Source organism: Sabethes cyaneus, chromosome 3 (assembly GCF_943734655.1).
Source record: "Sabethes cyaneus chromosome 3, idSabCyanKW18_F2, whole genome shotgun sequence".
In the NCBI taxonomy this organism is placed as follows: Eukaryota; Metazoa; Arthropoda; class Insecta; order Diptera; family Culicidae; genus Sabethes; species Sabethes cyaneus.
In genome coordinates, this window is record NC_071355.1 from 19,028,160 (window position 1) to 19,172,338 (window position 144,179).

Below are 144,179 nucleotides of genomic sequence, written 5' to 3' on the forward strand. Positions count from 1 at the left end.
TGCATACATCAAAACTGGGCACTCTTCTCCTGTACGGCAGTGTTGCTCTTTCTTTCGTTTACGCAAAAGAAGGAAGGCAATAGTTTTGTTTACATTTCGCACAGTTTTGCTTTCCTTCTTTGACGTAAACGAAAGAAAGAGCACGGTAGTGTTGCAAGAGAAGAGTGCCAGATTTGATGTATGCAGAGTTGTCAAAAAGATTGTTCGCATATTACGAACACAATTTATAGCGGCCACCATTATAGCGCGTAAAAAGCTGGATATATAGTAACTATACCGTGATGCAGACGTTCTTTATGTTAACTGGCAGCTCTGATAGACGGATTGGCAAACAGATATTTTTATGTTGGTACCGCTGAGGCGGCGTGTTTCTGCAATGCCGCCGAAGCGGCTAAAGCCGGTAGACATACACTCGAAAAAATCGGAATGCAGAATCAATCTTTTATGATTTTTTAATTCAAAGTATATATTGTCCGTTTCTTTGGTAACACAACGCACTGCTCACTTTTTTGATAGCTTGAAATCGTCGCAGAAAGAATCTGCTTGGCTGTATGTAAGTTATAAGTATATATTATGCTTGTTTAGCACGTAAGCTATTGATTTACTTGACAAAATTCGCGACTACGAAGTTGCTGATATTTGTTTGGTTTTTCTGTGAGAAAAAAGAAGAGGGAAGTATTTTTGAAGTTGAATCAATATACCGTGGACCCCCGTTCGTTTGACCGTTTTTAATCTGAACACTTTTTAATTTGAACCTCGTTGGTTTGCACGACGTGCAAATTAAAAATGGTTCAAACGTCATACTCAATATGACATCATTTGCTTATGCAGACAATGCTCATAAACACGATTTGTTTGTGCTGAACTAGCGTGTTATATCTGTTTCACATTGCGTTTTCCCAATGATTATGGTAGAAATCCGATCGAAGAATGAATATTCGCTGCTTGCAACTGCCTACTGTATCAAACCACCAAAACAATAACAACGAGCAGGGCAGCCAGTTCACACAAGTACCAGCATATTGAGGGTTACCAGTTGTTCAAATTAAAAGCTAACCCCGTTAGTTTGCATGAGGAATCGTTCAAACGAACGGGGGTCCACTGTATATAGAATGCCAGTGTCGCTGCAGTGCTCGTGGTAAACATCACACATTTGAAAATTACGTATTTACACTGTATGCGCATATGTATGAGTGATCGATTCGAAACGGGAATCTGATTGTCAAACTAAAAAGGCAACCCAATAAAAAATCCTTCTGCTTTTTCGTAAATCACGTAGGATAAATCACCCGATTTGGTCGTTTTGGGGTATTTCGTCGGCGAGAAAATTTTCTATTGGGCAATTTGACAATGTAGTTCCCGTATCCAAGACACGAACCAGTAACATGTTTGCCACCAAAATATCCATGAAACACCAGCGACACTGGCATTCTATATATATTGATTATACTATTTTTGATTTTGTCATTATTCATACAATGACAGTTCGGCAAATGATTACAAAAGTAATCTCTGATTACTACGCACTTATACGCCTTACTGGAAATCCCTTGATCCAGAACTTCACTGCACTGCTCGTACAGAGCTTTCCAGTAATGTGTGTATTGGTGCTTGAAAATGAGGCAAACAACAACAGTAAACAAAAGAGATGCATTCCTTTGTCATCAAGGTACAGAATGAATTTCGTCTTCCGCTGGCTTAAATATCAGAAAATTTTCTAAATATGTGCTTGAATTTGGAACAAGATGGAAAATTTAACTGAAATATGTGCTCTGCAGTGTGGCAAACGGAGAAACACAACTAATAATCGCTATTTTTCGGTTTGTTCCTCCAGCATCAGCTGTTCCCCAAAATGAGGTAAACATCATGTATATACACGCGTATTTCGTGTTTGCTAGTGTGGGTGCTTGAGCTGTCAGAAAACTCTACAGGTATATAGGGGATGCCAGATATACAGACAAATCTGTATTATACAGACTTTTCATTTTCTGATACAGACATATTGTTCACTACAGATTTTTTACAGACATGCTATAAAAATTTCGCAAAATTAGCTTTACCACAGAGAACAGACTACCAGGTAATTGACAAAAAGTGTGTAAAAGGTTTTTATGTAATCTACGAGTAATCCTTCAATAGAGCACCCCTCGAGCAATAAGTGGTAAACTAAATCTTGATGTCGCTGCCATCGCTGCTATGCAACTCCAGCACAAAGAAATATTGATAAAGGTACATGGATATTTTTTGATGCGTTTGGCAAACTATTTCTGGAGTGGAGGGCGCTACCGACAGATTTTGCACACAAAAAATCGATTACTTCCTTCGAGCCTGTTAATTTGTTCTCTGTGGTTTTACTTTTGTGAAGGTAAAAGTAGACTTCGATTTTAACTCGCACTCGCACAACCGTGTCACCACGTGGGTTTTTGTCTAACAACTTGACTCCCGAGCCTAGGAACTGCTACCTGGTGGAACTGTCCAAGAGTAACAGACCAGCCTCAAGAATGCCCTCATTACGACCAGGGATGAAACCCGCACAAAGTGCGCAGCGGGCGGAGAGAGTGGATTTCGGATGAAACTGGGAGAAAGATCGATGAGTAGAGAAAGGCAAAAGCTGGCATTAGGCGAGGGTGAACCAAAGCGGCTAAGCCGGCTGTCCGTCAACGATATGCTAAACTGGAGAGGGCTGTTAAACGAGTTATGTGGGGCAAGAGAGCCTGGACTGACTCCCTAGTCGACGAAAGAGTCCGTCAACTCTTTCGCATCAACTCGGAGACGCCATCACTGGATGAAATTGAAGCAGCCATCAACAGCATGTGCAACGCCCATGCCCCTGCGACACGCCATATTCCACCTATTATTCTATCAATAGGATATTGTTGAAGAAACAAATCTAAGTAGCAGTCGATTTTATATTCATTTGTTCTTAAGGTCTGTTACCTAGATATTTTTCCTTAGTTACTAATAAACCACTGTTCAAGAAACATCATTTTCGTTATTCGTCCATAGGTTATGGGCTCAGTTCGACAGAAATTTGAAAATTCTTGAAGCAGTTTTTTTCGGAATTGTTCCAAACTTGGAAGACTCTAGAAGCAGCAAGTTTTAAGAACTGAAGATTCCGGCAGCAGCGAGCAGAATGACCACAAGCGCGAAAAAGGCTGGGGTAGTTCAGTTTGCTGGAGAAGGTTTCGATACGTGGAAATTTCGAGTCGAAACGCAATTAGCAGCTCGCGGAGTTTTGGAGGCAGTGAAACAGGATCCGCCGGCTGAAGACGCAACTGAAGCAATGAAAGCGGCGTTCAAGGACAAAAACGATAAGGCAAAAACTCTTTTGGTGGCCTTTATTGCAGATAGTCATTTGGAGTATGTTCGGGACAAGGAAACGGCAAAGGAAATGTGGGAATCTTTGGCCAATACGTTTGCAAAGAAAGGATTTGCTGCACAAACGTACATTCGTAAGTCTCTTTCGCTACTGAAAATGGAGGAAGGAACACCGTTAAAAGACCATTTCCGGAAATTTGATGAGCTGACAAGGCAGTAACAAGACAAGTAATGCATGGATGTTTCGTTTGTGGACGATTACACTCATTTTGCTGTCGTGTACCTTATGAAGTCGAAAGATCAAGTGTTTGATTACTTCAAGGTATATGAGGCAATGGCGACGGCGAAGTTTGGAGTAAAGATTGCTAATCTTCGTTGCGACTTGGGACGAGAGTATTTCAGTAAGCAACAATTGACGTTTTACAAGCAGCAAGGAATACAGGTGGAATCAAGGGGTCGGTCACTCGGCACAGCCGTTTTTATGTTAGGCGACTTGAAACGAACCGAACTGTGCCGATGCTGTACCGAAAGTGCCGAACTGCAAGATTTGTTAAATTCGTTAAAATCTGATAGATCTGGCAACCGTGCGAGATGATTTTGACAACTGGCAGTGCTCCCATTTCATATTAAAATTGTACCGGAGGTGTGTAAAGCCCTATAAATGTTATTTTTATAAGGCTTTAGAGGTGTGCCGTTTGATATCTCTGCAGTGCCGGGGCACTATGTGCTGAGTGTCCGACCCCTTGGGTGGAATCCACAGTTGGTTACACTCCTCAACACAACGGAGTAGCTGAACGATTCAACCGGACAATTTCGGAAAAGATGCGAACTATGCTGATCGAATCGGGTGCGCCAAAATATTTATGGGGTCTATGTAACAAACCGAAGTCCGACGGAGGCTCTTTCAAACAAAACTCCAGCAGAAATGTGGCATGGTGAAAAACCTGTGGTAGACAAGCTACGTGTGTTTGGTTGCGTAGCTTATTCCTGGATTCTGCTGTTGAATTTTCTCAGGTACCAAACAATTACGATGATATCAGCAAACATCCAGATCGTGCGCAGTGGCTACAGGCAGTCGAAGAAGAACTATTGGCGTTGAATAAAAATCACACGTGGGTGCTGGTGAAGAAGCCTGCGTCTGTTGTTCCAGTCCCTAGTAAATGGGTTTTCACGTTGAAGGCAGATGCTGATGGTAATCCTGTGCGTTTTAAAGCTCGTTTGGTAGCCAAGGGCTTTATGCAGAGGAAACACGTTGATTATGAAGAGACATTCGCGCCGGTTGCAAGATTGAACACAATTCGAACTGTATTGGCTATAGCAAATAATCGCTGTTACGAAATACATCAAATGGACGTTCGCACGGCGTTTCTGAACGGTGTGCTGGAAGAGCAAGTATACATGACGGTACCGGATGGTGTAAAGGCTGAAGAAAATGAGGTTTGCTTGTTGAAACGTTCTCTGTATGGTTTAAAACAGTCCCCACGTTGCTGGAACAGTCGTTTTAATGAAGTCTTGGAGATCCATGGTTTTACTCGTTCACGATACGATTATTGTTTATACACCAGACAGCAAGATGGTGATGCTGCATATATTGTTGTATATGTAGACGATCTCTTGAGTGCCGCCAAGAGTGTCAGGAATATTGCGGATATTAAAAGCATATTTACAAAGAGTTTCGATATGGCTGATATGGGCGAACTTCATCATTTTCTCGGTATTAAGGTAGAGCGCGACCGAGCGAATGGTGTTATGAAGCTTTCTCAGTTGGGACTTATTGAAAAGATTCTAAAGAGGTTCGGCATGAGTGACTGTAAGTCGTGCAATACACCCGCTGAAGTGAGGTTGCAGTTACAACGATACGAAGGACAATGTGAGCAACCATACCGTGAACTCATAGGAAGCCTGATGTATCTTATGCTCGGAACAAGGCCGGATTTATGTTATATTGTTGGCTATTTATCGAGATTCCAGGATGCAGCAGGACCGGAGCACTGGAAGCACGCAAAACGAGTGTTACGATACCTTCAAGGTACTAAACGTTTTAAACTAGTATACAAAAGCAATGCCCATTCACCACCTGTAGTTGGTTTCGTCGATGCGGATTTTGCTAGTGATGAAAATGATCGAAAATGTGTCTCAGGATATCTACTGAAGGTTTTCAACTCTACCGTAGCTTGGTCTTCAAAGAAGCAAAACGCTGTAGCAATGTCGTCAACTGAAGCAGAATATATTGCTATGAGCAGCTGTGTAAGCGAAACATTATGGCTGTGTGGACTAATGACCGATGCAATGGAAGCTGAAAATATATATCCCGTACCGGTTTTCGAGGACAACCAAGGTGCAATAGCAATGGCGCAGAAGGAAGAAACAAAAAGGGCTAAACACATAGATGTTAAATATCATTTTGTACGAGAGGCTGTCGCTAAAAAGCAGATTCAACTGGTATACATAACAACACAACAACAAGAGGCGGATCTCTTAACGAAGGCTTTAGCATCACCTCAATTCCTGCACTTGCGGGATAAAATAGGATTAACTGAAATCAACTGAGAGGGGGTGTTGAAGAAACAAATCTAAGTAGCAGTCGATTTTATATTCATTTGTTCTTAAGGTCTGTTACCTAGATATTTTTCCTTAGTTACTAATAAACCACTGTTCAAGAAACATCATTTTCGTTATTCGTCCATAGATATAATAGGATACATTTCGTCGTCCTATGCATTTCTTTCTGCACGATGACCCAGATTCGGCTAAGTACCGTAACGTACCAGCGCGAGGCGCTTTAATTGTCAGCACATTTTTTTTGTGTTTCGTAACCACGGAAGGCAACGACGACCGCGAGGTGCGTTGGTTTCCGTGTGGCCGTGTAGAATTGGATACCCGAGCGGCTCCCGCGCTGCTCCGTACAAATTCTTAAGTCTCTGTAAATATGCGCAAGGGCGAGAGAGATTTCGCCCGCGCCAGAATTAAGTGAATTGAGTCACCCAAAGTGAACGTAGGGGAAGGGGAAAAAGAGAATCGTATAGAATTAAGCTTGGCACTCAGCGTGCAATAGAGTAGGACGGATAGAGTTAGGGTTAACCCTCTCTGTCCCATGGTAGCACAGGTGCTCCCTGACTTCCGATACTAAAATTGGCCGATAAAATTTTTGAGGCATTCAAATATGGATATTTTGATTTCGTAACGTAGTAAAAACATTGTTTTACAAGCTATATAATTGCGTTTGACGAATTGCTAATTAATAGCTTTTTTACATGATCAAAAACTGTAAACCACCGAAACACCCCTGGGACAGAGAGGGTTAAGACAAAACTCAGCGGCTGAGACAAAACTTAGCTGCTGAGAAGCACTCAGCGCAGAGAGCAACCACTCGAACCTGAGGGCCCGTGAGCTGGCCAACGTCCTAGTACGGGCATGTGATACCACTATGCCCAGGACGGGGCAGCCAACGAACGGTCGTAGCTCAGTATACTGGTGGAGTGATACCATTGCCCAGCTCCGCTCCAGCAGCTCCAGGTGCCACAGAGTGAGAAGGCTAGCACAGAGGGCCCGGACCGATGCAGATGCTGAAGCTCGGGAGGTCGAACTTAGAGCAGCCAGGTTGGCGCTCAACAAGGAGGTTAGGCGTAGCAAGAAATTCTGTTTTCAGGATCTATGCCGCGACGCGGATTCGAACCCCTGGGGCGGTGCATACCAGGTGCTGAGTCATCGTGGAAGGGCTCTTTCCGCAACAGGATCCAGTTTGGTGGCCTCCGACCCCGTACGGTCAATCGAATGATGTCCCCATTCCGGTCGCGAATGAGGAACTCATCGTAATTGCCAGGGGTTTAAAAACAAAGAAAGCAAGCGCCCGGCCCTGACGGGATTCCGAATGAGGCACTCAAAGCGGTGATCCAAGCATATCCCGATATTTAGAAAGACGCTTCAGAACTGCCCAGAAGCATGCGAATTTCCAGACAAATGGAAAGTCCAAAGATTGGTACCGCTACCGAAGCCGGGGAAACCACCTGGTGATCCCTCGTCGTACAGGCCAATTTGCCTATTGGACACGTTAGGTAAATTACTAAAGCGGGTAATCTTAAACAGGCTGACGCCTGTGGTGGAGAGTAATGTCGGACTGGTAAGCATGCAGTTTGGTTTCCGTAAGGGGAAGCCCACTGTAGACGCCATCAAGTCCGTCATAGAGAACGGCCCTCTCTAGCCTATGAGACAGAAAAGACGAAGCGACAGGTATTGTGCCATAGTCACAATCGACGTCAAAACGCGTTTAACAGTTAGCTGGGGTGCAACCGCGCTAGCGCGGCATAGGATGAGGATACCGGATTATCTATGCAGGTTGCTTAAAAGTTACTTCGAGAACCTGACGCTAGTGTACGACACGGCTGATGAAGCGAAAATGTCCAAAGTGACGATTGGACAGCGTAGAAGAGGCAGACCCATAGGCTCATGGCGACGCATCATAGCCAACGACATCCGGGGATGACATTGCGATTCTCGTTTCTAGTGATTTTGGTTCGTTTCGCCCATTCGTTTAACGTGGTCGAAACGAACAAAAATCACTCGAAACGAGAATCGCAATGTGACCCCAGGCTGTAGACGAGAATCTGTCCTGGCGACAGGTTAAACCCATGGCTGGTAATCGTCTTTCAACTTTGCCATAGTAAAAAAACCAACTGAAACTGTTCTCTGGTAACACGTTCTCATTTGCTGGTTCTGTAGTGGGCGAGGGAATGCCCTCCTAAAGCATTTATATATACATTTGTTAAATGAAGTTAAGTTTAAGTCCAGCAGGATTTCTTTCGTTCGATCTCGCACCAATCAACACTTCTGCTTCAATTAATTTATGATTATTATTGTTGTTATCATTATCGTTACGCTTATCGTATTCAATGTTGTTCTCAATACACGCCGCTCTATCTCTCTCTCTCTTTTGCCACACAATCACTGTCAAAACGCATCACGCACAGAGCAGACCAGGTGGCCAATCACACGCAATTTCAGTTTGAAACTATAAGATTTGATGTGCTTCGTATCTCCTAAACTCAATCAATCAATCAATCAATCGGCCAGCGTTTCGGTGTTGTTGTTGTTGTTGTTTGTATGGGATATTGAAAACGCTGCAATCACATTCACTCTCCGCCGTTAGGGTTTTGCAACCGCTCATTTGCCTACCAACCTCTGCCAACTCTCTTCGGGCATTCTGTTCTGTTACAATTAATGCTTGCTAACTGCTTGATTTTGTATATTATTTACGGTACATTTTATAAGATACATGTTTTTAGATTTCAGTTTGCCAATATTTTACTATATTTTCTGTTGGTATTGATTTGTGGTTTTTCCAGAAAAAATAAAACAAGATATAATACACACTTTTTTAATGCTCGAAACATCGCCTGACCTTTCTTTCGCGATTGTTTATTGATATTTGCTTTGAATCATATTCCACGTCCATTTATTACCTTAGTTCGGATGACCATCTATCCATGTACGTTGCGATTAATAAGGGTAGAGTTAAAGGAAAGCTAAACGTATAGAGATAAAACTGCTATGGCTTTGTGACATAGGCAATTCTCGTTCTCTGGCTTTACCAGCATAAATTGTTTGACAGCTTCAGCCACTGAAGGGGGAGAAGAAAGTGAAAGGGATCTTCAGAGCCGTATGATAGCTTCTTTTTTATTTATTAGTTTTTTTTACATTGCACTGTGGCATTTCTATGCTCCTATCGCACGCTATCTGTGCCACACTCCCTCAACAAAAATAGAACTAGAACTAAAAAGAAAATCAATTTCCATTTGTAATAGGTAAAAACAAACAAAATATAAACAGCCTGATGATCGCGTAAAAGAAAAAAAAAACAATCTAAGAAAATTATGAATTTCTGCTCTACCGGTGGGACATCGCATTGTTTTCTTATCCTTCTCGTTACAATCATTACCCGTCTGAGTCAAACAGTCGCCATAGTTAAGATTGAAGACTAAATCGAAAACAATCGGAAGGAATCGGTGTCCTTCTCTTCCAAAATCAATATTATCAGGCTTTTGTAACATAACGTCTCTCTTCTCTGCTCTATTTACACATTCGCGTTCAAATATTGGATTCACTTCACTAGTTTTATTTGGTTAAAACAAACGGTATTGCGCATTTCAGTTAGTGCAGGTGTGTTCTCTATAATACACGAGGACCCCAACGAATAGCATTTCACGAAACATCGAATCATCATCCAATTCGGTATAAATTATGATAAACAAAACGAAAAAATACGCACTGCGACTAGCATTAAACCCACTCTCCCCAGTACCGGCACCGGTTCTTCTTCGATTGTCCAACTTAGGATAGATGGAAACTCATGCTGCCTTCGCTGGCCGCCAGCTTCAGCTTCTGGCGCATCGTTTCCCGGCTCGAGTACTCCGGCAGTTTGAGATAGTTGACGCAGGTCATCACCGAAGGCAGATACTCGTCCGGATCCTGGTTGCCGTCCATCTTCTTGCGTACGATCGTAAGCGGCGGGGTCAGCGCCTTGAACCCGCCGGTCGGCAAACGCGGACTGCCGGTGACGAACTGCAGAAACAGGCGCTGCTCCTCCCGGTTGTAAGCGCTCAGAATGTCGTAGAAGAACTGAATGGCCTGGGAGTCCTGCGTGAAACCGTGATCCGTTCGGCAGCACTCGGCCAACATGCGCATGTCCCAGCGGGTATGCGACAAGCTGCCCAGCCCGGAACCGCAGAACACGTTCTCCATCTCTTCCGGGTAGAACATACGCAGCCGGTTCACCGGGAACACCGAGTCGAATCCTGCAAAACGAAGCGGAGAATAAATTAACGGTTAGTACACATATTTTCTATCATTTCCTGTTCAAGCATTCGCCTCGATTCTTCATTCCGATCAGAAACGTCTCGATCGACGTGTGTTACAGCATCATACGCTGTATTCTTTGATCCGTATCCGTTGAACTCTGTTGCTAAGCAGTTTATAAACCGTAGTGGTCCCAAATTGCTCCCTCGTGGCACACCAGAGATATCGTAAAATAGAGTAGGTGTCCTAGCTCATACCTCATACTTTGATTGCGCTTCATTTAACTAACAATTTTTAAGTAAGTTTTAAGGATTACGCAGTTTTTTTACCGCAAATGTTGAGAATTTAACTGTTTTTTTATGCGAATGTCGGAATTTACAGGTTTTTCAGGTTCGCTATTATTCAACTGGTTGAGATCGTATCTCAAAATAGAACTCAATTTGTAAAACTTCATGGCAACAAATCTTGTCCATTCACCGTACACTCAGGAGTACCGCAAGGTGGCCACTTGGGACCTTTACTGTTTGCGATTCTAATGAACAAATTACCTGAAGCTAAAATTGGACGAAATTTCAATGATTCGCATTGCCTCAAATGCTTGTATTATGCTCTGGTTCGGCCACTGCTTGAAACCTGTAGTATTGTATGGTGTCCTCAGCAGTTCATGGAACCTGCGCATCGAACGAGTACAAAGGAAATTCATTCGGCTTGCCCTGCGACATCTACCATGGCGTCATCCCGAGATAATCGCTAGATTATCGACGAAAAACGCACCAGGCAGTATTCGTGGCCAAAGTCATCAACGGTGAAATCGATTCCCCCAGTCTGTTATCTCTATTGGATTTTCGTGCTTCGCAACGGACTCTACGTTCCACCGGCTTACTGCAAACTCCATTCCGCCGTACCGTCTTTGGATGTAATGAACCCGTTTTTTTTTCCATGTGTGGACTCATTACTGCGACCAGTATAGTTGATCTATTGTAATATCGCCCGGGTGTTTGCTGTATGACCTGCACTGCATTTCTTTTTGCTATAATCGCTATTGAGTGAGCGATATGCTTATTAAATTTTATGCGTGCTTGCGTGTATTGGGGTTTACCCTTCCTTCAAAGCTTAATCTACTTTACCCACTTATTCCTCGCTGCCAGCACTATCCCATATTATAGCCGTCCCTGGCGAGGACTCATTCGTACCTCTGACCAGTACACTTAACTATAGGAGGGACATTTGCACTGTTAAGAGGCTTCAGAAGGTAAATATAGAATTCAGCACGAAGGAAGGGTAAATAGAGGGGCCTGAGAATAAACCCATGCTAAAGTCACTTGACATCGAGAATGGCTTGATTCTACTAAGATTCGAACCCACGACCACTCGCTTGTCAAAGCAGACTCGGTAACCTTGAATGAACCCGTTACTGCATGTGTTAGAGCATTTTCTAAAGTGGAAGAATTGTTTAAATCGTATAAGTTTGTACAAAGGTTAAGAAGCACCAATGTTTTACAGAAACCATTCATGTAGACTCTAGTCAGATGAAGTAATAAATAATAAATAAATAAATAAATGTTACCCGCGTGTGAAGCTAGGGCGTAAATTGAAGGAAAGAACAAGTAAAGCAAAATCGCCAGCTGTATATCCTACTCAGGCTTGTGAGTTGTTGACAGTGCTCGCGCTTCATGAGTGGGCTGCACAGAACGACGCTACGAGGATGTGTGCTCGCGTGTGTGTCGGCGTTGCACCCAACAACAGCGGTTGTTTGTATCATATCTACCGAATTTCGCTAGATTTACGTTAACATTTTTTTAGGCGGTGCCTGTGCTCGTAATTTCCATTTGCACTCCGCTAAAAATCGTCCGCAGCACACCCAACAGCGAACAGCGTCACAACTCTTCAGGTCCATAAAAACCACCGATCCAATTAGGGTTTTCTACATAAGGTGGCAGCAAATTCACCTAAACCGTAGCATTTTGCGAAGGGCGTAGTCGGTTTGTTTTCCTGCTTGAGTGCACTGCTCGAACTCGTACATTGTTATACCTGGAGACCCAAGCAACAAGTAAGCACCTTGATGGTAAATTCCGCTTTGGAAACTTGACCTTCTATTTTTTATTCGTTTACCCGCTAGCTGTTAAAATACAGCACAATGGCGGGGTTAGTGCTACGCTCCTATTGATTCTAACAGCCTCTCTCAATCGAAATTCGAACATGCGACGACTGGCTTGATAGACCATCATTGTCGTATCTGGAGACCAATTGGGAGGTGTTGCTTCGAGATCGTTTACTACTTTTTGACCATCCCCGTTAACGATTACCGTCTGTGCGAGACGCACGTTTTTTTCCTCTTAGTCTCTGCTTACCAGGCAGATATTTTAACTTCGACGTGTTTACTTTTAGGCAAATCCGCTTTCGTTTTCAGTCCATCGTAGATTGCCTCCGCCACCACCACCATGGAGATTGCTGTGGCAATAGTATCGAGGTCAGCTGTGATCCCAAAGAGCCCCAGCTGGTATCGATCGACTGTATCGTATGTTGCCTTAAAGGCGATAAGTGAGTGATATAGGTGAATGTTTGTATTCCCAACGTTCTTTTTTTGCAAGATATCCGATGGCGGAGATTTGGTCTGCAGTGGCGCGGGCTTCCATGAAGCTTGTTTGATAATTCGCTACGAAACCTCGGGCAATTCGTAACAGTTGGCATAAAAAAATCTGGTAACACTTTGCAGTCAGCCTTTACCAGAGTTTTACCACGATAATTTCACCTGTTAAGGGGACCTCCATTTTGTAGATGATCCAAACAATTTCTTCCTTCCATTTCTTTTCCTCCTCCTAAATATTAAAAACTATTCAGGTAAGTTAGTATGTAGTATTTTTCTGCTGTGTCTTATCCAGTAACTCTATTGCTCTTTAGAAGTCCTATCCATCAACTGATTCAACTTGTCAACCACCTCCTGTTCAGTTATCATCCTCGTCTGTGCAGACTTTGGTAAATTTTGGTGCATATCCCGCATGAAATTGATTCACTCTTTCATAAAATTTGCGCTGTGGTCGTTTTTCCCTTGAGTTTCGTGCTCCTCGGTATTCGACCAAGTTCTCCCTTATGAAAATGCGTTCTCCTCTTCATTACTCGATCGTCAAACCAGTCATTTTCTGTATTGGTGGACTTTTGGCCTGTTGCTGCCCAGCGTGTTCTACACCATCCGTCTTTGAGGCGCCTAACTCATTTGGAAGTCAGATTACGGAACGCTGCCTGATGTTCAGTCGAGTCGAGATGTATAGTAGCTATGCACACACTAACACTATTCGTAATTTTGAATAACCTAAAACAGCTACTTAAAGGATAACAGTCTCGTCAACGGCTCTCACAGCGACATTTGAGCGGCACTCTTCAATGGTGCCGGTGATTCCGGGTTGCACCGAGAATGGTACGAGGTCCCAGTTGTGCGTGTGGGTGTAAAATCCACATAGTTGTCGATACCATGGACGGCCCTGACCTCCCCGTGCCCTCGAGGCATTCCAGTAAGCGATCAGCAGTTGTTCTAGTTCGGCATGCGAGGTCAGTGTGCGGGGTTTCCAAAATTCTTTGTCAAACAAACAGCTAAACCTTCCAAAATTCTATCAAATCCACAATTACTACCATAATGGCGGTGGCCAATATTGCGGAAGCATGAAATAGGGAAGACATGAAATAGACAACTAAGATCATCAGTATCCTGGTATCCTCAAGCCGTTACTTCCTTAAAAATATTCTACCAAAATGTTCGTGGATTAAGAACCAGATCCAGAAGAATCGCCGGTTGGTACCTTAAGGCTCCCATCAGAGGCGAGTATTTATGCGATAATTCTGTTCTTACTGCCCTAAGTGATTCCGTATTGCAGTGTGACGTTGATAATGCGCATGACATCACTCTCTATGTACGCTCTATGTCTAATGTACGCGGAATGAGGACAAAAATTGACGAATTTTTCTTGACGACTCATGAGTGTGATCTTGACGTAATATTTTTAACGGAGACTGGACCAGACGACCGCATCGACTCGTCACAATTATTCGGCACGTCTTATAATGTTTTCCGCTGCGACCGTAATCCACGCAACAGAGACAAATCCAGCTTCGGAGGTGTACTTATTGCCATGGCACAATGCTACTCTAGTTCGATTGCCGAATCTACTCACAGCGCCCACTTAGAACAAGTTTGCGTTAATGCTACTGTCCGTGGCAAACAGCTGTTGCTTTGCTGCCTGTACATTCCGCCGGATAAAAGTTCCAGCATCGACATTGTCGATAGCCACGTTTCGTCTTTTTGTGAGCTGTGGGACAAATGTACTGATCGGGGCTCGCTTCTGGTGTGCGGCGATTTTAGTCAGCCTCGCATTGAATGGGGATCGGATGGAAGTCAAAATGTATCCACAGCGCATCTGCCCTGTGCCAGAGCCGCTTTGATCGATGGTATGAATTTACTGAACCTTACACAAGCGAACACAGAGCGAAATCATCTCGGACGCATATTAGACCTGGTATTTTGCACTTCTGGATGCTTATTGTCAATCGATCGTTGTGTTACCCCGCTGCTGCCTGTCGACCCTCACCACCCACCGCTTGTGATGTCGTTGCCTATCTGTGATAATAGGACCGCTCCGGCTCTGTTTGATTAAACCGGCTTCACCTGCGTGGGGCACTCCGTATCTTAGGCAGTTGAAGAGGGAACGCAACCGAGCACAGCGTGCACATCGTAAACGTAAAACAACGCTGATACAGCGCAACTTTAAACGTTCCAGTGCTGAATATCGTTGTTTGAATGCGGTTCTTTATAAATCCTATGTACTGCGTGTGCAAACCGATCTCCGCAAACAACCGAATTTTTTTGGAATTTCGTTAATTCGAAAAGGAAATGCTCCTCCATTCCTTCTCACGTGTGCCTTGACGGAATTGATGCTACATCCGTTCCTGAATCTTGTGAGCTGTTCGCAAACTTTTTCTCATCTGTGTTCGCCAATGAAACAGCGTTTAATCAAGATGCACAAACCGCTGCTTCATACGTTCCAGCTGATTTGGTCAACTTGAATGTGTTTTGAGATTACTGCTGACATGATAACCGCTGCAAAAAAATGAAGCGTTCCTTCTCTGCGGGACCTGATGGCATCCCAGCTGTAGTTTTGAATCGCTGTATTGTGCCGTTGGTCGTTCCTTTACGCATTATTTTTAACAAATCTTTCTAACAAGCTAAATTCCCGAATATTTGGAAGGAGTCGTTTATGTTTCCAGTGTATAAAGCAGGCGACCGCCGGAACGTTAGAAACTATCGCGGAATTACTTATTTGTCTGCCGCGTCAAAATTGTTCGAAATAATTGTTAGCAGTATGATGTTGTCTCGTACAAACAAACTACATATCTTCAGCTCAGCATGGCTTCATGCCTGGTCGTTCCGTTTGTACGAATTTAATGGAGTTTACCTCTACCTGTATCTCGCAAATAGAGAATATGAAGCAAGTGGACGCAATCTACACGGACTTGAAGGCAGTCCTTGTATTGTGCTCTGGTTCGGCCACTGCTTGAAACCTGTAGTATTGTATGGTGTCCTCAGCAGTTAACATGGAACCTGCGCATCGAACGAGTACAAAGGAAATTCATTCGGCTTGCCCTGCGACATCTACCATGGCGTCATCCCGAGATAATCGCTAGATTATCGACGAAAAACGCACCAGGCAGTATTCGTGGCCAAAGTCATCAACGGTGAAATCGATTCCCCCAGTCTGTTATCTCTATTGGATTTTCGTGCTTCGCAACGGACTCTACGTTCCACCGGCTTACTGCAAACTCCATTCCACCGTACCGTCTTTGGATGTAATGAACCCGTTACTGCATGTGTTAGAGCATTTTCTAAAGTGGAAGAATTGTTTAAATCGTATAAGTTTGTACAAAGGTTAAGAAGCACCAATGTTTTACAGAAACCATTCATGTAGACTCTAGTCAGATGAAGTAATAAATAATAAATAAATAAATAAATGTTACCCGCGTGTGAAGCTAGGGCGTAAATTGAAGGAAAGAACAAGTAAAGCAAAATCGCCAGCTGTATATCCTACTCAGGCTTGTGAGTTGTTGACAGTGCTCGCGCTTCATGAGTGGGCTGCGCAGAACGACGCTACGAGGATGTGTGCTCGCGTGTGTGTCGGCGTTGCACCCAGCAACAGCGGTTGTTTGTATCATATCTACCGAATTTCGCTAGATTTACGTTAACATTTTTTAGGCGGTGCCTGTGCTCGTAATTTCCATTTGCACTCCGCTAAAAATCGTCCGCAGCACACCCAACAGCGAACAGCGTCACAACTCTTCAGGTCCATAAAAAACCACCGATCCAATAAGGGTTTTCTACATAAGGTGGCAGCAAATTCACCTTAACCGTAGCGTTTTGTGAAGGGCGTAGTCGGCCCGTTTGTTTTCCTACTTGAATGCATTGCTCAAACTCGTACATTGTTATACCCGGAGACCCAAGCAAAAAGTAAGCACCTTGGTGGTAAATTCCGCTTTGGGAACTTGACCTTCTATTTTTTATTCGTTTCCCCGCTAGCTGTTAAAATACAGCACAATGGCGGGGTTAGTGCTACGCTCCTATTGATTCTAACAGCCTCTCTCAATCGAAATTCGAACATGCGACGCTTGATAGACCATCATTGTCGTATCTGGAGACCAACTGGGAGGTGTTGCTTCGAGTTCGTTTATACTAGTTTTTGATCATCCCCGTTAACGATTACCGTCTGCGCGAGGCGCATGTTTTTTCCTCTTCTTCTTCAGCAGTATAGAGCCGGGGTGGCTCGTGCTGTTTCAAGCACTCGTCTCCATTCAACTCGGTCTTGGGCCACTCGTCGCCAATTTCCTAGTCGTCTCAGAAGTCGCAAATCGCTTTCGACCTGGTCGAGCCATCGTGCACGTTGGGCCCCCCCTGTTCCTGGTGCCGGTGGGGTTGTTGAAGAGGACTATTTTCGTCGCACTGTCGTCCGGCATCCTTACGACGTGTCCGGCCCACCGTAGCCTGCTAACTTTCGCTAGATGTACGATGGGAGTCTCCCCAAGCAGTGCCTGTAGCTCGTGATTCATACGCCTCCGCCACTCTTCGCTTTCAGTTTGTACTCCGCCAAATATCGTCCGCAGCACTTTCTGCTCAAACACGGCAAGGGCGCGTATGTCCTCCGTAAGCAGCGTCACGGCTTCAAGTCCATAAAGAACTACCGGTCTAATAATGGTTTTGTACATTGTTAGCTTCGTGCGGCGGCGTATGCTTCCTGATCGTAGCGTTTTACGAAGGGCAAAGTAGGCCCGATTTCCCGCTTGGATGCGCCGCTGAATCTCCTTACTAGTGTTGTCCGCGGTCACCAGCGATCCCAAATACACGAACTCTTCTACCACTTCTAGTTCGTCGCCGTCAACGGTTACCGTCCGTGGGAGGCGCACATTTGTTTCCTTTGAGTCTCTTCCTTTCATGTATTTGGTCTTCGACGCATTTATTTTTAGCCCAATTCTCCTAGACTCCGCTTTCAGTCTGGCGTAGATTGCCTCCGCCGTCGCAAAGTTCCTGGCAATGATATCGAAGTCATCTGCAAGGCCTAGAAGTTGGCTACTCTTGGTAAAAATCGTGCCTCTCGTTTCGATGCCCGCTCGTCGGATCACCCCCTCAAGAGCGATGTTGAACAGCATGCAGGATAGACCGTCACCTTGTCTCAACCCTCGTCGCGTCTCGAAGGGACTCGAGTGTCCCAGAGATGCGTACGAAACACATCACTCGATCCAATGTAGCTCTGATCAGTCGCGTCAGTTTGTCTGAAAAACCGTATTCGGTTTACCGTAAACCGTAAACCGTTTTTTTCCTCTTAGTCTCTGCTTACCAGGCAGATATTTTAGCTTCGACGTGTTTACTTTTAGACAAATCAGCTTTTGTTTTCAGTCTATCGTAGATTGTCTTCACTACAACCACGGAGATTGCTGTGGCAATAGTATCGAGGTCAGCTCTGATCCCAAAGAGCTCCAACTGGTATCGATCGATTGTATCGTATGTTGCCTTAAAGGCGATGAGTGTGTGATGTGGATGTATGTTATATTCCTAACAGTTTCGTAACAGTTGGCATGAAAAAATCTGGTAATACTATGCAGTCAGCCTTTACCAGAGTTTTACCACGGTAATTTCACCTGTTAAAGGGACCTCCAGTTTGTAGATGATCCAAACAATTTCTTTCTTCCATTTCTCCTCTCCCAGATATTAAAAACTATTCAGGTAGGTTGGTAAGTAATATTTTTCTGCTGTGTCTTATCCAGTGACTATTAATCTTTAGAAGTCCTATCCATCAAATTGATTCAACTTGTCAACCACCTCCTGCTCAGTTATCATCCTCGTTTGTGCAGACTTTGGTAAAATTTGCTGCATATCCCGCATGAAATTGTTTCATTCTTCCATAAAATTTGCGCTGTTCTCGTTTTTCCCTTGAGTTTCGTGCTCCTCGGTATTCGACCAAGTTCTCCCTTATGAAAATGCGTTCTCCTCTTCATTACTCGATCGTCAAACCAGTCATTTTCTGTACTGGTAGACTTTTGGCCTGTTGCTGCCCAGCGTGTTCTACACCATCCGTCTTTAAGGCACCTAACTCATTTTGAAGTCAGATTGCGGAACGTGCTATAGCTGTCTGATGTTCAGTCGAGTCGAGATGTATAGTAGCTATGCACACACTAACCCTATTCGTAATTTTGAATAACCTAAAACAGCTACTTAAAGGATAACAGTCTCGTCAACGGCTCTCACAGCGACATTTGAGCGGCACTCTTCAATGGTGCCGGTGATTCCGGGTTGCACCGAGAATGGTACGAGGTCCCAGTAGTGCGTGTGGGTGTAAAATCCACATAGTTGTCGATACCATGGACGGCCCTGACCTCCCCGTACCCTTGAGGCATTCCAATAAGCGATCAGCAGTTGTTCTAGTTCGGCATGCGGGTCAGTGGGCGGGGTTTCCAAAATTCTTTGTCAAGCAAACAGCTAAACCTTCCAAAATTTTATCAAATCCACAATTACTACCAGAATGGCGGTGGCCAATATTGCGGAAGCATGAAATGGGTAAGACAACTAAGATCATCAGTATCCTCGTATGCTCAAGCCGATACTTCCTTAAAAATATTCTACCAAAATGTTCGTGGATTAAGAACCAGAAGAATCGCCGGTTAGTACCATTGTCTGGTGATTATGGCGTCATTTGGTAAATAGAAACCTAGTTTAGCAGGGACGTGGCTAACTTCGAGCTAGTAATTCCTCACGGTAGTAAGAATAGCTCCGTTAAAAACATTAAATGTTACACATCCACCATCCATGATTTCAAAGCAGACTGAATTATAAATAAGTCCTATACAAAACGTAGTCACTTTTCGTTACATATTCATTTCTCGTACTTCTAAAGTGCACCCCAATATAGGAAAACAAAATATCGATCCAACTTACCTTCTCTCAGTGCTTCGAACTGCCGCGAGACGCCCTCCTGCAGGAACCAGTGGGTCACCAGCGCAATGTACTGATGCAGATTGTGAATGGTGACGGGCATGTCGCGACCACCGCGCCGCAGTTCGATGTTCGGATGACCGGGCAGGACAAAGTCCAGCCCGAGGTCCGCAATCGGACATCCATCCAGGTCGAGTGATTCAATCTGAAAAGACGTTTCGTTGATTCATTTTAGGACTTCAGAAGGCAACATTCACAGTTTAACTTTACCTTTTCAGTCTTTTCCATTGCATCGAGGCTGAGATCGAGTTGCACCTGGTCGCGTTGTTTGACGATTTCGTTCAACCGCAGCAGGGTTCCCTGCACCTCCGGTGCAACCGTGCCCAGATCGGGCAGACCGAGCGAGTTCTCTTCGGCCAGTAACCACCGATAGAACGGTATCGAGTAGGGTAAATCGAGCTGCAAAACGAAACAATCGTTAAAAAGCAATCATTAAATCAACGCGAGGATTATTATAATTACCATTCTACTATCCATCACAGCTTTAGCCATAAATTTGCCTAAGAATTTGAACTTGTACTTTAAGCGTGAGATCTGCGAAGTTTTCGCCGTTTTACTAAGTGGAATCGGAAACAGCCCGTGCGGCGCGTTGACGTACGAAACGCTGGAGCTGCTTCCGGCGGACGTCGGCGATATCAGCGAGTGCTGCTGCTGATTGTTGGCCGGCGGAGGCGTATGGTTGTTCTCCATCTCCGCCTGTTGCGGATTGTTGATCAGCAGATTGTCCGACTGTTCGATCAGCATGTTCAGCGAATTGTCGTTACTGATCACGAAGCTACCGTCGCTGACGTTATGGTCACTGTCCTGCTGGTGCGTAACCGTCGGCGAAAGCGACGACCGATTCGTGCCCATTGTCGAACTGCTATTGTACGTGGCAGTCGTCGTGTTCGTGGTGGTTGTTGTGTCGTCGTCGATCTGATTCAACGACGACTTGACAATGTTGTCCGCGATCGAACTCGACTGCTGGTTGTTGTTTTTGTAACTGTCGCTATCGTTCCATAATCCTAGATCACAGCGTTGTAGTTCCGTCGAAACCAGTGCGTAGAATTCGAGCGTCGGCCCGAGACCGGTGCCGACTTCGTTTTCGTACTGAATCTCCAACAGGGCCTTCGAGTGACCAAAGTCCTGTAAAGGGAACAGTTTAATTAATTTAATTCATAATTCATTGATTATTATTGATGCGCACCTGGAAGATTGATTCCGCCTGCTTGAGAATGTCCTCACGTGATATGGCACGTTTGCGCCGGTCCAAACGAGGCGTAACGCGCTCGCTGGTGTCTGCGGAGTTTAGATCCGGCGTCGTATCGAGCAGACGTTGCAACGCCCGGTCACGGTCGAAGGAAACGGCGTAAAACAGAAGGTGGCGTGTTTCGAAGGGAAACAGGAATGGACAGGCGGCTGCAATCTGCTGCAACCACTGGGGCAGATTGCCGGTCATGATGACCAGCGGGTCCTGTAGCTGGCGACTAGCCTTGGCAGCAATCTGTTTGAAATAGAAGAACAAAAAAAAACGCTCAATTTCCTGGAGTTTGATCCTTGGAAAAAAAAAAACAAACCTTGGAGTGTATGAACTCTGCTTGTGGAACGATGTGCGTTTGAGGCACGGAAAAGTACAGCGTCGCCCAGTGCCGGTTGAGTGCGTTTATGATGCGCAGCATGCACAGAGCGTCCAGGGAGGCGTCCTGCACCGTAACAACGTCCGGCAGTTTCGACGTCAAAAATGGTACCAACGATGAAACAACCGACGGAGCGACTCCATCGATCCAGAATTCCGGCTTCCGTCGCATTATCTTTGATTGCGAATTTTTACTGTTTTTCCTTGACGAACTGGAGGCACCACTCTTGGACGTTCCGCTAGGGTCCTCCTCTACCGGACGGTAGTAGATTGTGTGCTGCTGGACCCAAATGCTAGCGCTTCCTGTGAATTGGCAAAAAAATGGAAATTAATAAGCGACCTTCACGATAGTTTCCGACTTGACAACTAACCAATTGGCGTTTCGGTGTCCGTATCCGTTTCCGACTGATCATTTACCAACGGAGAGTATTGCCGGATGGCTTGATAGACCGTCATATTGTACGGCAGAACATGCTCGCCGATGAGAAACTGCAGCTTATGCTTCAGACCGCCCATCGAAATCATTGCAGCAGCATCGATGTTATCGATATCCTCTTCGGAATCTTCTTCGCTATCGACCCGAATGCCACCGTAGCCGCGAACCACCAGATAGCGTTCGATGGCCTGCACCAGCGCAAGCGGATCGATTTTAACGGTGCCACCCTTCCACTGGCGAAGGTTCGTACACTCCGGGTGACGTTGCAGGTTGCACTGCGTAAGAAATAAGCGCGTTATTAATCAAATCTATTATAGATATAAAATTAATTTCTGTCTGTCTGTCTGTGTGTTCGTTATAGACTCGGAAACTACTGAACCGATCGGCGTGAAAATTAATATGCAGGGGTTTTTGGGGCCGAGAAAGTTTCTTATGATGGTTAGACACCCCTCACCTCCCATACAAATTAAATAGAAATTTCTGCATAACTCGAGAACTAATCAACCAAATGGAACCAAATTTGGCATCCGAGTGTTTTTGGAGGCAGGAATGTTTTCTATGGTGTATTGAGACCCCTCCCCTCTAAGAAGCGGGGGCTCCCATACCAAATATACGCAAATTTCCTCACAATTTGAGAACTTATCAAGCAAATGGAACCAAATTGGGCATGTGGGTAATGTGTGTTGACTTTAACCAACCCCGCATCAGATGGGTTCACGATCGATTATCGCACTCCAATTCGTCTCAATTGCCCGTTGCGAGTGCTGCGCTACTTGACGGCATGGATTTTTTGAATATGCGTCAAGCAAATTTTTATTTCAACCATCTCGACCGTGTGCTCGATTTGATGTTTTGTTCGTCTGAGCAAAAGTGCGTCGTTGACACTTGCGACACTCGTTTTGTTCCTGTCGATCCGCATCCTTCCCCGCTCGTGAATTCTATGTTAGTTGAAAGCAGTAGTAACGCAGCACACGTTTTGCCCGACAAATAGCACGCGCTTTGAATTACCGTAAAATTGATTTTGTAGCATTAATCGATTTCTTACGAAACATCGATTGGAATTCGTTAACGATACGTTATAATACCGTTATAATACCAGTGGCTAAGATCTAGTTTGCCGCTTGTGAAGAAGCCCGCTTCCCCTCCGTGAAATACTCCTCGCCAGCATACTTTGAAGCAAGTGCGCAACGCTTGGCAGCGAAAATATCAAAAATTTCGTACTGATGAGGCCAGATGTAACTTTAAACGAACAAGTGCTGACTATCGACGGCTGAATGCTAGCTTATACAAGAGCTATGTAATACATAGAATAGCATAGTATAGTTTGACCGTCCGTGAGTTGCCTGCGATTGATCCAGATCAGTTGAGATTGCACAAAGAACCATCAGAATGTACAAGAGCTGTTACGTGGGTGCAAACTGACCTTTGCAGGAACCCAAAGCAATTTTGGAATTTCGTGAATTCGAAGCGAAAAAATTCTTATATTTCCTCGAATGTAAGCCTCGATAGTACTGAAGCAACGTCGACATTGGATTCATGCGAATTGTTTGCAAAATTTTTCACTTCAGTTTTTGCCGACAGTACTACTTCTTATTTAGATGCGGAGATAACTTCCGAGTTTGTACCGTTCGACTTAGTTGATTTAGACACCTTTGAAATCACCACTCGCCGCAAAGAAAAAACTAAAGGCTTCGTTTTCCGCCGGCCCCGGACGGGATTCCAGCAATTGTTTTTTCCCGCTGTGCATCTATAGTGGCAGAACCGCTATGTCGAATATTTAACAGGACATTTGGGCAAAGAGCTATATTTCCTTCGATCAGCACGGATTTATTTATTTGTTTGTACGAATCTTCTGGATTTCACATCGACTTGCATCTCGCATCTACAGCAGAAGGCTCAAGTTGATGTAATTTACACAGATTTGAAGGCCGCATTTGATCGAATAGATCATCGAATACTTTTACGTAAACTTCCAGACTTGGCGCATCGCAACACTTTGTTGAGTGGTTATATTCTTATTCAAGTGATCGAACGCTACGCGTGCAGCTCAATTCATCTTTCTCCTCCCCATTTACAAATAGATCGGGATCGGGGGTACCACAAGGCAGCAATATGGACCCATTGCTTTTCTCGTTATATTTTAATGACGTTGCTTTACTTTTGGGCGATGGATGTAAGTTGATATACGCGAACGATTTGAAACTATATCTCTCTGTTCGATCCATTGAAGATTGCCGAAATTTGCAAAAGTTGCTTGACACTTTCGTCAATTGGTGTTGCAAGAACTCGCTCATCGTCAGCACGGCTAAATGCCAGATTATGACCTTCCATCGAACTGTCAGCCCTATAACGTACCGCACAGACTCACAAATTGATGCTAATGATGACATCGGATCTTGTCACTTTAATGACCGATCACTATCGAGCGGTTATAAATTATAAAATCAGCTTGACTCTACCAGCAGCAGCAACAAAACAACAGCATCAGCAGGCTAGTCGAACGGACGGGTCGCAGAGCAGAGGTGAATAAATATTGTCATCCTCAACCTATCCTGTGTGTGTGCAAGGGACGCGTAGGAGCAGAAAAGGATGATCTATCTTGCTTTGACAGATAGGGTTTGATTATCGCATGGCAGGCTATGTATGAACGAGCTACACAGTCGTTTTTATGGTCGTCGTCGTCGTCGTGCTCTGCTCTGGTTGAAATGTGACAAACATTTCCCTTCGAAGCACCTGTTTCAGACGGGAGGTTACAAATTTCCATTTTTAACTTTTAACAGCGATCGGTTTGATTGATTAGTTTTCATTATATTATGGATTAGACTTTTATTGCGACATTTGCCTCTATTTAGACTATCCCGATTTACACGATTATCACAGTCGAATCTCGCACACGATTTCGCTCAAGGAAAATGATTTTTCACAAGGGCAAGAAGGAAAAAGAAGTCAAACTCATAAGTAAGTTGATGAAAGTAAAAGCCACAATGCAAAATGCGGTTTGTTTCATTAAATGATTACCACAGTAGTCTAAATAGTCATAAAAGGGACAATACTCAGCGAAATAATTTATTTGCTGGTTTCAACGCTATGTTATGCTGTGCCAGATTTGTTATCTCTGGCGCTGCACTATGGGCCAGAAATTAAAATTTCGGGACACGTATATTTGCAGTTAAACGGCATATCTCAGCTCAATGTGGTCTTCGAAAACTTTTTGTATGAAAAAATGATGCTTCTTTTGAAGGGGTCGTTCAATATTTAAGCGTTACTTAAACAACAATTTAGGTAATAACTTTTTGAGTAAACTTTTTTTCATCTTTTTGGTTTCAAAATATTAAAGATGAACTAATTTCAAGTAATTTTTCTGAAGATATGAAACTTCTACCTTTTACCCATATTCAGCAATAGACCATTGTTTATAAACGATCCCTCAAATCACATTTCTTCTTGTAACATGTTTATTTCTCGGGTAAATTTTCAAATAGACCTAAGTGACAATGAGAGATTCTCTTCGCGTCTCCTCTCTTCCGTCTTTAATGGCTACATAAATGCATAGAAAAGGAAATTTCCAAAACATTTAGCTAACTAGTGACTCCGGCAACCGTTTTATGCAAAGGTGATGTGTTAAAATTCTTTAGGATCGCCGTAAAAAGCGGAAGAGAGGAGACGCGAAGAGAATCTCTCATTGTCACTTAGGTCTATTTGAAAAATTACCCGAGATTTCAACATACAGCTCAATGTGATGTTCTAGAAAATATTTTGCACATAAAAATGGAATATTTTTGCTGAAGACTGTTTTGCTTTATATGCATTAATTAATAAGATGTAAGTGATTTTAGGTTAAAAACCGTCTGATGAAAAATCCGAATATCTTAGCCATCTGCAAGTATCTGCAATTAGTTTGCATACCAATTTGTAGGGACTTATTAATGCTATCTGCCCAAATGTGTATTTCTGAGAATACCTGGGAATACCATGGCTGGGAATACCTGGCAATAGTGCGGATTTTTTTCATACATTTTATAACTTAATAAATATGCGTCCTAGCGTCAAACGGTCTTCACAGAAAATATGTATTTTAACATACTGAATAACTTTTTAGAACATTTGAAAGCAATAAATTGGTCGTGTGCAAAGTTATTGAGCATAATTGATTTTTCAGTATTCTTTTTTAACACATCTTTATATTTCGCAACCGGTAAGAGATAGATAGTTACTTTATTCAGCAAAGTTGCTTATTTTAGTATGTTCTGCAGCTTTTGGAGAAAAAAACTTTTTTTAAAGAAAACAAAAGTTTGTATCACCCTACTAAGTGAATTCATGGTCACTAATAGTGCAGTAAGATGCGCTATATTTTATTATTTTACTTCTCCGAAGACACCACCCTTGAAAATATACACATTTTTCATCAGACGGTTTTTAACCTAAAAACACTTATATCTTATTAATGTATGCAGAAAAAGCAAAACAGTCTTCAGTAAAAATATTCCTCTTTTATGTGCAAAATGTTGTCTAGAACATCACATTTAGCTGTCTATTGAAATAAACATGTAACAAGAAGAAATGTGATTTGAGGGCTTGTTTATAAACAAAGGTCTATTGCTGAAAATGGGTAAAAGGTAAAAGTTTGATATCTTTAGGAAAAATACTTGAAATTGGTTTATTTTTAATATTTCGAAACCAAAAAAGCGGAAAAAAATTTACTCAAAAAGTTATTACTTAAATTGTTGTTAAAGTAACACCTAAATATTGGACGACCCCTTCAAAAGATGCATCATTTTTTCATATAAACAGTTTTCGAAGACCACATTGAGCTGAGATATGCCGTTCAACTGCAAATATACGTGTCCCGAAATTTTAGTTTCTGGCCCATGGTGCGCTGTAATAATACAGTAGGCAATTTGGCAGCAAATGCGTTTTTTTCGAATTTGGCAGCAAATGCGTTTTGCCTTCTTTCTTCTTCTTCACCAGCAGAGCCGAGGTGGCTCGTGCTGTTTCAAGTCCTCGTCTCCATTCAACTCGGTTTGGACCATGATGGGAGTCTCCCCAAGCAGTGCCTGTAGCTCGTGATTCATACGCCTCCGCCACTCTCCGCTTTCAGTTTGTACTCCGCCAAATATCGTCCGCAGCACTTTCCTCTCGAACACGGCAAGGGTGCGTATGTCCTCCGTGAGCAGCGTCACGGCTTCAAGTCCATAAAGAACTACCGGTCTAATAAGAGTTTTGTACATTGTTAGCTTCGAGCGGCGGCGTACGCTTCCTGATCGTAGCGTTTTACGAAGGGCAAAGTATACCCGATTTCCCGCTTGGATGCGCCGCTGGATCTGCTTACTAGTGGTGTTGTCCGCGTCACCAGCGATCCCAAATACACGAACTCCTCTACCACTTCTAGTTCGTCGCCGTCAACGGTTACCGTCCGTGGGAGACGCGCGTTTGTTTCCTTTGAGCCTCTTCCTTTCATGTATTAGGTCTTCGATGCATTTATTTTTAGCCCAATTCTCCCAGACTCCGTTTCAGTCTAGCGTAGATTGCCTCCGCCGTTGCAAAGTTCCTGGCAATGATATCGAAGTCATCTGCAAAACCTAGAAGTTGGCTACCCTTGGTAAAAGTCGTGCCTCTCGTTTCGATACCCGCTCGTCGTATAACCCCCTCAAGAGCGATATTGAACAGCATGCAGAATAAACCGTCACCTTGTCTAGACCCTCGCCGCGTCTCGAAGGGGCTCGAGAGTGTCCCAGAGATGCGTACGAAACACATCGCTCGATCCAATGTAGCTCTGATCAGTCGCGTCCGTTTGTCCGGAAAACCGTATTCGTGCATTATCTGCCATAGCTTGTCTCGATCGACTGTATCGTATGCTGCTTTGAAATCAATAAAGATGTGATGCGTGGGCACGTTGTACTCCCGACATTTCTGCAAGATCTGTCGGATAGTAAAAATTTGGTCCGTAGTAGCGCGAGCCCTCATGAAACCCGCCTGATAATTCCCTACGAAACCTTGTGTTATCGATGACAACCGGCGTAACAGGATCTGGGAGAGTACCTTGAAGGCGGCGTTTACCAGCGTAATGCCACGATAGTCTAGATAGCAGCAGTCGCCCTTTTTTATATGGGACAAACCGTTCCTTCCATCCATTCCTCCGGTAGCTTTTCCTCCTACCAAATCCTCGAAATAACCTAGTGTAGAGCTTTTGCTAGCGTTTCTCCGCCATGTTTATATAAAGCTTTGCCGGTAGGCGGTCCTTCCCAGCGGGTTTATTGGTCTTCAGCAGCCCGATTTCTCGTTTGACTTCTTGGAGATCAGGTGCTAGGCCATTACTATCTTCCATGGGCGCTCCTAGGTTAATTTCCGTTCCGCCTCCTTCTGCGACTTCGCCATTGCGCTTCGTCATTGCGTGTCATTAGCTCTTCTTCTTTAATCTGGTCGAAGCAGACATCTGTCAGCTTCTGTGGTTGGCCCAGTAACTTTGACAATATGGCCAGAATCGTTGCTCCCAACGGTTAGTGTGTGACGACTAGTCGTTCAATCTTCCTGATCCAGATTTTGTTCGTTGTGTGGTCCTGTGATCTATAGTTCAAACAACGTAGCTGGCAACAGAATTGCCAGGTAGTTGAACTATCTTTCTGCTCTGCATTTTTATCGTACTTGATTATGCAATTACATTGCGTTTATTTCTCCTTCAACAACTGAATTCGCTAAGTCAAAATATTTTTTTGTGCACTGTTTAAATTTATTTTTGGTTTCCTCGTCGTTCCCCAGTTGACTGATAAAATCAGTATAGTAGGACATTATTGTCGTTCTGATGGTTTGGCGAGCAGTCCATTCTGCTTTCATTCGAGCTTCACTCATTAGATTTTCCCATTTATCCTTTTCAAATTTATTGTTTTGACTATTTAAAGCGACGCCATCCTTAGCACGATAGTTATTGCTACTAAGGATTCTGTCCCGTTCACTTGTAGTCTGTATTGCATTTGTTGGTTCCATGGGGTGGCCTTCATCTTTACGCAGTCTCTTAGTTCCTTGCTTTTTTGATTGGTCCGGATACGTTTTCACTGCTGGACTGATTTTCTCTCGCTCCTGGTTTGTTCGTCGCCATTGTTCACGTAGAGATTCACCATGCTGTGTAGATGCGTACGTTTCACCTAACACTGGGAATTCGTTGAGGTCCTCCAAGGGTGCATATGCGTTTTTCGTTTGAAGAGAGAAACATTCTCTTGCTTCGGCAAACGTGATTGCTGACTTAGACATCAACATTTTAATGTTTTTTTGTCTGATCCTTTCCGGGTATTTTTCATCTAGCATCGAATGATCTTCCGATTTGCAATGAGCACATTTCGGTTTGTTTGTGCATAAATTGAATTCTTCTGCTGTTTCGTGTTGTCCGGCACATATCTTGCATCTACGGTGTCCTTTACAACGTTCTTCACTGTGATTGAACCTGAGACATTTGCCACAAGCAACCAACTTTTGCGCAAATGGCCTTACTCTCGTACTACAACAAAATAGACGAACTCGATTCGGTAGCGTTTTCGCTCTAAACCTTACACTTATACGATTCGCTGGAACTTTAACATTATTCACATAACGGCTTAACCGTTTCACGCTGATGATTGGAACGTCGGTGAGAATTTCAGCCATAATTTCTTCCTCTGTTATATCCGCTGGGATTCCGTCAACTATACCCGTCACTGTGACGAGGTGTAGAGGCACATATGCCTTGTAGCTGCTCGTGTTACTTTTGTTTATTTCGTCGACTAGCATGTTAGCTTTTACGTAATTACTGACAAAAATAAGTATTCTATTTCGTCCAACTTGCTTCATATCCGATAGGTGTGCTTGAACTGCTCCATTTTCCTTAATGTGGATCCAACCGAGAATTTATTGATTCTTTGCTCTCCTTCATCCCGCTGCTCGATGTATATTCTGTATGGTCCAGTGTCGACGTCCGTATATAAAACATTGGAAAATTCCTTCGTCCGCTGATGACGTGCTTCCAAACGATGTGCTCCTGCTCCGTTATTGTTCGGTTCCATGTCGTGGTCCAATTGTTCTGCTCTGTTCAGCCTGTCAGGTGGTTTTTTCACTTCCTCCATTTTGAGGTTAGGTTAGAACGAAATGGCGACACGTGGATTGATCTTCACACCGTAACGTTTCTTTTTTTGAGCTACACTATTAAGGTGTAGAAATATTAAAAGATCAAACGATAATGTTCTGTTCTGTTAAAAGAATAACTGAAAATTCTCCCGAATAAGCACACTTCACGAAGAGCTGTAAAAACACGTCCGATCAAAAATGTGGAACGCTTCACGATTTTGCGTGTCATCCTTGCGCAGGGGCCATGCTAATCTTCTCTGTATCGTTCCAATTTTAGTATATGTCCAGCCGAAGCTAGGACTGTCATTAGCTCGGAATAGCTGTTCTAATTCTTCACGATCTCTGTCCTCCTTTTGGCGCTTTTTCCTCCTCAGGATCGTGGTCAATTGGTTCCCAACTCGGCGGTAATTGGCCAGGTTCTCTCTAGTGGCAATACTTAGATGATTTTCCAAGTTTTTTCCCCTCCACCGCTTGTTGGCATTCTCCATCAAACCAATCATTTTGTGTACTCCGTGGCTCAATATTTTGTGCCGCGGTAGCGGCCCTCATAACTCGAGAAATGATCAAGCAAAGGGGACCAAATCTGGCATGTGGGGGTTCTTAGAGGCAGGAATTTTTTCTGTGGTTTATTAAGACCCCTCCCCTCTCTAAGAGAGGGAACTCCCATACAAATGAAATACAAATTTCCTCATAACTCAAGAACTAATCAAGCAAATGGAACCAAATTTTTCATGTGAGGATTTTTGGAGCCACGATTTTTTTCTATAGTGTATTGAGACACCTTCCCCTTCTGAAAAAAGGGTGAAGGGGGAGGTGTAGTTTGCCGGGTCAGCTAGTCAGGGTTAAAATTTACTAATTAGGAGAAAACCTACCTTCAGCTGATGCGTGTTGAAAAATTTAAGAGCACTTGTGTTCGAACGGCCACCGACGCCGGCCGGAAAGTCGTGCACTTTTACCGGAAACTGCTCCAGCTGGGTGACGCATCCGTTCAGCTTGGCTACGAACGCGCTAAACGGTGCGCTATTGATCGACGGGCCAACGCTGCTGTAGTGCCCCGCGTCCAGCGGCAAGCTGGCAAACACGTGCAGAAACATGCGCAGCCGATCCGAACGTTCGACCAGCTGCTGGCTCCCCTCGTCAGCCATATAGTTCAGCATCGCACGGATCAGCCCCGAATGGTTCACCTCGAACGGTGATATGTCGCTCTGCATCAGAATGTCACGAAGCTCCTTGAGAGCACCGAGGCAATCGTTGTGATTGCCGTCCAGTTTCTGAATAGCACCTAGAAAAAAAACCCAAAACATTTCAATTTTACTTTGAAATAGTGACCAAATTTGGAGGAACAAACCTGTCAAACGTGCTAGAATCGAACAGGCCGGATGCTGCAGTCCGCCCGCCACGCCCGCGACGCTATCGGACGAGTACCGGCTGACGAAGCTGATCGATTGCTCGCGGATCCATTGGCGAGCCTTCTCGCGGTTGCCGGCAGCGATCAGGTTGGAGTTCGATTGGCTTTTGGCTAGCGCGTTGGAGCCATCTTTCGCGAACGTTCCGGTGCCGGAATGGTGCGATGACGAGGATGACGACTGGCGGCCCCAGCGGGCCGGATTCAGCGAAGCCAGGAAAGAGGTGGTCTTCGAAGAAGCTCCGGAAAAGCGCGAGCGGGAACTGGACGACGGGGTGTTTCGACCGGACGAGGATCCCAGCGTGGTCGCCTTGTTGATCAGTTCCTGCATCACCGACGAGGTGGTGGAGGAGGATGTGGATGTTCCGGCCACGGCAGATCCGCTGGGCAGTGCAGCGTGAGCTGCGCCTGCGGCGGATTGAGAGTTTCCAGCCTCATCGTGGCGTGATTTTGATTTGGAACTGCTTTGCGATTTCCGCTTCGGCGGAACCTTGCGCTTCAGAATGTCGGACACCTTGAGCTGGCCTGGACTGTGAGATCGAGTGTCGTGATGGGAAGCGGCAACGGTGGTGGCCGCGACCAGAGTGGTTCCCGTACCGGATGCTACCGAAAGTGGAGACGTCAGGATGCCCTGCTCGGCGTTGTACGCAAACGTATCGGGGAAATGGTGCGTTTGATACATGTGGGTTTGCTGCTTGCTGGAACCGGCTTCCGGTTGCTGGTGGTGGTGGTGCGACGACGCCTGTTGATTGATTGGGATAGCCGAACTGTAGATGGCGTTTAGCAGAATGTTTCCGTTGTTGGGGGCTGCGATTGCACCGGGGATGTTGGGCTGCATGTTCGTGGCCAGCGATTCCAAGTGCAGGGTGCTGGTAGCCAGCTGCGGTGGCTGTTGCTGCTGCTGCTGTTGCTGATGGTGGTGGTGGTGGTGATTGTGGTGCATCGCTTTGTTAGAGGCATTTAAATTGATTGCAGTGAAACTGCCCGATGTACCGGGCAGGTTGGCATTGGTTGGTGAGTGCAGCAGCGTAGAACTGGTCGACGGCATGGACATGCTAATCTTACTGGCCATCATCATAGCGGAGTTTAGGTTCTTGACATGGGAACCAGATCCACCGACGATTGCGATCGCCTGGGAGCTGGTCTTTGAACTTGAGGCAATGGCACTGTCAAAATCGAACGAATTATGTGGATGAATTGTGGCCGAAGAGGGTGCACTCTGGGTGCCGGACTTCGGCGACGGAGCAGCACAAATCGGAATCGAAGGATCGGTCAGCTGATTGATCTGATGCATTACTCCCTCCCGGCGGAAGTGCATCCCGAATACTTCGGGAAGCTTTTGCATAAGAATTTCCGCCATCTGAAGTGCTCCGACCACAATTCTGAGATCGTTAGAAGCCATCATTCCGGCAATGTGCGAAGAAACTAGCTGATTTTTCAGTACATCGCGCAGCAGATCACCGTTGGCAAAGTAGACCATCCGCAGCAGGGCACGTAGGCATTTGTACCGCACGGAAGGACCGGCCGAAGAGCTGTACACTTCGTACAGAACGGAGAAAAGGTTTTTAATAAATTCGGCTGCTAAACCACGTTCTTCCTTCAAGCAGGCTATCCGTGCGTCACGAGTAGCGTTCGGAGGACGCGCCGCTAGGTTCACGCAACCAGTACCGCCCGGACTTGTTCCGGCACCCATCGAAGACCCTCCTGGCTCACCTGTTTCGCCGGAGGCGACATTCGAGAGGGTCATCGGACCAGCCGTAATAATCATTGTGCCTTGCTGTTGAGCTAACAGCGTGTGATTGATCTTCCGTTGGACAGCCCTGGTCGTCCCGGTATCCTCGTTGATTTGCTGCATCGAGTGAAAGTCGATGGTATAGGTGCGCCCGAGTGTGCTCAGACTGATTTCGTCATCCGAATTTAAATGCGCAGCTTCGATCATCCTCGAATCGATCGACGAATACGGACGCCACACCCCGCGGTCATCCTTCCACTGCCACTGAACGGCGTCCTGTACGTTAGCCTGCGTACGTTCCAGTAGCGAATCGACAGCGAAGATCCCATCCGTCGGTAGACGCGGCATCAGTTCGCCTATCAAGCATGTTATTTCCAACAGCTCGGATGGACTTCGCGGAACCAACTCAACGTCGGTCGATACCGGATCAGCCGACCCGGTCAACAGGTAGAGCAGCGTCGAAGCGATATCGTTTTTCAGCAAAGTAATGGCCAAATCCGGACAGTTGGCACACATAACACTGAGCATCCGGACGACGTTGGTAAAGGTTCCCGAATTCAACACGGACGGCGTAACCACCAGCAACTGTTGGCAGTTTTTAAGCAGCTCCATGCTGGCGATTTCCTGCAGAATGGTTGGATCGTGCTGGAAACTGTCCACCAGACGGTAGAATGCCGTGCATATACTTTCCACACTCTTTTTGTCGTGTTGAGCCAACAACCTAGCCAGCAAGGGAAGTGATTCCTTCACAAAGTGGAACTCCTCCGTGTGCAGATTTAGACAGCAGTTAGCCGTGATGGCCAACGCTGCGCGTTGAGCATTTATCGAGAAGAAATCCAGATAGGTCAGACAAGCGGATACCCCATTTGCTTGCAGAATACTTTTGTTGTGACGTCGCGAAAGGATTTCCAAAGCCGTGAGGCTCTGCTCGGCCACATCCATACACTGAATGACCTGCAGTTTCTCCAGAAAAGCCGGAATAGCATCGACCACCGTTCCGGACGATCGGGGCAGTGCCTCCAGCATGTAAGCCAGTGCACGGCAAGCATTGTTCATTATGTCGAAGTTGTGTTCCATGCGTAGAAGCGTAATCAAAGCAGGTACGACCTGTTTGATCGGAAAACCGGCCAATGTATCCTCGTTGCCCATAACCAACATTTGGCACATTTCGATTGCGGCCTGCAACTGCTGGCTCTCGTCCTGGCACTGCAGCCCTTGGAGCAGCTGCTGCGCTTTGGAACTGCTGTTGGCCCCCATCGTACGATGCAACAGATGGTGCATCCGCGGACCCAGCGCTCCGAACAAATGCGGTGGAAGACCACGTGCCTCCAGTAGCGCCTGCAGCCGACCGACCTCGCTGTCATCACTTTCGGAATCCGGATGCGGAACAACGGTGGTGGCCGCCAAGTTAGCGGAGTTCGAGGCAGTACCCGCTGCTGCGGAAGCACCGGCATTGGCGACGTTGATCATGTTAACATCGATCGGTGCTGTCGACGAGCTGCTGGCCGCCGCCGATCCCAAACTGGTTGCCTTGTGCAGTTTTATGAACGGATGGGACGAACCGGGTCCACCCTGGTGCTGGTGGTGGTGCTGCTGCTGTTGCTGCGACTGATGGTCGCCGTTGTTATTGCTGCTACTGCCGCGGGTGCCATCATTGGCCATTGCTGTGTTCGATGGACCTGCGAGCGTGAAATTGAAGTTGGAAATCAGTTTATCCCGTTGAAAAAAATAATAAAAAGTAGAAGAACTTACCGGGAACTGCAGTACTGGGATCGTAACCACTAGCACTGGCCACCGAACCGAACAGGTTCGAATTGTTATTGTTAACCACTACCAGCGACGACGAGCCGCCCTTGTAGGACGAACCCTTGGCAGTAGTACCGGAAGTTCCAGCCGCGGCGTGATTGTTGGCCGAAGTGCTACCGGAACTACCACCACGATGGCTGCCCGATCGCGACGAGTGGGACGATTGTGGATGCTGCTGCTGCTGCTGTAGGTGGTTTTGGCTGGGATTGGCGGTATTCGAGCTGACACAAGAACCCGTTGTTGCGGATTGATGGGAACCTTTTCCACGAGAACTACGTCTAAGCAGGCCGCTAGGTAGGTGCCCCTGGGTGCTATTGCTGTGACCACTACCACTACCACTACTACCACTACTGGCACTACCGAGATGACTACCGGAATGATGCTGCTGCTGCTGCTGCTGATGATGATGATGGGGCTCCCTACCTCCGCTGCTACGGGCTAGACGTGCCCCCAGGTTCGGGGCTTTATGGCTGCTGCCCGTACTGTCCGGATGTTGGTCCCCCACTTTCTGTCGCTTTTTCGGTACTGTTGCCGAAGATACTACTACTACGTGTGCTGGTCCTACTTCCGTCTGGTGGTGATGATGAGAGCGCAGATTACGTCCCTCTTCCACCGTACTACCTGGCTGGGCGCTTTTCTTGAAGCTGCTTCTAACAGTGGGTTTGTACTCTTCGAACGCGGGCTCTTGTTTGAACAGACGTTCTGCTACTTTCTTCGAAAGTTTCGACTCACTGCTGTTCTTCTTACGTTTGGACTTTCCAATCGAGTGCGAAGAAGAAGCGATAGAACTAATACTACCTCCACGACTGCTGCTACTGGCGCTGCTGTGTCCGAAATCTAAATGATCCTGCTGTTGTTGTTGTTGCTGCCTGCCGACGTGCTTCGATGGAGTCGAACAGGATGCGATTGCCCCCGTAAATGAGGATAAGGATGAACTGACAGAAATTGTCGATAGCAGAGACGATGCACAGGAAAGGGTCGATGCACTAGGTGAAGCAATCAAAGTCGATCTGGTAGAGCTTTTTGTGCTCTCATTAACGGCTACCTTCGAAAGTTTACTGCGGATGTCTGCTGCTGCTGCTGCTGCTGTCGAAGGGTTTGAAGCTTTGCTGCATCCGGCGGCACTGCCAAAAAGCTGAATTTCTTTGGAAACTGTACGCGAACGGGTACGAAAAGCTATCGGAGACGGTGTCGAACTATGCTGATCTCTTACGGTCACGCGACTACTACTACTACCACCGCACCCGAACTTACTCTCTTCTTCGTGCTTTCGTTTCCGGCTACCGCTGGTTTGTCGGGAATCCGTAGCCGTGGCTTGATTGTTACAGATTGTCCGCGACTTTTGCTGCTGTTTGTTCTGCTTGATTGTTTGCTTTTGTGAAAATCTAGCTCTAGATCTTCCGCTACCGCTGCTACTGACGCTGCTTACCCCTGCTGCTGAATGCGGTTGAAAACTGCGATGATTTTGGTTATGGTGGTGGTGTTGGTGGTTATGCTGCTGCTGCTGTTGTTGTTGTTGCTGCTGTTGGTGATGATGATGCCCCTCCGTCACTGCAGAGAGCACTTGCTTACCAACGGATTCGGCCATAGACGACACTTTGGCGTCCCCTTGTGTCCATTCAATTGCATACCCGTCGGATTTTGGCGTTTCGCTTGCGCGGGCGGCTGCTGGCCAAACTATATAATACACAACAGATGAGACGTTTTTATAATATGTGTCAGTTTAGATGGGTGAGTGGTGTGTGACTATCAAATGGGGGGTTTTGCACACGCTGCAGTTTTATTTACACTGAGATGTCTAGCTCTACACACCTTACACACGGGGATCTATCTCACTCGAGAGGAATGATGCGCCGATGATACTGCTCTTTCAATGGGAACTGCGGGGCTCAACGACGATGATTTCCTTCGCTTACTATAATTAGAACTGGTTTTTTCTCTCTCTCACTGCTTTACCTCAAAGTCAAACGATTATCTGAAAGCAAAAAGTAAAAAAGAACCGAAATCAATAAGAATGATTCGAATGTTGCCGAACAATATGATTCTGCAGGAAGGATAAAAATCGTTTTAATTGCAGGTAAACAATCAAACGTCAAGCTGTTTGATTGGTCGCCCCCCCATAGCAACCACACCACGGCAAGGCCTACTTGATCGCATTAAGAAAACCACACGGCGATTGCTTGCGCCGGATTAGATTGACCCAATTTGTGGCACTGACTGTACTGTTCTCAAAGCCTGGCGCTGCCGCTGGCCGACTTTACGACGAAGAACTACGTACGAAGAAACAGCACAACCGGCGGCGGCCTGCATTTGCGCGTTCACAAGGAAAACTCCACCACAACGAAATCGCCTAATATATATATGCATATGTACCTACGTACCGACTGAAACATACTTGATTTTCCCATAATTCGATTTTCCCACACCGACCGACCGTGCGGTGTGCGGTGCACACATTTCAAGGGTTTCTTTTATTTAGCGGCCCCCAGCCCAGCAGGAAGCATTAATGCTGATTCGCGTGTATATATATCGAATCGACGACTAACGTGACGGCTGCTCTAACTGTGAAGAATTATACACGACCGACGACGATGAATGATGACGGCGAACGGATCGTGCTGCGCTGCGGACGCGGAGGAAGGGTGAGCTGAGAACACACGCACACACATGTAAGCTCACCGCCCGCAAAATACTGCTGACGAACGAACGGGGCGAGGAAACAGCTGATCGCCAAGATTCAATTTCAAGTCGTCATTTTTTGCCTATGTATCAGGCTGCTGTAACACACACACACACCTAAACTGTGAAAAACAGCTCAGCATCAACACAGCCACACACAAACACAAGGCTTGCTTAGTTCGAAATCAATGATACTGACTGGCTGGCTGGTGTTGTTATTGTTATGTTTTTCAATGTAAATAAAGTAAGTGATTAGAGCCGACCAGCAGGCATCACAGCATAATAAAGGCGAAGGAAGTGCAAGCAAGAAAGAACGGCACCGCCGCAGCAGCAAAGGGGGCCAAAGCAGATGTTACGACGGTAAACCTTTTGAGTAGGCACGTCTTCAGGGTCGTTCGTTGATGGTGCTTGCTGTAGGTAGATGGATGGAGGTGATACCTGTGTGCTGTTTGATTTCGGTTTGCCATGCAGAAAAGTCGACCTCAACTGAAACCGGACCATGGGTATACAAACGAAAAAAAAAATTAAGGTGTATATCCGTATGTGATGCACGAGAAGTTGACGTAGGACTATTATTATTTTATCGATTCAACAGAATTCATAGTTCTTCGATTACTATTTTATCATTATCGGGTTGGGTTTCGGTGTAATATTTCTTCTAGCAATTTTCCATCCAGGAGCTAAATCAGCGATTGTTAACAATTCCCCGAGTCCCATTTCCCCGAATGTATCAATTCATAGAAAAATAATTCTCCGAAAAATATTTCTACGGAATGTATCAGGTTTCAGGGAAGCAGTACATTCGAGGAAATAGTTTTCGGGGAAGCAGTACATGCGGGGTAATAGGTTTCGGGAAAGTGGTATCATTCGATGAAATAGGTTTCGGGAAAATATCCTTCGAGGAACTGGGTTTGGGGAAATGGTTCTTGGGAAAATGCTGTATTTATTTGTCATAGGATTATAATGTATTGACAGAAAACTCAAAATTTTTAAAGAATATTTTCAAGTTTGAAATAATACATCAAACTATGTAGGGTACGCGAGGGTATTTTCAGCCTACTATCTTTTTCTGTCGCTAAATATATCCTTTTTTTATTTTTGCGGGTTATTCAGCTGGTCGCCTAATAGCGTTTAAAAAACCACTATGCCGGGCCCTTTTTGTGTTATCATCATCACAGTATCAGGGAGACCTCAAACGCTAATTCTACCTAACGAGACGGGCAATGTGGCCCACTAAAACACAGGTAGAGCCCCAAGCACAGGCGACACGCCAGGAAGTCATATTTTAAATATGATGATGAATATGATCGAAAAATAGGTCAAATTTGTAAATGTGTTTTGCCCTGGACATTTTGTACTACTAGAATTGTAAAATATAGTCAAGAAGTGTAGTTCTCGTCAGTCCCACTTAACACTGGTTCTTCTGAACCGCGCACCCGTTATCAATTTTTCAACACCAACCACAAATGAACTAATTAGGAAGACAAATCTCGCATGGTTATCAACTTATCAGGGCTCGACCTGTAGAACAAAGTTCATCTTCTATTCCCTTGGCATTTATGCACTGTTCCAAGATCGGTCTAAAAAGTAAATTGATGGTAGCAAGACGCGGGGGTTCGCGGTAGTCGACAGAAGCTTTAAATCATAGAGTCGCACCCGCGCAATATTTATAACGGGAATCTGTCGCCTAAATTCCCAAAGGCCGACCGCTACCAAGCGCTCCGCTGTTTTTCGAAGTCTGCCTACAGGTACATTTGCAACTGTGAATACGATCGAATGACCAATCAGTCAACGATCAGATGTTGAAACGTGTTTCTCTCTCTTCTTAAATTGAAACATAAACTATTTCTTTTTTAAATATTTTGCTCCTACCTTTCTTCAGTGGTTCACTTCATCTCTTCCCACCCTCTCCCTGAGTAGCTTTACCTGAATTTCCTTGCTACTTCTAGAACACGTCGATCAACGTTAGCAGAAATCTTACTTGGAGCAACATTAGAACAAATTATGCAAAATCTATACCTATAAAAATGAATTTCTATCTGCCTGTATGACTCTTCTAGACTCGGAAACTACCCAGGTAACCAATAAGCATTAGTATAAGCAGTAAATCAATCGTTTATTAGCATCCCTGGCGTTTTATACTGCAGGTTGCTGTTTATCAACCTTTTGACTGCATAACTGTTGTAAATCGACATCCACAATTCTATTGAAAATCTTCTTGTCGGTAACTAGCTGCAAATAAGCATTGTCAGCACTATAAGAGGGCTAGCAGTAAAGTAGCCGCATATTTTTCCAAAAAAGCATTTAAGTAGCATTTAAGGCAACTTAAATGCTTATTAGCACGCATTTAAATTGCATTGGAAATGCTTATTGGTTACCTGGGTACTGAACCGATCGGTATGAAAATTTGTATGCAGGGGTTTTTGGGACCGGGGAAAGTTCTCATGATGGTTCGCGACACCTCCCCACTCTAGGAGGGGAGACTGCCATACAAATGGAGCACAAATTTCTGCATAACTTGAGAAATAACCGAGCAAATGAACAGAATTCTGCATGTGAAAGTTTTACAAGGCATTATATAGGCAAGAATATTTTATGGTGGATAAAGATCCCTCCCTTCTCTGATAGGGGAGGCTCCCATAGTTACAAATGAAACAAATATCTTTGCATAACTCGAAAACTAATCAAACAAATAGAACCAAATTTCGCAAGCAGAGGTTTTTGAAGACAAGAAATGTTTGTATGGTGGTTCGCGACCCTTCGCGAAAGGGTCTGAAAGAGGGAGCTCTTATAGAAATGAAAAATAAATTTCAACCAAACATGAGAATTATCCAGGTAAGTACCACACCACTGCAGCCAAAAAATTGAAAACAAAGCATTGTGCTGTAATTGATGGAATCCCAGCCGTTATTGTTTACCGCTACCGCTAGCTTCAAATTTCTTGAAATACTGATTTAAAAGCTGCCTTCGATCGCATCAATCATTGCATATTGCTTGATAAAATTGGCTATTCAGTAAAGCTTGATGTAAAACCGAAAGTTCCTAAGCAATACAGGGTATATAGGGTATTGTAGTGGTAATAGTATTAATATATCTGCATCAAGTTAACCGTAATAGCATATAAAATCGCTTTTTACGCGGTTTGTTTTTCACGCGAATTTCGGAATTAATTCGTTTTTTTTACGCGAAAATATTTTAAAAATTTGCCGATTACCACCAGTTATTATACAATTTTACAACTTGATTAATTAACTATCATACTACTACAGCTACATTATCAGAATTATTCCTTCGAATTCACAATAAAATTAGTCTACTCGGTTCCAAAAGTCGATGCAGCCTCTCTTGAAATTTGCTTCCGACGATGAACGCTTAACAGCGGGCGGTAATGAATTCCAATTTATCACGCCTCGAACGAACAATGAATTTGCGTAGATTGTCGTGTTATTGACTGGAACTACCAAACTCTGCAAACGGCGTCGGGTTTGGAAAAGCCTCCGATGAAGAGTACTAGGAGACTGTGTTTTTAACAGATTCCTCAGGAAAACGCATGACCGATAAGCATAAAAGCATTGTAAAGGGCACCCAATGAGGTTCTGCTGAAGGTGACGCACATGGTCATAGCGACTTAATCCGGACACAAATCTCACGCAACAGTTTAATGCGACACGCAGATGATTTAAGGAGCTTGCGCTGGGACGAATGTGCAGAACATCACTAAACAGGAAATGAGGCAGGATCAGGGATTTGAACAGATTCAGTTTGGTGGCAGTCGGTGCAGAGGGTGTGCAGCAATACAACGTTCGTAGACTAGCATAAATCTTTCCGCATTGCTGCGCTATCAGGCCATCCCACTGCAAATCATTTTGGAAGATAAAACCTAGGTTGCTGGCACTCTCTGACCATTCGATGTTTTGACCATCCATTACAAGTCCAGGTGCTGACAAATCGGTACCTCCAGCTCTACGACGTCGACTTGCGATGAACGGAGCTTTACTCTTGGCTGGATTCACAAGAAGTTCATTTCGTCGTGACCAATCCGCAACTCGTTCCAGATCAGCATTCACCATTCTTACTAATTCGCGCGAACAAGGCCCAAGCTTACCGACATAGAGCTGCACATCGTCGGCATACATTTGAATAGAACAGTACTTTATCACTGTTGGCAGATCATTTATATGGCAGCAAATAAGTAGAGGGCCAAGCACTGAGCCTTGAGGAACGCCGGACGGTACTGCTATGATACGTGAGCAGCGGTCTCCACAGAAAACTGTCTGTTATCTTCCAAGCAGGTACGATCTCATCAGACTCACGGCAATTTACGCGATTTGTTTACGCGATCTTGATTAACGCGGAACGTATGCTTCGCGTAAAAATCGACTTGAGTGTACAAGTGACTGAGTGACAAAAGGGCCCCGAGTGAGATCGGGCAATCAGCTAGTTTCACACAAAAGAAATGTGATTGGTGACCGGTAAGTTAATTCGGTGCGAATTGACGCGTAGAAACTGTTGATTTCTTTGAGGTCGAAAAGGACAGTGGGCAGCCGTCTTGACAATGATATCGTTTTGTCGCTGCGTAAGAGGTGCAATTCCAACTAGCAGACAAAGTTCCACATAAGACGAAAGAGTATTAGGGTTTCTCCAGGGTAGCATAGCGCAGATCGTACGCATGAAGTATTTTTGTATTCGTTCTACGCGGAGTATGATACTCCGAGTATCCAATAAGCATAATGAGGATCCCAAACAGCACAGCTAGTCCCAAGTGCGGAACGGACTAAGGAGCAGTAGAGAGTACTTAGTGTACCTGGATAAAAGAAATCTCTACCGATTCGGAATATAGTAACAAGCAGACGATACGCTTTATTAATAATAACGGTATAGTGTTGTCTGAACATTTGGCTATTCAGTACAGCTCCTAGATCCGTTACGTTGTTAGTCCGTTGTAGTGACGTTCTGTTGATACAGTAATCGAACAACAGCGGAGGCTGTTTTTTACGGATGAAGCTTAAAGCGGTACATTTCGGAATGCTGATAAGCATACGATTAGAGTTACACCATTCCACAAACAAATTGATCAATGCTGGTCGTAAAATGCTACCTTGTGGAACTCCAGAACCTTGTGCTACCTTGTGGAACTGTAGAACTACCTCGATTGACTGGGACCCAATTTTAACGGCTATTTTACGATTACTTTTTGAGTTATGAAAGCAAGTTAGTTAATACTTCCAATTGGTCGAATTTAGCAAGCAAAAATATGATCGACTCGGTCGAATATTGCTTTCAGATCAGTGAAATAGTGTCGAATTGCCCTGTTCTATAGTACGCAGACAAAGTGAAGTAAACACCAGCAAGATGGTTGAAACTGATCGACCAGGAAAAATTTCGTGTTGTGAAGTAATCTCGTCTAGGCGGTTCTGCTAGATAGAGTGAGTAGGATTATTGCACTAGCCCCGTAACTGTCCTGTACGCTAATAGCCGGCTGTAAAGTCTGTCGATAAAGAAGGGCCAAGTCTTAGAAAGGACGTTTAAGCCCAAGGCGCGGATGAACCCGACGGATATGTTGCAACATTAACTTTTGAAACCAGCAACTAGTAAAACCAGCAACTGCATCACCGACATAAGAGCACAGTCAGTCAAAAAGGACCAATCGGTATTACAAAGTGCCGCTTCAAATGCATCAAAATAGCCTCGCCGAAAATCAAGTACATTCGGACGAAGACCCCATAACAAGAAGACTGGCAGCTCTGCCAATACTAGGAAGACATTGACGGCACTCGCTCTGCCGGTCAATGTGGTCCCGCGTATATTCCAAACCGGGTAAATTCCAAAATTCGCGTAAAAAACAACCAAAAATTCACGTAAAAAAATGTGGATTACAACACTTCGTGAAAAAATACTCTAATTGAAAACATCCGCGTTAATTCCGAAAATCGCGTAAAAATTCGTCTAAAAAGCGACTTCAGTGAATTCCGTTAATTACGTTTTCACACAAGACATCAGTTTCAATTAGATTCTGATAGAATAAAACATGTGCACATTTTACGTCCTGGACATCAAATTCGTTTAGGTAGACAAAATAGAATATAGTTCATAACGTGCTGGGACGGGAAAACTTGGTCACTCTTTTCAGTAATGGACACCAATGAAATTGCAGGTACATTTATGGTTGTCGTCTCTGGTTTGGAAAGCAAAAATATGCTGGTACGTGGTTGGTTGATTTATCAGTTATGACAATGCTTGTCGTTTATGCATTTATCATTAGTAAAACTTCATTTTCATTCGTCGAAAAAATTCTGATCGAATGATTAAAACACCTTTCGAATTGGTTAAGAAATGAGAAATTTTTCGTGACGCTCGCAATTGTAGATTTTGTTTTGGAATGACACCCTACCTTCACTACCTGCCTGTAAGACGGAGTCCTACGCCAAAAAAGCAAAGCAAAAAAGCGTACAGCCCGAGAGCCCGAGACTGATGGAGAAATACCCGAAATAGATACATAAGCGAGACAGACGTGGTAGCAACAAATTACGCCGGGAGGAAAACAGGTTTAACATGATCACACGTTCGATCCCTACTGGCCTGGCTGCGCCATGGCACGACGGACTTTGAAAAGTGATATCCTCACGTATGTATGTATACACGGATTTGTGACGAAAACGTTAGCCTTATGTGCCTAACACAACAATCAAGATTTGGTTTACCAAGTCAAAGTTTGGTGCCAAACTTTGAGAGCTAACAAAATTGAAGGAAGAAAAAATGCTCTGCTAATAAATTAATTTGTGCGGCTTGTACATAGCAGTCTCATCTGAATGAAGCTTCGAGCAGTCGTCGGAAAGCGCACACGACCTGCAGGTCATTGTGTTACTGCCGTTTTTGTCCAGACGATTGAATTAAGACGTAATATCGCGCCGCTGCTGTTTGGCTCCATCATTGAAGTTCAATATTGTGTTTCCGCATCATCGTCAGTCAAGGTCGATAGCACCGTTGTTTTTTCTCCGCTAGTGCAATCCTTAATCGGGTACTAGTGAAGCGAGAAATCTCGGCTGGATCTCGCAGGCAACCGTTTTGTTCCGTGAGGAACCAAACCAGTCATCACTCTTATATACCCAACCAACCAACCAACCAACAGGTTTTGATTCTTTCTTTCTGCGCCGTAAAATTGATGTGGCAAGCAAATAAATCGGGAAAACATGCTGAAAAACATAGACCGAACATCGACGTAAAAAAGAAAACCTTGCAGGTCATACACTCCTCGAGCATTCGCTAAACCCTCGCTCTCGTACGTAAGCCTTCTCGATCGCAACCCCTTAGCGCTTGCTGCTGCTGCTGCTGTCTGTGCCACACCTCCAGTCCGGCGGTCACGGTTTCCGATCTGCTCAGGATGTTTATTTCGGCTTCTGTTACCCGTTTCATAATTAACAACACACATATGGACACACACACGCACACACGCACGTACACACGCATATCTTTTCACATTGATCCAGCAGCAGCAGCACAGAGAGCAGGTTCCGATAGGCTTTGCGCTTCATTCAGTTTTTTTTGCTTATCCTTTGCCACTCTTGCCTGCCTTAGCCTGTGTGCCTGCTTCAGCCTGCTATAGCGCAGCCACCTTCCTGTTTCGTCCGGATTTCTGTACGCTCGATCCCCGAGACTCGAGTCGAGACAGGAATAAAATGTACACAAATGTAAATAAAGGTTATTGTCCAGTTCAATAACACGAACAAACACAGCCACGCAGAGTGTGGTGTTGAGGCACCAAACCAGCCAGCAGCGGGGGTTGGCTGAAAAGAACGGTTCAATTCATGAAGCTCTCCACTCCACCACCATCATCGGGGGCAGCAGCAGCAGCAGCAGCATAAAAATAAGCCTAATTAAATTTTATATAATTCCTATGTTTAGTTCCGGTTTTTTAGTTTAAAAAATGCGCCTTAAATAGGCTTCATTTTTCCAAGTATCACAATACTTAACACTATTAGTAAACAGTCTGTGACTCTTTTCCATTGTTAGATCCAGAAAACTTTTGAAATTTCAATTTTGGCTTAAATTTCCGTCCCTTATTTATTGTCAAGAAACGATACTTTCACTAGTATTGCCTGAATTAGTTATCAAACTTTGAAAGTGGTTAAGTTTGTAAGCAAATTTTAGTATTATTCTAGAAGTTCATTGAGATATATTTAGACTTCAAATTTTTATCTACATATCTGGTTACAACTCCGGAACGAATTTCGAATAATCTGATAGGTGTTAATTGTTCACTCTGGCGTAGACTTTTCAATTGAATTATTTGTGTACAGCAGATCACAATTAGATGAGTGAGAAATCAATTTACAATTCTAATTTTAGATCAAGCTCAATCTACTGCAGAGTTGGAGCACATCTTAGAATGGTTCGTTCTAATGTCGATAATCTCACGTGAGAACACAATTTGCAATTTTGAAGTCACCGAGGTGACTAGGGTTAAATTTCCGGGGTCCAATTTGTATAATAATTCGAATAATAATCGAATAATTTTTGACATGCTTTACACCCGCCTCCCAGATGCCACCGAGATGTGGGCTGCGTGAGAAAATGTTTGTTTGTGCAGCAACCAAAAAGCGAAGCCTTGGGTTTGAACATCTTCAAAAACTTGGTTTACAGCCGGCTGTTTGAGTACAGCACAGTTACGGGGTTAGTGCTACGATCCTACATGACTCCAGTAGTAGTAGCACCACCCAGCCGAGATTCAAACAAACATGGTTAAGCCAGCATCGTACCTCGAATTTAAGCAAGAAATTAGCAATTCGTTAGCATTTCACACCTGCTTAGTTCGGATACTAACTCTAAATGTATTCCCCTGTTTGAGTATCTTCACCAACAATGCACATCCCTGAACATCATAAAGCTTCTTTAATAGTGTTTTGTCATAAGTTTAAGTAAAATTTTGCCATGAAAGTCAAAAAGTCGACTGCGTCGCAAGTAACGTCTCATTGTACGCTCAAGCCTTGAATGATTTGGATCTGATCTCCACCACCACTAATCAACTAATTAAAGTCCTGCTTTAATCCCAGTCCGGATAGAATTCGCCTTCGCTCTCCTGGAGAAGCGTACTTTTTGTTTGCACATAACACTACAGCTCGTGTTCCAGAAGTCCGACGTATCTTGTGCACAAAAGAAGAAACAAGCGAGATGTGGACAATTACCGAGGAATTCATCGTTCATTGCCGTCACGACACTGTTTGAGTTAGCTGTCTTGGAGCCTCTTTTTTCACATTGCAAGCAATATTTTAGCGTGGATCAGTATGGATCCTTTCCTGGTCGATCCACTACCACGAATTGGCCGCGTTTTATCGCAATCGTCAAACTTGAAACACTTGAGATAATCGCAACTCTTCTGCGTTGGTGCCGTTCTTAGCTAGCTGCTTATCAGCAGATGGTTGCTATCGGCGATTACAGATCCAGTAAATTCCAGTGCAACCTTAGGTATTCCGCAAGGCAGTCATTTCGGACCGCTTATATTCCTGCTCTATGGCCCCGTATATCCTTGCGTATCCGCTCAACTGAAGACTGGCTCGCACTTCATTAACACCTTGTTGCTTGTTATCCTCGCCAATTGATGTACTTTAAATAGAATGGTTGTCAAACCTTAAAAGAACTCTGTGATATCCTTCTCAAGAAAAGAAAAAGATGGTAATTTCCAACCACACGCACTTATCGACCACCCCGTGAAAAAGCCGACCTTCTCGGTTGTTAGGTGCTTTCTCTGTGGAGTTAGGTGTTTCGACCATCGAGGACGGATGGAATAGGATACGCTCGGCCGTCAATGAGGCCGCAACCGCGGTACCAGGTGAGTTAACTTCGAGCGCACGAAATGATTGGTTTGACGGGGAATGCCAACAAGCGATGGAGAGAAATAAAAAAAAACGGGAAAAAACTAAGATTTGACCAAGTATTGACGAGCGTAGAATGAGTTGATCACGATCTTGAGGAAAAAGCACTCGAAGGAGGACAGACGCTCGTGGAGAGCTAGAACAACTATTCCGGGCCAATGAGAAGTATCAGTTCTATGAGAAGGTAAAGACCAACTCCCGGCAGAACTTTGCAAAAATGACCAAAAATTCCAGATTTTGTTATGTCGTCTATCCTCAATAACAAGGTAATTTGTAGAACAGTACCAAGCGGCTTCATGTTACCACGGATCAAATTCTCTCCGACAAATCCTTCAAAAATGTCGGGAGTACAACCTGTCCACGCATCACATTTTCGTGGATTTCAGGGCAGCATATGATACAGTCGTGCACGAACAGCTATGACGGATAATGCGCGAAAGCAGCAGGCCTAGAGGCCCAATGTGCCAGATGGCTCAACCAGGTTGAATCCGACTTGCGTGTGTCGAGGCGCTTAATGAATTGGCTATGTGTATCCCAAAACCGAGTACAATGGACAGGTTTGCTCGATGCGGCAAGAGCCAAACTTGCTCTCTGTTAGTAGAAGCGCTTATCGACTGCTGGTAAAAGCACTTATCGTAGCACGAGCAGCACGTTCCTTACATAATGTGGAAGATGTGTAGTATCAAATTATATCAAAGACCTAGTTGCAATCCTCGATACGGAGTTAACAGCATATCTCGAACATCGCCGACAAAGGATTGCTAAAACATTCGTGGAGGTCTACTGCGTAAAAGCAGCACACTGCTCACTGGTCCGTTCGTCTCTGGAGTACTGTTTTGCGGTCTGGAATCAGAACTTCCACAACAGCACTGAACGAATCGAATTCGTCAAATGTTCTGACCCTGGCGAAATCTTCACCGATGTCAGCTGATCCACCTGAATACTCTCTCCCCACGGAGAGATACATCTTGAGCGAATCGTATTTCACGTACAGCCTGGTTTCTTCCGAAATACTACTAAGCTGAGGATATCACACCACCGTACGAACCACAGCGAATACGGAGTCCTTAGCGGTCACCAGAGGACGTTCGACAATGTAACATCTATTTTTAGTTCACCGTATTATACTTCGTTTTAGCAGTTCATGATAGTCTCTATCCTCACAGCTTTCTCCTCAGGATCAACTCCATCTATATCGCTCGTGAATACAATAATGCATGTTAGATTTCACCTTACTTTAAACCAACTAATGTCATAAGAGAAACCGATATCTCAGCTGGTATTCTAAAGCCTGTTTTTGGACCATCAAGGGCGACACGTATTAGATCTGGTGGTAACCACTTTCAAGCATAACTTGCCACAACTCTGACAATACGTATTTCCCACCAATTGGATGCCTTCCGTTAAGTTTCCAGTATTCACGAAGTTCTTTTAACAAAACTCATGAAAACTACGAATCTCGTCTACTCTCGTCTAATGGTTCCGATCTTACCGCACTCTTTCTGCGAAAATCGGATAACTGTCAGTACAGTTTACGAATAGCTCAGGACTACCGCAAGGTAGTAACTTAGGACCTGGTGAGCTTCAGCAGGTCGCAGACGTTTTTCATAATTGGTGTCCGCAAAATTTTCTGACCGTCAGTATCCAAAAGTGTTGCGCTATCCCCTTTCATCGGATAAAAGGCCTCTTTATGTTCAGTTACACCATGTCCAGTCAGCCACATTCGTTCGTTTTGCTCTGAGATTTCGATCTTGGCATGATCCCTTGCAGCTACCGATTTACACTGACCACTGTCAATTTCTGGGTAAACAAACACTGGAACAAAGAAGATTCGTTGCCTAAGCTGCGTTCATTGGAATAGTATTAATTAGCAAAACCGACTCTCCGGAAATGCATCAGTGTTTGAATATATACGCTCCTGGCCACGACTTTTCCTGCACATACCACAACGCAATGCCACCTTTGGATAACACGACCCGATTTGCTTCATTTCATTCAGTTTCAACTCTGTTGCGAATCTATTCCATTTTAATTTGACTGGTATTGCTTTTTAAGAGTGACTTCGGCGTAGATAGTTTAGTTTTCTTCAAGTGTTAGTACTATTTTTTATCCATTAAGACCATACTATAGGTTAGATGGAATTTTTGAAATAATAAGCATTTCGCTTTAACTGAATCGTACGCTGCCTTGAAATATATCATATGTATAAACAAATGATGCGTCTGTAAGTTAAATTTTCGAAATTTATTGAAGATCTGATTAGCCAACAATGGTTCCCCTACATAGGCGTCAATCTGTAAAACAGGATGTGGTAGAGAATTTTGTAGACAAAGTTGAGGATAGTTATGACCCGATAATTGCTGCATTCGGGTCGATGCCCAATTTTTTGGTCCACAACACTTGATGGATTCCACAAAACAGCCTTTCATTTCCGATTTTTCAACTTCAGCTCTCCAAAACCCAGAGCTGGGTCATCATTCTTAAGAATGAACTTGATTCTGACGACGAATCCAAACAACTACCGACCAAGTTTCCGTCTGTGTCATTAGACATAACGAAAGTGGCACCAGTGCTGGCGTTTCTGTCATGTGTCGTGTTGTCTGCTTTGCTTATCGGCTTTCTGATAGTACGTCGCGACAGCCGGGCGTGATTCTTGCTTGCCAAGAGATAGTGGTCCGAGTCCGACGTTTGATACCAGAGAATAGACGTCTGCGCAATCCGAAAAACGCCGATCATCAACCAGAACTTGGTCTCGTTCTGAGAAAGCTGATCTCTAGAGTCCGCTAGTGAAGTTGATTGCAGACTTTCTGTGTGTGAATGTGAGGAACTTAGCTGCCCATGTTGACGCCAAAGCTTTGTCTATAACATCTTCCTCTGAACGCGAAATAATGCGTTAGCGTTATTGTGTGATGCTCGGCTACCTTCCATATGGTTTCCAAAGGATTCACAGGAACTTTGGTAAGGGTACGCCTGGGACTATACATAACCCAAAAGTCAACCGTCAAAGTATTTCTCCTACTAGCCACTCTAACGTTTCCAGGATTGAAACTAAACTGGTCTAACAAACCAATCGTCGTATGCTCGAATCTCGGCTGGGCGGTACTGCTATAGTGTCAGTAGGATCGGAGGCGGACTCTAAAAATCCATTTTTTTTTCTTTATATCTCCTTTCTGGTTTATTTCTCACAAATCATGCCTTCAGAGCACTTCGAAATCCACGCAAAACGCACATTTTCTTTGAAGGAATTAAGTGGCTAGCTCCTTCGGTTCCAAAATTACAGGCATTTTTTTTCAAAGCATTGAAAAGTACTTTTGTTATATCATGGTGCATAAATTGTCTTAAAACTGGACAACCTTATTAACGTTTTTCAGGATGTCAAGGGGAACCAGCGAAATGCGTGCCAAAATGTTGTTATATTCTCGCAGCATTCGTGTTTTGGCGTTCATTATCATTTTGCTATTTATATTGATTATCAAAAGCACAAAGCAGCTGGTTCTTTCCAAACAAATAAATTCAGAAAACTACCATTTAGCATGTCGTTGAGTCACCAAAAGCAAGCGACAGAGTTTGTGCTGCGTGCTTTCTAGTTTTTTTGATAAATTAATACATTTCGTTAGGATCTTCTGGTCAAAAATACGAACAGTTTATGTAAAGTTTCATCTAAATGCGACAAAGAGGATTATGCATCGGATTTCGCACAACCTTTCGACGGGAATGGCACGTGTGCTCTTTCGCTTCGAGAATGAGTGACTCAGAAAGGGTCACTAACCCATAAACTGGTGAGCTTCCGGTACGGCATATGACACACAACAGGAATCGACCGACCATATGTCGCGGTCGGGGCTACGCTGTCGAAATTGCGAAGCTGTAAATCAACACAAATAGTAATTCAGTTAACTGTTATGAAATGTGACTTGAATTAACTTCTTTTTGCTACTATCGATTATATAAAAGGTTTAGTGACGTAAACGAAGCCTGTGTCAAGGTATTCTTGTATTTTTGTGTGAGCATGCTACAGTATTCATTCAGTGCTAGAAAACTCTTCAGTCGAGTAAAATGACTAGATTTATGATCGATAATCGAACAAAAATTTCCTAATAAAAGGAATAATTTAGGTTTGTGAATAGAAAAAAAAGCTGTTCTGCTTTCAGAGAATAAAGAGAAAACTAAGGTTAAAGTTTTTACCATCTAAAACTAAACTTCAAGCGCATACGTTGTGAAATTTATATGTTAATTATGCTCCCCACAGCCACAAAGCGAGGCCATCGCGAAAGCCACAGAGCATATCGGAAGTATGTAAGCCAGACAATAGCGAGAATTTGACCTCGCACGCAGTTTCAATCCAATACAGTATACCACTTCCACCACCTATAACAACAACGACGACGACGATGACGACGGCAATAGAATATGATCGTTCCTCCAGCGAGGTGGTATACTTGCCGTTCGTATTGGTAGGTAGTCGTCTATATGCTGGTGTTGTTCATACCATACTCGCTCAAATACTGAATGTGTGAAAAAAAGGGGGAATAGAAGTAGAACGGACCACCATAAAGTGCGGTACCTTACCGAGCAGCACCAGCGATGGTGCTGCCCGTTATGGTTCATACCTAACGATTTCAGTCTCTCAATGGTTGGATAAAAATCAAGCATTGAGAAGAAGATTAGGAACTAGCTGTGTATCATCTTTCAGCATGTGGAGAGTTCAAAAACGAAAACCAATGAGTAATCCATTTTCCTTGTAACAACGCACCGTACCTCATCAGTCCCCCATGCGGAGAATTCTCACATGCAACATGGACCGTGTGTGTAGACCGTGCTCTAATCGATTGTAGCCGTTACTTATGTTAATGAGATTGCTGCCTTTGCCTTTAACACAAATGGGATTGGAATATGATGAACAACAAACAAGGCACGTCGTGCCAAGGAACAAAACATTAAAATTTTGGGAAGAACAACAAACAACACAACAGATAAGATCGAACAGAAAAGAAACGCGATAAGAATTAAGGAGAACATCGGCTATCAGTATAATCCCAACTACGAGGGCAAGGTCAACGAGATAAACGAAACGTAGCAATTGAATATCTTTGTACCTAGCTAAAAATTATGTCAGCTCTTACACAAACTTATTTATATTCGTCAATGTTTTCGTGAAATTGAGGTTCCTCCTTTTCACTAGGCTTTGAGTTACGATTTTGCCTAGTCTCCCCAATTTTTATATACATTATACATATAACTCTAGAAAAATGCTTTGCTTAGCAGTGGTTAATATACATTTTCTTAAGCTTTTAGCGATCATTGGATTTTTGAGAATTGCGAAACAGAGTTAACATTCGCATGACGAACCGAAAGTATCATCGCTTGACCTTAGCTTTTGGTTTCTATTAGGATCCAACATCCAAATGCATTTCAAGCATATCAATTATGTAAAATTCATAAAAAAAAACATTCAACAAAAAACAATTCAAAAAAAAAAAAGAAAATTATCCAATTGTCCATATAATAGCCCCTTTGCAACATGCCACTGTTTGGCATGTTGTGCCGTCTTTGTGAAACATGGTGTCGTCAGTATTGATTTTACTAATTTTATTGAAAATAATTTAATTTTGTGAAAAAGGAACGCACTTCCGTATCATGATAGTGAATTGTTTGTTCTTAGGCTTAGGTTATAAAAAGAACTAGATATGCTTGTCTTCAGTTTCCCCATTTATGAGTAAAAAATATGCCATCAGTTCTGTCTGCTGTCTGTACTCTGTCTACAGAAGCTACTTTGCTGACAGAGTGACGTATGATCTATGTTCTTTAGTAATCGAAGTTTCAGTTGATTCATGAACGACTTCATAGTGAAAAAAACCGCTACTCCATGTCCATTGTCGAGATGGACGGTCCATTTTCACGCAGAATAAATTAACGTTTGAGAAGAAACAGGCCAAGAGTGGCATGCTCACAGCGGTTACACGTCAGAACAGAGAAACGCATAGGAAACTGCGGAAACAAGAACCCACAGCCTAATGAACGTGAGTACGAGAACACGCAGGAAGAATGTTGTTGAATGGACAAGATAAATACGTAGAATAGCAGGAGCAGGATAAAAATCATAGGCAATGGCAAAACTGTGGAAAAATGGCAAGGTTGTTAGGAAGGACGGTATCCCAGCATAACTTATTGGAGATCGAGCGTATGTATGAAGTAATCCATAGGGTCTCATTAGCCCTATTTCCAAAAAAAAAGCTTCGACTCGAATGATAAAACTCTCGAGTTGATCAATTCTGCCTGCCTGTACTTTTCCGTATCCTGATCTGTAGACTGAGACCATTGGAGAAGTGCTTCGTCGGCTAGTGCCAGGCTGGTTATCGTGAGTGTCGTTCCAAAGCCGATCAAATATTGATCTGACAGCCCTGCGTCAGTTACTGCCAAATTCCGGAAGCACCACTTGCAGACTCATCATCTATGTGTTGAGTTCAACGCGATGTACGATTCAGTCAAGCAACGTGAGCTGTGTCAGACAATGTGCTAGACATTGGTTTTCCGAAGCAATAAGTTAAGCTGATCGTTGACGCTGGATGGGACAAAAACATGCGTCAGAATAGCTAGTGAAACATGAGTCGCTTTCGTGACGTTGGATGAATTGAAACAAGAGGATACAACCTTTAACCTGCTATTCAACACTGCATTGGAAAGCGCAATGCGAAGAGCGAACGTGGAAAGGAACGGGACTGCCAACAAAAGATCTGATGATCGATAGAACATCGGAGTCAACCGTAGAACACTGGAAGAGGCCTTAGACCTGTTATATTGGAAATCAATTCCTGGTTTCTCAAGCCTTGCCAGGAGGATACTGTGATCAACCCGATCAAACACAGTTTTTAGGTTTGTCAAGCGTATCAATTGGCACTTCTGTATTCATGCTACGCAAACAAAACGAACAAAACAACGAAATTCGTCAGAACGGAACGTTTCCGGTAAAATCAGTGCTGGTCTCGGATTTTTTCGAGCACTTTAGAACAGGAATCCATAACATAACGCTCGACAAACTTCTTGTGTACAGAAAACAACATAACTAATTCTTTCCAGGGTAGAATAGGAAACCGACATTGCTGGATAAATAACAGCACAGTAAAACCGTCTTTTCACGACACAAAAAGATAATACCCTGAGGTCCAGCAACGAACGAATATTTTAGTTTTTCGATAGCAACTTCGACAACCTCGTCCGTTCATGGCCACGAAGCAAAGCAATCCCATTGGCAAGCCACAATCGGCAATTAAAGCATTTATAGTGCCAATAAATTGCTGAACTGTGGTGTATCTTTCTATATCATGAGAAAATGATTGCAATAAGATTGCCAATCGACCTGAGTAATTACATCAGTTAATTATTTGCTGGATATTTTCACTATCCAATGACACATTGACGATTGAATTTCAGGCAGTAGTTGCAAAATTGTTTGCGTTTTAAATCTTTCATTCGAAGGTTGCCGCTTAAGTTTCAATTTTCACAAAGTGTAATAGTAAACAAAGACACTTATCCGTGTAAAAACTTGATCTAAATACTAACGTCAGTCTTGTAAGATTCTCACCAATTTTAGAAGTTTTCTACTTGAAAAAAAGAATGACCGGTTCAAAAATTCCATTTCTCTCTTAAGTAATGTCTCAGCACTTCAGGATTCAGTATGTTACTCTTTCTGTTCTTCGATGAATCGTTGAGAACTCCCTAGGACCTTACACCTTGTTCTTTCCAAACAGAAAACGAATTCAGCATCTTCTCTCTTTCACTCAATATTATCGTCCTCCGAGAGAACCCTACCTTATCAGATAATCTACGGTTGCATTCTAGATACGACCGGATTGCTGATAAGTTGCGAACTTGATGTGATAGAATCAACTTTGTAGCTTGTATGGACATCATCCCAGTTACAAGTTACAACAGGTCCTATTATGTAAGTCACTTTGCTCAACTGGTCCACCATTGGTATTATATAAGTCACACACGACACGATTTTCTTGAGTAACTCGGCTGAGTCGACCGTTAAAAAGCTAGAGACTGACGTGTCAGTAAATGACACCTGAGCTTACTTTGATCGTGCATTGACATGTGGTGACACGAAAAAATGAAAGATTTTAAACAGTAATAACTCAGTCAATTCTAAACTGATTTTGCAAGTTTGATACCAATCGATTCATAATAGATGTGTCTTTTGATTATTATTATTAATGTGCTCGATGTGTTCCTAATGATTGTCAGGTTAACATAAAAATAGTCAACTCGAATTAAGTGAGTAAAATTTTATCAAACGTATACAAACAGATCTTAAAATAACTGTATCTTCTTCGAGGTTTTCCTCTCCCGAAAAAAGCGAGTGAATCTGCCCTGTAGTATCCGTCGTGGCAGATGAAAGTCGAATAACGACGATACTTGATTAAAGGCCCGCTGCAGACCGCCGATAGCGCCGTTTATACTGTAGTTAGTGCGACGAGGTGGCAATCTCAACGTTGTATTGTTCCGCAAAGCTCGTGGTTGAACATTTATGTTAATCTATCCCAGCAGCGCGGGGCAGTCAACTCTCCCTTGTAAGCTATCCGCGATAAACAGTGCTCTGGAGCTAACCTGACGAACACGTAGAGGGACAGCGGCTTTCATAGCTGGGAAGACGGAACGGATTTCCCCATGGCAGTTTTCGCAAAGCGAATCTAAGAAATCGACGCTGAACGGACTCGATTCTATCAGCGCTGTTGCTGTAGTTAGGATTCCAAACAGACGAACAGTATTCCAGAACTTACCGCACCAACGAACAGTATAGCGATTTGAAGCAGTATATGTCAGAAAAGTTTTTCGCGATCCTTAAGATAAAGCTTAAGGACCTTTAGGCTTTAGCGACACCGACAACATACGAGATATGATGCTTGTACGTTAACTGCGAATCTAAGTTAACGCCCAAGTCTTTAATATGCGAGACACGTTCAATTACTGTGCCCTCGAGCGTATAACGAAACAGGATCGGATCTTTCTTACGGGAAAATGTGACTGCTGAGCACTTCTCCGGGTTCACTATCATACAGTTCACGTCGCACCAAGTGGCAAAGGCCTCGAGTTGATTTTGAAGCGGATCCGGATGTACATTTTAAGACCATCTGCATACGAGTTGTGGGCCCTTAATGACCAAACTAACGTCGTTGAAATAAAGCAGAAAAATCAGAGAACCTAGATGGCTTCCTTGAGGTATACCTGATGAGGCTGGATAGCTATCGGATCGACAATCTCCAACGGCAACCACCAGCTGTCGATCGATGAGATACGAGCGAAACCATTGCAAAAGGTTACCGCTAACACCCAGTCTATGTAGTTTTGCAATTGTGATGGCGTGGTTTATCTTGTCAATGGCTGCCGACAGGTCGATGTACAAAACATTTGTCTGAGCTCGTTGTGCCATACCCTTTGTTATGTATGATGTAACATGTAAGACACAGCAGATTAGTGGTAGAACGCTGGAACGTAAAGCCAAGTTGGTCAGCACTTAGATATTGCTTACAGTGGGAAAGAGGTTCCATGACCACCAGCTCGTATAGTTTCGAGACTGCGCTCAACGATGTGATGCCTCGATAGTTGTCTACATTTCATTTATTTCCTTTTTTGTGTACAGCGAGCATATGTGCAAATTTCCAACACGACGGGAAAATCCTACTGGAAATGGATATTTGAAATAAACGAAGCAACGGTGTCAGCAAGCAGTCTATGTGTCTCTTCAGGAATACGGAAGGTACTCCATCGGGTCCAGGATTGAAGGACAACTTGAGCATGGTCGCAGCCTTCGAAACCAGCTCGACTTTGATGTTGATGGCACCCAGCGTTTGACCATATAGTGGAACGTTGTTGGCTGCTAGGGCAACACGGTCCGCGCTCAATAGCTCATTGGTGAAAATACTTGCAAACTTCTTGGAAAAGAAACGGCATGTATCCTGAGTGGCAGCAACTTCCCCGTTGTATTCCATTAATGATGGGAGCCCGGACTCTGCGTTGCTCGTTTACGTAACTCCAGAAAGACTTCGGGTGATGCTTCAATCTTCGTTGCATACTGCGTTGATACCGCGAAAATTCGTGAATCGTCTTTATGCTGCTCTTTTGTATGACTTCAGCCTGCGTAGCTCATTCGTGTGCCAAGAGGGATGAGGTGTACTGCGGAGACTACTTTTCGGTACATGTCGATCGTCGTCGGGATCTAGTGTGTTTGCCCAGTCAATACTAGACAACAAATCATTGATGCTTTGTTGGTCAGCTTTACGGAAAGTATGAGATAGCAGCTTGACATTCATCGAAGTCCTGAAGGAGTTTATCTTCTATGCAGACGATCAGAGGGGATGGCGTGGAACTCTCTTGATTGACAGACATGGAGCCTTGTCCTGTGAGCTCACGAAGTAGAGGTCTAACGAACGGTTGTTCTCGTTGACATGATTAACTTGATGAAGCATTGCAGCACTATATAGTTGTCAAGAAGATTAATTGCACCGGCATGGATCGTAGTTTTCAGAATCAGGGTAGAGGAATGTATGTTTTATCATAACAAGCATTGGTAAGTGTTGCGAAGCCCACATTCCAGTGGTCTAATAATCTCACACACGCATTCTCGTTCTAACGAACACACTTGTCGCTTCATCAAAGAAGTATTTCATACGCTTATTTAAGAAATGCGCTGGTTATTGAAATTGATCTTGGATGAATATAATTATTTATTTCGTATATGCATGCATGGCCCTTTTAGAAGCTTCCAAGTAATGGTTGAAGATACACCATAATAGATCAAAGAATTGGTCGCAGTGGTCCAAGGTCCCCAACAATGAAAAAAAAATGAAGATGCATTGGAGTTTTCTTTGTACTACAAATAGCTTATCAATTTCCAAACCGACGCTGTATTCCGATCTCATTTTTGGAAGTAAATTTTCAGTTTCGAATTTAATTTAATTTATTTCACCATCTTCGACTACGTCCTACAGATTGTTTACTTAATAACTAATTTAAGCCTCGGATTCTATTACTAAACACATTTCTAGACAGAGTAAAATCGAACACATTACAAACGTCGTTGAAGGAACGCAAGCAGACATTAAAACAATTATTCCTACCATATGTTCTGTGGAATTGGATGACCAATAACGGTGGATTCCGAAGCCGACGAGGAGGCACATTCCACGGTATCTCGTACAGGAGTTCCGGGCAATCCACATTAGCTATTATAAAGTCGAATATAAATAGACGCTGCTGTTGGACGCGCCGGACTGCGAGTGTATCCAGGCTAATCAGTTGACAACGGTCTATGTAACTGGGAAGATTGACTCAATCGCAAGGATCTGTGTTACGTGTGCATACTCCAAAATGCTGCGTACGATATAGCAATATAGCATCTTGAGGCAATAAACGTCAGTGAATCCAGACGCATGGCGTCGCATAAAACCAAGCACGGTGTATGCTTTAGCAGTGGCTCTACTTATATGCTCGTCGAGTCTCAATTTAGAGTCGATAGGAACGCCTAGGTCGAGAATAGAGTTAACACGTTCCAGACAATGCAGTCCCATGCTGTATTGATGAAGAAAAACGGTGTTACGGCAACGTATGATATTACTTTACACTTATTGCTGTTGTCACTGCACCAGACTAGCAAACGATTAATATCCTCCTGTAATGCGACACAATCGGCAGAGGCAGCAATCACCCGAAAAAAATTTAGATCGTCGGCAAACGATAGTTTCGATTATGACAGCAGCTCGACCAGGTCATTAATATAAATTGTAAAGATGAGCGGGCCAAGCACACTGCCTTGAGGGACACCAGACGATATGTCAAATGTTCTGGAGCGCACGGAATTTACTGTAACGAATGCTTTGCGATCAGATAGGTATGAGTAAAGCCATTCGGTAAACCATCAGGGAAATCCGATGCAGGTAGTTCAGTTTTTCAATGAGATTGTGTGGTACAGTATCAGAAAAATCAAAATACATCGTATCCACTTGCCGCTTAGCTTCTAGTTCACGTGATATCGCTGTGACGTAGCACATAAGGTTTAAAGGTTTCGAACGATGCTTCATAAATTCATGCTGGCTGTTAGAGATGATCGGTGCAACTGACCTGTAATAGAGTGGTACGGAGTAGCTTTTCGAATACCTTGCTGAGGCTGCAAAATATGGATATGCCACGGTAATTGGTGACCGATTTGTAACTCCCGGACTTATGGATCGGCACGATGGACGCCATTTTCCATGCAATTGGGAACGATCCACTACTGATTGAGCGGTTAAAAAAACGGCGATGCAAGCAAAACGGCGCAGTTTTTTTTAAAATACTGGCAGTAGACTGTCTGTTCCGGGTCCTTTCGTTGAATCGAGATCTTCCAGAGCTTTCCGAACCGTCGTTTATAGAAAACTGCACTAGTGATCGATTAATAACACGGAACGGTATATGCTCGAAGCAGTTGTGTTGTGACGTACCGAACGGATTAGCTGATTCTGAGCTCGAGTGAGAAGTTGTTCCTACGAAGTTGACCGACGGAAGAATATTCTTGCCAGTTTTACGTTTTTTAAAGAAACAGGAGGGGTCCTGTTTAACGGCAGACTGAATCCTTTGCAAATAGTTGTCATGCGATGCGGTAAGGACAGCTTTGTACTCATCCTCACACTCCCGAAGTTGGGCTCTATCAGATTCGCTTTTAGTAAAGAAATATTGGTTGCGCATTTTACGGAGGTTGTTACGAAGGTTTCGAAGCTGAGGGGTCCACCACGGTTGCTTGGAGTTGGAGACCAACACTTGTCTTTTTTTGGGCACATGTCTAGTGATAACAGCTAAAAGTGAATCATAGACAGCAAGTAGCATCTGGTCAACTGAGTCAGTGTTAGAAAATCGATTGTCTCACTCCATGTCCGCAAGAATAGAGTTTAACATATCATAGTCACATGCAGAGTAGTCAAATCTAAGCTGATCAACTTGGTCGTCAGGTATTGACACGTCCATCTCGTCAAGTAATAAAATGAATGGTTCGTGATGATAGTAGACAGGCAACAGTGGAGAGGGCGGTGCTACTATATCAAGATATTCTGGGGTATTGGTAGATACCAGGTCCAAGAGCCTACCATTCGTGTTGACAATATGATTAATTTGTCTCAAGCCATTGGAGAACATTACGTCTGTAAAGTGTAACTCAATTTCAACTGAGGCACTCAAAGGAATATACCCATTAATATCATCGTCGACCTTCCACCTCGTCAGGTAAATTGAAATCGCCTATCGCCTATTGACGAGATTATGTCCGACTCTGAAAGACAATCCAAAACACACTGTGTTGCTTTTACCTGAGCTGAGTATAGCTACTATAGGTACTCGAATTGAGCGAAAGATATACATATGGTTTTACAGTTTTTAAAGTTCCTTCAAGCTGACTCGAAAAATTTGCTATTTTCTGTATTCAAAATTCTTCAAATTCTGAAGAATCGCAAAGATTTTAATTGTGTTGTGTTGTTAAATCGCAAAGATTCTAATTGTATTGTGTAAGTGTACAAAGCGTAAACATCTTTCGTTATGTAGGTAGAGTACAGGAGGGTATTTTCAGCAGGTTTCTAAATTCAGCCTATTTGCCTTTCCTTTCGCCAATAAAAATACTTTGCCGACATACAATTTTAATATATTTTAACTATTTTCTCTGTAAGTAATCTACTATCTTTTATTCAAAGAACGTCAAAACCACCTGTTTTTCCACTAGAACTAAGCCATAGGCCGAAAAAATAGATACCTTCGCTTAATGGGCTGAAAATACCCTTCCGTGCCCTACCTGTTTATTTTTTGTATCAATAAAGTACGCCCAAAAAAGTATCTTTATAAATAAAAGCTCTGCATAGTCCTACGTTAATACGACCGTAGTATCTCCGGTGCAACTTTTTAATTTTTCATGTCAACGTTTGCTGCGATCATGATTGAGGGTGATTAGAAGTTGGGAAATCAAGAGGAATTTCTTTCTTCTCATCAAAATATGCAATCCTTTTTCATGCAATTTCAACTGTTCGATTAATGCAAAATCAATCTATTAGGTAAATTGATTGCAATATAAAATCTTTTCGATCAATTTTCCTCTTCTCAACTGCAAAACAAGCAACTTTTCACTCCAGTTTTTGATTACCTTCAATGCCAATCTTTATAAGCACATTCATATTCCCACCTTCGCAAAACAAAGCGAAATATTGGTGCCACATTCCGTTTTCGGAACTTGACCTGTTCAACAGACCTGCCGTAAATGACAGTCTACTGGAGGAACTAGTGCTACGATCCTGTTGACTCTAACAACAGTTTTCCCCCAGACCTGTGACGACTGCTTTGTTAGACCGGGTGTCGTACCTCGGGGCCAACTGGGTGACTACCTCCCTGCATCTTAAGAGCATTACTGATCAACATACAATACTAACAAAAAAAAGGCCTCCCAGTAATTTCACAGTTTTTAACAGGATTAATTTTTAAAAGGTAACATTTGAAAAGCTGTTTGTTCCAAACAATATCCGAGTTATTAGTTACACCTTTTTTCAACTTACACTCGTTAAGGTTTAGTTTAGTTTGATTGTAAAAGATAAATGTTATTTATAAATTTTTAAATACTGTAACAATCAATGAAGAAAACGGTAATTATAATATCAAGAACAGTTTAAACTTGTACGGAAGCCTAAAAAACATTAATTTAATGAAGATTAAAAGCATATCAAAATTTATCTAAGTAGGCAGTGATTTTAAGTAGTAAAGTAAAATCAATAACTTTGTATAACAGTAACACAACACAAAGCATACTTTGTGCAGATTTAGCACATTTTTTATAATATGTAAAAACCTTCTGCACCATTTAATCAATAATGAAAATATTCGAAGTGTAACACCTAGTGAGTAATCAATCTTGTTTTACATTTCGTAATCATGCACAATCTCGCTGCTCCGGGCGCTGTCCTTAGGAAGGAACTCTCGGGAATCGAGTCCACGACCACGAGAATCGAACTTTTTTCGTCGAAAAGTATTCCCAACAACAGCAAGAAACAACTTGACTTGGGCCAAAGGAGAGTAGGAAAAAAAACGTATATACGTAGCACTAGCGCTCCCCCATCGTTCGCTGCCGTGCGATGACGATAGTCGCAGCTCAGAGCAGCACAAAATGGCCATACTTTTCCGAGCCCAGGCAATTTTTTCACTGCTCGTTTCTTCCGTGTTTACACGAAACTCTACCCGTCATTCGACCATTTTCGATCGATTTAAACCATCTAGTATCATTTTCTTATTTTAAACAGTCAAATAAGTGCTAAAATTAATAACTTCGTCGTATTTTTCTGCTGCGTTGGAAGGTAATTTTTCCTCTACGCAGCGACTTCGGCCATTATTGTGGCAGCAGACCTGACTTTTCGGTTGTCGGAAATTATATAATTAACACTTTTCTCCGGCCAAACTGGCCCCCGGTAGCCGAGCTGTACTTACAGTTCCATTTCCGGCCTAAAATCGGCACCGCAAACGCACAAAAATCTGGGTAATTTTATCGATTTCAATTCACCACTTATCTCTCACTTGCGGAACAAAGAATAAAAAATGTCGCAACACACAGAGCGCTGCCTGTGACTGACGGATAACGACGACGGGGAAGAAAGACCTGTTCGTTTTGGCTCCTGCCTGTGCGCTCGTGCTCTGTGTCTGCTAGACTGGCGTTTGTGCCCGAGCTTTGCTGCTGCAAGGCGAGCCGAAGCTTGCGTTCGCTCGGGCATCGGGATTCGATCGGGCTGCTTTTTGCTTGACGTTTTCAAGTCTCGCACTCGCTGCCAGTGTTGCAGATTGCAGTGCTGTTCATTCAAGTTTTTTCTAATGGTCATTCATCATTTACTTTTCATTGAAATAATTTAGAATCATTGCGGGATCAATATTCATCACAATTCATCACACCACAGACTAATTTGCGATTCACTGTACATACTTGGATAATTTTACACCGAAAAACAGCTCAGCCAGACTACCTTAATATTTTAACATTTTCGTATCTTCCATCAAGCCTTAACAACCTGAAAATATTGTTGCTGTCAACATTTTTTTATTTGAATAAAAAGACATCAGTTTTGACTTAAACATACAAGTAACAAAATGCTGAGTGATGTAATAAAGTTGATTAATTAATTCACTATTGACTTAATATTAGGCCATTACAAATATTTTTTAAAGTTTTTATCCTTTCGATGTTGGACAACTGAAAGGGAGAGGGGAGCGAAAAAAAAACAAAGGTTTTTCTAATCACACAAAAATTGGGATTTTTAAGAATTTTTACTTGAAGTTTAATCGTGAAACCCGAATCTATTCTTGTTTTTCATGTATACGTTATTATTTTCAATGCAAAATTCTTCCAAAATAGAGTCAAAATCGAATGAATTTTTTTTCGTCGATTTTTGGAAATTTACATTATTTGTACTCTTGTTTTGTGATAGAAGCGATAACACTCCCTACATTCTTTTTTCGAACTCTGTAGGCTATAAAAACCCACAGATAATTGATTTTATACGAAAAGAATTTTACTCAAGTTTACCAAATTTTTTTTGCACCCGATTTTTAAACTAAGTTTTGGAGCACAGAGAAGTGCTGAAGGGCTGGGAGACAAAAAATTTAAAAATAATTCGCAATGGCCTTAAGAGTACTTACTAAAACAGATATTACATTAATTTGTGTAACTAATTGTAAGTTTCTCCTACCATCGTAACATTTCAAGTCGAGCTTGAGTTTCCGATGGGAAAAACTGGCAACTGCGCGTGGTTCGTGGCAATCGCATCAGTTCGCAGTCCGAAAAGTTGGAAAACTCATACAATGAAACGCGTCACGAACTGCCACGATGTGTGTGTGTGTGTTTGTGAGTGCTGTCATCATGTTGCCCAATCGAAGATGCTGAAGTTGTACGAGTGTAAACTTTGTTTTCAGAAATGTTTCACCCAGTGTCCGCTTATGAAACGGCGATGGTGGCGTAGCAGTCGTTCGAAAGTGTAAAAAGGTATAGAGACAAGAAAGTCGAGAAAAGCGAAATTAGGGTATCCAATTGTGGAACAGAATAAGCTACACTGGAAGTGTTTCAATAAGCAAGCGAAAACTTTCAATGTCGACCAGAGCCCGCAGTAGCTTTTGCTCGTTTATTACGAAACTATGCTTAGAAATGGTTTACGTTGTGGTTAAAATTTATCCAGAAACTATCCCAATTTGATGAAATATAGTACTGCATGTAATTTTTTTATTTTTAGGCCACTCCGTATTTAAAAAATCGATAGGTTTTGAAACAGGCATTGAGAACATTTTTTTTAGTAGAAATGTAAGCAAATTTCCGCAGCAATCGACTAAAAACTGTTAAATGGAAAAAGTTTTTCACTGTGGAAAAAACTTAACTGTGACCTAGTGAAAATTTCGACTTTTTTGATTGATCAAAATTTCACCATCCGGTTTAGTTTTTTCGTTACTGATTAATGACCGAAAAACTAACAATTTCGTTTATTTCGCCGGCGTTATTTACATATTAATTTCGCGGAAAACTTTCCTGATAATATTTTTCCTGGATCGGTGAAAAATTTACTTGTATTTCCTTAAAAAAAAGTTTGTTTCACAATGCTTGGTTCATGAGATATGGATCTTTGAACCAAGTAATTTCCATTTTCCTCGCATAGGAATACGAGAGACTGCAAGGACAATTAATGGGCATCCACAAATGTTTCTTTAGTGAGGATCGTTTGTAGTTTGCATTTAACAGTTTAGTAGGCAGAGATAATTTTATATCCGTATATAACATATCTATTTAAATAGATTAGATAGGTGCGAACTTCTTCTTATCTTACAAAAACCATTTTGCAAATCAAAAACCTTTAGTCAGATCCTGTTTGTACTAATCATCAATATCACCGATAATCTTGGACTAGTTAGACACTTTCAGAACAGTCTAGTCCCAGAGCATCAGAATATTTTTTTAAATTAAATTTGAGCGTCTTTGTAGGATTCCCGAATTAACGAGGAAGTGAGGAAAATGTTTTATTCAATTCTTGACTTGTATGTAGACTGCAGAGTGTAAACTGTAGACTGCAAAGCAGCGTATAGTTCACTTAACCGAAACTGATACGGATTATGCTTAAACAGTATCCATCAAACTCCATCAAAGGGACTGATGCAATTATACTGTTTGTTTTAACGCAATATATGGTGGCTGATTGCTCAACGATCCTACAACGATCCATCTAGCAGCACCATAGATTCGAACATATGATTACAGGTTTGTTAGACCAACATCGTATCTAAAAGTTAACTGGGCTGTCTAAAATCAGACGTAATACTTGGATCAAATTCTTAAATAAAACATCGTTTAAACAAATAGGCCGATTGCGATGCTTTCCTGTATGTGAAAATTAATGGCAAAATTATTCTCCTTCGCTTAGATAAATGGTTCGAAGAGAATGGCTTACTCTTAGACACCCAATTTGGCTTAAGCAGGGGAAAAGGAACGAACGATTGCTTAGCGTTGCTGATTACAGACATTCAACTTGCCTACGTTCAGAAGGAGGAAAAAAGCCTTGAGCTTAAACGAGACTTGATCCTTCTTTATCGACAGACTTCACAGCCGGCTTTTAGAGCACATGACAGGGGGCTAGTGCAACAATCCTGCTGACTCTATTTAACAGCACCGCCTAGCCGAGATTCGAATATATGACAACTGGCTTGTTAGACCAGTATCCTACCTCGAAGGTAACTGGGAGAAGGAAATGGCAACCGTATTTTTGGACAATAAAAGGGAATCAAAAGATTCGGTTTCCGTAGAAATTTTGACCGAGAAACTTCACTTGCACGGACGGACTTTGGAAAAACGCATGATTTTGACATATGTGAATTAGACTACTTCTCGAATTAGCTACATGGATCTTTCCAGGGCTCATGTTTTAGTCCTTTTTTTGTATAAAAAAGACTAATAACAACAAAACAACTCTTTTGTATAATTTTTATGATAGCGACATTGACGGTTGCCTCGAAGAGTCAAGAGCGTTGGCAAATATCATGGAATAGAGATGCGTTGGGACGATTGGTACATTCCATCATTCCTAATGTATCGACAAAAGCATAGTTGAAGGGATTGAATGTGAGTAAAGATATCATTAACGTGAAGTCTAAACTCATGTTTAATCACTACACGTTACTCACGCATATCTTTCATATGGGGTTTGCAGAGAAAAAGCACTGTTTTTGGGGTGATTACTGCCACGGCATTGAGCATGTTGTTTGGGCCGAGTGCTGTGATGCTAGGTCTAAGGTAACTGTTTCCCTTCGGGCCCGAGAAAGACAACCTAACGTCCCTGTGCGTTAGTACAGTACCCTCATATACAACTTTCCGAAAAATGTCAACGTCCCGCATTGGTGATGTGCGCTGACGATATAGTCCGTAAGCATGGAGTACAAGAACGGCTATTCAGCAATGATACCTCCTGCTACCACAAGACCGTCGAAAAAAAAAAGTTAAACGAAAAATTGTGTGAGAACCTCAAGCACTTGTGGTTTTCTGATCTGCCTTTATTTTATCGATAAAAAAGTAGCATAAGCAACAGAAAAATTATCTCCGTTAACATGTTCACTTTTTTGCTGTGATGTCTTGTCTTTTTTAAATTTTTTGTAATTTGTCTGTTTTTTTGTCACGCAAACCTTTAAGTTTACAACTTTTTATCAGGTCAACGTCAAGGAAAACACAGTGAAGGAAATAGATACAAATGATTAAATTAACGTACAAATTAATAATTGATAGTAGGGGAGAGACGTCTACAGTGAGACACTTTTTATCCAAAAATTTTAAATTTTTTTTGATGATAGCTACCAATGCGCTCTTCAATCTATTTGAAAGGTATATCCTTCTGGTTACCTGAAAAAAAGTTTCAGCCGTTGTGGTTATAAGCTAAATTAGTTACAACGACAAACGTGGAGGTGTATTTTTGTCTGACTGTTAACCAATAGGTGGGAAGAGTGAGACAACGAGTATTGCATACTGAGACACCAATTTGAAATCGATTTAAACCATATTTTTGGGTAAGAAAGAACATGTTTATTGTGTCGTGTTGTTTATTGTGTCGTGTTGTTTATTGTGTCTATAAAGCATACATAATTATGGGTATGATTGAAAATTCCGATTATTTTCACACATACATTTATGCTCATATAGAGGACAAATCCTGGACATCTGACTTTTTACTTACACTTCAGAATTCATGTACAGTCAATTCCTATGGATTGATTTGCAATTGAACACAAAAAAAAATTTTTCAAAGAAATTTGCATGGCAAAAGCTATATCTCAGTGTTACCCACGACTCTGTGGCCCCGTACAGAGTAAACGCGACAGTGACACGACACGACTTCGCTCTCATGTTGCTAAATGCACAGTCCTGCTTCGGGCGAAAAAGGGCTGCGCGTATAACTACAGCAAGAAATGTCGCGTCGCGTCGCATGTCGCTCGCACTCTGGCGGTACCCTGTGTCTCACCGTTGCCAATAAGAATGTTTTATGAAAAATAGTAAACTAGCGGAGTTAGCAAACAATTCGATTGTCATATTTTTTCAAATATTTACTCTTATTAGTATGTGATGCCATGCAGTAATTTTAATTTTAATTTAATATGCATTTTGTTGTTGAAAACTACTTGAAAATGATTGCAACAAAATTTACTTTGACCCCCCCCCCCCCCCAAAACTAGCATTTGTTGAAAAATATGTTAAAAAATCAACATATTTTTCTCAAACTACATTATGCAATATAGATCCACAAACATGACTTTGCATGAAAATATCATGGATCTTGAATGTTTTATGACGTAGCTATTCCCGTTGACTCACTGTTCCTGTTGTCTCACTGTTGACTACTCTACCCTAAGTAAAAACAAAAAAAAACAATTAAGCTACTCGTCGTTTTGTAGTTTTTAAAGGCCGATATAGTTCGCTTCAATTTAGCGTCTATTGGGAGACAGTTTCAGTATGTGGCTTCATATATGAGCACGCTTTTTCCACTGCTAGTTGTATGTCCAGGAATGATGAGACATCGCGTTCGTTGTTGTTGTCCATGTTGCAGGTACTGTTGGACATTCACGCGTGTGTGCTCTTCGCAACAAAGGACCGTTGCGGCTAAGGGTACCGCCAGAGTGCAAGCGACATGCGACTCGACGCGACATTTCTTGCTGTAGTTATACGCGCAGCCCCTTTTCGCCCGAAGCAGGAATGTGCATTTAGTAACAAAACCCCAACTTACGAGTATGAATGTTCTAGCTAACCTGGTGCCAAATTGTCATTTTATCCATTAGCGGGCAGGCTAGAACAGTGGGTTTTCACATGTGTTACCTTGGACTTGGATTGAATTTTCCCTAATAATGCCCAACGTGCACCGTTACCATGTACATACCCAATGTGGTTTAAAAAGGTGTGGAAGAAGAAGACATTTGATGGTATTAGTAGCGAAAAATCAGGAAGCGACGTCAAACTACAAAAACAAACCGCGCCGAACAATGGGATTTGTTTTTGGAGTTTTACGTCACGCTTGATCGTGATTGGTCGATTTCCGATTTCACCCACACCATGATGAAATTTCTTCATGACACTAATAGTGATGTCCGTTAATCGTTCAATTAATTCAACTAATCGAATAACTATAAAAATATTCGAATAATTTTTAATCGAATACTGCCAGCACGAGTAGTTGAATTAATCGAATAGTTCAAAGGAAATAATATGAATGCGAATAATCCCCGAATAATGCTCGCTAATCGTTCATAATCGTTCGATTAATCGAATAAATGGAAAAAATATTCGAATATTTCTAATCGAATACCACTAGCACGAATAGTTGAATTAATCGATTAGTGCAGACAACGCTCGCCGATTAATCGGTAATCGAATAATTGAAAATTTCGGACATCACTAGACACTAACACCAATTTACCAACATCCACACCTGTATATACCACATTGGTACATACCATCGTATGATGGTACGTATAGATAGTAAGTATTCAGGGGGGTAGTGTCAAGCGAAAATTTCGTATACCTAGCATCGAAATCATCATCCCCATAAAAAATTCCTCCTATTTAGTATTTGCAGTAGTATTTCAAAAACAACAATCCCAGTTCTTCCAATGTTCGTTCTTCATAAAAACACAAATACTCAATAGTAAAAAGCATTCAGTCTATTCGTAATAAGCTAACCAAACTTGTTTTGTTTGAAGGTCATTGATAATTGTCGTAATGAATTTTTATTGTAATTAATTAAAACGAGCTTAAAGTTTCACAAGCGATTTAGTTTTATATGTAAGTCAAATTTTTTCTTCGCTGTTATTTCAATTTCTAACCAATTAAAAAACACCTTAATTGAAAGTAAAAAATTTATAAAAATATTGCAAAAATTTCTTGGTCACTCTAATTTGGAAAAAATGGTAACCCTAAGAGCCAAATTTTTGGTGCATGTTAGTAACGCATCGAATATATGGAGTTTGACAAGCACACCATAGCCCTGTAAGTATTGAACACTTGTCGCACAAGTGCGTAAGCTGTAGGATGTAATATTGTATGATTTACCTTTAGGCCCCGTACAGAGTAAACGCGACACGATTTCGTTCTCATGTTGCTAAATGCACAGTCCTGCATCGGGCGAGAAAGGACTGCGCGTATAACTACAGCAAGAAATGTCGCGTCGTGTCGCATGTTGCTTGCACTCTGGCGGTACCCTTATGTGTAGTATCTTCTATATATCTATACCTATAAAAATGAATTTGTGTCTGTCTGTCCGTATGTTCCTTATAGACTCGGAAACTACTGAACCGATCGGCGTGATTTGCAGCATGCAGGGGTTTTTGGGCCCTGGGAAGGTTCTTATGATAGTTAGAGTACCCTTCCCCTAAGAGGGGGGTGGGCTCCTTTACAAATGAAACACAAATTACTGCATAACTTGAGAGCTAATCAAGCAAATGGAACCAAATTTGGCATGTGAAGGTTTTTGGAAGCAAGAAGTTTTTCTATGATGAATTAGGACCCCTTCCCACTTTAGGAGGGGGGCTCCTATACAAATGAAATACAAATTTTCCCATAACTCGAGAACTAATTAAGCAAATGGAACCAACTTTGGCCTGTGGGGCCATTTTCTGATTAATTAGGACCCCTGCCTTCTTTAAGAAGGGGGGGAACCCATACAAATTTCCTCATAACTCGACAACTAATCAAGCAAATGGAACCTAATTTGGCATTTGGAGACATGCAATTATTTTATGATGGTTTGAAACCAGATACCAGACCCCGGCATCGTCGAAACATATAAATGAAACTGACTTTCTCTTACCTCCGCTTCATACATGAAGTGACTTGCTTCACTTTTTCAACAGAACGTTTCAAGCAAACTTCAGTTGAAGTTGGTGGCTGTTTCAATTGACGACGCAGAAAGTCAGGCACGATTTGTCGACATTGACAAGGTTAATTCTAATATGCGTTTCCTTGTAGGAAATGTTACTCAAAATTTGAAACTGAGGCGGGTGCTGCTTCTGTTGAAACCGAAGCTTCACTACTTCATTGTTGAGTGACGCTGTGCAATTGAAGCTGACGTTGTCGGGCCCTGCCCATCACCCCTATGGTAGGGGAAAAGGACTCTCATACAAATAAAACAGAAATTGCGTAACTCAAAAACTAATTGAACTCGAGGAATATTAGACTCTTCCATAAAACTACAACAAGACTACTAAAAACTATCTATAACACTACACTGAGAAATTTTTTCGTATAGTTTCTATGTGTCCCACACATAGATTTTTGCAATGTGCCCAGTAAATGCAATTTATGTACCAAACAGTTATCATTTATGTGCTTTTAACAATTATCATTAAAATTTACACATACTATTCATATGCCTATAATTTTTATGTGTACTTCTGGACGGATTGTGTTTATATGTAGCACATGATAATCATATGAATTTTCATATAGAAATTTACCATTAATTATGTGCAGATTATTTTAAGTGTAGATGATTCAGGGCGAGACGGCCGCAGGCCGCGAGTGTTGTCGACGACCTGCTGTCAGAAGCTCCAGCTACTGCAGAAATCATTTCTGCCTTGGTTTATTTGTTTACATTGGTCTACTGACTTCTATTAACTTTCTTCAGTTGAGTACGAACGAGCGATAGCGAGTAAGGAGAGGATCGCTCATGCGAAATGGTACTTTCCACGAAAAGATTTTCCGTGGAATGGTACATTTCGCATAACGCTTTTCGCGAAATGGTATTCGGCGAAATGTTATACAATCACGGCGAATATTTAAATGATATCCGCTTTATTTTATCTAGCTATGCAATAGGGGAGTTGTTTTCTACTTCACTGTGAGGAAAAATTGCAAATTTGTATATTAAACTACCCGTAGTTTCATAGTTACGTAATTGCTAAAATGAATCATCTAAGGTTGAACTCCTCAGAAACTCGCAAAACTCAAGATTGAAGACAAAGGTCATCCGAGATTCACGATTTATAACACAGTATAATTTGTGGCAATACGAATTTGGTCGGGTCAGCTAGTGTATTATAAAAAGCGGAATTGAGCGCACCTGATTTTAAAATCAGATATGGTCCATACGAAGCAACTGAGTCCTAGTAAGTTTTCTGGTGGAGTGCTGGTTACTCTTGAGTGTCTCACAAGCATGCTCAGTGGTTTTACTAGAAATGGAAATCAAATCCTACCCGCCTTTTACCTTTTATGGCAATTCATGAGTTTCATTGTTTCACTCATGAAAAGATGCAGTTATTCGGCACACTGACTCAGGCCTGCTAGTATATCTGATCTGAAATAAAAATCTTTGAGAGCTGTGAGTTCGACTCTCACCTTCGCTAAGTCTATAATTTTGGCCTAATATCAAGAACATTTCAGTTTGCCTGAATCCGCATTAAGCATTTATTCTTCTCCAATTGGAATAAAAAGTTATTAAAGAAATTAATAAGATAGGGCTCTCACAATAGACTTGGAAACCTGCGGAGCATAAGGGTCAATTACTGCATAACTTAGAATTCGATCCACTGTATGGCCCGAAATTAATGAACAGGAATCGCATCGAGCAAACTATGGATACCAAATACTTGATTTCATTTCATTGAAATCAGGGGGAAGGTAGAAAGCGTGGACCTTCCGTACCAAACGCTTCCCTTGAAGATATTGATTAATTTACAGATTACATTATGCAGTATCCAGTCGTTGGGAGTATCTTTGCTAATAAAAGTTAAGGGGACATAAACGACCAAAAATTTTAAAAAAATCAATATTTTTTATTTCGGATTTTGATTTTGCAGTCTTTTCCGCTTATTTTGATACTAAATTTGTAATGATCCGACCGCGGGAAATGGCCGAAAAACGATCATACACGTAAGCATTCCAGTGCTGCGTGGAACAACTTCGGCGGAATAAAACGCCGCTCTTGGAAAACCACGATTTTCAAACTTTATGTACCTTTTTCTCAGAAACTACACAACGTATTGGAACAATTTTTTTTTGTTTTGTTGGTAGGAGCTTGGCAAAGACTTTTATAACTTTTGAGTTTCGTAAAGAAAACACAGCTTGAGAAAAACTAAAAAGAAGAAAAATTGATGCCTGAAAAAATAACATTTTGTCTTCTTTTTTCTCTGGCTGTGTTGCGTTTACAAACTTCAAAAGTTATAAAAGTCTTTGCCAAGCTACTACCAACAAAACAAAAAAAGTTTGTTCCAATACGTTGTGTAGTTTCTGAGAAAAAGGTACATGAAGTTTGAAAATCGTGGTTTTCCAGGAGCGGCGTTTTATTCCGCCGAAGTTGTTCCACACCGTACTCGAATGCTTATGTGTATGATCGTTTTTCGGCCACTTTCCGTGATCGGATCATTACAAAGTCCCCTTACGTGATACTCCGGACCATCGGGATGAACTTATGGCATTAACCAAAGTCAGACTACAATAGGCCAAGGTTATAGCGCCTCATTTCGCTCTCTGAAAATAGATAAAACACACCAGCTACCCACAAATAGATCGTTTTAAGCTTAGCTATCAAAGATATATAAAAATTATTCTGCAATAATTATGTGTGGCACTTAAGTTAGTGGGGAAAATCCGCTCGCGTTCTTACGTAAAAATCGTCGTGTAATACTTGTGTAAGGAGCTTCGAATTCAGAAAAACGAAAACTTCTTACTGTCTTCTGGGAAACAAGAGACTCCAAACTTGTCAAACATTGCCCTCGTGCCCAAGTTCACCAACCCAAAACCCAAAACTTGCACGACAATTTTACATAATCTCCCGAACAGTAAGTTGGATTTCCGAAAATGAAATCAAATTTTGTACTTATCTGTAATTTTAGTCGGACTCGGTGATCGTGAGAAATTTCTCAAAGAACTTGCTTGATTAACGTTATATTCCTATTGCTTCGAGAAAGGGTAGAACCTATATTCTCGGGTACTTTTTCATTTAGACGTATCTGCAAATGAGAGATTCTCTTCGTGTCTCCTCTCTTCCGCTTTTTACGGCGATACTAAAGGTACCATTACACTGTTTGTTGAAGCTGCAAATATTTGCATGAGAAAAATTTGGCCGAATAAGTGAGTTTGTCAAACCTATTTGTAGCACCCATTACACTGTGCGCTATGTTTGTCAAGGGTGTTTGGCAAATGTTTGCATCGAAGCGTCACTTAAGCGTTACGAAGCAAATATAGGCCAAATAGAATCAAACTTATTTTTTTGGGTCATTACACTGTTTGTCGGACAATGTCAAAGGAAGGAAAACTGCAAATATGATGCCATGTATCCTTTATTTGGCTAGATTTGCAGATGCTTGATTTTGAGCACTGCAAAGAAACACAAACAAACGTAGCTTTGGCGTGACATTTCATTTCTTTTTTTTGACGTAGGACTACGTCTTTGTGGAAAGTAGCTGCTTTAGAGGGTAATTTCACAAAATCAAAAATATGCGTGCGACATGAAAAAATAATAGGATTTAGGTAATAAATAGGTAACTCCATGTCCATGTCCTTGGGTACGAAAGTAACCCCGTTAACTTCGTACCACTCCAGGACATCTTTTGAATAGTGGCACGAAGATAATCCGGCCAGAAGATCGAAGGACCCTCGAGTTGCTTTAACAGAGGAAGCAGACGCTTCTGTAGACACTCCTTGAAGTACATCTGCCCGTTTACAGTCCCGGTAGTCACAAACGGCGCATTCTGTTTGCCACATGAGCAGATCGCTTGCCGAATCATATATTTCTTGGCAAACTTTAAAAGTTTTTGCATCCTTCGGAACATAAAGCTTGTGCTAAGCGGTGTACAGTAGCCCAGGAAGCTGCCGGAAATCCGCCTTGACGTTAGTCCCATCATCCATGATGAGAGAGTTGAGAATTTTCCAGGTGCTTGCGCAAAATAAATCCGCGGCGTTTTTCGGGTGACGCTATTTTTCCAGTTTGCTAAAAACTGACCGCGATAAAAATATAGTGTAAACAATACGAGCGCGAGGTGGTAGACAGGCGGAACCAGTTTTTCAATGAACTCCTCAATGGCAAAGGTGCAGAAGGAGGCTGAATGGAAGTTAACCTGGGAGTGCCAATAGAAGATAGTATTGCCCCAGCACCTGATCTTCAAGAAGTCAAACGAGAAATCGGGTTGCTGTAGACCAAGAAAGCCGCTGGTAAAGATCGTCTACCGGAAGAGCTTCATAAATATGGCCGAGAAACGCTGGCAGCGACTCTACCCTGGGTTATTTCCAAGATTTGGGAGGATGAGAATCTACCGCGCGTCTCTACGGCGAACCCAGTATTCAGAAAGTGGTTAAAGCTAAAGCTGATACGTTGGGTAGGACATGTTGCTAGAATGCCGGACAAGTATCCTGCAAAAATGGTCTTAGCATCGAATGCGGTAGGAACAAGACGAAGAGGGGCATCGCGAGCAAGGTGGCAAGGTCAGGTGGAGCGCGATCTAGCGAGCACTGGGTGGCCGCGGAACTGAAGAGCAGCTGCCATGGACCGAAATAGATGGAGAAATTATACTGCGCAGGCCTTGTCAGGTTGGTAAATGGTTGGATAACGCGTAAAACAGACCCCATTGTGGTCCCTACTGTTTTACCTGACTCACTGCGAATATGCGTGTTATTGAAATAAAACGTCATCATGTGTTTTATTCGTTTATAACGCATATGCAGCTAATATCGATAACAACCGATTTTTTATAAGTTGTGCTTTTGTTATTGCATTTAACTTGCAAAAAGTTGCATAAATAACAATTCAGTTTCACAATACAATTATTGCGTACTACTAGCACTTGCAATATAACGTTTAAGTACGTTATTTTTAGTGATCAAAATCAACGATATTTTCGATACAAGGGCGATATTTTTCGAAACCTTTCGAACCAACACGATACCGCGAATACAACGCTATGCGCAGTGAGTCAGGTAACACAGTAGTACGGCTACCTATCTAAACCAAAAAAAACTTACAAGAGTCAAGAAATATTTTCTCGGAATATTCGGCATGGGCCAAGGCGACGAAAAAAGGACATGGAATGGAGACTTGGTACATGGAACTGCAGATCGCTAAATTTCGTTGGTGGCGACAGGATGCTGCTCGATCAGCTGGAACCCCGAAAGTTTGGCATCGTGGCACTGCAGGTGATCTGTCGCAAAGACGAGAAGGTGTGGAGGATCCGTGGCGGCAGAGCCCGATTTTTCCAGAGTGGTGGAGCGACCAACGAGCTGGGAACGGGTTTCGTAGTGTTGGGCAAAATGCAGGATCGCGTAATGGACTGGAAAGCGATCAATGAGAGGATGTGCGTGTTGAGGATAAAAGGCCGTTTCTTCAACTACACCATCATGCACGCGCATTGCCCACACGAAGGTAGACCCGACGACGAGAAGGAAGGGTTCTATGCGCAGCTGGAGGCAACGTACGACAGCTTTAACGAGACAAGTTTAACGAGAAAGTGAACCAAACTCGTAAGGCCCACACACCAAATCCTGACATGTGTAGGGACGAGGGAGGGGATTTAATCACAAACGAGCGCGAGGTGGTCGACAGGTGGAAGCAGTTCTTGGATGAACACCTCAATGGCAGTATAGTAGCAGGAGACGCAATGGAAGCTAACCTCGGAGTACCTACAAACGACAACAGTGTACTGGCTCCCGATCTCGAAGAGATCCGACGAGACATCGGTCTGCTGAAGAATAATAGAGCCGCCGGAAAGGACCGACTCCCGGCAGAACTCTTCAAAAATGACCAAGAACCGCTAGTAACGGCACTTCACTGGCTGATTTCAAGAATTTGGGAAGAAGAGAAACTACCGGAGGAGTGGATGGAAGGCGTAGTCTGTCCCATCTACAAAAAGGGCGACCGGCTAGACTGCTATAACTACCGCGGCATTACGCTGGTCAACGCCGCCTACAAGGTGCTCTCAAGAGAATTCGTAGGGCAGTATCAGGCAGGCTTTATGGGGGCCCGTGCTACTACAGATCAATTTTTTTCTCTCCGACAAATCCTTCAGAAATGTCGAGAGTACAACGTTTTCGTAGATTTCAGAGCAGCATACGATACCATTGAACGCGGACAGCTATGGCAGATAATACACGAATACGGGTTTCCGGACAAACTGACGCGGCTGATCAAAGCTTCTCTGGAACGATGTGATGTGCTACGTGCGCGTTTCGGGGACACTCTCAAGCCCGTTCGAATCGCGCAGAGGGTTACGGCAAGAGGATGGACTATCCTGTATGTTATTCAATATCGCTATTGAAGGTGTGATCCGGCGAGCGGGCATCGAAACGAGGGGAACGATCTTCAGTAAGAGTAGCCAACTCCTAGCCTTTGCAGACGACCTTGACAGCATTACTAGAAACCGTGGGACGGCGGAGATAACCTACGCCAGACTAAAAACGGAGGCTAGGAGGATGGGGTTACAAATTAATGCGTTGAAAAGCAAATATATGGTAGGAAGAGGCTCCCGAGAAAATAACGTTTGCCTCCCACGGACAGTGACTATTGACGAGTAAGGAGATCCAACGACACATTCAAGCTGGAAATCGAGGCTACTTTTCCCTTCGCAAGACGTTTCGATCAAGGAGCATACGCCGCCGCACAAAGCTGACGATGTACAAAACGCTAATCAGACCGGTAGTCCTCTACGGACTTGAGACAGTAACTTTATTTACGGAAGACATACGTGCACTTGCCGTTTTTGAACGAAAGGTGTTGCGGACTATTTTTGGCGGAGTGATGGTAGTGAGCGGACAGGACACTACTTGGCATAACTTAGCTCGGACGTCTAGAGAGCGGTCAATGCGGCTGCTGTCCAGATTGTACTTGAGCTACAAAACCGCTGGAGAGCCGATCAACGGCGAATAAACAACCTAATTACCATGGTCCAGTAATTATCTAAGAGAATACGTTAAGTACAATAGCCCCTCCTTAAAGTGATACTGATAAGGTGGTGCCAGGGAGGATTGACACTGGAGACTCGAGTAGGGTTTTAGTGGGTCGGGATCCTCACGCCCCATTTGGGGGGTCGGGATACCTAACCCCACACCCTGAGTCTTCTCAGGTATCTGATACTGCCGTATCTTCTCAGGTGCTCAGCAGATTTCTCTACTCGTAAAAAAGACGCTAGTGTTTTACCTAACTCACTGCGAATATGCGTATTATTGAAATAAAACGTAACCATGCGCTTTATTCGTTTATAACGCATATGCAGTTAATATCGATAACATCGATTTTTTGTAAGTTGTGCTTTTGTTGCATTTCCGGTCCTCAGACAATAGGTCGTATGAATAAAACAGTTTGCTTTGCTTTTCCCGTTTAAATCGTATGGGAGCATTTGCTCTAACTCTTTTATTCATACGGCCTAATATCTTCATTCAGAAATCCATAGTATAAAAGCAATTCGTTAGGGCACTCGTGATTATTCCACACAGTCCCGAAATATCAATAAAAATAATTTGATTTGATTACCTGTGCCACCTGCCGAGAAAATTCTTAACTTTTGTCTATTACCAAAAGCATCTTATCCAGTTCAACAACTATGTCGAAAACAGCAACTCAATATTTTATCATACTCCAGAGATATCGCAGAATTAATTTGATTTGACCGTCTGCGCCATCTAGCGAGAAAATTCCGGGCTGTTTTATTCATTACCAGCAAGTCTTGTCCAGCTGAACAATTCAATCGAAAACAACAAGCTTCTATCTTATCACTCTCGTGAGATATTACCGAAATAATTTAATTTGACCGCCTGTGCCATCTAGCAACACAATTCCAATTTTTTTTATTTATTACTAAACGCGTCTTTTGTAGCCGAACAACTATGTCGTAAACAGCCAACCTTTTATCTTGCTGCATTTCCAAATTATTCTCAAATAAACTTAATTGCGATATAACTCGAAAATTATCTGGGTACACTGATCAACTCTCGCTAAATCCCTTGTCAAATTTGGTAGCAAATCTACTGTCAAATTAAGTGGCAAAGTGAAGCGTCACGAGTACAAACATGGTTTGATGATGTTGGTCACAGGCTGTGACTCACAGCCCATCACACTGTGTGGCAAACAATATAAAATTTACTTCGGCAAACTTAAGGCAAACTGTGTTTGATCAAAAATTTGCTGAGCCATTACACTGACATCAAATAAATTTGGTCAATTTTATCAAATGTTTGGTTCTTATGCAAACAGTGTAATGGTACCTTAATGCATTGAAAACAAAATTTTCAAAACATTTGGCTAGCTAGTGACTCCGGCAACCGATTCATGCAAAGCTGATGTGTCCAAATGCATTAGTATCGCCGTAAACGGCGGAAGAGAGGAGACACGAAGAGAGTCTCTCATTTGCAGATACGTCGAAATGAAAAAGTACCCGATTCTTGCTTCTGAACAGATTCGAAGCTGATGCAGCTATGCTTCTGAACAGATTCGAAGCTGATGCAGCTAAACAGATTAAATTACTGTCCCCAGATAAGTCCATGTATCTTCAGCTGTCATAAAAATGTACGTCCTTTCACCAAATCAATTCCTACCAACGGAATGTTCTTATGTCCGATTTCCAATTGCAGGAAATTTACGTGCTTCCCGTGTTCCTAGTTCGAAACTCAGCCACTTTAAAGGCGTTGATTTCCCTAATCAATCTTCCAATGATCTCATTTTGAAACAAAATTCCGTTTAGATTTGCACTTTAGACAAAAAACTGTTCAAAAACTTTTTCACGTCTGCTTCTGTTCGCTGTTTGCTACGGTTGAATTTTAAATTCAATTACTCCCGAAAGTCCGGTGTTTTTAACCTAATCGGCCGATATTTTTGGGATAAGTAGGTAATAATAGATTCGCCATCCTACGATTACTTGATGTTCAAGGCTAAGACAATCTTCAGGAAGGTCAAATGCCTCTCCTTTGTTTATGTCTGGACACTTTAATGCCACCAATTAGCGGATGTTCTTCGCATCTTGCAAATTTTCTCGACTCTGTGCACAGAGCTAGACGTGATATGAATGAAAATATTTTAACATTTAACTGGTGCGATGCAGTGAAGTGGCCAAAGGAACGCCCATAACCTATTCTGGAATAAAATTATCACTAGCTTTCAGGTGTGGTCGCTCGTTTGCGATCCTCGCTGTAAAAAATTACTGCGTTAAAATCACAAAACGTTGCATTCTGTTACCTTTTGAACAAAGTTTTAGATTCGATTAAACACTACCTAATACCAGATCAACACAATCGATCGATGGTTGAAATTGTTAAGTTTTAAAATATTGTTTTCTTTCAGGACACTAACTTGGTTTAGGCTTAAATATTTTTAGCTAAAATAATTGGTTGGGCTTACCTAAATCTTCCTAAGGTGTGGAAAACCAAATTTTGAGTAAAAAATGGGTCCTATTTAGGCTGCTTGCAATCAACAATTGAATTATTCCGGGTGTCAAATAACTTAGTTTCAAATTTCTTATAATAGCTCTTGGGTTCAAGGAGATTCTTAGTAGTTTCAACAATTTTTAGGTGAAAACATTTAAGAGTGTAATTCTTCAAATGAATTAATAGAAAATGAGCAGTCATTCACTTTTTGTCGGAAAGCCCAGTTTTGGAAGCAATTCTTGGGCTCTACTTTTAGGAATGTATTCCCTGCATTCTTGCCAATCTGAACACAGATAGCTAGATAAACGACAAAAGTTATTGGAGTTTTAAAGTTTTCATTCTCTTGTTACAGTTCTGTTTTTTGTTTTCAAAAAATGTTACCTACTTTAGTAGCATGTTCAAAAACATAAACAGTACAAAGTCTGCCTGCTACCACCATGCTATAAAAATCATAAAAATGCTAAAATTCATGGCGAGACTAGAACGATTAGTATAATCATCACAAAGGTATGAATACCGTAAGGCGGCAGCCAACTTTGTTAATTATACTGCGTTTGCAGGTACTAAAATCAAACAAGACTAATTAAATCCGAGGATGACGTTCTTCCCAGTAAATAGCTTACCTAATGTATGAACTTATTGTTTTTGTTATCATCATCACTGTGCACACACACACTTTGTACAAACGGCACCGTTTAACTGATGGGTAGCAATGTTTATTCTATCCATACACAGCTGTTTTTGATTCATCATCACCATCATGTTCTTCGTTTGTTCCGAGTCCCGAACTGCGAGCCTGCGATGCGACACCAACACACGCGAACCTCAAACTTAATGTTTATCTCTGCTTTTTCTCGAATGCAGAGCAACAGAGCGTTTTATGATAGAAAGGAATAAACGAAAATTTAAACCTTTTGGAAAGCTCAGCTCATTTACGATGTATGCACGACGACCACATAGTAACAAGAACGAGCCTCGGTTCGGGTCGAGTCGAGATAATGAGAAATAATGTCACTTTTCTTATCAACAGCGTTTTTACACTCGTTTACTTTAAAATTTGTTCCAGTATTGCGTTGTATTTGTAAATTTTCCACTGCCGATAATGCGAAAACGTTTAAAACGACGTATTTTAGCATTCGTTTAATATCCCATTACCATATGCGATTTCTCTTCCACAGATTTCCAATTACCATCAGGAGAAAATGGAAAATCAATACTGAACTTGGTTGCAGCCTAGCCCAAAGTTTTATCACCGATAGAGTCTTAACACATCTTTTCCATTCCTTCAGTACTTTTCATTTAACAGTTTTTCACTAACTAGCAAACGTTTTACACTTACAAAATACAGTTTTAATCGAATTTTACTTCAATTTCAGTCCACAGCGAAAGATTTTTCTACGCATGAAGCTTTTCAAAATGTCTGTTCACCACACACCGGAGAGAGAGAATAAAGTATAAAGTAGGGTTTTTCCTCACGGTGGAACCACTCGCAGAAACGCGCCGTCGATCAGGGTACGCCTGTCGTCGCCGAAGTCTATTCGCCGTGTGACGGTCCGGTGGCACAGTGCAACTTTTCACCGAACCGAACCGAACGAACCCGCACACTATCGAGTTTTAAAGGCAGGCAGGCAGCAGGGACGCTGTTGCACCTTCCACTGCCACCCCCAGCTGAGCTTTTCTGCGATGATGGTTGGCAAGCGGAAGAGCGTCGAAGTATTACGTGATAAAATGTTGAATTTAGGTGTTTGACGATGAAAAGTACTAACGATAGTCTATTTTTAGTATCGAAATCACTTTTAAATAGCGCTAAAACTTCCAACATGATGACGATAGTTATGGATGACCCCAAGAAGTTTTCTCACGATTGCGATCAGCTGTGCGATATGGGGTGCGTTCACGGAGCATTATAATAGGGTTGAACAGTACAATTTGATTTTTCGATTCGCTGTTTATTATTTTGATTTTTTAAATCTGGAACCCATTTATCCGACTGTTATCAACCATCTGCTATCAAATCAGATGTTCAGCATGCTCTGCTCGTTAGTTTTCTGCAAGGACTTAAGGAACATAAAGTATCATCACCGATCACCGACACTTATTTAATTAAATCACCATTAAAAATTAGCAAAAGAAGAAATTAAATTTTTTCCATGATTTAGAACACAGGTTTTTTGAAGATTTGCCTTGGTAAGCAAACTGGTATTTAGATATAATGGTATTCATTTGTGTAGTTTAGATATAATGGTATGTGTGCGTATATGGAATGGTTAGACTGGAGGGACAAAATTAGATATGAGACCACGTATGAGACTATCTAATAAAAGGGTGCGGCGAAAGTTTGACTGCCAAAACACTTTGGTACCAACCGATAATGTGTGGGTTGGAGTCCCACTTGCCATTGAACGACCCAATATAGTTTTAGCATCATATCGAAATTTCCCACTTTCATCCAGTCTTTACCATTCTTCTCACCAAACGCTCCTTCATTTTACAAAAAATATCAATATTGCTTGATGAGAGAAATTCTGAGACACTCACCTCGATCATTGATGTCGGTTGTTTACTCCATATTCCATGCAGGGCCGGCGCTTCCCTTAAGCAAAACAAGCAACTGCTTGGAGCGCCACTACGAGGGGGCGCCATTTCGCTTACATTAAAAATTTCTTCCTTCTCCTTTATCAGCACACAACCGGGATGGCAAGTGGTGTATCTAGATTTACTCTCCGCTGTATTGGGTCCTGGGCTATTTACCGTCAATTCGTTGACGTTGACCTGGTCGAGCCATCTAGTAAGTCGGGTCTTTCTATTCCTAAAGGCCCTCATACAAGTACGAACATGTTAGCCGAAAATGTTCATTGACTTTACGTCGGAGAGCCCAATTTCGGAAGCAGTTTTTGGGCCCTAAAGCGGGGCTCTGTTTATAGAAATGTATACACTGCATTTTTCTTGCCAATCTGAACACAGCGATTATATTTTCATGAACATAATTTTTGCTTCAAACAAAAAAAAACTGCTTTTGAAATTTGCAGAATCGATGACGACTAGTTTTTACCTTAAGGCCGATGAAGGTCTAGGAAAGAACAGATTCACTGCACGGTCATCCGGTATTCTTGTGACGTGACCGACCCATCGTACTCTCCCTACTTTCGACGAGTGTACCTTGAGAATCATTCCAGGTAGTGCCTGCAGTGCATGATTCATACGCCTACGCCATTCTTCGCTTTCCGTTTGCGCTCCACCTGATGAAAATCTATTCGCAACAAAACACAACAATCAAAACACTCAGAAAAAAGGTGGTGGGAAAGTGGAATTAATGATATTAAATTATTTAGGACTTTTTCGGCTGAGATTTTTGAATCTCTTCAGAATCGGCAATCAGCAGATTCATCTTCGATGAAGTAGCAAGGTATGAGGACGAAGTTTCTGAAGTATATGAAAATATGAACCGAACTTTTTCGTTTTTGAAGGTTTATCATTCTAATAATGGGTTTCAAAAAACCGACAATTATTCAAAAGAAATGGCGGTTGACAAGCGACAAGCGTTGCGAAGCCTACACTTGTGTGGGCTAATTTTCTCACACACGCGTACTCATTCTAATGAATAGGCCGACATAAGCATTCCTTGCGGACACCCGCTCTTGTTTATTCATGCACTGCAGCGAGTTTTGCGAGTGTGTATTTAGCTAACAGCCACGGTCGTCGCTGTCGCACGTCATTACAGCCTGAGCAACTGATACCGATCACTCGCGAGGACTCGCACTCCCGCCTGCGTGTAAAGCCGAGGGCGTAAGATGAAGAAGAAAACAAATAGTAATGCAACATCTGAATCCCAGCGTGCCGCTAGCTCTCACGGGCAGCTGGCTGCTCACGACTTGTTTGCCTCGTGAGTGGTTATGCAGAAAGACGCTACGAGACTGTGCGTTTGCGAGTGCGTAGGTAGTAAAATGTCTGCACACAACAACGCCGGCTGTTTTTCGTGTGTTCTGGGGACGCCATTTTGAGAATTTGCGTGGAGCGACAAATTGGCTAGCGCCAGCCCTGATTCCATGGTCCAGATATTATCAGCGTTGATATCGTACCCGATGATAGAGTCCTTGTTGACTCCTCTGCAATATTTGACGAACGCCGCAACCTCTTGAGCCTTAGGAACGTCGCCAGGAATGTAGGCCGATGCTACGATGATATAGGATTTACTCCTGGCGGTTGGTACCTCAACACTGACCGCGACGATGGCGATGTCTCATTTGATGAACTCTGTATTGGAAAAGCAATGAATAGCGTAAACTGAAATTGAATACCTTGTATTCTCCATTTGTAGATCCAGAACTCTGAATCAAGGCCAGGCCCACAGCGTCTTTGATAAACCTCCTAGAGAGTACACCCGATGTTGCTTTCGCATCCTACCGGTTTATCTGCTGTACCCTAGTGTTCTGCATTTTTGTGAATTTCCCGCATACTTCAGGCTTTTGGGAAAGACAGAAACCTCGATCGCAGGATTAGGCCACATTAGAGCTGCTGGATATTCGTTACGATTCTCTTATTACCAGTTCCCGAATTCGCTTTGGATTCGGGGAGAGCTGTCTTCACGCTGACTCGCCACGGATCTCACTGGAGTTTTCTGGGTCGCCTTTTGGGTGGAAACCACTATTTTGGTATGGTTTGGCTCTGGCACTTTCCCCAGATACTGGTTTTACAAGTTTTAGCCTCCTTGTACCGGCTTGTGATGTGGCGTTGCTTCGGATTTACATTTTCCTCAGCTGTGTTTTGTCGAAACAATTGGATTGGATTGGATCGCGCTGTAGAATTCGTCATTTGTCCGGAACGAGATTCTCATTTTGACTTTCTATGGGTCTTTTGAGTCCCTGGATAACGAATTACGCGGTTTGTGTGAAGGAAATATAAAGGAACAAAAGGTTTAAAAAATAAACATTTGAATTAGTTTTTCTTCGATTCAACTAAAATGCTTACCTGGAAGGATACAATATGATTGTTTGTTAACGTTTAGATTTGTATTGTTTTTTTAAGGATGTTCTTCTCCTGCACTCAGTGAACTTATTTTACTTTTTTAACTGTAGCACCTTAGAGAAGCAAAATTCGAAAATATCATATATGGGGCATTTATAGAGGAAATTATTATCCATAAGATTGCTAAACTAAGTATATTGCTCTATCTTTAGTATTTACGGCACACTCCCAGTTCACACTGGCATTGCACATTGGACAAGCCTGGATGTAATGTAGTTTGTTATATTCGGCATAAATCGAACAACCTGGAGTTGATTGCGGATTCCAGTGACTGAACGCTATCACCGCAAGTATCTGGTTTGCTTACCTGTCAAAAACACGATTTTTTCGAAATTAGACGGGCATGAAATAAAACAATTAGACAGAAAAAGTTCGTGGTTTCATTAAATAAACTATGGGTTACACGTATCTTTCCTTTTAATATACCTTCTTTACTTTGTAGGGCTTTAGGCGATTCAACCAGCATGGCTTGCTATGATAATACATTGAGGTAATCTTCCTTTCCTTAAAAAACACGTGTTTCCAATCAATTAAATGTCCATTTGCCATCAAGGCGAATGCCAACAGGAAGTGTTTTGAGTGAGAAAGATTAGGGAACGGTTGAAGTCTATAAGAAGCAGGTTGTATCAATTCGAAGGACACAGACTCAGTAGATTGGATAAAGTGGTAAGAAACTATTTAAAGGATCCAGAACAGAACACTATGCTACAATCAAATAAAAACAAAAAAAGTACTTCTTTACCGTTTGGGCGATTGTTCCGATCTCTTGGGCCAAGGCGCGGATTGATGAAGCCACATTGCTCTCAATCTTCCTTTACAGATTCTGCTGCACTTTACGGACACGCACAGCACCGTCGGGCGGCCTAGGCCAGGCTCCGTTAGACGCTCTTGCCTTTGGAGCACTATAACTTCTTTCCCTTAAGAGATAGAAGTTTTCTTTCTTCGACAAAAACTCTTTAAATAACATTTTGTACAACTTTTTCTTGAACTATGTTTATTTTGGGCCTTAAATAAAAAAAGTTGAATTGATTATTTATTGACGCACCCTCATGCAGAAAACTTAGTAGCACACACTAACAGACGTACAACTGGGGTCTCATCCCATGGCCAATAAAAACGATCATTTCAAATTTTCATTTAAGCCAAGACTCAAACAACAGTCGCAGCGAGAGAATGCCGCTCGCCTGCGTTGGCGCTGTTTAACGTTTGTTAGTCGTTTTTCGCTTATTTTACCTTCTGGCTTTGTGGCACTTTTTCAAGGTCTTATCATTTTTGATCGTCTTTTGTGGTGTTTTAAGTTTGATGCCGACGTCATTTGTAGTCTTTTTTGGTATATCTTGCCAATATTTTGCTGTATTTTGCTTGCCTTTTCTGTATCTATTTAGAGTATTTTCGTCATTTTGTATTTTTTGTTGGTCTATTTGCTGTCTTTCAGTCTATTATCGTTGCTTTTTCGCCATCTTTTTGTCATTCATTTGGAGGCTTTTCTTCGTATTCGTATTTTTGTCGTTTTTAAACGTCTGTTTTTGGCAATATTTGTCGCTTATTTTCCACGGCTTCTTGCAGATTTTATTTGCTGTTATGAAGTCTTTTCGTCGTGGTAATTTGGCGCTGTTTCTTCGATTTTTTATTTGGAGTTATCTTTGATTTGCTGTTTTGGAGTTTTTTCTTTGTTCTTTCCTTGTCTTTCTGATGAATATTCGCCATCTTTGGTATTTTCGCCTTTTTTTCATGGTATTTTCGCCATATTTTTATCAATGTTCTGTCATTTTTTCATCACACTGTCGTCGCCTTTCCGGTGTGCTGTCGCCGTATCTTGTTGTTATTTTCTACCTGTTTTAATCATCTTTTAATCGCTTTCTGAAGGCTGAAATGTTCAACAGTTTTTAATTCTTTTTAAAAAGAGCATACAGAACATTACTTCATATAAAGCAAGGCCTCAGCTGGTTGGTTATAAAGAACAACCTTATTCGCTTGATTTTGAAGTTCTATTGTATTACAGAAACATATTATAGAACTATAGGGAGAAATAGAAGCGAGAATATTTTGTCTTTTTACCGTACTCCAGGAAAATATCAGTATTGCTATAAATGTGAATAAATTAGGACCAGAAAGCAAAAGCCAGAAAGTTCGTATAGTAGCAGTACTCGTATGGAGCGTAGTCGTGATTTTTGTAATTAAATGAAACTTTCACTCTTTTCAGTAAAGTTTATGAAAACTCGTATATACGAACACTTGATCCGTAAAAATTCCTAAGTCCGTAGAACTACGGATAAATCCGTATTACTGATCCTAATCCCGTGGAAAATATCTGGAAAATTACTGTGCTACAGATCTATGTGAGCAATAAAACAGCATTGTTGAGCCTGCAGCGCCAATTTTGGAAACATGGCAGAATTTGCAAATGCAAATTTTGAAGCACTTGATTAGAAGTATTTTTCAGCTTATCGAGCATGCTGAAGGACCAACTGATGATATTGAAATAATGAAAATATTCATCAAGCATCAATGAATTTTACACTTAGCTGCGGTTATATCAAATAGTCTCTGAATTTAATGAATAAGCGCAAATAAGTATTTTAGTCTGTCATATTGCGGAATATTTAATGATTTTCTACCTTCAAATACAGCTGAAATAAATTGTGCGACAACTATTTCTATAAACATTACAGCTTATATCTAAAAAAGAAGTTGATTGTAGTGAAAGAGCTGATGTTTTTCAAAAATTGTTGAAATGCCAAGCTGAGTGTATTCATGTTTACCTAGAAAGGAACTAAAAAGCAACAATTGGATTTAAAAATCGGTATATTTCTGCCAATCAAGAGACTACATCCTCCAGTAGTTCCATGCTTTTAACTTATGATCTAAATATTTAGATAATATGGTCAACACCATGATCAAATGTAACCTAAACTGTCAATTCGTTCGTTCAATAGCTATCGAATGCTGCGGCCGTTTCAAAATGCTTCTCAAAATCATAGCGAACGAGCTGTAGACATTTCGGTTTTCAATGATTCTTTAGACTACTCCACCAACATTAGAACTAGAACTCTTTCAGTTATACAACAGATCTAGCTTGATCGAATCAATGACCCCCATGGTTTCCCCGTCGAACGTAATAACATCCTGGGGATTGGGAGAAAGTAAGCAAAGGTTTTCGATTCGGGGAACGATGCCATTTTCACCGGTGCTGCTGCTGCTGCCGGTTGCCGAGTGGTGGTCCTGATTGTCCGGTTGACTCGATGGCTCGAATAGCATGTTACGAGGTTGATTTTGACCGATTTCGTAGCTGCCACTGTGGTGTCCGATGCCCATCTTGTCGTACGATTCGTTGAACAGTTCGTCCAGAGTACGATTGATGTAGTCTTCAGGCTTTATCTCCTGCGGTTCGGATTGGTCGGTGGTACTCTCGATGGAGGCCGGTGGATCCGAATCGGTCATCGGGGAGGATACGTCCTGCAGGGTCGGTAGAATGGCGGACGATTGAAGCAGCTTTTGCAGTAAATCGCCGGTTTGGCGCACCACGGTGCCCGGCGGTTGGGCCGGACATTTGTGTGTCCGCTGGGATACCTTGTAACGAAAGCTTTTATCACATGCAGTGCACTTGTATGGTTGTGTGTTGGTGTGGATTCGTCTGTGAACTAGATAGGATACCCGCTGTCGAAAGCACTTGCCTATGGTAGAGCGGTATAGTTTAAAGCGTGATAAGGGATATTTTATGTCTCGGGAGTTACCGCAAGTTTCGCAAGAGAAGGGTTTCTCGCCGCTGTGAATCCGTTCGTGGTTGTGAAGCGTCGAAAGTTCTTTGAACGCTCGACCGCACACCGTACAGATGTGCGGTTTTTCGTCACTGTGATACAGCAGATGCTTGTGATAGGACTGCTGGAAGGTGAACGATTTTCCGCAGATTTGGCACGAATAAGGCATTTCACCTGGAATGAAAAAAGAAAAATTAATCGCCAAACCAAGACTGGCATCGATCGAACGTACCTGTATGAAGCCGTTTATGCTTTTTGAGAAAGTATTTAGTAGTGAAACTTTTCAAACAAACGTCACATTCCCATTGTTTGTTCGTTTCCGGAATAGTTCCCATCGATTGCGGAGAGGGCAGTGATGGCGAAGGGACGTCAGAAAAGTGACCAACCGGAGAGGCAGCACTGGGTGGGCTGCCATTCGGTGTGGCATGTTCGACTATTTGGTGCTGCTGCTGGTTGGCTACGTAGATGAATTCAGCCAACTGCCTAGGGTCTAGAATTTTAATTATCTGAGGTTGACCCATTGGAGCAGATAATGAAACCGTTGGGGTAAGCGGTGGAGGTTGGGATTGATTTTGTGCTGACATCAGTTGTCTATTACTTTGCACATCGAACTGCATTACGTCTTGATATTGGTAAACGGATGTTGTGGTGGTACTAGTAGTGACTGGCAATTGAGAGGTAGCACAATCGGTACTACTTTGCGAGTATTTTTTCTGGCATCCTAAATGCACCACCCGCATATGAATCTTCAATGATCCTTTCATCCTAAAAGCTTTTGGACACATGCTACACTGGAAGAGATCCTTCGGTTCGTCTATTTTCGTCACCGTTTCCTGCTTAGCAGCTGGACTTCCGCTTGGTGTTGCTGGAAACTCATGAAAAACTGATTTATGCATTTTGAGAAAATTGTGATCACTAAATTCGTCTGCGCAAATGTCGCACTTAACTTTGTTGACAGTTTGCTTCTCCCGATGGTTTCCATTATTCGTGCCACCTGCACTAGTTGTCGCTTCTTTCTTGGGTTTTCTAACATTTTTCAGCGAAGCTGTAATTGTAGGCTTCTTTTTTTCCTCTACCACTTCGGGAATGCGCTCTTCTTCTTGCCCCAGGATCGAATGTCCGAAAAGATGAATCGTCAATTTATCTAACCCGAGCAATTGCTCAGCACAGATCGGACATTTTAATGGCCGCGATGTAACCTTTAGCAAGCTAATACGTAAGGCATCGATGTTGGGAAAGTTCGACTGACAGCAAAGCGGACACGATAGACTTTTGGTGCACATGATGATAAATTAACTTTCCTCCACGGAACGACACTCACGAACCCTGAACGGTGCGCAATTTGCAACTTCCCAAATAGGGCAATTTCACAACTCAATCGTCCTCCACATTTTAATCAATTTGAAAATTTTCACATCTTCTTCGCTCCACCAGCAGATTACGATTGACGAATTTTCATCTCTCTTCTAGATGTTTTCCTCTCCGACGAGAATGCCAAATGCGCCAAAAGTAGCGCAATTCGGACGTCCACGTGAACCGTTGGCGCATGTCTCTCGCAGTTCGGGCATGAAAACATGGAGGACGCGTTTTCTTAAAATAAAACCGCTCCGATGACGCAGCAACAGATCGGAACGCAGAATCTGCGTGCGATTCGCATCAGGATCAGATGCTGACGGTGTGCATTTTCCACCCTCCACCAGCACGCAACACGTGGTCGGACAATCGCATGCGCATGGTCACTCACTGACGTTTGAAATTCTCCGAAGAGACTTCACTCATCGATCGCATAGCAACCGCGTTGCTGTGCTTGTTGTTTACAAGGTAAAGAAGGCGAAAAATTTGTTTATCCGGAAAACTCAACCGTGGTTCAGAACGTCGTTTTATAATTCTGTGCAAAGTTTTGTCGGTCAAAGTAAAATGGCTCAACCGTACGTGATCCGGGTTATGGAGGAAATGGGCTGGGGTTCCGGCGATCGCAGTTTCATACCGATTGCCAACGATGAGAACAAACGGCTGCTGGAATTGGTGAACCGTCTGGCGGACAGCAAAACGGTTTGCACCGAGCGAATCCAGGATAGCGGTAGACGTTTGGCCAATCTGCAGCTGCACTGGAAGAGTGCCCAGGTTGAGTTCGATCAGAATCAGAAACTGCTGACGGCGGACAAAAGTCAAATCGATGCCGAGCATGGCATGCTTAAACTGTCGGAAAACGAAAGCGGTCGGCTGCGGAAGATGGCACGGGAGGCACAGTACGGCCGGCAGGAGCTGGAACAGCACGATCAGCGGTCTCAGAGTGAGTAATGCCTTTTTTTTCGTGGCTTATAATTGATGTTCGTGGACTGAGCCTTATCTTCAAGTTCAAATTCAATTTTAGTTTCAAGTCCAATATAAAACCAATTCATTTTTATTTTGATGCAATTTTCAATTCAGTTATGATGGAAAACTATCAAGAAAAGTCGGAAAATTATGCCTTTTCACATGGCATTTTTTTCCTTGTTAGACAATTTTTAATTTTTTGATGGCCAAATTTTGCTGATAACATTTTTTGTTTGTTCCTGAAGCTGAAAAATTTGGGTTTCCTGAATAATTACAAAATTACCTAGTTCAAAGATCTTAAGAAAATGAAAATTGGTATGAAAAAGAGAAAAAAAAGTGACAGAATGGCAGGGAAAACGGAACATAAAAAAAGAAAAAACGTGGAAAGGAAAAAACGGATGTGAAATTTGGCCCGTTTTTTACTTCCGTTTTCTTCTTTCCTACTCCACAAGAAGACTGAACATAAAAAGATTAGGAATGGAAGAGAAAAGTAGAAAAATAAGAGGAAAATAAAAACAGAACGTGACCGCAGAACGTGAAAAGCAGACGAACGACGAACGAATAAAAAACGGAATAGAAAATTAGAAAGCGAAAAAAGGCAAAAACCGGAGCCGAATCACAGAAAAAAAAGAAAATTTCAAAGAACGAGACGAGAAAAGAGGAGAAACGGTCCTGAAAACGGGGAAATACGTACGATAAACAAAAAACGAAACGGCGGAAATTTATGACACAGGAAAAGGTCGAAAAGCTGGGAAGGAAAATAAGAAAAAAGAAACAAAGCAGGAACAGCAGGCAAGAAAAAGGAAAAAACGAGAAAGAGAAAGATGGAAAACGACATAAAAATAGGGGATACGGAAGGGAAGCCAAAATGGAAATGAAGAATAAGGTGAAGAGGCCAAACGGAATATAAAAAGAGACACACGAGGAAATTGGACAGAAATATAGAAAAGAAAAACAAGTAAAACTCAGAAATCAATGATTCGTACTTGAATCTTCAAAGTTCACAGTATATGAATGGTTTTTGCAAATCTGCGCTTGTAATACGATGGACGGTGGTAGCGTTTTCTGGAGCTAGAAATGAAAACTTGTCAACTTGTCAATCAACTTGTCAGTCCGTTGTCGGGGAAGAGGAAAAAACAATCGTCACCAGAATCCAAGCTGCTCAAAAAGCGCGAAGGTGTCCAGAGTAATAGCGAGAACGAGGGCACTGTTTCGAGCCAGGTTCTCGCACAAAGAGAAAGAAAAAGGTAAACTCAATTCTTGGCGGATACGAAGCAAAAGGTAAAACATCATATGTGGTAAAATTCGGATGCACCCAGAATGACAGATTGCTAAAAACTCCTCAGTTAAAAGCAACTTAGTGTTTAAAGAACTCGATTCTTAACCGATATAGAGAACAGGTTGTTGCACTTAAAGAAAATAGACGTTTGCTGGGCAATGGAACTTCAAAACCGCTTCCCGCATCCCTACTCAACTGGAGAGATGACAAATGCATAGACTTCGGTCACCATGAAAGAACTGCTTAGGTCCAGGCAAAAAATTTGCAGGAATGCTAATGATACATTCCACGCACTTGTACATAATCAACATACAGAACGATTAATAATTAGCACATTGAAGTGTACACATATTACAATATGGTGGAAAAAGCGGTATTTCTGCGATGGTGTCCCGTTACAAAATGTAACTTATTATACGGTATAACTTATACCTACCTAACGGGTGGCAACTAAAATTTTGGAATTTTTTCGCGGCCCTTATGCTTAACAACAAACGAGCTCAGAGAGAAATGCGAGTATTTATGTGTTAGCTCTCTCTCTCCTCTTTTTGCTAATATTTTTTGTTTTGTTTATGCTTGCCCAGTTTAGCTAAAAATGGCGTCGAAACAAGAAACGGTCTAAAATTTTCACGTCCGATTTTTTATAGTTTATTTTTCGGGAGAAGTAGTATTCACCTTCAATAGAAAAGTTTCCGCGTTCGAAAACTGTATTGTATAAATAGTGTAAATGTAAATTGTGAAAGTTGTTGCTAACGGGGAAAGCAATTCAATGTTTGTCACTGCTGAAGACCCCAGAAGAATCGGCTATTTTGCTGGCAAACAAACGAACAGCGCGGCGCGGTCTCCAGGAAAAATTTTGTTTTTGTGAAAGGTTTTCAGTTAAAAATGCGCTCTAGCAGCAACTAGTGGTGCTGGACGGGATGTTAAACCATCCGGATTGGACTGGAACCAGATGAGAAATGTGAATGGACGCTTATTCATGGATTTACATTGAAGGCCCTTGCTTAGGCAGCAACTCCGGTCCCCATTACCCCTGTTACCCATTAAGAGATGCCGGATGGATCAACAAGGACACAATACAATTCAGTGTGTCACAACATTGAATATCTTTGGACGAAATAGCCGCTCGGCAAGTTAATGAAACAGAATCGCTTTTTAATCAGAGCTTAGAAATGAAAAAAATTGGGTCAGAAAGTTCCATTTGCATATATATATAATTTCAAGTTCAATACACAATTTTGTAGGATTGTTGTTCATATATATTTTCGAAAGCTTATAATTATCTATGTTTGGGTAGCTGTTGTGTTATCTCTTTTCAGAGAGCGAACTAAGGCGCTATAACATTGGCCAATAGCAGCCGGGCGTTTGGTATAAATGCCATAAGTTCATCACGGAGGGTCCGGATTATCACTTAACCTTTATTAGCAAAGATACTCCCAACGAAACAAATTTACAGTTAATCAGAAACGGTTGGTACGAGACGTCCCCGTTTCTTCTTCCCCTGTTGATTTTGAAATGCATCTATGTTTGAATAACTTATTCACACAAGATTTATTTCTTATAATCGTCTTTGCGGCAATACTCCACAGTTGGTCTGGCCGATTAAACATTTGCAAATATCTCTGATATTTTGCAAATGTCAATACAGACAAGAAAATAATTTGAAATATTTCTATGATTAGAAATAATTAAAATTATTTCCAGGAATCCTTTATTGTGGCTGTGTTGGTATTAATAAGAATAAGAATAAATGGCGTCGAAACAAGAAACATTTCGGGAGTGCGTTGTTCACTTTTTTCGAATTGCAGCAGAAATCTCGGCAAAACGTATACGGTACGATATTTAAAAAGCAAATATGTTGCGGCTTCGACTGTTTACCATATCTTAAGATGCCCAACAACTATTCGCAAGCAAGGTAGTAGTAGTCCAGCCAAAATTATGGACGCAGAAGGACATCGTTTCTTTCTCGTTTCTTCAACAACAAGCCCTCTGCTTTGGCTATCAATTAAGACGCACCAGACAAATGTTTGAAGAAAATTTTGATCCCGTTTCTGCAAAATGCGTGCAGATGGACAATACGTGTTTTAGCCGGATAGAGCATCATCGCATTCCGCCAAAAAAACAATCATTCCTGAATTCATTTCATTTTTACCCAAAAACCACGACCCGAAAAATCTGTCTCAGTGCGGCCAATCGAAGATTTCTTCGGGATTTTGAGTTCCTTGGTGTACAAAAATAACGGGAGAGCCACGAATTGCAAACAGTTGATTGGTAGAATCAAAAGATGCATTCGCAAAGTTGACATGACGGCCATACAACGCTCCTGTTTCGACGACAAACGAAAGCTTCGCCGAACAGCCGATTACGGACCGTTTCCAAATGTACACTAATATTTTTTCAACTATGGATAATGATCTTTAATTTCGCTAAATCAGATCTTTTTCATGTATCTTTGTCTTTTTTTGACAGTTTGAGAAAAAAATTCCAAAATTTTTGTTGCCACCCGTTAAATAACAACCTATATCAAAAAGTAAACACTACGTTAGAAAGTACATTTAGTAGACATAATTTAAAACTTGTTTAATAACTTAGTCACAAACGCATTTTTTGCTAGCGGGAGCAAAATGTCAATGAAAGTCGGGTCCTCGTCGTAACGGGACTCGCTGGAATGTGTCTAATGAGTGCACATGGCCACCGAGGGCTATGCTCTGTAAAAGAGAGGACGGCAATCGGCACATGAAGGGTGGCTATAATTATGTCCTTTCCGTATACAGGCGAGAGCAAATCAACAGCAATGGAAGTCACTGAAGTAAATATGAATTACTGCGACACTGCACAGCAATTGTAAACGACAACAGACGAAGTGCGACGCCGGGATTATTGCGGAGCCATATTGAATTCCTACCCTCTACGGCCATTCCTACCCTCATGGACATTGCGAAAAGCAGATCGGCGTATACTTGGCGTATATGAACGAAAAATTTTGCGATCAATACTTGGCGGCAAGATAGAAAACGGCGAATGGCGTAGACGCATGAATCACGAGTCGTACGAGGTGTTCAAATATAGTGACATTGTGAAGCTGATCAGGTACCGGCGGTTACAGCGGGCTGGCATGTAGCCCGAATGAAAGAAGAAAGGTTCAGCAGATAACCTGCGCGAAGTCGTCGGCTTCGAGGTAGACCACGCATTCGTTGGGTGTGTGCGATCGAGGAAGATGCACGCGCAGCAGGAATGCACGGTGACTGGAGACTAGCAGCCCAAAACCGAGAATCCTAGAAATCACTACTACATTCGGCTAGGACCCGCTAATATGGATTGCCGGCCATTACAGTAAAGTAAAGTAACAGGGGTCCCACCAGGGTCCTGGAATCGGTCTGGAACGGGATGTATATCAGGGTACTAATGCTGATTCTGAAGTACGTTTCACCTTTATGGCAGTGCGTGTTGAGAGTGCGCACAAAACCATCGCCAGAAGCGGTCTTTACCACTGCCGAGACGATTCTTCTCGACATAAGAAAGATATCAGAGCAATAAGAAAAGCTCGCGAGACACATCGTTGACACAGGTTGACGAATTCGGGCACGAAAAATAATGGAGTATCATTCAGGAATCACGAGTATGCAGTTCAAGTTACGCCAATCCATAAATATGCCAAGCTTTCGTTTAAAGCAAATCAAATTGCAGTGACCTTGGAGTGAATACTCAAGTAAATCTTCAGATTGTCGGCGTAGGATAAACGAGCGCCTTTAAGAACGCGGTTGACATCATTGAAGTATTGTAAGAATATTAACGATTAATATTTTTTTGAAACGGTACAATTGATGAAGGGACAGTAGGAGAAGTAATGAAAATTTATTTGGAAAATGGAGGGGAATGAGTTGAAAGGTAAGGGGGAAGGAGGGGTATTTGGTAGCTACGCTTAACAAGTTGTCGTTGCGACTCCTACCTTTTGTCCAATGCTGGAAGGTGCATGAGTCGAACCAAGCTATAATCAGAGATTATAACCTGATTCTCTCCCCCCCCCCCTTACCTTTCCACTCTTTCCCCTTCATTTTCCAAATAAATTTTCATTACTTCTACTGTCCCTTCATCAATTGTAGTACCACTGTTTCAAAAAAATATTAATAAATATGTTTGACCGCATTTCAAGGTCAAGACTAAAAACTCGAGGTTGGCCTATATTAACGATCCCAAACGACTACCTTTTGGAATTCCAAACGAGGCTAGAAACGCATTAGATTGAACACCTTCAACCGTTACAATCAGTTTACGACCTGCGAGATAGGAACTAAACCAACGCATCACACTCCCGCCGATGCCGAATCTTTCCAATTTAACAATTGCAATTGCATGGATGATCAAGTCGAATGTCGTAGACAAATCTGTATAGACGACGTCCGGTTGAGCACGATCCGATAAGCTTTCCGCAATATAGGATGTGATGTGAGACATAGGAGATTCGTAGTGGTTGATCTACCTGCGATGAATCCGTGTTGATCATCACTTAGGTATTGTTTGCAGTGTGACAACAGCGGAGTTATGATTGGATAACTTGGAAGTGGCACACCACAATGAGATTCCTCGGTAGTTATATATCTTTCCGATCCCCTTTTTTGTGAACAGGAAATATATGGGCAGTTTTCCATACGAACACCCATGCCCGCTTGAGACGGACCGGCTAAACACGAGCCGGAGGGGAATAAGCAGGTCAGTGCTGTGCGTCTTCAAAGACGCGGTCGGAATACCATCTGGGCCGGATATAGCCGAGGAGATTTTAACGTTGAGGTGGCTCTAGAAATCATTGATTAGTCGATGTTGAGATTACCCAGCGTATTCCCAATCATTAGCGGAACATAGTAAGCAGCCTGAATAAGCTGGTCGTCTGAGATTACTTCATCGCCTGAATATATCGGCAAGTAGTTGGCAGATATACTAAGGACCCGTAGCAACCTCACCATTCAGGATCATGGTTGAAGGAAGACACGATTCCTTACACTGAGTATTCGGTCTCACCTCTAAATGCTCTGCAGGTGCCGTCCAAAGTATGGTCTGGTTCTCTTGTATACAGCGTTCAATCTCTTGTAATGATCATGCAGCGATGCTTGAAATATCTTAGGTTTATGACGGTCGATTTCGTGCCCAATTATGTGGGAAAGAGTCAATGCTGCATTGTTAGCACCATTTGCATAGATATTGGCAAAGAATTAGAATTCCGAAAGTCATATGAAACATGGGATGACTTTCGTTTGACACGAATGATGGTCACGGAAGGCTTAACCCGTACGCGTCCGCTGACGAAGCAGTTGGTCACGTGGTTGATCTGTCGCAATATGGCAAAGCTGTAGCAATCGAGAAGCCGTAATGCTCCGAGGTTTACAGTGGAGTGATCGGGATCCAGATGGAGACCACCCATGCTGGATGGTTGCCACAGAAGTTCTAGAAAGTTGAAATTGTCGATAAAAATGAGTTCGTCTGTTGTGGTAGCCAAATCGATCACCGACATAACCGACCGGGAGTGACCATCGATCGGAGCAACGTCACGTACTCGATCGGGCGGAATGTAAATTCCACACAAATAAAGTTTACTATTTGCGAGATTGTTACGCACCCACATCTGCTCAATACTGGTCCATTAATACTATAATAATATCAATACTGGTCCATTTTCGATTACTTTTGATTTCAATTTCTTGTTTACCGCAACAAGCACAACACCGTCCGTCAACTTTTGACTATTTTCGGGCCGCGGTCGGGACCGAACACCTGACAAGAGAGAGCTCGCGGGTCAAGCCAGGACACGAGGATACCGTAGAGGATATCTTACCAGACATCGAATGCAGCCAGAAGGTAGTCGTTCAAGTTGCAGTTCATCCCTCCAGCGTTTTGGTAGAAGATTGGATTTGACTGCATGTTGGCCGATCTGAAAAAGGATGCATCAGGTACGGGGGGTTCGTTACATGGCTTGCAAAGGTACTAGCCTGAGGCTACGAATTGACAGGCTCTCGCACCGCATTCAACTACAGGACCGGGACGACTGTGGAGAGCGCAGGCTGCGATTAGGTTCAACAAGGTTTTTTTTCCTGTATGGACTCATCACTGTGACCATTATGGTTAGATCTATTGTGATATCGCCCGGGTGTTTGTTGTATAACCCGCACTGCATTTATTTTGGCTATAGTCGCTATTGAGTGAGCGATATGCTTATTGAATTTTTTTTATGCGTGCTTGTGTGTAATTGGGTACCCTTCTTTCAATACTTTACTCTACTTTACCCACCTCGTTCCACATGACAGCGCACAGTCCCCAATTATAGTCATCCCTGGCGTAGCAAACCAGTGCATTTTTACTATAAGGGTCTCATTTTTGCACTGTCAATAGGCCATATCGGGATAATATAGAACTCAGCATGAAGGAAGGGCGATGAGGGGCCTGAGAATAAACCCATGCTAAAGTCACTTTGACATCGAATGGCCTGATTCTACTAAGATTCGAACCCATGACCATTCGCTTGTCAAAGCAGACTCGGTAACCTTGCGGCTACAGAGCCCCTCAACAAGGTTTGTTGCAGTCAGGATTCGCTAGTTGTACATTTCAGCGACTTGTAGACGGAACAGTGCTAAAATTTTTCACTTCTTAAACAAAGTAAAGTTTTGTTTTACGCGCATTCTTGCCTGCGACTATGAGCGCACAGATAAACAGGGCTGGTTATTAAAGTTGACGAAGGGACATGGCTAGACTGCTACGGAGTCAGAAGAAGCTCCCATCATGCCTCGTTGCGTGCGTTCTACCAGTCCAGTAGTTCTTGTACATTTATGCTCAGCGAACTCGAAGGGAAGGTGAATTTGTTGTTCCAGCAGGTTCTGTTGGAGTTGGACTGAGCTCGGAGGTTTGAATCCGGGTGTTGGGCCACTGGCTCATCTGGGTCATTTCTCCATGTCAGATTAAACAAGATTAAATTACCTCATTGCAAACTATTCCTATCTATTCCATTCTTAATTTCGCCAAACATACTAACTTAAATATTTCCATTCTTTCACTCACCAGAGGAAATGAAGAAACTCACCGGCAGCATGGAGCGCCTTACGGAGCGAATCAAGTGGGCTAAGGCAGCGCTGGCCGAGTGGCAGCAGGTGATGGGAAACGGCGAGGAAACGAACAAACTGATTGCCAAATTTAGCCGTCTGGATGCCGGTCGGGCAGAGACCCTGGAAGCACGACGGCGAATGCTCGAGGACAAGGTATCCAAACGGCGCGCCGTGCTGGTGGATTTGACCGAGGAATATCGCTCGCTGGAGCAGGTACTGGAACGTACGTCTCAGCTGTACAGGCAGGCTCACCAGGAGCGGCGCCAGCTGGTGCTGACGTGGAAGGAAGCCGTGAAGCACATGAATCAACGCGAGGGAGATATCAAAGTGGTTGAAGCGGAAATTGAACGAGCACGGGAGCTGAGCGATCTGCTGAATCAGGATCTGCAAGCGCAGGCGGAGTTTCTGGAGGAGCAACAGCGGAACAACAGGGAGATTGAGTTGAATATTGCTGAGCTGAATGTTGAGGTGTCGAAGCTCCGGAATCGCTCGCAGGCTCTAACCGACAGTGTGCAGTTGAAAACGAATGAGTACCAGGTCACGCGCAAGACGGTGCAGAATGTGTCGAACAAACTGACGGGAATGCGAAGCAAGAATCGGCAAGCTTTGATAGAGGAAGCGGAAAAGGAGAAGCAAATTCAGATCAACCTAAATCAGCTGGAAGAACTGCGAGATAAGTATGAGAATTTTAAGAGCAAAACGCTGTGTGCCCAGGAACGGCTGAGGCAGTTGAACGAGATTGTTGAACAAGAGGAAAAGCAGATAAAAGTACTGAGTGATGAAACGGTCCGGCTGTCAACGGCACTTTATCGGGCTCAAACGCAACTGGTTGCCATGAAAGATGAGGATAAGCTGTTGAAAATTGAAATAGTCTCCCTGGAGGCGGGTATAGTGAAGATTAAGGCGGCGATGAAGCTGCAAGAACGGGAGATTATTCGGCAGACGGAAATTTCCTACAACGTGGATTATAAGATGGAAAAGATGGAGGAGAGGATCGCAAATATGAGAGGGGAAAACAAGCAGGAAGGAGCCAACAGGGCGCATGCTAAGTTAATGCAAGCCGAGGGTGTCTATCTGAGTAGAAAGCAAAACTATTCGCTGCTGCAGGCGCAAATTGCTAAAGTTCAGATTGATTATCGTCAGCTGAATGCAGTTTTTCAGCAGGACGGTGCGGATATCGAGCGAATGACCGGCAAGTTGAAGGAGAAGCTGTTGATTGTGGAAGGAGGCGAGAAGAAGCTGCGACAGGTTACGACCGAAAATCAGGAGAGACTGGTGGAGAAGAGTCTGCTGAAGATGAGAATAAATCAAATGGAGTCACGGGTTGACAAGCAGAACAATAAAATGTACACTTTGGAGCGTCATCGTGTGGAACTGGAGACTGCGATCAACGAGCGGTTGATTGATATACGATCGCAGAAGGATATGTTGTTGCTGAAGAAAAAGTATCTGCATGAGGAACGGGCTCAGTTGAAGGCGGACATTTCTGAGCGGGCTCTGAAAATCGAGCAGTTGAAGAACCGTTACGAACTTTCGCTTGATTTGTTGGGTAAGAATGACGATGGGACGACGGTGACGGCAACTCAGATAAAAATTCAAAACGCTCAGGAGAAATATATGCTGCTGAGAGAGGGCAGTGAGTTGAACGTGAGAATTCTCAAAGCTGAAGAGGATCTTAAGGCACTGGAAAACACGCTGAAGCTGATGAATTTCACGAATGAAACTTACAAGCGCGGGTTTCAGACGATGGACGAAGACAATCCGGATATTCAGCAGATGCAGCAGATTCAGAGTGACTACTGCCGGGCACTGAGTGCGCTGAAGAGTGTACGAACGGATTTGGCGCTGAACACTGAAAATCTGCACAATCTAAACGAGGAACGAGAGGAAAGTGACAAGGCGCTGGAGGCGGCACAGAAGACGCGCCTCGACAACAACGACATTCTGCTGAAGATCCAAAAAGAGCTGCTCGATCAAAATACCAAAATTCAACGGGCCGAACGCGAGCTTCGGCTGGCGGTTAAAGCGGCCAAAGCAAAAACCAATGACGAGGATCTGCTGGTCACGTTCCAGAAGGATTTGAACCTCAAGGAGCTGGAGGAACGGAACGACATGGTAATGCACCAGATAGCCGACCTGATCGAGCAGGTTCCGGAGCTCAATCCGACGGTGAACAAGTATTTCTACGAGAAGGCGCTACGGTTGCCAGTGGTGCGACGTGCCAAGAGTCAGATTTCGTGGCGCAGTGAAAATTCCCCCGGATCGGAGTACAGCGTTCGGGGCGATACGCCTTCCTCGAAGCAGAGTAAGTAAAACTTCCAATTGTAGTTGTTTAATAAATTGGATTGTGGTTTTTTTTTCTAGTGTCCAAAATATCCGCCTGTTCTGCATCGAGCCGTTCATCGGACTCGTCGGACAATATTGCCAAATCGTTCGACAACCGGATGAGCGCTGGACTGTCGGTGATTCTGATTGATTTTCCCGGTGCAAGCGGTAAGAAAGGTCAGCCTCCAGCGAAAAAGTAAACGGTCACAAGCAAGACGGACAGTTCTTTCGTATTCTGTGCGGAAGCAAAATCTCGACAGGCAGGTATTACTCATCGATCGACGATCATCATCATGTTTATTTTTCTGGCGTTTATAATACGGTTGGCTTAATCCATTTTTTTCTGGTATTAGTAAAATCTAGTATTATCAATCCTAGATGTTTTGATAATGCTTAGCGTAAGAAAAAAACAAAAAAAAAAAACAAACGTAAAATGTTCAACATTTACATGCATTAATTCGTGTGGTTTTGTTGTCGTCAGGGTTTAAATGTGTGTTTGTTTGCGTCTGTGTGTATGTGACTATAATCGATTCCACCGCGTTTTGTGTCCATTTTGACAGTATATATATCAAGCTAAATATCGCACTAGGTTTTCACGTATTAATCAGCTGGTAGAACGGGTAAATATGACCCTCTAACTTCGGTTCCACCCTACCCTATACAAATATATGTATTCGAAGGATTGCGCGTGAATCTTCAAACACGATTCTCAAGAAAACGGCTCCAATGAATCACGTTCAGGCTGCTTAACTGTTATCACTTAATTTTTGTGTGTCTGTGTGCTTATTTTGTTTTTGTTTTCTCCCTTCTTTTATTATAGAATTGTAAATTCATAGGTTCACCCTTCTAGTATCATAACGACTAATTTATTTATATATATATAGATTTTCTTAAATGCAAACGGTTCCTTCTTTCCACTTATTAGAAGCAATTACTACAACGTGTACAAAAAGACGACTTCCGCTGCTAGTACGAGTACGATGGTTAGTAACGTCTAGGTATTTGATTTAGTAAGAATTGTATCCCGCAGACGAATCAGAATGTAACAACAACCAGTTGAGGTCAACAACGATGATTTTCTACGGTTGTCCTCCCTTCTTAGTGGGTGCTTTTTTTTCTAGTTGCTGCAAAATTCAAACACGATTTCTTTTTTTTCTTCTTTTTTTTTAACAGCAGGTTAGCTTTGTTAGCTCTTACGTTGGCTGAAGGGAAAAGGGTAACACTGAGTTGAATTGTCTACTTGTGTCTAATACTTGAATGGTTTTTGATTTGCTTTGTTGGCCAAATCGCCAGATTGGAGATTTTTTTTGCTTTTATTTGTGGTTATTGGTGGTTGTGCTGGACTTCCAATTGCGTTTTCGGTTGGTTTAGGACTTCAATGATTGCCAATAGTCGGGAATATTTGGTTGCATTTCAGGTTTTTCATGGATTGTTGTGTAAATTAAGCCTTATTCATAACAAAATTCATAACACTTGCTCATTGCTTACAGCACATTGCAATGGTCATTAACACAAGACTAATGTTTTATTCTCGAATCAGAATTCTTCGAAAGCTCCACTAACAAAAATGTTTACGTTGGAAATTCCGCTGACTAAAACCGCCTTCAATTAGCAATCGCTTAAAAGATTGTAGGACATTCGAATATGTGGTTTTACACGATGAATTCAATCAATAGTTTGTAAAATGTTACATATTTCTTATGGCCGAAATAATTCAAACAAAGGCGTAAATCGTTTTCGAATTAATACGAAAAAAATTGAGAGGAACCCTGATCACTTCCTGCGGATTGACGCTCGACAAAAGTCTAAACTTTGTGAGGTACCTATAAATATGCCATACTGCACATCTATAACTATTAGAACTCTTCAGGAAACTCCTTGCAAGAAAAAGTTACAAACATAGCAAACATAGTACATAGCACTAGCGTAACTATAGTAACTATCTTTGTTGATCGAAGACAACGTGCACGTGGCACGTAAAATTCTCAAATATCGTTTTCATACTAAATACAAAAGCGTGATTAGAGTGAATTGTGAAAACGTATCAGTGCAGTGTAGAACATACGAAAGATTCTAAACAGGAAAATTCTGATAATTCTGATAATAAGCTGCGCGCACCATAAATGCTGCTACCTGTCAGTATTTCATCAATCTCTCCATATTTTCGAAGTGATTTTTTAAACGCGGACCTAAAAGCAAAGTGACTAAGGGTAAAAATGGTTAAAATATGTTAAAATTTTCCACGGGGTACATAAATCTCGTCCTACCATAGACAGGTATGTATTTAGTATGATAAGTAGTTCAAACATGTAACACACTGAGCTGGGCAATATCGCAAACTCTATCTTGTTTATGTAATTAATTCTTTGTTTGTTCCTTGGGGTCAATTTACTAGAACTTTTGTAGAAACTGGAACTTTTCGATTTTTCAACGAAATAATTTACTTCTTTCGGGTCTAAGTGTGACCACCGGAAGAGGTCTTTTATTCCGAAAGTTGTGTGCAATCCGAATGAACAACTTGTCCGTACCTTGTCATATTTGACCGCACAATTCAAAGTGCCATATCTTAGCGAAAATTTCAATCTAATCCCTACACGCTAATCTAACCTCACACTCACGCAGCCAATTAATATCACAGCAAAAACTTTAGGACAAAAAAAAAAGCCTAACTCTTCTATTCTAAATTCTGATCGGGCCCGTTCGACATAGTTTATATAGTTTGATTATGATCGGAATGAAATTTCAGATCGGAACAGGCTTGCTGGGAAACCCTATAGGGCCGCCATGTGTAGTGAAAGAACAAGACAACGATTCAAGAGCAGTAATTAAAACATTGACTAGTATGACGAAGATTGGGTGATGGATGGCTAGTAGCGAACTCAATTCTTTCGGGAGAAAAAGATTTGGGTTGTACCGGTTTTTGGGAAACGCGAAAGTTGTCGGGATCCGAATGACAGACAGTATCTTGACGGACGATCATAAAGTGAGTGAAAGGTGGAGGCAGTACTTCGGTGAGCACCTGAATGGCACCCGGGCCATTCAGGTGCTTTGGGATACTGAATAGTTACCGAAAGAGTGGAAGGATAGGGCTATCTGACCGATCAACAAGAAAGGTGACAATCTGGAGTGTACGAACTGCCTAAATAGCACACTTTAGATCCATTTAGTTGAAGCAACCGGATTACGACTGAAATTAGTCATATTTCGGTTACCACAACAATTTTGTAACAACCGTGCTAGTAGGGTATCGTGTGATCATCCGCGTCAGAATACCGCCCACAAAACAGTCTTCGAATCCCTTTTCGGCCAATTTTCACCAATGGTGAGAATTCCCAGTTCAGCGGATTTGTGGGAATACATCCAGGTCCGCCTTGTTGAAGGACGGTTAACGACAGACCAAATATTTACGTTGCTGCAGATCCTCCAAAAAAGCCATGAATACAGAGTACTCCGGCACAATTTATTCGTAACATATTTATTCAAAGCTGCATATGATACCATCGACCGTAGCGAGCTCTAGAAAATCATGAATGAGAACGGCTTTCCGTCCTGTTTTCTTTTGAGCATACGGAGCAAATGATTTGAACTCTAGGATAGGCGTGCCGGATGAAGCACTGCCTTCTTCTGTGAAGCTAGATGCTTCGACCCTCGAAGACGGATGGAGTAGGATACGCTCGGCCGTCAACGAGGCCGCAACCACGGTGCTAGGTGTGGACACCTCGAGTGCACGAAATGATTGGTTTGACGGGGAATTACAAGAAGTGATAGAGAGGAAAAAAAGAGCTTGGCCAAGTATCGACGAGCGAGGAATGAGTTGACCACGATCCTGAGAAGGAAAAAGCGCCAGAAGGAGGACAGAGATCGCGAGGAGCTGGAACAACTATTCCGGGCTAATGATACCCGCAAGTTTTACGAGAAGGTGAACCAAACTCGCAAGGCCCACACACCAAATCCCGACATGTGTAGGGACGAGGGACGGGATCTAATCACAAACGAGCGCGAGGTGGTCGACAGCATATAGCAGCAGGAGACGCAAGTCGGAGTACCTACAAACGACAACAGCGTACCGGCTCCCGATCTCGAAGAGATCCGACGAGAAATCGGTCTGCTGAAGAATAATAGAGCCGCCGGGAAGGACCGACTCCCGAAAGAACTCTTCAAAAAATGGCGAAGAACCGCTAGTAACGGCACTTCACTGGCTGATTTCAAGGATTTGGGAAGAAGAGAAACTACCGGAGGAGTGGATGGAAGGCGTAGTCTATCCCATCTATAAAAAGGGCGACCGGCTAGACTGCTGTAATTACCGCGGCATTACGCTGGTCAACGCCGCCTTCAAGGTGCTCTCCCAGATTTTGTTGCGTCGTCTATCCTCAATAGCAAGAGAATTTGTAGGGCAGTATCAGGCGAGCTTTATGGGGGCCCGTGCTACTACGGATCAAATTTTTAATCTCCGACAAATCCTTCAGAAATTGACTGAAGTTTTTGGAGCGTCTTAGTAGAATACGAAACCTAAAAATAAAAAATAAGAAAACTTATCCAATTTAATTCTACTATGTGTATTTTATTCAATGACAGATACGTATTTCGCCTACGACTTGCAGGCTTCCTCTTCCTTTTCGAAAACAGACACTGAGGAAGCTTGCAAGTCGTAGGCGAAATACGTATCTGTCATTGAATAAAATACACATAGTAGAATTAAATTGGATAAGTTTTCTTATTTTTTATTTTTAGCCTTCAGAAATGTCGAGTACAACGTGCCCACGCATCATATTTTCGTGGATTTCAGAGTAGGATACTATACGGTTGAACGCGAACAGTTATGGCAGACTGCCCTGTGTGTTATTCAATATCGCTATTGAAGGTGTGATCCGGTGAGCAGGCATTGAAACGAGGGGAACGATCTTCAGCAGCCTACAAGGAGTAGCCAACTCCTAGCCTTTGCAGACGACCTCGACATCATTACTAGAAACCGTGGGACGACGGAGGTAATCTACGCCAGACTAAAAACGGAGGCTAGGAGGATAGGGTTGCAAATCAATGCGTTGAAAATCAAATATATGGTTGGAAGAGGCTCCCGAGAAAGTAACGTTTACCTCCCACGGACAGTGACTATTGACGGCGATGAACTGGAAGTGGTTGATGAGTTCGTATATTTGGGATCTCTGGTCACCGCCGACAATAATACGAGTAAGGAGATCCAACGACGCATTCGAGCTGGAAATCGAACCTGCTTTTCCCTTCGCAAGACGTTTCGATCACCTGACGAAAGTTGGGAGACTACGGTGGGCCGACCACGTCGCAAGGATGCCGGAAGACTGTGTAGTGAAATCCGTTCTCTTCAAGAACCCCACCGGCACCAGGAATAGACGTGCTAGATGGCTCGACCAGGTTGAAGCCGACTTGCGTGCGTCGAGATGCGCAACGAATTGGCGACGAGTAGCCCAGGACCGAGTACAATGGAGAGGAATTCTTGATACGGCAATAGCCACCCCGGCTCTCGGCTGAATAAGTAAGTAAGTAAGAGTATTATTTGCCGACTCGCTAGCTGATAGCTCGGTTTGCTATTCGGTCTAATATCTACGCTTCGGCAGATCCTCCAAAAAGGCCGTGAATACAGAGTTCCCACGAACCATTCGTTGACTTCAAAGCTACATATGAAGCTATCGACCGTACCACCTGTTTCTTGATGTAAGGGAATTAGCACGAAAATTTATTCTACACTTTGAAGCTTTAAATTTTTGCTACCAATTGCTTAGAGCACAGGAGAATTTACGGGACTAGTTGTACGATCCTCGTTGTTGTTGTCGTTAGCATAGATCTCGTGCTGTTTCAACCTATCGGCTGCATGCAGCTCAATCTTGGGTTACTCGTCGCCTATTTCCCAGGCGTTTCAGAAGGCGCAAATCGCAAGACCAAGTTGAGCCATCTCGCAAGCAGGGTCCCTCTTTTCTGGGTACCCGTGCGGTTGTTAAATAGAACCGTTTTCCTTATGACTATTCGGTCGACCGTAGTTTACCGTATGCCTCACCAGATGTCCGATGGCAATCTCCCCAAGTTGTGTCTGCTGCTCGTGATTCATATGTATACACGCAAATCTCGTTTTATGTCCACTATTATGGGACGTAAGAACAATCGGTCGTAAAAAGGGTGGACGTAATTCAAATTTTAGACGTTAAACGAGACGACATTAATTCAAATTCCGTACGTAAAAATATTGACGCAAAAGGAAATCACGTAAAATAAATGGACGTAAAAAGAGATTCTAGTGTACCTCCGCCGCTCTTCGCTTCCAGCTTTTGCTCCGTCATATATCGTCCGCAAGTGCAGGCATGTCCTCCGTGAGTATCGTCAAATCCATAAAAACTACCGGTCTAATAAGGGCTCCGTACCGTGCAAGCACCATATTCAAAACAGTGCCTAATTCTGAACAGTTGCAAATTTTTCATTAATATCGGCAAAATTCCAGCTATTTCAATCACAATTTAATCACTACATCTGATGATTTTATATTATTTCAGTCTAGCGCAGATGGCCTCCGCCGTTTACCAACATTTACCTTCTTTTAAATCAATTCGATTTTTTTTTGTCAAATGAAGAACCCGGAGTATAAACCAAAACAGCTTATGATGATTGAAAATAATTCCCCATTTCCTGAATAAACTCCTTAAGGTTAGTCAATTTTTTGTAAAACCCTCCCTAAGAAAAATTTCTGGTTACGCCCCTGATACAAGTGGCTGAAAAACACAGGGGCCCGAGCAAGATCGGGCAATCAGCTAGTAGATAATGAAAACCTGATATATGCATCACTAGTCTAAAATTTCATGCATTAATGTGCATTTAATTTTAATATACTGATGAAATAAAACGGTACAATACAAGGTGTACATTCACATGGATCGTACGAGAAGTTGACGTTATGACGTAGAACTACTACTTTTTTTTTATCAATTTAATAGAGTTCAAAGTTCTTCCATTAGGGGGACCCGGGGCAAGATGAGCACTTACATTTCACAGCTATGAAACAACTGTCAATATGTCAATGCTGGCTGTATCTCCAAATGCATGAGCTGCCAACAAATGTCAATAGAATGAAACCGTTAAAGGCTTTCTGACAATATTTTTAGCAGGCGGGGTAATTCACCATATCCTTGATACTAAAAATTGGTAAATTCGTCTTTGGTATCACCATCAATGATGATGTCCTAGTGTCACTCGCAATGAAAATTCTGACATGAGTCGACTGAACTGGTGAACTATTCAAAATCCAAGGTGGGTGATGTCCTGAACAGATTTGGAGAACATCTGTCTATCACCAGCAAACGCTTCCTTCATGCTGAACTCTATATTTACCTCGCTTCAGCCTCTTTGACAATGTAAAAGTCACAGTTGTAGTTAGTAACTAGTCAGTGCTGGAAAAATTACTTTACTACTTGACTCGATTGTCAGTATAACAAGTTACTTTAGAATTTAGTTAGCTGTTTTCTAAATGTTTGTGGATACTGATATTTGATGTTTAGTTTTAGAGATGAAATAATGAATAATTGATTCAATAATAACGTAACTGGGCATTGAAATTGATTTTCATTTTGATAAAAATTAGCTGCATTGGTAGCGACTTGATATTTAATTTTATGGGTGTCAACTGATGATTTTAAGCACTCGTACTGGTCAGAGAAACGTAACGCGGACTCGGAGCACAATAGATCAACTCCTCTAGTCGCAGTGCTGAGTCTACCCACAAAAAAAACGCCAGCAAACCCGAAAGTGTCAGAAAAGCATTTCAAAATAGTGACTCTTTTTAAACAGATTCGAAGTCATCATGGAGAGGTGCAGTAGAAATTGCAGGAGTTTCACAATTGTATCCGAACGAAGTAAAGAACAGGACTGGTTTGAGAAACTTCAAGGCTCTATTACCGGACCGTAAAAACTACAGGGTATTCAGCCCTAAGTGTTGTACGAAAGGGTGACGTAGGACTATATCAGATCATTAGATCAAAGACTAATGTAAACTGCATTTCTGGCATATGTTTGTTTATAAGAATCTGCGAGTGTCATTGTTCAAGTGAATGTTTAAAAGAGAAGAGCAAAATATTCAGATTCAATTCTTCATTGAATGCAATGGTGGCTTTGAAACGCCTACAACCTTTGAGACATAGAGATTTCTTCTAAAGGTTGAAATAGTAATGAATGACCAGCCCACAGATTATTGTATTTTTTTGTATGGATATTATCACTACGACCAGCATTTTGATCTATTGTGTATTCATCCAAGTGTTGTTCCGCACTTCGTTATTTTTGCAGTATCGCTATAGAGTGAGCGAACTGCTTATTATCCGTGCTTAAGGTGAAGGTCGTCAGAGGCCAGCTGCTTTTTTACTGATTTCAGTACTTGTTTCCACTATCGTTTTGTTTATGCTAAGTTGCTAGTAGCAGTAATAATTCGTTTTTGAACAATTATGAAACGTAGAATCGCGAATCTATTTTTGCTGTTGAACTAGATCCGACAGTAATTCTATCACCTAAAATGTTGTTTACGGTAAATTTTATTATCAGAGAATTTTATAAGCATGTTTTCGACACTTACGACCGTTAATTTAATAGTGAAAATTATTAGCCAATTTCACGCTAAACGTAAATATGGCATCGCTTCCGTTACCTTGGTAACGTATCAACAACGACGGTCGCGGATTCGGAATTGCAATCGAAACGAAGTAAAGTTTTTCATAAAGCATAAATCATAAAGCAAAATCATTATAATATCTTACCAGATAACTGTTCGGGTGGTAAATTAAAGTTTTCGATGTTTCAAGTTAAGTTTCGCGAGTGATGTGATGAATGGAACGGCCGAAAAAAAGTAAAGAAAAATCGACGGCGAAAAAGTGAAAATATAGTGATGAATTTTAATTGGGCAGAAATCTCAGTATTTAGTATAAGTTATGCCCCAAAAAGTAATAGAATCTAGAGAATGCAATGTTTAGTGCTTCGAATTGCAAGATCTGATTACGGCTAGCAGGTTAGTTGAACTAATTTTATTTTTTTGTGATGGTTTCCCGAGTCTATGGGAGCATGTTGATACACTGAAGAAGGGAAGGGAAGGGTGATATTCGGTGCCATACTGACTGCCATAAATGGACTCTGACGACCTTGTCCTTAAAGAGTGTCGGTGTTTTTTATCCCCTTTATTCTTTCTTTACTTCTTCCAAGAAGTGCGGATCTAGTTATAATTTGTCCTAGGACAAGAGGCTTCATTCGCACCTCGAGCAAGTATCATTCTTGTAACCATCCCCGGCTACAGGCTTCATGGCCGGTAAAGCAGAGAACAGCACAAAGTGAGGGTGTGTGTGTATATGTGTGTGTTCCTTACTACTTTTGCATTGCCTATCTCGTTCCTAGAACCCAGGTAGTGGAACAAGTTATAATTTGCCCTTGAATAAGAGGCTTCATTCGCACCTCAAGCAAGTACCACTCTTATAACTTGCCCTGGCAAAAGCCTTTCATTGTTAGTAAATGCAGAATGCAGTAGGAAGGATGTGGAGGGGCCTGAGAATAAACCCATGCTAAAGTCACTTAACATCGAATGGTCTTACTCTACTAAAATTTGAACCCATGACCACTCGCTTGTCAAGGCAGACTCGGTAATCTTGCGGGTACAGAGCCCCCCAGATTATTGTATAAATATGATTATGCGTAGCTTAACATATTTCAATAATCTTACTTCAACTCGCTTGTGACCTTTAAAAGGGCCATTAGGTACAAATAACATTAGAGGCAAGGCACGTTCAACGCAAATATGACGTGTCATTCGAATGTCCTGTTTTGACATGAATGGCAACAAGCACGTAAGTTAGCGGCGTCGATTTACTGTCTCTTGCTCCGAGAAGGTTTTACGAGTTTACTTTCACAGCTTACCGCTTGTTACATAGCAGAAAATATGGCACATCCGCAAAAATGTCTGTTTTATTTGTATGAGAGTCCTTATCCTCTTACTACAGAGGTAAGGAGTCTCAAACCATCATAAAATAAATTCATGCCTCCAAAAACACCCACATGCCAAATTTGGTTCCATTTGCTTAATTATTTCCCGAGTTATGAGGAAATTTGTGTTTCATTTATATAGGAGCCCCCCCCCCCTCGTGTAAAAAGACGGATGGGTCTCAATACATCATAGAAAAAATTCCTACCTTTTAGGGGTGTAGGGGTTACATGTCAAATTTGGTTCCATTTGCTTGATTAGTTCTCAAGTGATGAGTAAATTTGTATTTCATTTGTATGGGAGCCCCTCCTCTTAGAAGAGGAAGGGGTTTTAGTACACCATAGAAAAAATTTTTAACTCCAAAAACCCCCACATGCCAAATTTGGTTCTATTTGCTTGATTAGTTTTCGAGTTTTGAGGAAATGTGTTTCATTTGTATAGGAGCCCCCCCTTCTTACGCCCTCCATAGAATTGCTCTCCTACCCCTTCCGTAAAATTGCTGATCATTTTATCTAGCCAACGACATATGAATTGTTCAGTTTCGTTCAGTAGTTTAGTAGTTATTAGCATTTGAAATCTTTCATTCAAACGTTACACCTCTATTTTCGTTTTCACAAAGTGCTACCCAGTCCCAGTATAGTAAACAAAGACGTAGTCCTACGTCAAAAGATTGATTACCCTGCTTTTGGCTATGAAAACTGCTTCCAAAATTGGACTTTCCGACAAAAAGTTATTGACTGCTCATTTTCCCTTAAAATATTTTTTAATTGGGAACCTTGTAGTTGCGAATGTAAAGTGATGTTTTCGTAACATCTGCAAACACAAAATAGGAAATATAGCAGCCTTCAGAAAAGGTTGCTACATGTTCAGGAGCAGCATGAAGTTTTTTCTCAGGCTTGACTTGGCAAGCGCTCTTATGGACAGACGCAAACACTGCAGTTTGAGGTCGGATGGATTGATTTGAAATGGAAGTCGCCGTATGAATGAACCCAGAAATTAATTCCGCAATAATCATTTACCAACTTTTGTCACTGGAAAGCATCATGTCCTGTCAATATCCTTACTCGACGGTTACGCGAAGACAATCTACATGTCGAACATCGAGCTTTACTTTTAATCGGTTGAAAATACTTCTGGCATGCAAAGGTAAAGCAGTTTATTGAAAACATTATAATAATGTAGATTCAGCTCACGAGTTGAGTTCTCTAACAATATTGTTTGAAGAGCAAGCTCATAAATCACAAAGAATACAATGATAATTCATCGCCTGTGCAAGCCACACTTGGGGGGAATATGGGAGGCTGATGTAAAGTCTATTAAACATCATGACAAACGTTTGTGTATCGGATGATTAGAATGACGTTGAGGTGGACAAATTGTCCAATTTTTTAATCGGCATACCAGTTATCAGTATTCAAGAGCCAACATACGAACCAGTAAAAGCAGGAAGATTAAGTTCTTGGCAGCATATCCAATCCAAACATTTCAGGAAGCGCTGGTTAGCAGAATATTTTCGTTTGTAATATTGAAATATGACAATCCGTCGTCCCATTAGTGGCGATAGACCGAAAAACTACTGCACATGACAGCAAAGTCAGAACTGTGACGGTCACAACATCACACCTGAGTAAGGCAGGATAATGAACACAGTAAGAGCAAACAGTCGTGTTAAAATAAATGCGATGTCTTGTAAGCGTTAAGTTTTCAGTTGATGCCCAAATTTGTGATTAACTTTTTAATAAAAAATGTTCTTGACAAACCGGTTTTAAGTCTTTTAACAGAAGTTTATTTCAATGTCACGTCCTTGGAGGGGTGTATAAGTTTTTGCACGGGCTTTGCATCTATTTAATTTGTTTGAGATTCATGTTTTGTGCAAAATTAGGGGTTCAGCTGGAAAAACCCAATGCACCAAATGTTCCCAGTTTTCGACACCTATTACCAATCAACCAGACACACCATTTGCTATGGCTCAATGAATTGCATGTTATTTTTTGTTTTGTTTTGTTTCGGTTATTTATTTCAAATGTATCACTGATAATAAGTTTTTGCTTTTGTGTTTTCTTCCAAATTGGATTCTACTACCATATGTATGTTCTATTTTACACGCTACATTTGTTATTGTTTGCTTTGTTTGTCGGTAAGATTTGTAGCCATGGGTTCTAGCTAAAGATACGCCAACGCCTAGATATTAGGAATGCATTTCATTAGCGTTTTTAAAACAGAATAAAATCGGAAAGATTGCTAGTTCCTGTCTAGACAGATTCACCAAAGACGACGAAAGGTTCAATCGTTGAGCAACTGTGATTCGATTTCAAAGTAATATTTTAAAAATTGCTCAATACCCTAATAACAGGTACAAAGAAACAGCTGTAACACAGTTCAGTTTCATCAAAATCGAGAGAAAAAACTATCTTTTTAAAGAGAGTAAAAAACCAAACGCTTTGTTTGCTCAACTGCCGTTTCGAACCAACAGGTTTTACAGGATTAAAATTAATAAATAGACCAAAACACGTTCAAAATTACTTACGCTTACTAAACCTCTCTCACACGCACGGATCACACAAACTCACGACGAACGCTTCGGGTCGCGCGCGCGAGTTCGGTTCGATGCTGCAGGTGAGGCACGTGTGCTTCCCGGTCAAGATCACATTAATATCAACTGCGTCGCATTGATAAATACCTACATCACAATCCTTGAAGAAGTTGATGGCCAGCCACGACAGTAACGATGGCCATGCCTTAGTGTCTGTTGCGCGTACTGCGACGCACCGCCGGTCCGCTCGTCTGCTCGCTACTAGCACCCTCCGTAGGTTCTTCCTTTATCAGCTTGGTAGGTGGCGGCGGCTGCTGCTGCTTACCTTTGCTGCCAGGTTGCTTTCGGGGGGTTTTGTCTTGATTCTCCACGGTGGCGGCGGTTTGATTGGTCATTCTCCTTTGTTTTCGAGGAGGTTCCTCCAGGGTCGCTGAATCAGCTGAATTTTGTGCAGGATTTTGGAGGAAACTATCACTTGACTGGGCAGCAGTAAACGTTGGCGGCTGCCGTAGTGAATATGTACTGGTTCTTCGACTTCGGGCTGGCTGCAGTCCATCTAATCCGGTCCTAGATAGGAAAGAGTCTTTGCCGGTTGGTTCCAGAAACAGAGCCGCAGCTCCTCGCGTCCGGTTGAGCTTCTTCTGCAACTTCTGTGCGAATTCAAAATCACGTCGTTCCTGTTCGATCATAGCGGCACGTCGCTGCTGATCGGTAACGATCAATTCTTTGAGCCGACTTGCCTCGCTGTTGAAGCTTTGCCTTGTCAACCGAGTGGGCTTCGCCGTGGGTTCCGACGCCGATTTGGCCGTTGGGCTCGATTTTGCCTTACTGTTCGGTTGTGGGGAAAATTTCAGTTTCCGCTTGCGTTGACTAGCTGCTGGTTCCGGCGCTGGTTTTGTCTTTTTTCGGCTATTCCGCTTTTTCTTATTAGTTTGTCGTTTCGCTGGGGAGGATGCTGCACTGCTGGCCTTGGAACTGTTGGCACTTTTCTTCGTGACACGGCTCCGTGACGAATGCTGCTGGCTGCCCTCGTTCCAGTCACTGGGGGTTGGTGGGGTTAGCAGGTGGATATTCACCACCGAAAACGCCGACCGACGTGGCGTCGTTGGGTCAATCGGTTTGAACGGACTCTTGCTCGGACTAAAATATTCGATGGTAGAACAACCCGCTGCGGATGTTGATGGCAATGGACCGGCGTTCTCTGGCCGAATGGAAGGAACACGAACGATCGCTTTCGGCGAAAAGCTAAAACCGAAAAGTTTGGCTAATCAGTTGGAAGACCTTAAATTCCGTAGTTACAAATTACTCACCAACTCTTTGGGGTGGTAGCAATGATCGGCTTGAAGTGATTCAACTCCGAACGTAGACTATCGCCGTCATCCGGATCGTCGTCGTCATTTTCGTTGCTGGGAGATTTACGATGTAACTTTGTAGGTTTGACACAAAGCTCACTCTTGTTGATGTCGGCAATTGTGAAGACCTTCTTCGATCCGCTTGCCGTGGAGAGCTTGTTGAGGATTGAGTGTTGCGATTTTTGTTTGCCCGAGTCTCCGCCCGCTGTTTGCTGAGCCGATTTGATCAAACTGTACCGACTGGAGGTGGACGAAATACACGAGGAAGATGCCGCTGAGGCTGACGATGTGGATGAAATGGATATGACACTGAAAAAGGAAAGGATTTTAATTAGAAAGTTTCTACCGAATTCGCATGAACTTCTCACCTTCCATTGGACACCGATTTGGACGTTTCGGGTCGACTAGCGTTAACTTGGCTGCTACTGATTACATTAGATGACTGCTGTTGCGCAGCATTGCTTTGTTGGTTATCATTGATGGCGACAGTTGATTTCGGTTGCGTGAATGCCGAACCCGACGGGCCAGCTTCTTCGTCATCGTCTACCTCGTGTATGTCGCTATTGGTTGCATGTGACTGCGCTTGGTGCCGTTGCTTTCGTTCCTCCTCCGGTGTGCTGGTCGAGGACGAAATTGACAGATGGTCGCTGCTGTCCACCAGGTCAATAATACCTTCCTGCTTGTAGAGGTTAATGATGTACTTCTCCGAGGCCGCCAGTTCTTTCTTTTTCTCTTCGATTAGCTCCTTACGATAGCGTTGCAGCTCGTTTTCGTACTCTTTGCGGATTTCACCCGGTTCGCTCAGGTGGATTACAGTTTCGTTTTCTGAAAAAAAAAGTCAGACAATAATAAAATGTATTTTACTATGCTTTGTGAAAATTTTTGGCTTTATCAGACTAGTAGTACAAATTCTCATTCTACAGCGTCTCATCGTTTTATTTTCGTGGTGTTTCGATAATCAACCCGATCGGCGTTTTAACAGAGCGCACCATTCGCCCCCATGCTCCGCCTATATGGGGAACCCCGGTTGAATTGAATGCGCAGCATTTTTAACATCTAACGATCGCCTACGAACGGCCATGTCATGTAGAGTGAACTGTATTTGTGAATTTCTACAAATCTCTCCTCTAGAGAATCTCCGCTGTTGTGATGAGTCTTGCTGATACCACCCTTGTTTTCGAACCGATGAGTACAACCCTGATTCAGGATATGTGGGCCAGAGGTCTGAAAAGAGGTTACTTTCAAGGACCTATATGAACGGTGTTATTCGCAAAAAGAGTAGCCAACGACGGGAGAAGGTTGGATTTCGTTACAATGTACATCGATTGGAGAATCCCGAGGTGATAGGAGCCTTTGTCGAATAACTTAAATCCCAAGTGTCGGAGTTACCATCTGGTGGAACCGACGAAGAGCAATGGACCGGCATGAAGAACGCGTTCATCACAATCAGTGACGAAGTCCTCGGCAAAGGGCGCAGCGACCCCGAGCTAGAGCGTCAACGATACGCCGAACTGACACGCGGGACAAGAGAGCCTGAACTAACGCCCTAGTCGAAGAAGGCAAAAGCACCGCCACCAATTGTGATAACCTTTTTGTTGTACGATATTTCTCGCCGTCTTAGTGATGCCAGGATGACTACTGAGATGCCGCTAAAGGAGAGTGCTGGTCAGTTACTGACTGACCGTAAAGAACAGCTTAAGCGATAGACTGAACTTATTGAACGACTCTTCTGTGTCTGAAATGTCGGAGAGCAACAAAACTGCAGTTCATCCAAGGGCTAACCCATCTTTGTCAGCTCAGATAATGTATCAGCTATTCGGCAATATATGGGAAACCGCAACTTTTCCGGTGGACTGGATACAGGGCTATTGGTTAAAGTCCCTAAAAAGGGAGACCCAGCTGGATGCGGTGACTGGCATGGCATTACGTTGAATCTGGGTCGCACTTAAATGTAGAGAAGTTCCAGATAAGCTAGTAGTCATTATCCAAGAAGTCCGTGTTATGTTATAGGGAATAAATAGGTATTCATTCGTTGCTAACCAGTGGTCCGATAAAAAAGTGTTTTATTGAGTTGATGATTACTACATTATTGGCGACGAGGAGCAAAGTTTTATAAAATATTGGAGATTTTTGGAAGCTCAAATCTTGAAGAATTTCTTGAAGTCTGGTAAAACTTGAAGTCTTGAAGTCGTAATCTTGTCAAGTTCTCGAAACAGCGCATCGAATTCAAATTCAAGCCGGACGAAACGATTTTCATTGGAATCATCGAACAGGAAAATTGTAAACTGAAGCATGTCGATGGTAATAAAATAATTTTTGTACAATTTATTATTTTCTGATGGTTGAGAATTTGTAACTCAAATTTAGCTGTCTGAGAAAATTTGTGGCCTTCTGAATAAAAGGAAACGTAAGTTCCAGTCTCTTCGGGTAGATAAATTTAGGGAAATTTGGTTTCCAGGCCATGTATCTGTAAAAGTTTCTGTTTCTGTTTCTGTTTCTGTTTGCAGCACAAGGTGGGGCAGTTAGAGCCAAGTCTGTCCAGGGCTGAGATAAGGTGGTTGTGATAATGTTAAAAGAATCCGTGCGGATTACGCTAGCTCCATAATGTGTTGGTGATTATGGATTAATGGGCGGAAGAAGAGTGACAGAACTTGGCTTGATATAATTGTGTGCTTGGTCAATATAGCATAAGATGGCTTGTACTTATCTTGTTTTCTCCTTCCTTTGTTTGTTTCCTCGTCTTGCTCGAACCTTTCTTACAACTTCTTCATTCATGGCATCACGGCGTCCTCATCCATCGTTGTCACCAGTATGGTCATCTGTGGCTGGTCTCTTGCCCCCCCTCACGACAACATTGTTGTTGCCGTGAGAAAAAGCGATAGAGATCAGGCAGAAAAGGGAGAAAAGAAAAGAAAAGAAGAGAGAGTTTTTAGTCGCATGCTAATTGTAATTTTCAAGTTAGTAATATCACGAGAATTCTATGTCTGTCCATCACCTATGCTACTACCGACTAACTACTCGCTAGGCTGGACGCTACTCATCTCCCAAATACCCATGTCATCACGATTGACCCAGAGCTGTTCAACAACCTATGCTCATTAAAAGCCACAGCCGCCTCTTTATCTACCATCTTTGCAGTATTGTAGCTGATGGCGTAAATTTTCGAATATTTTGTGCGGAATATTATTCAAGAGCAATATTATCGCTCAGAACTATCGAAAAACTACTTGAACTTCCGAAAAATAGAGCAGATGCGATATAATGGGGACTGGTACTCGCTCGTATTATTCCCGGTGGCATTAATTGCATATTTGTAGCGGTAGTCAACCGATTTGTCGGTATGCTCTTCAGACCGTGGTCAATTGAAATGATTTTGTAACTAAAAAGGGATGAGGTGGATCAAAAAGAACTTCACTTGGAGATATGTATATATTCCGTGTTAAGTCTTAAGTGTAAGCTGTCACTGAAGCAAGACTTAATAAGATGTTAACGACGTTGATAATTCTGTGAGGATGGTATTGAATCGAAAAAAAAAAAAAAAAAAAAAAAAAAATCCTCATACCATGGCCATATAGGGGTAATAGGGGCATAATGAGCATACGGGGCAAAATGGGCCACCGTTCGTTTGGGCATATTGGACAATCAATTTCGCTAATTTGATTAATGAACTTGTTGATAATGTTCTTAATAAGCATCTCAACAAAAATCGCGTCCAAATTCGTTGACATGTCTGAGATATTGAGAAAAAACTCGAGCCGATTCAGGAATGTAAAAATACTATAAGAATTGCAATCCATAAAATAAGCTCTATAGCCATTTGTTGCGTGCTATGGACTTCTCCACTCCATATATGGTTACTATTACCATATACGAACAATTACTTTGTATGATTGAGATATTTTTTTGTTTTATCGCATTATTATAATTGTTTTTGATTAGCATGGCTGTAAGGGGCATAATGAGCATGCCTGGCAATGTATTTGTACATAACCAATAAAGGCTGGAAAGTAATATAAACATAAAAATGACATAGTCAAGTATAATGTTGCGTAATTGTAAGCAACAATCAACCCGAAAATAGCGGTTACAGAGCAAAAGTTGTGTCGTTCATCTACCTGCCACTTGAACTGCCATGTTGCATATGTTGTGCAACTGAAAAAAAAATCGTTAAATAGAAACAATCATAAAATAACCGCTGAATGAAATCAAAATAGTCACCATTTCTCTTTTCTTCTATATGATATAATCCTTTGTTATTTTCCAGTATAAACTGGCTAAATTGGTAACTTTAACTAATGTGCCCATATTGCCCCGTATGGTGGCCCATTATGCCCCGTATGGTTTTTGAACGAAGCAAAAAGTATCATTTTTTAAACATTTAAATTTAATGGCTGTTCATAGTCAATCAATATTCTAACATTGATAATTTATCAAAGACATGTCAAATCGTAAGTTTATGGCAATTATTAGAATTTTGATTACGCGCTACATGTTTTATGAAGCGTTTTGCTTAGGTGGCCCATATTGCCCCTACCACCCCTATTATGTACTATGACCCCATTTTAGGAAGTGGGAATGATGGTATATTGAGGACAGCCCTTCGCTATCGCTTGAATCAGCCAGAGAATCGAATACCTGTTTTTACTTGAAGAAGTTTTAACTCTAAAAGATTTAGTTAGAAATGGAATTTCAGTTGAAGTCTGCCAGCATTGGGCAATGGACAGAACAAAATTAATATCGAGGCTATAAAGCTTTTCGAGAGATCCACTAAGTCCGACCGCGACGACAGCCGCAAGAATGGAGAGGAGCAGGCCGCCGGTGAGTTGCCACCGTTCGACTTGATGGACTCTCCGACAGAGGCTCATCAACATTAGGAAGGCCCTTGGGAGACAAACAGCGTCATACATGGTCATTTTATGTTGTTAGTTGAATACCGTTAACGCGGTTAGTCACAAGACATGCAAATCATTCTAATAAAGGAGGGAATAAGAAAAAAAAAAAAAAATTATAATTACATCCAAAACAATACAATAGAGGTGACAGTAACAGCAACGATAGCAATATTAGTAATAATAGTAATAGCATAGGAAACTGATACAGGAAACACAGCTACTGACTATAACTTCCTGCCCATTAACAATTGTAATTTGGCAGCATAGGTATAAGAAGAATTTCCGACTCATCATAGAACACTCAAACATATATTCATTCGTACCTATACACCCATGCACACTCATACATGCATACACATGTATACATGTACGTGTGTGTATATTTTTCAGTGCTGTGCTGTCCATAATCGCATAACAGCCACAAATTCTATGGCAATCTCATAGAAAATGTCTCGATTACGCAAATAAAGACATCACATCATTTTTGAACACTCGTTCGTTCTAACTAGCGATACATTTTAATTTTCATGAGTAAGTCAAAATCTCATGAATGGTGGGTAGGATTTGGTTTCAGTTTTCTAGAGAAATTTCTGTGCATACCAGCAATTCATCTAGGGAACCGAGTAAGCCCTCCCGGTGCTTCGGCCCAAACGGATTGAATTTAAAATCAAATCCGTTCGATTTCGCTCCATTCCGCTTTACGAGACACATGCTACACATAAAGCTAAATTATGCAATACTACATACTACACATATATCCAACTTAAACTATAAACATTCTACATGCGGAACTAAGAATTTTTAGGTCGTTTGGCCGAAGTACGCGTCAAACCACCTACCCATGGGAGGGGTTTCCAGGCCATGTATCTGTAAAAGTTGCAAACTAAATGAAGAGAATATTGATTCTAGTCCATTTAAAAAATCAAACGAAGGAAAAAGTTCAGTCCATCATTTTATGAGAATGGTGAAGGCTCCACGTCTGTTCGTTGGGAGGAGTGGAAAGGTCAATTCTTAGCTTACATGGAATTAAAAGGTGGTGATGAGCACGAAGAAAAGTGTAAAGCTCTAATGTGTTTTGGCGGATCAAATGTGAAAAAGATCGCTAAAAATGCCAAAGAACCTGATGGCATTCTTGACAACCGATATCGAGCTGCGATTGAGGTTTTAGACAATTATTTTTCTCCCAGAATGTCATTGCGCTATGAGAGAAATAAATTTCGACAACTGGTGTTCAAACCATTCGAAAAACTTGATCAATTTGTTTTGCGCCTCAAGGTTCAAGCTAATTTAGGCAATTTTAACGATCAAGTTTATGGGATCATTATGGATCAAATAGCCTTCGCTACGCAGAATAATGACAAATTGAGGGCCAAATATTTAGAAGCTGACGTTTCCTTAGATCAAATGATAAAGATTGGACGAACCTACGAGTCTGTACCTGCACAAGTTCTAGAGCTCCGCGAAAAGCCTAGTGAGATAATCGAGGATAGAAATTTAAATACCATCAGAAAATTTGCTAAAACTGATAAAGATAGTGGAACAACGTGTATCAAATGTTCAGGAAAACATTTCAGCAATGATAAAAATTGTTTCGCTCGAAATTCTGTATGCAATCAGGAAAAACGGACATTTTGCACGTTGTTGCTGGAAAATTCGTAATGTATTTCATCCATACAGTCGGTAGAGTGGAAGGAAAGGTTATGCAACTCAGCAAGGTTTTCGGGCTCAAAATAACGATGCAGATAAACAACAAATGTTTATAAGAGAGATAGACAACACAACCGACAAAGTGGAAATACGGGAATTATTCCATTTAAACGGTAAACGGTTTATTGAAGCTGCAGTGGGTGGTGTGAAAATTCAATTCGTTATCGACACAGAAGTAGATGAGGACATTCTTAGTTCTACAGATTGGAAAACTCTGAAGCATGTAGAATTCAAGGCATTTGATGTACGTAATCTTGATGCTGAAATATCAGTATCGGAAGTGAAACATATCGTACAACGTTCTTTGTCATAGAAAATGGAAGATGTTCGCTACTCTCCGGATATTCCGCTGAAAAATTAGGCGTGGTCAAATTTTTGAATATAGCAGTGCGTTGCCGTGCATTGAAGGTAAGAATAGATCATATAAATATTATACATTCAGTGCATTTATATACATTAACAACATAACAGATATGACAGCAATTGTGAAAATTGACAAGTCTGTTCCACCTGTTAGACAAGCGTATCGGTGTATACCAATCCCCCTGGAAAAGCTTAGTCTTTCGAAACGAAAAGAATTAGAAGATCAGGATATTATAGAAAAGGTATATGCAGCATCAGAATGGGTTTCTCCAATGCTCATGAAACGAAAAAGCGCTGATGAAGTAAGAAGCAAACAAAGCAGTAGTTAGGGAAATTCACCCTTTGCCAAGAATGGAACAAATGGTTTGCCGGTTGAAAGGCAGTAAATTTTTCACCAAGTTTGATATAAAACAAGCTTTTCATCAGTTCATCCTTCAAGAAGAATTTCGATATATTACTACATTCATTTCACCATTGGGGTTAATGCGCTACAAGAGGTTAGTTTTTGGACTATCAGCAGATCCAGAACTGTCCAGCGGCGGAGAGGTCTGAGTAGATGACGTCAGTCTGAGAACGATCGTCAAAGCAAACCGTTACGTAGGTAGTGAATGTTAGTAGACTGGTGAACGTTGAGGGTTGAGCGCTTGGGTATGAATGCGTGTTGCTCGTCAGCGATGTACTGCTGGACGAACGAGCTCACATAAGGCAGAAGTCCCTCTGTAGTTGTCCATATTTCTTTTGTTTCTATTCTTAAGTACTGGAAACATGTGAGCTAGTTTCCAAGCAGAAGAAAATATGGCTGAGCTAATCGATGAGGTAAATAGACGTCGGTTTAGAGCAAGCAAGGTATCGATACAGTTCTTTAGAAAGACTGAAGACATGCCATCCGGTTCACTGGAAGTTGCACTTTTTAACTTCAAAGTACCCTGCTTAATCATGGTATCATCAAAAGTCAGGTTAGTGAGAGAATTGCTGAGATTTGAAACGCTGTCTAGCGTCTAGTAGATGCTTCTGTTTCGGACAGCCTTCCATCGACAAAGACGCCGGAGGATTTTCGCGAGAACAGTTGACAAACCATATTTAGATTGGTCGTTGTCGTTTCTAACGAACGTGGCTGATGGAAGACCGTCGTCTTTCCGTTGAACACTAATAGCTTTCCAGATCGACTTGCATTTACGCTTCAGTCAGTCTACGCTCAACATTATTTAAGTATTTACGGAAGCAGTGTCGACTAAACTTTTTGCAGCGCTCCATCCTAACGAGTGGGGCACTCGTCAACATATATTCCGGAGCCTGGTTACCAGGCCTTACTTATACTTATTCAGCCGAGAGCCGGGGTGGCTCTTGCCGTAGCAAGAATTCCTCTCCGTTGTACTCGGTCCTGGGCTACTCGTCGCCAATTCGTTTCGCGTCTCGATCTCGACACACGTCGGCTTCAACCTGGTCGAGCCATCGTGCACGTTGATCCCCTCTATTCCTGGTGCCGGTGGGATTGTTGAAGAGAACGGATTTCACTACACACTCGTCCGGCATCCTTGCAACGTGGCCGGCCCACCGTAGTCTCCCAACTTTCGCCTGGTGTACGATGGGAACCTCTACAAGCAGTGCTTGTAGCTCGTGATTCATACGTCACCGCCACTCTCCGTTTGTACTCCGCCAAAAATAGTCCGTAACACCTTTCGTTCAAAAACGGCAAGTGCACGTATGTCTTCCGTAAGCAAAGCTACTGTTTCAAGTCCGTAGAGGACTACCGGTCTTATTAGCGTTTTGTACATCGTCAACTTTGTGCGGCGGCGTATGCTCCTAGATCGAAACGTCTTGCGGAGGGAAAAGTAGGCTCGATTTCCAGCTTGAATGCGTCGTTGGATCTCCTTACTCGTATTATTGTCGGCGGTGAACAGAGATCCCAAATATACGAACTCATCAACCACTTCCAGTTCATCGCCGTCAATAGTCACTGTCCATGGGAGGTAAACGTTACTTTCTCGGCAGCCAAAAATGCTGATACTTTCTCGGGAGCCTCCTCCTACCATACATTTGGTTTTCGACGCATTAATTTGTAACCCTATCCTCTTAGCCTCCGTTTTTAGGCTGGCGTAGATCGCCTCCGCCGTCCTACGGTTTCTCGTAATGATGTCGAGGTCGTCTGCAAAGGCTAGGAGTTGGCTACTCTTCTAAGGCTAAGATCGTTCTTCTCGTTTCGATGCCCGCTCGCCGGATCACACCTTCAACAGCGATATTGAATAACATACAGGACAGTCCATCCCCTTACCGTAACCCTCTGCGCGATTCGAAGGGACTTGAGAGTGTCCCCGAAACGCGCACATAGCACATCACTCGTTGCAGAGTAGTTTTGATCAGCCGCGTCAGTTTGTCCGGAAAACCGTACTCGTGCATTATCTGCCATAGCTGTTCGCGTTCAACGGTATCGTATGCTGCTCTGAAATCCACGAAAATATGATGCGTGGGCACGTTGTACTCTCGACATTCCTGAAGGATTTGTCGGAGAGTAAAAATTTGATCCGTAGTAGCACGGGCCCCCATAAAGCCCGCCTGATACTGCCCTACGAATTCTCTTGCTATTGGGGATAGACGACGCAACAAAATCTGTGAGAGCACCTTGTAGGCCACGTTGACCAGCGTAATGCCGCGTTGGTTACAGCAGTCTAGCCGGTCGCCCTTTTTGTAGATGGGACAGACTACGCCTTCCATCCACTCCTCCGGTAGTTTCTCTTCTTCCCAAATCCTTAAAATCAGTCAATGAAGTGCCGTTGCTAGCGGTTCTTGGCCATTTTTGTAGAGTTCAGCCGGGAGTCGGTCCTTTCCGGCTGCTTTATTATTCTTCAACAGACCGATTTGTCGCCGCATCTTTTCGAGATCGGGAGCCGGTACGCTGTTGTCGTTTGTAGGTACTCCGAGGTTAACTTCCATTGCGTCTCCTACTTCTATATCGCCGTTGAGGTGCTCATCGAAGAACTGCTTCCACCTGTCGACCACTTCGCGCTCGTTTGTGATTAGATCCCCTCCCTCGTCCCTACACATGTCAGGATTTGGTGTGTGGGCCTTGCGACTTTGGTTCACCTTCTCATAAAACTTGCGGGTGTCATAAGCCCGGAATAGTTGTTCTAGCTCCTCACGATCTCTGTCCTCGTTCTGGTGCCTTTTCCTCCTCAGGATCGTGGTCATTTCATTTCTCGCTCGTCGATACTTGGCCAATCTCTATCGTGGATATACTCAGATAGTTTTCCCAAGTTCTTTTTTTCCTCTCTATCGCTTCTTGTCATTCCCCGTCAAACCAATCATCTCCTAGGTTCGAAGCATCTAGCTCCACAGAGGAAGGTAGAGCGTCATCCAGCACGCGCGTGTACTTTTCGGCAGTTCGCGGGTTGTCTAGTTACCGAATATTTAGCCGAGGAGGGCGACTTTGCCGCGAGGTATACTGTCCATAAATGCATAACAGTCCCATCTGACTTTTCACCACTTTTGAGATAAACCTGGGAATCGTCTTTAAATTAACTGTTCTTTCAATATTTCAAACAAAAAAGTTATGTTTGTTCCCAAGATGTTGAAAAAAATATCAAACTATGTCAGTCCCATATTACAAATAAACGCATAACAGTCGGATTACCTACGAATGGCCGAAACACAAATGGCCGAATCACGAATGGCCGAAACACAAATGGCCGAAATAACGAATGGCATACTATACCAAATGGCCGAATCACGAATGGCCGAATCACAAAAGGCCGAATCACGATTGGCCGAATCACAAATGACCGAAACACGAATGGCCGAATGTCATATTCGACCGAAAATATTCATAGCCTTCAACCTGCGCAAACGTTGGGTATATGCTGTCCTTACTCGCTGCCGCTCGTTCGGACTTAACTAAGGGATAATCCCTAATAGACAGTAAACCTAGGAAAATGCATGCACCTAAATAGTGGTTTCTGCAGGGGGGCTGCCCCCCTGCAGTGGCCGGCGCTTCCGACGGCGGGTCACCGGCGCACACTCGCGGCCTACGGCCGTCTCGCCCTGAATCATCTAGGAAACATTTGCTACTAACACGGTAAATACGTCTCGCACCTTATAATGAAGATGTATTTATAATTAAGAAATATGAGATAAAAACCAGGTAAAAACAAGTTTATTACCCTATCACTAAAGCGACCGAAATATTTCATTCAATATCCCGCCGTGTCCATCTTTGTTGACCGCACATAGCAAAGCCAACAGTTGTGTCCATTGTTGTTGAACGCGGTTTGCTTTCCGCACGGTAGTTGGTAGTTGTCCTGTGAAAAATGAGTGCAACCGGCGATTCATCCGATGTTGCTGGTTTCAACGATGAAGAAAGTGCACCTGTCGTCAAAATTGTGTTGTCGCAGAGAGGAAAACCGATGCTTTCCATTGATGGAGTACTATTCAATAAAAACAAGCAGGTAATATACGCAACTATTGTTGGTTCCCATCACCTGTCAATGACCAGGATCATCACAGAGCTGCGGGTGGAGCAAAAGGCGATAGAGAGGAACATCCTTAGAATTCTTCAAGGGGATGTTCCGAATTCGCGCCGAGAAATAGACGAAAAAATCTACTCGAAATGTGTTAATGCTCACAAAATGAGCAGCAAAAATTTTGTTGACGCAGTTGCGGTTTTATTAAGCGCTAAACAAAGGCGTTCCTAAAGCATGTTTTGTTTGTTTAATAGTAGTAGTTTGTTTTTTGTTTGATTAAAGTTATTTGTTAGCTACTTGCCAATTCATGTTTTTTTATTGAGTAGTTAGTAGTTCGTGATTCGGCCATTCGTGATTCGGCCTTTCATGATTCGGCCTTTCATGATTCGGCCTTTCATGATTCGGCCTTTCGTGATTCGGCCTTCTGTGACTGTTATTGAAATTCGGCCATTTGGATTTCGGCCATTCGTTATTCGGCCATTTGTGTTTCGGCCATTCGGTACCAGCCCTAACAGTCACAGTAGTAAAAATATATCAATAAGCATCTGTTTTTGGGAAATGCCTGGACCGATTCACCTGTAGCAACTACCAAACGGAAAATTTTATGGCCTAGAAGAACATTATTGAGCAGAATTTGGATCGGATGTAGGATTCCGAAGTTACAGTGGGAACAAGTTCCGGAATATATGGGACTTGGACATAGAAGCACCTTGAATAACAACAAACCCATCATGTGACACCTATAAATACACGGGTTTGCAAATCTAGACTATTGGTAGTCGTATAAAGTGTACAAGACGCCATTGGCCACATCTAAACATGTTCGTGAATGTTCCGGATTCCTCTACGGGGATCAGTTTCTGAATTTAACTAAAATACAACATGTGACATCTCTAAGTCGGTACTCGAAATTGCAAAACTAGTTTGAAATAGTTCATTTGTTGTCACATATAGTGTCCAGGTTCACATTGGTCATACTCGAACACGTTCTGGGAGTGTTCCGGACACACAGGAAAGCGACCAGCTTCTGAGTCAAACAAGCCCAATCATGCAACCTCACTATAAACTCAATATACCAAATTACAATAAAAAGGAGAAAAGGCCAGGAAGAGATTTGAGTCAAAAAGGACATTTTGAACAATTGAATTGAACGAGCACGTGAATTATCAAAACAACGACACGTGGTCTTGAAAATGCTGCCGAGTCACCGACAACGCAAGGATCAAGGCATGCTGTGCCTGTTTCAAAACTTAGAAAAACTGCCGAGGTTACTGATATGCGTTTATTTGTGCTTGAATAAGCAAGAATAAACGTATAACAGTCACAGTCACAGTCACTGTTATACGTTTATTCTTGCTTATTCAAGCACAAATAAACGCATATCAGTAACTTCGGCAGTTTTTCTAAGTTTTGAAACAAATTTTAGGTCACTTGTGAACAAATTGTTTGTAAAAGTATTCTGTTATGTACATTCAAGTGATTTTATGACGATTTGAACGATTTGTTTCCAAAATCGATTCAATATTAAAGAAAAATTGTCGTGGCTTCAACAGCGTTTTTCGCAGTTGCACGATTTTGCAGATGTGACTGTCTTCCATTTATGGGCAGTATAAACCGTCGATAGTTTTGAGCGCACAGGTACTGCTACTAGGGAGGGAGCGTACGTTGGTAATGTTCGAGAAGAACCGGCCCTCGTTGAGAATATGGTCGATTTGGTTCGAGGTTTGTTGGTCAGGTGATCTTCAGGTGGCCTTGTGGATATCTTTGTGGGGAAAGAAGGTGCTTTTGATCATCAGGCCTCGGAAAGCCGCAAAGTTGATGCATCGCTGGCCGTTATCGTTCGTGTCGGTGTGCAGGCTATGCGGCCAGGTCACCGGTCTATACATTGCTTCCCTGCCGACCTGGGCGTTCATATCCCCGATGACGATCTTGATGTCCCGTCGTGAGCAGCTGTCGTACGTTGCCTCCAGCTGCGCATAGAACGCTTCCTTCTCGTCGTCGGATCTACCTACGTGTGGAGAATGCACGTTTATGATGGTATATTTGAAGAAACAGCCTTTTATCCTCAACACGCACGTCCTACCAGGCCAGGCCTGGCATTGGAGATTTTTTTGATTTGCTGCACAGTGGTTATACTATAGCAATCGAACAACTTGGTGATGATCGGAGGAAGAAGTTAAAGAATTGGAGTCGATGAGCAGATAGCTGTTGCCGCATTCGCACCAATTGATCCCGGGAGATTTGAAATCACTCAGAGTAAATCGTCAAAGGCGAAAGCTGACGAAGAAATTGCGGAAAACGATACCATATGAAAGTTGAAGAGACCCCGTACGGTGGGAAATATACGGCGCACATGTATAAAGAGCGCCAGGATTATTTTAGTGTCACCCCGACTTGCTCAACAGGTAACCCGCCGCCCGTGGATTTGCGGCTGTTATGCGCACTCCGGGCACAACGGAAGACTTCGTAGTTCGATTCAAAGATTTGTGTGGAGGAGATAGTTCCTGTTGTTGTACACTTGCTTCAGTATCCATAGATTCGCCGGAAGTTAGGGACGTGCTTATTAGTTTTCTCAACAGGCCGACTTTCCGGATCAAACCGGTGCCTTCGAATGTTGCTTCCAAGCTTGATCGGACGTTCTCCGAAGAAGTAGCTTCTTTCACATGTACCTACGTAATTCAGCGGACCCAGTAGAAGAAAAGCTTTTAGTTTCTCGGTTCTCCAATGCATTTTCGGCCACTGGAGTTCCCTCTTCATTTAGCTTCGACTTGACTGCTTCCCAAGGAACTTTCAGTGCCAAGAACGTCTGGGCCGCAAATTTTTCGCGGCATAACAAAAGTGGCATGGACGTGGACGGCGCACTTGACGAACTGTACATCCGGATCGGTGCAGTATCCGTATCTTCCGCCTATCTGGGAACTTGTCGAGTCCCCTAGGGCTGGGTCCATAATCTCTTGTGAATTGGTTAGAGCCGTACAACAAACTAGGTACTCCGGTTGGCAGGTGAAACATTAATGCACGACTAAAATACACTATATTTAAGTCGTGCATTAATGAAAATTTTATTGAAATAACTTATTTGCTACACGCCTGCTGTGATCGTATTGTCGCATCATATTAACAATTTTCTGTAGTGCCTGAAGGGTCAAACATAATGCAGCGTCAACGCGTCCGTCAGTATTATTCTGACAGTTTTCCTTTGGGTTAACTGTCAAACTGGAGGCTGACGTGTGCGTTGACGCAGCATTCTGTTTAACCCTTGAGACAAATCCTGCACAGTGAGTTTGGAGCCAATGGTCACTGGCCACGCTCTAGAACAATTTAATACCACATGCCCCGCTATGCTATTAAAACAGTGACTCTGTCCTTTTATACAATTTTTGTTCAGTTTACTGTTAATTTTGTAGTTCAAGTAGAATCATATAGAAAAAAAAATCTAGACCTGCAAATCATGAGTACAATTTTCTATAACACCCACCATATGAAGTTGCACAATGAGGAATAGCTTGCTGTCCCAAACATGATTTTTTCAACTTTCATTTCATTTGGCCATTTTCACCAGTCTTGAACAATAACGGAGCAGCAGCACGTAAATTTGCTGCGTCTATTTTGTCCATTAGAACACAATAATTACATTCCCATAAACAGAATTGTTATTTTAAGTGTAAACACTGCTTTTTAAACACAAAAAGAGTCAATACGACAATGAATCTTAGTTTAACCGTTCGCTCGATTATTGTTCTTTTTACTTCATATCTTTCTTGGTACGAAGTGATCTGTCAACCTTCATGAACAATTGCTTCGTGTTGACCCAAACTCATTTTAAACAATGATTTCGTTAAAAGCATTACACAAATAAAAATAATGCGTTTTAATTGAATACAAAATGAAGTAAAATTTATGTTGCCACCAGCCAACATCCGAAACAAACCGGCAGCGGAATTTGACAAAACCATTTGTTGACGTTTTGTTTCCTTCCTATGTTGTTGATACTTATCGTTTGCATAGAAAATCAATTGTACGACCTGACGGACATTAACCTGAAACTGGACAAGACAATCCAGCCAAACCCATTTTCGTCAAGGGCACTACTTTTTTTCAGTCATTCATAAAATAAATAATCTTTGCTGTAGTAGTAGCACTGGTTTTGACTGACTGTAAAGTCGCCCATTTTTTCCCCTGCATCAGATAAGCCAGCAAATCAATATTTTCCACTATCGAGAGAGTAGTGACCGCCCGTTTGCGTGTACTTACGTGGTACAAAACAGGTTCCGGCGCTTCCGTTTCCGTTGCACCGTGCTCCGTCCTCCTCCAGATAATCTCTAAACTGGCTCTGAATTGCACTCCACAGCTGCTCGTGAACCAACTTGTTCACTCGCGATGCATTCCTGTACCAGGTACCGAACCGCTTACGACAGCACGGGCAGTTCAGGTTGTTCTTCTCAATGGTTCCACTCAAGCAGTTGCGACAGAACCTGTGCTGGCACGGTAGAAAGACCGGCTCCACCAGCACCGATTGGCAAACCGTACAGAGTATGTCGTCCAGCTGGAGGTTTTCAAAGTTGAGTTGCGTAGAACCGTGACCTCCGTTTCGACTGCCTGCTGCGGATCCAGCCGCGGACGAACCGGTGGCCAAATGTGGATTGGAACTGGCCGACGGATAATTCAGCAGCTTTGAAGACATTGTCCGATATCACAATACACAAAAATAACTTCGCCCTCTCTCTTTATCTCCCTTTCACTCGTTCGTTTGCTCGCTTTAATCAACCGAAAAGGGAAACCGGTAGGAAGAAATTTTTCTCAAGGACTTTTTGCACTTTGATTAGCTGATGCTTTCGAAGCAAATACAGGAAAACGTTTACATTTTTATGCTCTAAAACGGCACCGGACACTTCACTTGTCAATCCTTCAGTACGATAGTACACTTTGGACCTAAAACACGAACAATTTACACCACTAAACGACGAATTGAATGCAGCTTCCTTCACACTTTAGAGGCGAAAAATGGCAGCTTTTACGCGATGGACAAAGTGTAGTTCTTTTTTTTTTGGTTTGCAGCTTCACGCATTCAGAACAGACAGCGAGCTCTTCCTTTCGCTTTGCCGTGCGTCGCGGTTCGTTTCGTCGTTTTGCTGCGTCCACTTCACCTGATGTTGCGAATTTATGCAAGCAAACGTCAAACTTTATGCTGTCCTTTCTCGTTCGCCGTCAGAGACAGAGGTGCCAGATTTTTCTACAAAAAAAATTGCAATTACTTGAAAACTGGGAAAGATCGCTAGAAACTTTATTTACAGTAAATTTGTAGAAACCTAATGGCATCGAAAGCATCGAAGATTTGTAACAAAAAACTGAACCAAACTGCTATTTATCTGAAACTGCATAATCTGTAAAGTTTCTCCAAAAATCAACGAGCAGAGAGTCAGTAAATCTGGTATCCCTGCTCACAGGGGTTACCCCTACACGGTTAATTCATTCTATGCGTTTTAGGAGTGAAAAAGACCTGAATTCTCTGTGAAATTTAATGTAAAACAAAATAAAGTATAACTAACAGTAGTAGACACTTTTAGTGCTCGAGTTGACTTCTTCTATGGATTATTTTAAACTGCCATTACAGAATACTCAACCAATAGCACTTACAATATCAGTAACATTCGATTAAGCTAACAGAAATATCAACTTATGTTGCAAAGCACTATACTTTCCATATTTTCCGAAAACAGATTGGAATGTCTATTTTCCTTTAAGCGGACCCTTTGTGGTTTACAATAGGATAACGACCGGGTCCATTATAGGAATTCATGTATGTTTCTTATGAAGAGGGTTCACTAATGGTGAGATTTTTTGTTATAATGGACCTTCGCTTGTTGAAAATGTCCAAATTACGGCTTATAAGTAAACGAAGGCAACTAAATGTTATAAACTAAAATGTGTGATATGTTTAGTTCTTCCTGTTCCTTGTTATTTATCTTCAGAAATAAGGGGTACAAACTAATAAACGCTAAAATTGTATCCGAGGGTCCACTATAGGGAGAGGGTTCACTATTGGTAGATATACCTTAACTCTTGTTTCTGTAATCCAGAAAAACAAATATTTTATTTTAATAGAATATAATTTTAATTTAAACGGCCATTATTTTTGCGATAAGAAAATCAATTGCGTAAAGTCTCGTAAAGATAGTTCCAGTTTTAAGTTAAATTTTCAGTAATTCTATCTTCAGTTCAGTTATAAATTTAATTTCGAGTGAAATTTTTTATGCGTGTAGTTTTAAGTAGGGTTGCCAATCCCCTATACTTATGAACCAAACGGTGCACAGCAAGCAGTTTTTTATAATTGAAATGTTAGTAAATTTTCTACTTCCGGTGGATCTAGGAGGTAGTCTGTGTCCTGCTGTTCAAAAAAAAAAAAAAAAGAAACAAAAATGAGACAGAAGGAGAAAAAACGGAAAAGAGCACGAAAGAAAACGTGACAAAACTGGGAAAAGAAAAATTGCTATGAAAAAAGCAAAACGAAAGAAAAACTTGTTCGAATGGGAAGGAAAACAGAACATAACAAGAGAAAAAATGTGAAAAACTGGAAAACGGGAGAGTAAAAGACGGAGCACAAGGGGAAAAAAAGAGAAAACTGCGCACAGAAAAACTAGAGAGAACGAAAAAGAAATGAAAAAGAAACTAGAAAAAAGGCAAAACGATAAAAAACGATGAAAACGAGAAAGAAATTGAGGACAAATGGGACAAAAAAGAGGAAAGGTGGTACAGAAAAGGAAGAATAGAAAGAGTAAATACAACAGAATGGAGAGTCATTCGAGTGACAACCGTTGCCATGTCAACACGTACTGTGCGATCGCTCGTAAATAATTTCGATTTTGATTTCTTTTTGCTCGCGTTAATTCGGTTAAATTGTGTACTTAGTGCATAGTGTCATCCGCTTCGACAAGACACAAGTGTGTCTCGATAAAGCGAGTACTATTGTTAATTTCCGATCCTTCGTGCTGCTAGCCGTATGTGAACTCCAGCACATCAAAGCAAGCGGCATTGTTCTTTTCTACCGATACCGGTAACCATTGTGCCCCGAACACGTGCCCCAGCAGAAGCATTGATTACATCAGTCGGTGCTGTGTATTGCTGTTGCAGTTGAAAACCGTAATAATCGACTCGCGACATTCGCTTTTATTCTTGTTCTGTGTGTCGCAACTACGTCGCACGTGGTGCGCTGTGATCGCACATTGATGCGCTGTACAGCGCACCACGTGCGACGTAGTTGCGACACACAGAACAAGAATGAAACCGAATGTCGCGAGTCGATTATTACAGTTTTCAACTGCAACAGCAATATTGTTCGTGCGGCGCTTAGATTGGAAGATATCAATTCACCTACCAGCCGGTTTGGATTGCGCTCGGTGAAGTATTGTGATCTTCGTATTTATTTATTATTATTTACTTATTTATTATTATTATTATTATTATTATTATTATTATTATTTTTATCTTTATTATTCTCTCTCTTTGATTGATAAATTGACTCGATTCTAAACCGTCCAATTGATAACACACCTAAATTCGAATTTGCAAAGCTTTTAAGCGGTAGAGCTTATTGCTCCCGCTAAAATGGAACACCTCAACGTTGCGATGTTTGTCGACGTCGAAACGGATGAGGAGGAGATAGACGAGCTAGATATCACTCCGCCTAGTTCACCTCTTTTAAACTCTCCGCCCACTCCTTCAGCCTCGTCTGATCCTCCAGCCCCACCCGGCCTGCCAGCTCCGGGCCAACAGATCACCCAACGGATCAAAGCTTATCCGGATGACTCGAAGGGGCCGTTTATTGTCTTCTTCCGGCCCAAAATGAAACCTTTGAATATTATTAAAATTGGCAAAGACCTGGCACAACAGTTTTCGGACGTAGCCGAGATAACAAAGGTTAGACCGAATAAACTGCGAGTTGCCGTGAAAAGCTTGAAGCAAGCAAACGCAATTGCTAGCTGCGAGCTTTTTACGAGAGAGTATCGCGTGTACATCCCTGCCAAGGATGTAGAGATTGACGGTGTAGTTACCGATGGGAACCTCACCGTCGAATACATTTTGGAGCATGGCGTTGGCTGTTTCAAGAACCCCATGCTGCAGAAGGTAAAGGTGCTGGACTGCAAGCAATTGCATTCAGCATTGGTCGAAGATGGGAAGAAAATATTCTACCCTTCGGAATCCTTTCGGGTAACTTTTGCCGGATCTGCATTGCCAAACTACATCCTTCTGGATAGGGTTCGTCTGCCTGTACGGCTGTTCGTACCGCGGGTCATGAACTGCCAGAACTGCAAGCAGTTGGGTCATACAGCTACCTACCGTTGCAATAAGGCACGCTGTAGCAAATGTGGCGGCAATCATGTGGAAAACGCTTGCAATGAGAACACTGAGAAGTGCCCTTACTGCGAGGGAACTCCGCATGATCTCGCGGCATGTCCCACGTACAAACAGCGCGAGGAAAAAATTAAGCGCTCCCTTAGGGAACGCTCCAAGCGCTCTTATGCAGAAATACTTAAGAGAGCCGAGCCATTGACCAACGAAAATATCTATACCTTTTTGCCAACCGACGAGGGTACTTCTGACGAACCGCTCGAAGGATGTTCTTATGCCATGCAAGAAAGCTCTAGGAAGAGAAAAACGATTAACTCTCCTCGACTTACTCGCAAAGGACTTAAGATATCCCTGAGCGGAACGGAAAATACATCAAACTCAAAGAAAAGTGGTGAAAAAAATCCGAAGCAGGTACCCCCAGGATTGCAAAATTTGAAATCAAACCAGGAATACCCACCGCTTTCTGGTGCACCAAAAACCCCTGGCGCATCGAATTTACATTCAGAGATCAAATCGGGAAAGGGATTTTTGAAGTTCTCTGACATTGTGGACTGGATATTTGAAACTTTCAACATCTCGGATCCACTCAAAAGCTTTCTACTTGCCTTTCTTCCCACAGTTAAAACATTTTTGAAGCAACTAACAGCACAATGGCCCCTCCTTTCAGCTATTGTATCCTTCGATGATTAATACGTCAATTAATGCTGAGAACTCTATCGCTGTGCTACAGTGGAATTGCAGAAGTATCATCCCCAAATTCGACCTTTTCAAACAATTATTAATTATTTCCAACTGTGACGTATTCGCGCTGTGTGAAACTTTTCTCAATTCAAGTAATGATCTCAACTTCCACGATTTTAACGTCATCCGACGAGATCGAGGATCACATGGTGGGGGAGTACTACTAGGGATCAAGAAGTGCTATTCGTTCTTCCGCATAGACCTCCGCTCGATCTCGAATATTGAAGTCGTCGCCATTCAAGCCAGAATACAAGGCAAGGACCTTTGTATCGCTTCAATATATATTCCTCCATCGGTGCGGATTGAGCAGAAGCAACTTTCTGATATTGCAGAATTGCTTCCCGCACCTTTGCTAATTTTGGGAGATTTTAACTCCCATTGCACTCAATGGGGGTCGCTATTCGACGACAACCGATCCGCCCTGATTAATAACCTGATTGACGACTTCGATATGGCACTTCTAAACACTGGGGAAGCGACACGTATACCTAATCCTCCAGCCCGCGCAAGCGTACTGGATCTATCTCTTTGCTCGACATCACTAGCGTTAGATTGCAAGTGGAAGGTAATCAATGATCCCCACGGTAGTGATCATCTGCCAATCCTTATATCAATTACTAATGGCTACCCGCCTGTGAATCCAATCAATGTTACATATGACCTCACACGCAATATCGATTGGAAACACTACGCGACCATAATCTCGGAAAACATCGAATCGCGCGAAGAACTTCCCCCGGAGGAAGAATACGACTTTATCACTGGCTTGATCCTCGACGCCGCGTCTCAAGCTCAGACGAAACCGATACCCGGGAAAACGATCAATCGGCGGTCTTCCACCATTTGGTGGGACAAAGAGTGCTCGGAACTGTACGCGAAAAAGTCCCTGGCGTATAAGGACTTTCGAAAATTCGGTTCGATAGATCTGCTCAGGAAGTACGAGGTACTGGAGAGACAGATGAAGAGCTTGATGAAAGCGAAAAAACGCGGATATTGGCGCCGGTTCGTGAACGGGTTGTCGAGAGAAACAGCGATGAGCACTCTTTGGAGCACCGCTAGACGCATGCGGAACCGTAATGTTACGAATGAAAGTGCGGAGTATTCCAACCGATGGATTCTCGACTTTGCCAAGAAGGTCTGTCCGGACTCTGTCCCGGCTCAGAGATCTTTTCGCGACGCGTCCCCCTCGACTGCAAATGAACCTCCGTTTACAATGGTAGAATTTTCTATAGCTCTTCTTTCTTGCAACAATACTGCTCCAGGGTTAGACAGAATCAAATTCAACTTGTTGAAGAATCTGCCTGACCCTGCCAAAAGACGCTTGTTGAACCTGTTCAATAAGTTTCTCGAGCTGAATATTGTTCCGCAAGACTGGAGGCAGGTGAAAGTAATCGCCATTCAGAAACCCGGGAAGCCAGCCTCCGATCATAATTCTTATAGGCCGATTGCGATGCTCTCCTGTATCCGAAAGTTAATGGAGAAAATGATCCTCCTTCGCCTAGATAAATGGGTCGAAGAGAATGGCTTACTTTCAAATACCCAATTTGGCTTCCGCAGGGGCAAAGGAACAAACGATTGCTTAGCGTTGCTGTCTACTGAGATTCAATTCGCCTACGCTCAGAAGGAGCAAATGGCATCCGTCTTTTTGGACATTAAAGGGGCCTTTGACTCTGTCTCCGTCGAAGTTTTGACCGAGAAACTTCACCTGCAGGGTCTCTCACCGGTTTTGAATATTTTTTTGCTCAATCTGTTGTCGGAAAAACGCATGAGTTTTACACATGATGATTTGACAACATCTCGAATTAGCTACATGGGTCTTCCCCAGGGCTCATGTCTAAGTCCACTTCTGTATAACTTTTATGTTAACGACATTGATAGTTGTCTCGAAGAGTCATGCACGTTAAAGCAACTGGCAGATGATAGCGTTGTTTCCATTACAGGATCAACGGCTAACGATTTGCAAGGACCTTTACAAGATACTTTGGACAATTTGTCCAGTTGGGCGTTAAAGCTGGGTATCGAATTCTCCCCGGAAAAATCAGAGTTGGTCGTTTTTTCTAGGAAGCATGATCCAGCACAACTTCAGCTCCTACTTATGGGTAAAACGATCGCTCAGGTACTGGTTTACAAATATCTCGGTATCTGGTTCGATTCCAAATGCACTTGGGCATGCCACTTTAGGTATCTGATTCAAAAATGCCAACAGAGGATTAATTTTCTTCGTACAATTACCGGAACTTGGTGGGGAGCTCACCCAGGAGACCTTACAAGGCTATACCAAACAACGATATTGTCTGTTCTTGAATATGGATGTTTTTGCTTCCGGTCCGCCGGTAACACGCATATTATCAAATTAGAAAGAATACAGTATCGTTGTCTGCGTATTGCCTTAGGCTGCATGCAATCGACCCATACGATGAGTCTCGAAGTGTTGGCGGGGATTCTACCATTGAAGAATCGCTTTTGGGAATTGTCCTATCGTTTACTCATTCGATGTGAGATTATGAACCCATTAGTAATTGATAATTTTGAAAGGCTGGTCGCAGTTCAATTTCAGTCTAGATTTATGATTTTATATTTTGACTACATGGCTCAAGATATCAACCCTTCTCAGTATGTCCCCATGGGTGTCGCATCACTAGATACGTCTAAGTCTGCTATATTCTTCGACACCACCATGAAAGAAGAAACTTTTGGTATCCCGGATCAACTGCGATCGCAAGAGATCCCCAAAATTTTTTCCAATAAATTTAAAAGTGTTAGTTGCGATAAGATGTTCTACACTGACGGATCCTACCTCGACGAGTCCACTGGCTTCGGTGTCTTCAATGAAAATTTTACTGCCTCTTACAAACTCGATGCTCCTGCTTCCGTGTATGTCGCAGAACTTGCTGCAATTCAATACTCCCTTGGGATCATCGAAACTATGCCCATAGACCACTACTTCATCTTCACAGATAGCCTCAGCGCCATTGAGGCTCTGCGATCGATGAAGATGGTAAAGCACTCCCCGTATTTCCTGGGGAAAATACGGGAACTATTGAGTGCTTTAACTGATAAAAATTTTAAGGTTACCTTAGCCTGGGTCCCTTCTCATTGCTCCATACCGGGTAATGAGAAGGCTGATTCTTTAGCTAAGGTGGGTGCGATTGATGGCATTATTTACGATAGACCAATTGCTTATAACGAATTTTATAGTACGTTGCGTCAGATGTCGCTCACTAGTTGGCAAACATCATGGAATATAGATGAGTTGGGACGATGGCTACATTCCATCATTCCTAAGGTATCGACGAAAGCATGGTTCAAGGGATTGAATGTGAGTAGAGATTTCATTCGCGTGATGTCTAGACTTATGTCCAATCACTACACGTTAAACACGCATCTCTTTCGTATTGGGCTTGCAGATAGTAACCACTGTGTTTGTGGCGATGGCTTCCATGACATCGAGCATGTTGTCTGGTCGTGCTCCGAATTCTGTGATGCTAGGTCTAAGCTAACTGATTCCCTTCGGGCCCGAGGAAGACAACCTAACGTCCCTGTACGAGATATTCTGGGTAGCCGAGATCTCCAGTATATGAGCCTCATATACGAGTTCCTGAAAAATGCAGACATAACTATTTAAAAAGCTCTGTTTAATTCTCAGATCACTCGTCCCACACTCCACTGTAAAAATATCACGTACTGGTGAGAGCAGACATGGTCCGAAGACAGTAAGACGCTATCCAGCACCAAAGAACACCAATATGAGTGCTATAGGATACCACACACTGCCAATGTATCTGCACTATCGCCACTGATACAAATACAATGAAACCCTTAATCCACCTTTCCTAGCCCCCCTCTATATTAAGAAAACTGTAAATACCTACTAACCCCAGTAAATCGGGTGTATCGATCATACCTCCTAACATAGATGTAAGCAGTGCTCCTCGTGTACTATTTTTATAAAAGCCTTTCGGCTCCGCTAAGCTACCGCAAACGAGCCAAATAAAATAAATGATATTAAAAAAAAAAACAGAATGGAGAAAAATAAGATGAGGAAAAATGAGACAGAAAAAAAAATTAAAGTGGAAGACAATTGGGACAAAAGAAAAACTGACAACGCCAGAAAAGGATGAAAGGATACATCAGAAAAAAACGAACAGTCGAAAACGAAAAACGGGATAAGAAAAGCGAAAATGAGACGGGAAAAGAGTGAAAACGGGCCTGAAAATGAAGAAAAACGGAATAAACAAGACGAAAAACGGAAAACAAAGAACAAGAAAATCAGAGCAAAAAAGAACAGGAAAAGATATGAAATGGAACAGAGCACGAGACAGAAAAGGAGAAGAAACAAGCCAAAAAGAGGGAAGACTGGACAGAAAAAAACGGAAGGTAAAACAAAAGAAGAACGGAAGAAAAAACGTGACATAAAAGGTGAAAAAATGGGAGAGAGAATGGGTCAGAAAAAGAACCATTCGAGTAAATTGGACAGCACAATAATTCTGAATTTAAAGAAAAGTTTTTTTCTTTTCTTTAATTTCAGGTTTCGCATTGTACTAAGGCGCTCCAAAAACTTCAGTCTGCACAATAAATGAAATGAACCAGAAAGAAAAGTCAAACGAGAGAGAAAAAGGGAAAAACAAAACACGGAAAGCTGGAGAGCAAAAAGAAATAATAGAGCCAAAACAGAATACATGCGAAAAGAAAGAACACGCTTACTTACTTACTTAATCAGCTCCAGACCGTGGTTTCCTCTGCTGTACGAAGAAGTCGGCTACATTCCACTCGGTCCATGGCCGCAATTCGCCAGCCACGTAGTCTACGTAGGGTCCGCAGGTTGCCTTCCACTTGATCGATCCATCTTGCTCGTTGCGCGCTCCGCCGTCTCGTTCCAGTCGGATCGTTATTGAGAACTTTTTTAACCGGGCAGTCGTCCGACATCCTCACGACATGCCCAGCCCACCGCAGGCGACCGATTTTTGCGATGTGAGCGATGGGTGGTTCCCTAAGCAGCTGATGCAATTCATGGTTCATTCGCCTCCTCCACGTTCCGTCTTCCATCTGCACTCCGCCGTAGATGGTGCGCAACACCTTTCGTTCGAAAACACTAAGGGCGCAATACACAAAGAAAGAACACGCGGTATGGAGATAAAAAGAATAAAAAAATGGAAACGAAAGAGGTGAAAAACAAAGTAAAACGGGAAAGAAAATAACAAAAAACAAGTAAAAAAGGAAAAACATGACTGAAAATAAGCAAAATAGGACTTGAGGTGAAAAAATGGAACAATTAAACAAATACCATCGAATAATAAAAAAAAGTCAGACGACAAAACACTCAACTAGAGATTGAGAGCTGTGAGCACGACTCACACCGTCGCTTAGTCCATATTTTTAGTCTAAGATCAAGATTTTCATTTTAGTTAATCTTTTTTTTTTGATTTGTTACATTAAACATTTACTCTTTCCGGAAAGAAAAACGGTAAAGTGACCTGTAGTGGATAAAAAGAAAAGGAAGAAGAGTAAGAAAGTAGTAAAAAGAAAAAAGAAAGAAAAAGAATAAAATTAAAACGGTAGAAACGAACGTGACAGAATGGGAATAAAAATAGGACATGAAAAGAGAAAAAAAATGCGGCGAAGTGGAAAACGGGAGAGCAAAAGAAGAAACTGAACAGCAAACAAGGGAGAACGAAAAAGAAAAATTAGAAAAGAAAAAAAAACGACAAAAAAACGGGGATAACGAGAGACAAACAAATTGAAGAACAAAAAAAAAGAGGAAAAAGGGGACAGAAAAGCAAGAAAAGAAATAGATTAAATACAGGAGAATAGAGGAGGTGTAAAGAGGAAAAAAATGCAAACGACTGAAAAAAAGAGAAAAGAAACGAAACGATACAGAAAATAATAAAGAACGAGACAGGGAAAGAGCAAAGGCAGGCCTAAAAATGAAGAAAAACGGAAGAAAACAGACGGAAAACGGGAAGAAAACAAAAAAAAACAAGAAAATCAGAGGAAAGCAGAACAGGAAAAGATAAGAAACGGAACTGAGAATGGGGAAACAGATGGCTGAAAAAACGAGAGAAAAAGGAGAAAGAGAGAAAATGCATTGAAATAATGCAGTAAAAATAGAAGAAACATGAGAAAAAAAGAAAAGCAGCTAAAAAGAATTCGAAAAAGACGGTAACTGGAAGTGAAAATGCTGCAAAAAGGACGGAAAACGGGAAAGAAAATTACAAAAAAAGAGTGAAAAATGGTAAAACAGAACTGAAAATGAGAGAAATGGGATAGGAAGCGAAAACAACTAAACAGGAAAGAAATGGAAAGGAAAAGTGGAAGGAAAAAGAAGAAAACTGCGAGCGAAAACCAAGAAAGCGGTACAGAAAAGGAGAAAAAACGGAACAAAAATTAAAAAAATGGAAAAGAAAAAAAAAATGGACAGAAAAAGGTACATTGTGTAACAGAATAAGACAAAAAACACCAATCCTAATTTTAAGCAAAACTTCGAGTCTAATTTCACATGAGTCTGAACTAAACCTTCGGGACTTAATTAGTCTAAATCGACGAAATTTAATTTAATGTGATCTTAAATGGCAAGGTCAATTTCAAGTTAGATTGCGTGTGCGATTTTAGCCCAATTTCAAGTCTTTTTTAATTCCAATTTTAAGTTAAAGCTGAACTTGGTTTTCAAGTCCAATTTTAAGTACAATTTGCTCCGATTTCAAGTCTTATTTCAAATGTAATTTCAAGTCTCGTCTCAAATCCATTTTAAATCTAATTTCAAGTTCAATTTCAATTTCCATTATAATTTCAAACCCCATTTTTTGTTCAATTTGAAATCCAATTTTAAGTCTAATTCGATTGCAATGTCAAGTAAATTTTTTAAATAAAACCATGTTTATTACCAAGCAAAACTTTCTGTCCAATTTCACATCCAATTTTAAATTTAATCTCCAGTTGTCCTATGGGACAGTATTTTCTACTTTAATTTCTAGTGCTGTTCCAATGCTAATTTCTAGTCTAATTTCAAAAAATCAAAATTGCGAGCGTCACGAAAAAATGGAAGATTTTGAACGCTAATAGGTCTGCCAATTGTGAACGAATTTTCAAAATTTTTTTCAACATGAGACAAAATATCTTAGAAATTTATGAAATTTTGTTCGAGACCACATTTAATTGATTTATTAACGAAAACACTTTTAAAAGAATTCTACATATTCTAATACCTCCTCCTACTTCAAGCATAATATACAGTGCTATAATATTAAATGGCTCTAAAAGTGCTACTTGAAGTGATTTTGGATCAATGCAGACTAAAGAAATGGAATGAAAATTGGCAAAGCTTACTAGATTTGTATGCAGCTTTGAAAACTTGGGAAAGTGCTCGAAAAAGCGTAGAAACGACGCTGGTACAACACTGAAAAAGCAAGCCTCTTGCATTATAGTCACCAAGTTTGTTGCATGCAATGTTGCTCGAAATTTTCTGTGGCTTGGTTGTGTATGAAAAGAAAACATCGCCTGCTTGGATGGTAAATAATGGTATTCTTTGAGGATGACATTTACATATTATGTTTGATCGTTTTAACTACTTTCGTAACCCCGGTCACCCTGTTAAAATACCTTAATGACTTTGGGTGCGTTAATAGTGTGTAATTAAAATCCGAAGCTAGACAGCTCTCGTCCGGAAGATGTGTAACATATGCGTTTTTTCATTAGTTTGTTTTTATACCACTTTCCCTAAGCTCGTGGTACTGGAGCAAATTACTTCGTTGTATAGAAATCAGAACGGAACCGGGACAGGAAGTCCAAGATTGGTCATGGCCATTTTAGGAATAATTAAAAAAATATTTCAAACGCTTGAAAACCTATTTTTAACTATTAAC

The 144,179-nt window shown here is 42.3% G+C and overlaps 4 protein-coding genes and 1 non-coding gene across 6 annotated transcripts; 1 reads left to right on the forward strand and 4 right to left on the reverse strand.

The window, feature by feature from the left end:
* Positions 1-8,169: 8,169 nt before the first annotated feature.
* LOC128744011 (E3 ubiquitin-protein ligase TRIP12) lies at positions 8,170-81,688 on the reverse strand. 2 transcript variants are annotated; one of them, XM_053840751.1, is made up of 12 exons: positions 80,789-81,688; positions 36,531-36,693; positions 34,665-36,395; positions 31,124-34,591; positions 30,648-31,057; positions 21,620-21,959; positions 21,190-21,551; positions 20,820-21,116; positions 20,096-20,758; positions 19,844-20,032; positions 19,577-19,778; positions 8,170-10,109 (listed from the first exon to the last, which is right to left on the reverse strand). In XM_053840751.1, exons 3-12 carry the CDS (start codon positions 36,304-36,306, stop codon positions 9,646-9,648), a joined length of 8,037 nt encoding a protein of 2,678 aa, XP_053696726.1. In that variant the 5' UTR covers positions 36,307-36,395; positions 36,531-36,693; positions 80,789-81,688; the 3' UTR covers positions 8,170-9,645. The 2 variants fall into 2 exon arrangements, with proteins under 2 accessions (XP_053696726.1, XP_053696725.1); XM_053840750.1 differs by lacking the exon at positions 80,789-81,688 and adding an exon at positions 62,753-62,951.
* On the reverse strand, positions 29,970-30,076 carry LOC128744841 (U6 spliceosomal RNA). The gene has a single exon (XR_008412463.1). It is a non-coding gene; the product is annotated as a U6 spliceosomal RNA (small nuclear RNA).
* Positions 81,689-88,244: 6,556 nt separating the features above from the next.
* On the reverse strand, positions 88,245-90,231 carry LOC128739340 (zinc finger protein ZFP2). Its single transcript, XM_053834819.1, has 4 exons — positions 89,799-90,231; positions 89,181-89,762; positions 88,925-89,122; positions 88,245-88,864 (listed from the first exon to the last, which is right to left on the reverse strand). The coding sequence occupies exons 1-4, from the start codon at positions 90,229-90,231 to the stop codon at positions 88,245-88,247; spliced, it is 1,833 nt and encodes a 610-aa protein (XP_053690794.1).
* Positions 90,232-90,865: 634 nt separating this feature from the next.
* On the forward strand, positions 90,866-102,156 carry LOC128739341 (coiled-coil domain-containing protein 39). Its single transcript, XM_053834821.1, has 3 exons — positions 90,866-91,241; positions 99,591-101,936; positions 101,996-102,156. Exons 1-3 carry the CDS (start codon positions 90,866-90,868, stop codon positions 102,154-102,156), a joined length of 2,883 nt encoding a protein of 960 aa, XP_053690796.1.
* An 11,372-nt stretch (positions 102,157-113,528) lies between these two features.
* On the reverse strand, positions 113,529-132,253 carry LOC128742028 (serine/arginine repetitive matrix protein 2-like). The gene is made up of 4 exons (XM_053838207.1): positions 131,485-132,253; positions 116,183-116,639; positions 115,773-116,123; positions 113,529-115,707 (listed from the first exon to the last, which is right to left on the reverse strand). The coding sequence occupies exons 1-4, from the start codon at positions 131,912-131,914 to the stop codon at positions 114,669-114,671; spliced, it is 2,277 nt and encodes a 758-aa protein (XP_053694182.1). The 5' UTR covers positions 131,915-132,253; the 3' UTR covers positions 113,529-114,668.
* Positions 132,254-144,179: the final 11,926 nt, after the last annotated feature.

What these genes read in the sequence shown, in the direction of transcription:
- LOC128744011 (XM_053840751.1), bottom strand. Translation starts at nt 36,306, where the DNA reads ATGGCCGAATCCGTTGGTAAGCAAGTGCTCTCTGCAGTGACGGAGGGG. An exon ending in GATTCTAGCACGTTTGACAG is followed by an intron (nt 31,058 to 31,123) that starts GTTTGTTCCTCC and finishes TTTTTTTTCTAG; the next exon opens with GTGCTATTCAGAAACTGGAC. An exon ending in TCAACACGCATCAGCTGAAG is followed by an intron (nt 21,960 to 30,647) that starts GTAGGTTTTCTC and finishes TTTCTTACGCAG; the next exon opens with TGCAACCTGCAACGTCACCC.
- LOC128739340 (XM_053834819.1), bottom strand. Translation starts at nt 90,231, where the DNA reads ATGTGCACCAAAAGTCTATCGTGTCCGCTTTGCTGTCAGTCGAACTTT. An exon ending in TCCAGCAACACCAAGCGGAA is followed by an intron (nt 89,763 to 89,798) that starts GTCCAGCTGCTA and finishes TGACGAAAATAG; the next exon opens with ACGAACCGAAGGATCTCTTC. An exon ending in CTTCTCTTGCGAAACTTGCG is followed by an intron (nt 88,865 to 88,924) that starts GTAACTCCCGAG and finishes GCTCTACCATAG; the next exon opens with GCAAGTGCTTTCGACAGCGG.
- LOC128739341 (XM_053834821.1), top strand. Translation starts at nt 90,866, where the DNA reads ATGGCTCAACCGTACGTGATCCGGGTTATGGAGGAAATGGGCTGGGGT. An exon ending in GCACGATCAGCGGTCTCAGA is followed by an intron (nt 91,242 to 99,590) that starts GTGAGTAATGCC and finishes TTCACTCACCAG; the next exon opens with AGGAAATGAAGAAACTCACC. An exon ending in TACGCCTTCCTCGAAGCAGA is followed by an intron (nt 101,937 to 101,995) that starts GTAAGTAAAACT and finishes TTTTTTTTCTAG; the next exon opens with TGTCCAAAATATCCGCCTGT.
- LOC128742028 (XM_053838207.1), bottom strand. Translation starts at nt 131,914, where the DNA reads ATGTCTTCAAAGCTGCTGAATTATCCGTCGGCCAGTTCCAATCCACAT. An exon ending in CGGAACCTGTTTTGTACCAC is followed by an intron (nt 116,640 to 131,484) that starts GTAAGTACACGC and finishes TTTTTTTTTCAG; the next exon opens with AAAACGAAACTGTAATCCAC. An exon ending in AAATCGGTGTCCAATGGAAG is followed by an intron (nt 116,124 to 116,182) that starts GTGAGAAGTTCA and finishes TTCCTTTTTCAG; the next exon opens with TGTCATATCCATTTCATCCA.